Here is a 141851-nt window from a genome sequence, read left to right as displayed (position 1 = left end):
TAGGGTCATCTTAGTCGGATACTGTTCCTGAATCCACTCCAGCACTTCTTCCACTGACCATGATGATGGCCCCTTTGATAGTCCCATCGCCCTCTGATCAATAAAACATAAGAAGAGAAATTAAGAGAAGTGCAGAAAAAGTAAATGTTTAGCTTTTTGTCTTACAGTACAAAATAATTCACTGTACCAAATGCAGTTAAATTCAGTCTTCACACTGAAGAAAGAGACAAATGCATGCTTGATATTACAGCAACATCTCTGTCTGGCACTAACCTTTACCAATTTGTGAGGCAACATTTGGGCTCCATTACATTACAGATTGGATTTTATATTTGTATTTTATATTTATTTACGTTTATATACGGTACCCAGTTCTCAGGTTATCTTGTTCTTGTTCTTGTTGTTGTGGTATCAATTTGAAAATCTTACATCACCTCATTCTCGAGTTCACAAACTTGGGTGTCCACACCGCCCACCTGCTTGGCAGGGCAATGACAATACCCTATCAACCTTTTATGGCTGAGTGGTAAAAAATCTTAAAAACAGAGTTTACCTTAAAATATGATGTGGTGAGGGCTCGTGTACGTGGATTTGTTTGTCACAATAGGCTGCAAATGTTCACACACGCTCTGAATGACTGAGAATGAAAAGAAATGAGGGGATTTTCTTAAAATTGTGTGGGCCCCTAGACACACTGGTGACACATAATTACTCTAAAAAAATGAAAATGGATTTGACATGTCTCCTTTAAAAGCAGAAAATAAGCTCAGCAAGTCAGCTGCCATCACTGAGGACATGCAGACAACCCTTAACAACAGCTCAATGAAGTTTTGCTCCTGGCACATTAGCTGAGGACATTTTTGTCTGCAGTAGACCTTCAAATGTGAGAAAATGTTATTTTCTCTTGATATTTGACGCTCTGGATCACCTACTGGCTTCACATAAGCCTATTTTCCGGTGATTAATTCAACAACCCCCTGAACATGATGACAAATAGTTTTGAATGGCCGATGGATTCTTGTACTGCAAGGTGAAATCAACCGAGTATGACACTAAGAGGTCAAAAAAAGTTGTGCACTTTTCAAAAAGCTGCCTTCTGTTCATTTGGCTTTTTTCCTAGCCATATCCTCCTGGGCTGCAATGTAATAGGGCAAAAATTGCTAAACAGTTGATGTGACCTTTTCAGCAGGCCAGTCTAGTTATTAGGTTGTAAATATAGGAATGTAATTTCCTGAGTTAATTAAGAGGGATGCGTGATTGGCTGAGGCGGTAACGAGATCCCAGTGGAGTAATTGACATACAGAGAGTGACCGAGGTAAAAAGACAGCAAAGTTCCCTTCAGCGCCAGAGTGAGCTGAGAGTAAAGAAATCTAACTGAGGACAATAATGTGGGTTTTATGCCTGAAGACAGCAGCTCTTAAGCCACACAGCTCCTGAATTGGGCCCCAGTGGTTAGATTTTATAGTGGCATAAAATGACTGTATATACAGCTTGTCTTATTTGCTCTGAACCATTTCATTTAGTTTCATACTGCCAAGTTACAGCTAAACCAGGACCTGTAAACAAAAGCAATATGCAGTGACAAGCAAGGTGGAAAATTGGATTTTTGTAAATTACTGATTGTGTGCAAGACTTTTTTTCTCTCTCTCTAGCTGACCAGATATTTTTTATTATTCAGCTCCCGGCTTTTGCATCTAGTATCACCATTTCATTGAGCTTCAGTTTAACATTGTTAAACAATGTGGACCGTATGGCTCGATCCAAGGTCCAGATCAACATCTCATGCGCTGTGACAGGTGTCTGCTGTTTTAAGAATATAAGATTCATACACGGATTATCTACTATAAATACTTTTATAGACCTGTCATGTCTTTTTTTGTCCTGCACTTGTTCAGTTTTCACAAGGTTTTTGCAAGATTTTTTAAGGATTGCACACCATGCTGAGACATGCCAAGTTTTTGGAAATTACATAATGATGAAGGAGACTTTTTATACGGACTCACTGTTCATCCTTTGATTTAGGTGTCTGAATTATTCATAAGTCAGAGTTCAGCAGCTTAACAAAGAAAAAACATTCTTCTGAAATGAGGTACAAAAGCAGCCAATGTCCAAAGAAAACTTTGAAAGACTTGAGAACTGTATCCTGGAGAACTGCTGCACAATATTACAAGAATGTCTGGCTCCTTTAAAAGAAAACTGTAAAAAAATGAGAGACAAGTCAGGACTTTTGCACAGTCGTGTATAGCCAGAATTTAAAGGCACACAAACAACAGCCTCTATGCCATCTGACATATTATCAGTGTCACCTTATCAAACACTTTCACACAATCTAACATATACTCCTGCTGCCTCGGGTTCAGACTTTTTTAAAGTAGGTCAAGATTCTCTCCAAAGGATTTGTTTGATTTCCAAGTGCCTCTTTAGCTCACTATGCCCCATATTAGCAATACCCAACTTCTCCCAACAGACAGTTTACTCAGGCGCAGCGCTGATTGTAGATCATGTGCACTGGTAGTTAATTATAGTTTGCTCCAGACAAAAAAACTGAATCACTTTCACCCTTATTAACCTTTCATTTGAGGCCTTTGATGTGTCATGCTGTCATAATTCCCATTGTTGAGGAACTTCACAGATGGACTGAAGTTTCCTTTGACCATCTGAGGTTTTTTAGTATTTCTTAGGGGAAATGAGTGTGTATGAAATACAGAATGACTAAATATTAGATTAAAAATTACAAATTGCAATCATAATGTAACATCACTGGACTCACAGATTTAACTGTTTAACTAACACCCATGAAAATCCTAAACTCTGTAAAACTCCCATTAGTACCCTGTTATGTGACAGCTTAGCTTTGAGCAGTGCAAGTGAGGTTTGCTCTCTAGCTGTATGCCCTCACTGATCTGCGAACACAAGCCCGTGTGCCGAACTCAGCTCAGGTGAAGCTAGTTCTCATGTAGCCTCAGTTTGTTAGCTTTTCAGACAGTACTGAATGGTCTTGTTACTCGGTAAGTTAGTCAGCACTTTGGTCAACCTGTGTTGTTTTTAAATGTCCTCACAAATAAATAGATTGAATTGATTGATAGATCATTGCCTATTTGATGTCCATAGTCCATATTAGTGTTAATAGTTGTTTTACGTTTTGTTATGGTGTAACATGTATGGGAGTCCTAGACGTTTTGTTTGTTTTATACTGTAATAGTCATACTGCAATAATTACACTGACATTATTAAAGCGAAACAATTTTAATTGCATGAGTTTACAGCTAATGTAGTCTACAGCATAACATGTGGGGAGAATAATCAAGCATATTGTTTTGTGTTGTACTATTTCACATGCATCATGTTAACTGAGTACTTGGCTCTTATTCCCAAATAGGTGTGCATCACACAAAACCTAACTCAGCATATACTCTATACATCCAGACTCACTCTACCAATCCTCCAAAGAAAATATTTTTCCAGCCTAATTCTATAGCTTTAACTCACTGCAATTAGTGCATGTTTAATTTCCTCACTCTGTCTTGAGTGTTGATATCTTCCCAACCCACAATGGCATGCAGGAGATCTTGAACTGTAAATTGATGGACGACTATTATCTATATCTTTAGTTATTTTTTGGTGTCTGGAAATTGGCTTAATATATAACAGGATTTCATAATATATCAGAGTTGATCTTAAATTTTAGACAGACAATCTTTACATTCAACATACTAATGGTCAGAAAACGATTGCCTATTAGTATCTATATGCATACATTATGTTTCTCTGTATTTCTTCTTGGAAAGAGAGCCTGCAGATTTATGCCAGACCTATGATATTATGATCAAATACAGCAAGGAATAAAGAAAACGTCAATGGTCAAACACACATACACAAGCTGCAGGCTGCAGCATCCTTCATACATTGTAAATATAATCCTACCACCTTGTGGTGTCTTGCAGAAGTACATCTTCTCCTGAACAAGCTTTAAAGTTTGTTTTAGGAAGAAATAAGTGGTCCAACTTTTCCATAACCTAGTTCACAGAGATTTCAGCTCTCTAATCCGCAGCTTTGCTCCATTTACATTATGCAATGCAGCCGTTTCGGTTCTTTATTCAAACAGTTGGCGCTTTATTGTGTGTTTTCTTTCAGCAAATGGTAAAGCATGCCCTAAAAACGCACTGAGAGTTTTGCACAGCATTGCACAGATTCATTATGCATCACCTTGCCAAAAAATATTTACCGCTGCAGTTTTTCTCAGCTGTGTTAAAGCTCAGCAGAATACGCAGACTGGTTACAGTGTTAAAATTTTTACTTGTTTTAGGCGCCTTTTCTTGTTGACAGGCTGATGCCGAATTAAAGCAGTGTACCTAAAGGTTATGTACTAATTTGTACCAGCTTGGTATGTATGTCTGAATTTAAGAGACCTCAATTAAGCGTATATGAATATTTTGAGTAGAATTTGGGCTGTTGTACAGGACTGAGCCCAACCCATCGACAACAACTGTCTTTCAACAACGTCAAATAGCTACAACAATACTGTAGGTAAGCCGCTTTAACACTTGGTTATCTACACAAACTTTATGTAGGTGTTTAGTTCAGTAGGAAGTTGATATTTACCTCCAGCCCGCTCCCGTTCGTAACGTTTAAATGGCGACCCTATTCGTACCTTTACTGAAGTGTTACAGTAGGTAAGTTCATTTCACAGGCCCCGCCCATTACCCCTGCCACGTGATGCATTCAGGTGCCGTGGTAACATGTGTTTGGTACATGCTGCATACTATTAATGAAGTCTGTAGTATTTCCAGGTACACTGGTATCTGTGCATTAAAAAGAAAACATGTATACCTAGCCCATTTATTTATATTATGTACCGGTATGGAGTTAATATGGTTCACAGACAATTAGCTGTGAGGCCACCTGTCCTGCAAATCCATATTTGTTAACTTAATCCACTGCACAGAAGTGTATTCATCTATTTGCAGAATATAATTTAATAGTGATAGTATAAAAACTACATTGCGGTGGAGAAAAGGACAAAAGAGGGCCTCATAAGCAGTCTGAGATCCAGGTCTTAGATTTTTGAGTGTACAAGGTGCTCCAAATTTTCGCAAATTACCGCACAGTAACTGTCATTAAAATTCATCTTAATCTAGAAATAAAGATGTATACAGCTGCAGTTTGTGGCTGCACATTTTGGTATGTAAAATGTGCTTAACATGACATTCTTTACCTAACTGATAAGTTCCCCCGACCTTCCCCTATTTGTCCAAATACTCCTTTTTTATTTATAGAACTATTATTATTATTATTGTTATTTTATATACGTTACATAATTAAGCTTGTTATATTATACTCTAAGAAATTACAAAAAATAATTATGTTTTATTAACTGCTTCCAACAGATGGCGCTCGTCTACAGCAGGTGGGAGTCATCTTCAGCTCGGAGCTTCCCAACTTTAGGTGGAGCAGCCTTGTGGTCACGTGACGTTGTTACGGGTATATTACTAATTTGAGTGTAGGTTATTTTATTAGTTTGCTCTGCTCTACAGATCTGCTAACTCTTTTCATATCACTGGCAGAGGCTGGGCAATTTCGCCATTACTTTTTTGTAGTTTTAATGATACTCTAAATGAAGAAAATTTCACTTGAATCTGCATCTGGCTCATCTGTCATTCCCTTGAAAAGGGACGTTATGTAACATGTATATACAGAGGATCCCTAGTATGACGCACATGATTGTATAATTAGTGTGATAATAAGTTAATGCCATTTCTCCCTTACCTGTAGAACTAACTAACTATGACTTTTCGACGTTGCATGTGTTTAATTTTTATTGCTATTAGGTTGAATGACAGTTTAATTGCTGCATACAATTAATTAGAGTGCAGTGCCACAAACGGACAGGAAACCCACACATAAAGGAACTCATCCATCAGAAAATCGTTGCTTTGTGTTTCTGCTGTTATGGAAGTATCTCTGCTTTTAATTTGCCCACAAAAATGGGCTTATGTTTCACGCAGTTGGCTGAACAATGGCATGGGATGTTTGCCTACTATGATGCTTTCAAGGGCTCCAAGTTCAGATTTTATCAAATAAAATAAGCTGTGAGCTTTTATTTCCATTAATAAATACCATAGGGGATGTTTCTGTTCATAGTGTTTTGTGTTTAATTGTAAAATGAGTGGAAGGATGTGAAAAATAAATTATGTTTCAGTCAAAAACTTCGGGCGAGCTTTTGTATTTAAGTAACAAACAAAGTATTTCTTTGTTGCTCAGATGAGAACAAAGTAAAGATGTTTGGCCATAATCCACAGCACCATGTTTTGGTGAAAACCAAACACAGCATGTCAGCATAACTGTCAAGCACAGTGATGGAGGGACGATGTTTAGGCTTGTTTTGCAACAACAGGACCTTGGTACCTTTAAGACATTGAGTTAACCATGAACTCAAAGCTTGGCTTAAAATGGTTCATGCAAGAGGAAAATGACTTATTTTAACATCTTCTGATAACCCGTGGAATTCGGAATTCTATGTTAATGGGGAAAAAAATCCAAGAATTGCAGTCAAACATTTGGAGAGTAACCCCACCAAAACAGCTTTGGGAAATATATGACTAATCCTAAAACCAAAACTGTCATTCATTGAGCTTCTTTCTTTATTGAAAGCACCACTGAGTTGTTAGTAAAGTGCATTGTACCCCTTACAGGACTTCTGTATAACAATTTTCACAATATAATTTGTGCTGCATGTTATAGCACCATAGCCTGCCAGCCGAACATCTGAAAATACTGTTAAGCAAGCAACACGCATAACAGGAAATCTCCTATATCTCCTATATCCTATATATAGAGAGAAACTATGCCTCCCTATTTTTCCATACAAAAACATTCTGAACTCATTACTAATTGTGTCAAACTTTTTTTGCATGACAGCATTATCATTTTTTGTTTTTATAAAAGTCATGCTCACAAACAACCAAAGAAAATGTGAGTTACAAAGATGTTATTGCACTTGTGTAATATCCAACAACATCATTACTGAACATAAAAAAGTCCCATATTTGGATACACATGTTTGTACAGAGCAGAGTTTTGCAACTCAGTCAACATCAAAGGTTACAGTACCACAACACAACAGGTTGCACTCAACACACAACACGCCATGTTATTACTTCAGTAAATGAGACCTCCCATGATTATTCTGAAAATAAATAAATATGGATTTTAGTTTGCACTTAGTCTTGGGATATGGTATCAGAGTTTTTATTGAAGTCCCAAATCCCAATAAAATGTATTGACCTTTTTAATGCATTACGGGATTCCAGTATTGCAGTTTCCAACATGACTCAATTTTGGGAGGAGAATGCTGAAGAGGATGAGGAGGGGAGTATTATAATATTGTCCGGCTCCTAGTTGGCTCAGAAACTGCTCATAGGGTGGTTTGTAAATTATTTGTAGAGATACCTGGCTGTCTCAAGCAAACATCTCAGTCACTGTGTGGAAAGATTCTACAGGAAACCTGGTATCTGCAATTGTAAATGCATGTAATGCATCAGTAAATCTTGACATACATGGTGGAGACAACCCACATGAATTTTTCAGCTTTGCAAGTTTGAAGAGTAGGAACCAGCTGTCGGGTCCGTGGCTGTCTTTTCCCCCCCTTTTCTCTCCATGTCACTCTAATTAGTCAGAGGCATGCGAAATTTCAACAGAATTAGGATTGCTTCCTAAATGTATGCCTGTTTTTTACATTATGGATGAAGGTGAGAATTTGCTCTTCAGTACACATGCACATGTAATTAATCAATAATTGAATAATGTCGTAATGGTGGCAACAGTCTGTTGGAGCTCTTTACAAAAAATTTACAGGGAAGCTCATTAAATAATCTCACAACAGTAAAAAAAAAGGAAAAAAAAAAGATGCAAACATAACCTAGGTCAAATTCAAATTCAGATTTTATTTGTCACATACACCATCATACACAGTATGACATGCAGTGAAATGCTTGTTGCTGTGCAATGCCCAACCATAAAACTACAGTAAAAATTTACAAAAAAACAGCAATAATAGTTACATAATAGATTTTAAAAAATGAACATCAAAGAAAGGTCTAAAAGATATAAGGAATAAATTAAGAATTTAGCCTAAGAAGTAAAGTCTGGACTAAGAATTAGAGTTAAATTTTAAAATAAAGTGTGCAAATAAACAGTGTGCAAAGGTCAAGACAGAAAGTTGTTTTCCCGTTTACTTCTATACTATAGGAATGAAGTCTTTTTTAGAACTACAGCTATCGCCATCTGGTGGCCTTCAGATAGAATAGAGATTTAAGGCACTTTCACATTGGCTAAATTTTTCCAACCTGACTGCTTTATCCATGTTTTGTGAGTGTTTTCTCATATAGCAAAATAAGTATATGTGCTTGCAGAGTAATGCTTGTTACATTGCAAGTAAATTGTATAAATTAGCATTAATAGCTTGACAGTGCAGTTGCAGTTTTCATCAGTTAACAAAAAAAGTATTGTTACCTCCAAATGTTTCCATTAGACAGACCATGTTTATTTTAGAAACAATGCTCAGATCAAGCAGACTCTTTCTTTATTAGGTGTTAATGGTGTAAGGGCTAAGTTCTATGCTTTTAATCATTTAGTCATCATTATTATCAGCTTCATTTACCACTGTCTTGCTTTTTCCTTTTCCTCTTTTTTCACTCCCAGAAGGACAACTCCTCTTCATTTTTGCTGAGTGGTTTTTGGTTTTCTTGGTTTTCTTCTTGCTTGATGGGACCAAACCACTTCTGATATGTTCTACCTTAGTATTTAAAATTGAAAAAACACTGAATTACATTTTTATTTTATAGCAATCTTCCCTGGGTAATTTCCTGTTTACTTGCACTATTGTCATATAGAAGAGGAGGATTCAAAACCTGGACTGGATTTTCCAACAACTAATTTACCATGATTTCCAAAGAAGGAAGCACACAAATGATGTTGCTCCTCTCTGTGCTGAACTTATTAACATTGTGTGTCTCTAATGAACTGGATCTATGAATTATGTGCAGTGATATTTAATTCTATTGCATGCCATGGATCATGCACATCCAATGGGACTCATGGGATTAAGTCTTTAGCTGTGCCCATATTCTTCTACTTTGTGGATTTTTAGTTTTCCTTAAACAGACCCAGTGATTTTATCCTTATTGTTTTATCTGGGACTGTTTGCAAACATCTCAGAGAGAGGAGACACCAGCATCTGAACAGAGACTCAAACCAGCAACCTGCAGCTCCCTGCTTGGCTGCTCCAGTTTTCTCCTCACTCATGTTGCCCACCAGTGATTTCTAGCTGCCCACCCACACAGCAGGCTAGAATATGCGCTGAGCCTCAGCACCCAATACTTGGACATGTTTTCTTTATTAAATAATGAACCAGACCTCAAAAAGTAAACAGCTGTAATTGCTAGGCAACGGGAGCAGCATTTGGTGATACAGCACCTGACATTCCTGACCATGTGGGCGGAGCATGCATGGAATGGAACGTTTAGTAGAACTGTGCAACACAAGCACTTAGTTACAGCATGTTTCATTGTATCCAGACACAGCTAGAGACACATCTACAGCAGCATCTCTGTGCAGGACAAACGACAGTTGACAAAAAAAACTTCGAAAACTTCACTTCACTCCTCTACAATACGTTGGCTCCTTTGTTTAAAAGGCCAAAATGAATCAAGGGAGAACGAGAAGAGGATCGGCGAGTGCTTCACCATACAATACAGTACAGCTGATTAACCTGCAAGAAGAATTTCAAATGATGCAGGCTGAAAATGTCAAATTAAAAGAAGAGGCAGAAAAATCAAGAGGACAAGCTAAAAATTCAAAGTTTGAAACTGAAGTAATATTGCAGGAATTACTGCATGTGGGTCTCAAACTTAAAGGAGAGAAAATGGGAAAACAACAGGCAGAAAACGAGAATGAAAACATGAAGAAAGAACTGTTGGAAGCTCAAAAAGCATTGGAGGAAGAGAAAAGCACAGCACAAGAAGCCAAAAATAAATATCAAACTGCAAAGAAGGAGGCAGGAAATGTGATGCAGGAATTACAGGAGGTGCAGGAAGCTTTTGAAGAGGAAAAAAGGAAAATGCAGTTGGAAACACAAGAAGCTGCAAATGTAATGGCTGAAGCTGAAAAAATAAGGAAGGAATTACTGCATGTAAAGCAACAACTTGAAGAGGAGAAAAAATGTAAACACGAGACAGAAAATGAGATTGAAAATATGAAGAAAGAATTGTTGGAAGCTCAAAAAGTGTTGGAGGAAGAGAAAATGAAAATACAGGAAGCAAAGAAAGAAATGGAAGATACAAAGAGTTACACTCAAAACATGAAGAAGGAACTGATGAAAGTGCAAGAAGAACTTGCAGAAGAGAAAATTGAGGTGAAGGTATTCAAGAAAGAAATGACCGGCTCTGCGGTGACCAAGAAAGACTGCAAAGACGCACTTAAAGAAATACGAAAGGACAAAAAGGAAGCTAAAGAGCTCCTCAAACAGAAAGTGAAACTGGCCAAACAGCAGCTGAAAGAAAAATTTAAAGATGCCGAGGAGCAGCTCAACAAAACCTTAAAAGAACTGAAGGCAAAAGAAAAAGAAAAGAAAGCCGAGGACAGGAGGGGATTCTGGAGCAGACTGCTGAGAAAGAACTGACCCAGCAGCATCAAGTTTGAGGAGATCAATAGTTTCTTCCTCCTCTCTCCACCTTTCTTTCACCCCATCCTTCTTCTTGGGATGTTTGTTTGTTTTTTTAAAAACTCTAATCTAAATACATGTACTGAAATACACAAATAAAATTGCCATAACTTGACCTCATGTTGCCTGCTTCTTTTCTTGTGTGTCTGTGGATGTAAAACAGTAACACACTTTCTGCTCTGTGTGTCTTTAACTGTAAATAAATGTTTTCATTTTAAAATGCAGTGCAAAAAACTTCTGCTCTAAATCTTTTTGTTTAGCAAAAAGCTTTTTTTTTTTGCCTGTTGTGGAAGTTTTCCATTTAAATAAAGCCTGCAGAACAGCGGTGAGCGGTAGCTAACATTCTTTAATCAAAACACACAAAGAACAGACAACCAAGCTTGATGAAGTCCCTGCATGACCGCGGGGCAGACGGTCAGCAGAGTCTCCCTGAGCCTAGCATGGCTCTCAGTTAAATACCTTCTCCAGGAACAAAAGGCAGTACACAGCTGTTTCACACCTTAAGGTTCACACTCACTTGCTACCTACCAGAGTCCTCGAAGACACAAAAGATTCTTCCTGTGGAGTTGTCTGCTTCCCCCAACTTCCCTACTAGACCCCCACCATTTGTCTTACTGTATGAGTGTGAGACATGCTAAAATCCAGTGGCACCAAGGTATCATACAATAAAATAATGTGATTAATACATAAGTAAAAGAAATTCCTATGCATGCCCCTTCCTGATTTCTTATGTTTTAAAATAATAAAAAATGAAAATTTCTACAAAATCTTTTAAACTGAAGTGATTCATTCTTCTGCTACTACTTATCTCTGGGAATGTTCAACCAAAACTTGGTCCTGATGTTAATCCAAGGTTTAACACTCCTGCTGATTTTAAATCTAGATCAGGTCTTGGTTATTCACCAGACATTATTGTTTTGTCTGAAACACAATAAAATCTTTATCTGGTGATAGTACTGGTATAATGGTTCCCCCACGAAATGACAAGGCTGACATTCTCAGTTGCTTTACTGAGCATTTTATAATGTCTGGTACACAAATTGAAAGTCTTTCTTATGAGCACTCCTGAGCTGCATTCTCTGATAATTTTATGGCTAGCCACTCCTTTAATTTTAACCCAAGCCCTAAAACATTTAGATACTAGAAAACCAACAGGCCCTGACAATTTGGAGATTTCCTTTCTAAAGCTAGCTGCTGATTTTATTGCCCACCAGTTACTTATCTTTTTAATCTTTCTTTGGATACAAATAAAATTCCAACCATATGGAAGTCTGCTTTTCTGTGAGGATCTGTAAGTTTTAAATAATTATTGGCCAGCTTCTACATTATCTGCTTTTGTTAAAGTTCTGGAAACTCTTTTTAGTGAACAGCTGAAAGATTTCCTGACTGTAAATAAGATTTTAAGTGACTTTCATCAGGCTTGAGGAAAAATTACAGTACAACTACAGCAGCCTTAAAAGTGATAAATCATCTAATCGATTCAGTTGATAACAAGAAACACTGTGTAGCCCTTTTTATTGATCTAGCCAAGGCATTTAAAGCAAACACTTGTCAGTTCAGGGTTGTCTGAAAAAACTGTTTCAAAGTTATTTATCAGGCAGGTCTCAGTGTGTACAGGTAGGAGTCACTTCTAGCTTGCTTAATGTAACCAAAGGAGTGCCCCAGGGCTCTGTTCTTGGGCTGCTGTTCATTTTTATGCTGATGATATGGTGATGTACTCTTCTGCACACACTCCTAGCCAGGCTATCTGTCAGCTTTAATCAGCTTTCACAACAGTACAGCCTAACCTGTGGGATTTAAAACTTGGTTTGAATGCTGACAAAATTAAAACGATGATGTTATAATAATAATAATAATAATAATAATAATAATAATAATAATAATAATAATAATAATTTATGGCTTAAATTGGCATTGAAACACTATTTGGCGACCTATCCTCTTTTGTGCACCAAGTTTAAAAGCACAAATAAATAGTAGTATGTTTACACAGGCCTATATGTAATTTTCTCTTTAAAAAAAATGTTTCCAGGTGTCCCAGTCAACCGGCTATTTTGAGCTGCAACTGATCTCCGTGGAGAATGTAAACGGCGAGTTGGCAGGCGGGGAGTGCTGCGACGGCCCCCGGAGCTCCCAGGACCTGGGCTGCACTGAAGACGAGTGTGACACTTACTTTAAAGTGTGCCTGAAGGAATATCAGATGGAGGTGGCCACCACTGGCTCCTGCATGTTTAGAGCTGCATCTACGCAAGTTCTCGGTGGAAATTTTTTTTTGCCAACAATAAATCCAGTAAAATTGATGACGCTAACACGATTGTCATTCCCTTACTGTTTGCTTGGCCGGTGAGTATTTCCTGCTCCAGTTACAGTGCATCTGGAAAATATTCACGGGGTTTCACTTGTTTCACATTTTGTCATGTTACAGCCTTACTCCAAAATGGGTTAAATTCATTTTCACCTCAAAATTCTACATGCAATACATAACGACAGTGTGAAAAGTTTGCATGAAATTCTTCCAAATTTATGAAAAGCAAAACCCCAAAATTTAAGATGTATATGAGTATTCATAGCATTTGCTTTGACAGTCAAAATTGAGTTTCCGCTGATAATTTGTTTTCAAATTACCTGTGGTAAATTCAGTTGATTGGACATGATTTGGAAAGGCACACACCTGTCTATATAAGGTCCCATAGTTGGGAGTGCATACCAGAGCACAAACCAATCCATGCTTTGTCCTGTGTGTAGACAGGACTGGCACATGAGGAATCAACCTAAAAAAAATCTGAAAATCTCAAGGAAATTGGTATATGCCATAATGGGTATGTAGCCACTGTTACAATATCATAAAATATAATGTAAGGGGAAAAATTATTACATAAAAGAATTTAAATAAGAAGACAGATCAATCTTGAATCTTCATGTAAATGTTAACAACATAGACATGTCATGAGTCTGCAGAGCTCCCAGATCCATGGGGAGTGTTACATGTTAAGGACCCAGATAAAGAGTCTGATTTTTTTTTTTAAAATTCTTAAACAGAGTGATTGTGTTGTTAAGCAAAAAGGAGTTGCTAAATGGGGCATGTTTATATAGCTGTTCATCCCAAATTTGAGTGATGGTGAAGGCTGTTGTGACTATATCATTAAATGGGCAACACTTCAACACTTCGTTCAGGAACACATGTATGCACTGAAATATTAAGTCCTAAATGTCATGTGACTGGTTGTTTTTCCTTTTCCTCAAGCGGACATACACTTTGACTGTAGAGGCCTGGGACTGGGACAACAACACACACAACAGTAAGTCAAAACTTCACATACATCCAATGCAGTTTCTATTGCAGTTTCTCAATAAGATTTGCTTATGACCAACACTAAAACATTCATCTGAGCTTGTCAGCCATGTCCACTCACTTATCTACATTTTTGGTTTAAAATGTGAAACGACCTCCAAACTGATGACCCATTCCTATGGCACAAATAGACACAAAAACCTTCTGTGAGATTTAATTTATAGAAACAGTTTCTAGAACCCAAACATTTTATTTAGTACGTCTTGATGCATTCTCAATCATCCAAGTGACTTCTTCAGTCTCAGCTGACTGACCTGCAGTCAGCTGAGACTGAAGAAGTCACTTGGATGAGTGACGAAACGTTTCTCCCACAAAACACTACATCTAGATGAACAGAATCAACTTTTGGAGATTTTATTTAGTAAGACACATGGACAAAAAGAAAGGATCACAATGTTGATATTTATCTTTATTTTTTAATAACCTACAGATTTGTTTGAGATGTTCTGCTGTGAGCTTCTGAGAAGTCATTTAAAAGCTTTGTCAAACAAAAAAGAAACACTAAAGAGGGTTTATTTACCTCTGTTATCGGTTAGCTGCTATTCTGGATCACGATCATGTGGAAGTAAGTGAGGAAAAATAAACACCAGATACAGAGCATTAGAACAAAGAAGAGATTTTAAGGCGATGACAAAGGGAATGTATTCATAGTTACATATTTGTGTTCGGCAGATGCAATTATGGCTGGCAGGGAGAACTTTGTAACGAATGTTTGACTTATCCTGGATGTGTCCATGGAACTTGCAACATGCCCTGGCAGTGCAACTGTGAGATGAACTGGACAGGTCTGTTTTGCAACAGAGGTATGACTAAAAATTTCTTACATTTTAATCACTTCTCTGCCAAAACAGTATGGTCCCTGCTTATTCAGTACTCGTAGTAAAATAACAATGAAAAATAACCAGTAAGTCAGTTGATATCCACTAAAACAAAATGGAATGACTTCAGTATCATCCAATTCTCCAGTTTAAATGTAGATATAAGCATGTCTTCAGAGGAGAAAAGGGTAGGATAACTCAGGGAATACTATTACAAAAGTACAAAAGAAAGTTACAAATAACAATTCAACACTGTGATTGGCAGGCATTGCATCTTTTTTAAAGAAAAAAAGATTTCTGTGGGTATATCATGCAATTTGACCAGATTAAAGACCCTTAGAGAAAAAGGTTCCAGTTCTCCAGTTCATGCAAATGCATAGAGGTGGCATGCTTTACATCACTCCATCCAAGGCTTTGCACTGCACTTGATAGTTTAAGGTTTGGATACAGCTGCTCGGACATTGAAACCCATTCCATGAAGCTCTCTACGTATTGTTTTTGAGCTAATTTGATGGTTACATGAAGTTTAAGGGGCTATAGCAATTGACTGCAGAAAGTTAATGACCTCTGTGCACTAAGCATCTGCTGAACCCACTCTGTGATTTTACATAGCCTACAATTTCACTGTTGAGTTGCTGTCATTTTCAGTTGCTTCCACTTTGTTATATTTAATCCCCTTTTGTATTTCCTATTCTGCCCTTCCATTCTTGTCTCTTTGTTATCTGATGTGTTTGTGTCAAGAGTTCAGTTTGACCCCCTTTGACAGATTTTGTTTACACAATAACAATCAGCTGTCTCAGGTCATTTAACATGGTTGCATTTCCTGAATCACGATCACGTCTACAAGGCTGACATCCAGTTATTTGAGCAGATCAGTTGCAGAACTATGTTACTGACACAAATGGGTGCCAATCCAGTCAGTGGGTTTCATTAAAGCTCTTTATTTTTGCTCAAAACATTGCATTTAGTATGGAATGGGGATTTTGTTTTCTCTCTCTGCTGCTCCATTTAAAGATGCTGATCAGCTCCAAGTGCTCTAAACACGTGTTAATTATTGAGATAATATTGGGATAAATAAGCATGTTTATACATGTTTTCGTGTTTTAGAGTTTGAATTCAATCTAGGAGAATAAGACTTGAGGAGGAGGAAAAGAGTGGCATTTTAAGACTGTCTCCTTCTTTCCTGTCTTAGACACATTTTAGAAATGCATTTAATATCAACTGTTTGGAAAGTATTTTCTATTGAAGAGTATTTTGTACTTACATGCTTTTTCCTTTCACTATTTCAGCAGCGGTTTCACCTGACTCAGCTTAAAATCTATAAATCAGCTCCAGACTGTGCAGCCAGCAGACCAAGTGACAAGTGAGCACATTGTGCTAGTTTAATCCTTTTTCCGTAGTCTCCCATGATTTCAAATCCTTTAAAATTTGTCTTTTAAATCCTTATAGCATCTCCATTAATTACACATATCTTATTCATGTATAAGCCAGATATTCACGTCTTTATTTCTCCTGGGAAGAAGCTAGTCTTATTGCTCATTCTTGAAGTGTACATAACTATTGCAGTGCACCTTTGCATGTGTTACCCCACACCTCTACACAGCAATTTAAATATAGCAATATGAGAGAACAATAAAGTGTATGAAGTGATTTATGATTGAGCAGAAGCTTTGTTTTCTTCAGGACTTTGATGGTTTTTTTGAGTGTACATATTTTTCTGAGGTTTCCATATATCATAATTTGAGTTTTTCTTAAAAAGTGATCATTTGTTTTTTTCAGACCATCTTTTTAGTTTTGTCATTTCTTGTGTCGTGACCTGCAAAAGCTGTTGCAAATTCTCTCCATGACAAAGAATATATGTATCATCCGCAAATAAAAATGAACTTCGACATATCTGCTGCTCTGCATGTATCATTTGCATATAAGATGAAGAGTCTGAATGTTGAAGAGTCCCTGCTCTCTAAATGCTTTTCACCCAGTCTAGCGCCACCCCTCTAATATGAGGTCTTTCCATTGTATCATTTAAGTATTTTTGAATAATTGTGGGAGTAGAGAAATGGGTCTGTAATTTGTGAACAACAACATATATGTGCTGTTACTGAATATTTACTTATTACCTATGACTTATCAAAGTTTTGACTCTCACAGGCTGCCAGAGATTCCTGCAGGCTTTCGTGCCCTCCACCAGTATGGCCTTGAGAGGTGCAGGTGCTATTAGTCTTCCACCATCCTCACGCCAAAAATAAGAAAAATCTCAGTCATTTCTCAGTGAACAGAACATACATAGACTGAAACATACACAGATTGAAAGCCAGAATGTGTGTCTCTGGCATTGGAGCTGAATGCTTTTTATGTCCAGCATCCACACCAACTAGCTGACTCTGATGCAGTTCATCAATACAGGATTTAATTCATTTTAAAAGTTTAATTAATATTGCAAAAACAATTTAGCTACACAGAAATGTAACTTATGTAAAAGAAAAGCAATATTATGGACAATGGAAAATCCTATAATCTATGATTATATACTTCACATATATTAGAAAACAAGAGGGAAAGAAAATACATTGTTTTAGCCCTCCGAGTGTTAGCAAGGGATACAAATTGTGTTTATTGGAGAATTGTTCAATATTAACATTTCTCAGCAAACTATGCATGTCTTTACAAAACTATTTAAACTAATTCAGCACTCGCAGACCCTCTAACTCTAAAACAGAAACTGAATTTGGTTTGGATTCCAAAATTGACCGACATAGATGGAAGTGAGGCAGAAAATAAAATACCAAACTGGAGAAACTTTAAAAAAGCTTGTTTGCAGCTAAAATTACACAGTTTTTTGTTTTGTCTATATCATGTTAGTATACATGCAGTCACTTTTTAATATCTATAACACTTTAAGACACAAACTCAAATGGTAATTGTGTGTATAACACTGTTGTTCATGTGTTAAAAACTGAGAAAGACCTAACAATGTAACAATGTAATGTATGAATAATATTCTTAAGTTCAGCTAAGGAAACCCTGTGTCGCAAAATGTTTGATGCATGTGAGTCAAACCCCAGAGACGAATCCAATATTACTCTGATTTTGAATGCTTGATGTAGCAGTTGAAGAAAAAGAAGCCAGTCCCTGACTGATTTTAGGATATAGTTCAGTCTTATCGGCATTTAAAACAAGGAGTCTCTTGAGCAAATGCAGTTTTCTCTGTCCTTTCTTAAAGTTCTCTTCCATTATATGACCAGTTCAGCTTATTATTAAAAGAACCCCCAGGCACTTCTCAGAATTCATCTTAGTGTCTCTTCACTGGATGTTCTCTGGTAAAGGAGAAGGTTTGTACCTGCAGCAGTCGTCCACCAACTTTTCCCAGCACTGATCTGAAGATGGTACTTCTGGCACCAGTTCACAAACTCAGTTTCAGTACTGAAAGCAAAGAGAATACAGGTAAACACAATGCAGTTTCTAAAAAAAGTGAGTGCCCCCTAAACTTAGTAACTGGTTGGACCACCTTTAGCAGTAACAACTGCAGTCAGGCATTTGTGATGACTGGCAATGAGTGTTTTACAGTGCTGTGGAAGAATTTTGGCCCACTCATGCAGCCATATTCAAGGGTTTTTGAGCATGAACCAGCTTTTTAAGGTCATGCCACAGCATCTCAATCTGATTCAGGTCAGGAGTTTTACTAGACTTGAAAGTCTTCATTTTGCTTTTCTTAAGTCATTGAGAGGTGTATTTCTGGTGTATTTTGGATCATTTGGATCAGAGGCCAAGTACGCTTCAGCTTGAGGTCACAAGCAGATGGCTGGACATTCTCCTTCAGGATGTTTTGGTAGACAGCAGACTGCTGTTACCCTTATGCCAGATGTAATGACACACACGCCTTCCAAAAAGCTCAACTTTGTCTCGTCAGTCAGTTTTTTCCCAAAATCTTAAGGAACATCAAGATTTTTTTCAGCAAACCTAAGATTTACATTTCAGTTCCTTATACTCAGCAATGGTTTTTGTATTGCAACTCTGCCACGCAGGCCATTTTTTCCCAGTCTCTTTCTTATGGTGGAGTCATGAACAATAACCTTAACTGAGGCAAGTGAGGCCTGCAGTTCTTTGGATGTTATTCGGAGGTCTTTGTGACTTCTTTGGTTAATTTTGGTCAGCCAGCCAATCCTGGGAAGGTTCACCACTGTTCCATGTTTTTGCCATTTGTGAATAATGACTCTCGCTGTGGTTCGCTGGAGTCCTGCAACTTTAGAAATAGCTTTATAACCTTTTCCAGACTCAGAGATGTCACTTACTTTGGTTCTCATTTCTTCCTAAATTTCCTTGGATTGCAGCATGATGTCTGACTTGCAGGTTCTATTTAAGTTTAAGATTTATGATTGAGAGCAGGTGTGCCAGTAATCAGGCCTGGGTGTTGCTAGAGAAATTGAATTCAGATTTCCAAATATGGGATACGCCAGTTAATTTATGCTAAAATTATGGGTGTTGGGGTGGGGGGTCACTTTTCCACACAGGGCCATGTAGGTTTGGATTTTTTCCCCTACTACTACTTTTAGAAACTGCATTTTATGTTTACTTGTGTTATATTTCTCTAATATTTAAATTGTTTTGTTGATCTGAAACATTTAAGTGTGACAAACATACAAAAAATGTGAAATCAAGTGAGCAAACACTTTTATTATCACTGCATTTGTTCATTCAGACATAAAATGTTTTATGTATTTAGTGTTGAAACGAGGCAACTCATCCATGGTGCTAACTTCTGTCTCCAAACCACTCAACATGAGTGGCTTGAGTTGTTTACAAAGTTATAGGGGCATGACAGCAATGGTTTGGACATGTACAGAGGAGGTATTGTGAATAGCAGCTCCATATTCAGCATACAAAAGATGCTGAATATGGAGCTGCTAGTCAGGAGAAAAAGAGGTAGACTGCAGATATGAACGATGATGTAGTGAAGGGGGACATACAGAAGGCTGGTGTGCCAGATGAGGATGCAGGAGATGGAAGACAGAGGAGATGAAAGCAGGTGATTTGCTGTGGCGACCCCTAAAGGAAGCAACCAAAAGTGGAAGAAGATGGGACACAAACTCACTTTGTTTTATTACCTCCATCCCACAGAGGGCGCTCGTGTACAACAGGTGAGTGTCATCATCTTCACCTCGCAGCCTCTGTCCCAGCTGCTCGGCAACTTCAGCTGGAGTTTAGTGATGGTCACATGACGTTGTTATGGGTATATTACCCCAAAATGTCACAGTTTGCGCTCCACTACAGAGCTGCTGCCTGTCTCCGCAGCACTGACAGAGGCTGTGCATGTCCCTGTACTATTAGAAACTTTACCGATTACTTTTTGTTTTGTAGTTTTCATTATTTTTTTGAGAGCTGAGCCACTGAAAAAAGGAAGCGAGAGCAGAATTTTGAGGGCAATTATGAAAAACGCGGAGCAGTGAATTTTATTTCCCGTTGACAGCTGAAAAGGTGAGACAGGAGGACTCGTGCTGCTTCTCTCCTTCAGGATGTCGCACAGGCTTAGCATTATCTGAGAAAATATGTAACGAATTTTGACTTAAATATGCATCTGTCTGGTCTGTCATTCATTTGAAAAAGGGTATCATGCAATGTGTACACACAGAGGATCCCTAGTATAAATCACATAAGTAGGCTCTCGGGAAATCTGCGTAAGAGTAACAGATTTACCAAGGCTTGGTAAGTTAATTAGTGCGTTCATAGGTTAATGACGTTTGTCCCTCACCTTTGTAGAGTTGCTGATTTATTGACATGTGTTCCACTTTTATTGCTATTAGACTATTAGGCTGAATTGCTGCATACAATTTATTGGAGCTCAGCGCTACACAAGGACAGGAAACCCACACTTAATGGAACTCATCCTCAGAAAATTGTTGCTTTGTGTTTCCGCGGTCATGGATGAAGTATCTCTGCTAATTAACCGAGAAAAATGGGTTAATGTTGCACACGGATGACTGAACAATGGCGTGGAGTGTTTGCCTTACTGTGACGCTTTCAAGGGATCCAAGCTCAGATTTTATGGAACAAACTGAGCTGTGAGCTTTTGTTTTGATCACAGGGATTGTTTTTGATTGTAGTGATTATTTATTGCGTATTGAAAAGCAGTTTGACATTGGGTGTTATGTAATGTTTTGAAAATATATATTTATTCCAATTACACATGCACTCATTCATCTCTGTCGATGTACTTAGACTGTCAGGAGAGACCACACGCGTCGTGTCCCTCTGACCTCGCAGATGATCAGATTCTCTGCTGAGGGCAAATCTCACAGAGCGACAGTGCATGACAAGATAATTGCTTCCTCTTATGCTACTAGAATTGAGAGTGGTCCGCCTGCTGTGCTGAGTGAATTCCCATTCACTCTTTGTGCATTCATCTTCAGTGAAGTTGACCAGAGCAGATATTATAAGAGACACACAGAGAATCCTGGATTGAAATCTATGGAAAATCAGCAAAAATAAGAAATATAAATTCCACAGGTTCAAGTCAGTAAATGCTTTAAGTGGTGCTTATCATGTTATTTGAATGGTGATTCAATACAAATCACAAAACACTTGAAAAAAGGTAATTAATTAAACAGTAAAGATAATTTATGTGTTGTTTCAAAATAAATGTCCAAATAAATCCCCTGGCTGTTGCGGAGACAGTCATGATGGCAAGGTAACTAGATTTGTTTCTATTACTTTTATCAGACCCAACAATTTGCTATTAACAGCAAAGCTTTTCATTTTCTTTTCATTCAAACTGTGGCCAGTAGGCATGTAATTAGTGGTCTCTTTACATTTTGTTGCCAGGTGCATTATAGACCAAGAGCCAAAATACAATATAGACATACTATAGTGATTATGACAAAACAAATGTGCTTTGGAATCTGCCCTGCAACCAATCACTTAAGCAGGTACTGGTCACTGTTATGACACTACGAAGACATTTTTTTTTGTATTGGTTGAAAGAACTTGCTGGATTTTAGATTTTTTTTTTTAATGCAAAAGTGCTTGTCTAAAGTGGATTTACAAGATCTTTGTAGTTCAAAATGAAAAGCAGTATGATTATCCTGTGGGAGCTAACATCTTTTCCCCCAATATATATCTACTTAAATGTAAGATGATTCCCAAAACAAGCCTTTTCACTCATAATTGTGGATGGTGTTAGGAGGATCAAGTATGTGTATTGAGTAGATGTGCCCATGATCCCAATCTCATGGAGCAACAACATGGCATGACCTGGTTACTACTTGAATTTTCTCCTTTTGGGTTAGATCTGAGCCCTGCCTCAGCAGAATGTGCAACAGGAAGTAGACAGGATACCAATGTGCTTTGCTACTGTATTAATTCGCCAACAAGTACCCGCACTGTTCTCACATGGACATCAGACATCAAACAGACTGCAATTTGGAGCTAACAACAGGAGGGCCGTGACAACGGCCATTTTTGACGTTAGGAAATTCTCACATAAATCTCTATTTAGGATTCTTTGATTGCTGTTTCTCTGCTCTAATTTCTCTGTAATTACCTTGTATGTGTACCACAGAACTCTGAAAATTTGTCTTTTATATTACTATAATACACAAAATCTTTGTTGGTTTGCATATACAAGAATGTCAGGAATCAACCAATCAAAACTGGCAAACAGGCATGTTTTAGGCCACTGAAGGTTCTCATCTATATCAGATATGATGTCATCACACTTTCTAGCAACCACCTATAAATGAACACCTTATGAAAGCATTGTAGCCTTTGAATTTCACAACACTAACATCTTAATTTGTATCCACTGCAACGTGCATGTTTATATTATAGCATCATTTTGTTGCCTAGCAACCACATAATCAGCGATTAAAACACACACAGTAAACAAAACTGTAGTATGGGCATGTGTGTAGCTATCTCATTCATTTCATGCTTAAAATTCTCTAATATTCATGTGGTGTTTATTTTAATTAATTTTTTATGATCAAATCCAGAAAAAACAAAGGTCTGTAGTTGCAGAGCTGGAGAGGTAAAACACTAACTGCTTGGCTTTCCCACCATCCTCTGTTGGCACTGAGCGATTAAAAGTGTTATATCCCACCAGACGCAGTGTAATTAGAAGATAACTCTCCCCACACGCACAAACACATGTATGGGAGTGTGGAGTTTTTAGTGGAGTCACCTAGCAACCCTAATGGCTTCTGCCTAGTCTTAGTCTAAATGTCAACCTGACCCCCTATCCTATCTTTAATGAGAGACTTGACTGAACGCTTTTTAATGACTTTCTCAAATACTCACAGATCTGCCACTAGGGTTTGTGGAAGTTTAAAACCCACGACTCCGTACTACAGCAGATTTCATTTTATCCCTCCGAGGTGTCTGACATAACCTCTCTATCCCTGTCTTATTTGTCCTGTGTTTCCTTTTATATTATTCATATTTGGTTTGCCTTATGCATACTGTGGGAAACCCTGCCCAAGCTAGAAAAGTAAACATGCTCGACGTAAAGTAAACAGTCTGGTGAACGAGTTCATGCTATTAGAACCTAAACATGCATGCTAATAAGTTCCTCGTTTTATTTAAGTCCTTAAGACTTAAATAAAATGTAAACCTCTGTGTGCTTTTATTAAAACTGAGTTACACAAGAGGTCATGTAACTCAGCTGCTTGATGACACTGTCAACCTGGTGCTCAAGGTGGGATTACTGCTTCCAAGAGAAGGATCTACTGGAATCCATAAATAAATCTGTTAAAATGCTCTGCATTCCTCACCTTGGGTATTTGAGAGAAAATAGAAAGTCAAACAAAATGCAGTAATGAATTTTGCTAATATAATTTTTTACATTTCACAGTGTTAGAATTTTTTTCTTCGCATTTTCTTCTTTAGTTCCACCAATATATTTGGAAATATTGAGCAGTCTGCCGGATTCTAGTTGTTCAAGCTCAAAGATACACTTGAGCTAATGATTAATTAAATCATTTATTTTTAATGTTATCATAAGTTATTACTCTTCAAATTATTGCTGGAATCTCAAATTAGAAATGGTAGTGTTCATATGATGCTAAACTGGCTGTAATCCCCAGCTTAGTTACTGGTAATTAAGTCATGTTTTCAATCAAGGGTTAAATTGGAATTACAACATGGATCCTTCTCATTCCAAGTACTTGTGTTTACCTAGGTGTCTGGAAAAAATGCGTAATTAAACAGTGATTATTTACTGGTTACAGTATTAACATGTAAGTGAAAACTTAATTGTCTAATACAATCTAACACAGTACATTCCCATGTTTAAAACTTGCGTTGTCACATGTTTAAAGATATGAAAACAGCATATGTGTAAACTGGAAATCTCTCAACAGTAGTATCCCATCTAACCAAAAATCCAACATCCAGAAAGTACAGAGCAAAAACTGCTTTTTATTTTTGTGGGCAAAATTTCTTGTTCTGCTGCCACTGCAGACTCAATATATTTCAGAAAGTGGTTGTTAATTAGATACACTGTTCATCAGATAATTTATAAAATTGAGTATGGCTACCAGCTCTATATTTACTCACTTACCATTTCCACTTGGGCTGACATTCAAATACTCCACCATGTTTTGGAAAACTGGCACAGAAGTTAAACCAAATTGCTTGAGAAGCAGAAGTCACTTCCACACACTGCTCACTGCCAGTTGGTATGAAAGGTGAATAACTCCTTTTCTCATGGCCTATGACTGACCTTTCATAATGTTTTATGTGTTTTCATTCATACCTTTTCTAAATGTTGCTTTCTAAAAGCAAAAAGACTAATGTAATTGGGCTGAAACATGACTTCTCTCCATCTCTGCTGGCTGAGGAAACAAATCGCATAACACTGGCTTAAAGACTGCCATATCATAAGCGTTTCCTTCTGTTTAGCTTGGAAATGTGTGTTTATTGTTGTTTAAAGCTGATCAGCGCTCCCACAGCTGCTCTACCTCATTCGCAGTAATAGAAGGCAGTAGCTCACACTTACTTTTTAAGGACCACCTGTACTTGTGAGATGCTGACAGTGTGGACTGTGTAGAAAGAAAGATGGAAGTTAAAGTCAGATTGTGGAAATCTATGGGGGGAAAAATGTCGACTCCTTTGATTCATGCCCTCAGTAGACAGTTTGCTGTTTACTTGTAGTCAAAAGGTATGATAAAGAATGGTCTGGTTTTGTGCATGCCTACCTTGTGATTGACAAATCAATCCTGTATGAGCATGGCTCTTTTAGTTTCCTACTAGCAGAAATGCACTCTGGTTTCAACACACAAAGGTGGCAACAGAAAAAGCTTCCCACTGGGACTTCAATAACCAAAAGGTGACTCTAAGGTGGCTGTGCCCATATTTTGCATATAGACAGTGGTTGACAGTCACTGAAAAAGTACATTCAATAACTGCAACCATTGCAGTCACAACGTAAGTAGTGAAAACTGTACATTTAATCTTCAGTTAACATCACATGCTGTTTTTAGGATGAAGAAGCTGTGTCTCTGCTTGAACATTGTATAACAGCATGGTTTCTGAGCAGATCATTTTAAATATTAGCATTTGAGGCTAACCAAAATAAAATACTGAAATGTAGCTAATATACAGGAAGCGGACTGATCCAGATTTTGGTTTCCATGTGCGTGTAAACTCACTCAACATTAGATTAAACTTTCAAATATTTATTTTGGTTTTAGACAGATTACAATCCTAAAATAAGCATATGTATTTTCTCTGTTCTCTCAGGAGGAGATGGAGAACAAGGCCATGTATCTGAGCACAAATGAAGAGAGAGAGAACGTCTCGCTTTATGAAGAGGCCTATGATGGACACAACTTGTCCAAACTCAACCTGTGTGATGAAGGTAGGAGGAATAACTGAGCTGTGAAAGTGCTGAGTTGAACCCAAGGCTTGCTGCTTTAGTTCTTTTAACTAAAATGCAGGCTTTTTCCAAAGGAACAACCTCGATTTAACCTCCCAGCGCACCCACTGCATGTCCTGCTGCAATAAGTAGGTGATCACAGATGTTTGTAGTGAAGGGTGTTCTCTAATGACAAGGGCAGCTCTGAAAACTTACCGGAAAAAGCAGGAAACAAAATGGAAAAATAACTGATTTTCAGGACCTTTTATTCATATATATACAAAAGCCACCCACACGCTGATAACAAAGACCGGATCTGTCAAGTGCGCTAACACACAGGCACAATGCTGTCACCCTTTGGCTCTCACGCTGCTCTCACTGTGGTCATCTATAGAAGCCAGAAATATCCAGGAGCAACATCTGTATATGTGTGTAAATGCAGGTGCAGCTGAATGAATCCGCAGTTGACCCTGTGGTGGTCTCAGGTTTCAGTGCAGGAACGGCCAGTTTGTTGGGAAAGACTTATTAAATGTCAACTTAAGAATTTGTTGACATTTTAATGGAAAGTGGACAATGGCCGTACAGATCAGAAACTGTCCTCGTCCACTTTTACTAATCCAAGAACACTTTCACACCTCATTCAATTAAAGAGAGCATTTCTACCAAACAGTTTTAAAGCACAAGACTCTGACAGAATTTTAAAAACAGAGGTTAAATTAACCAGGCAGATTGCCCAAAACTCTAGTTTCTCAAATGACAGCTTGAGACTAACTGCTACACACTTACATGTTAAGATGCCAAACTTTTACTGAAACATGCTCTTTGGCTGCTACTCTTCATCTTTGGGACAACTGAACAGGGGGTGATTTGTTTATAACACGCCTATTTAAGTTTCAAGTTTGGCTTACAGTTAACATTAGTGAGGTGTTGTTACTTTAAGTAGTGAAAACCAAAACGGGCAGTTACAGTTGTTAGCTGTGTGGTAAGCTTCACCTCAGCTTATTTATTTAAGTCACACAGATCTAGAGATGGTTTGGTGGCTCCTGGCAACAACCTGTGACTAGGGGAAAAATGTGTATTTCCTAACTGGCTAGCGAGTGGTTGCTGTAGGTTGCTGGCTGACTCCAGATAAAATTAGTCACAAAAGCTATACAGTCTTTTGGCTTCTCTCTTTAGGGGTCACCACAGCAGATCTGCCTCCACCTCACATTATTTAAAATATCCTCCTCTGTCACAATAAACATTTTCCTTTTCCTTTACATTTCTGTTAAAACTACGTTCATGAACTCTGTGGTCTTCCTCTTTTTCTCCTCCCCTCCCATGACATATTTTGTTTGGGATACCCACCATCCCCGCTCTGTACATGTCCAAATCATCACAGCATTGTCTCTCTCTCTTGATCTGAGCTAATCTCGTCCCTCATGCTCACTCCCAACTAGCAGATTGCTGCAATCACCCGTAGTTAGACACTGACTGGTCTGCAAACACTTGCCAACTGCTCACTAAGTGCTAACAAAACTGTGAAGAGTGTGAAGCCACTCAGAAACAGGGAATGTTCACTTGCATTTAACATATATCAAAAGTTACATCCTCTTTGTGACCAATTTCACCCACTGACAACAACCTCCAGCAGCCATGGAAAGGCAAGTGGTTGCTGGAGGTTGGTGATTGCCAGAGATACACTAACCGGTCTCTATCCCTGTGTGACTGAAGCCTTACAAAGCTGGATAGAATGTACTCATGTTTATTGTGACAGAGGAGGATATTTTAGATAATGTGAGGTGGAGGCAGATGATCTGTTGTGGTGACCCCTAAAGAGAGAAGGCAAAAGAAGAAAACAAACGTGTAGCTTTTGTGACTGATTTTATCTGGATTCAGCCAGTAACCTACAGCAACCACTCGCCAACCACTCAGGAAATACACATTTTTCCCAATTTTTCTCTGTGGAAGGCATTTGAAACATTTGTTAATGTAGTTATGTGATAAATAATATATCTTGTTCTATCATTAATTCCACTAACAGCAGAGCTGATTCTATCCTGTCCTCCAACCCACGGGTCAAGGTGTTCCCGGGTTATCAATATCTGTGATAATTATCTGGGCACAGAATGCCAGAGCTTCCTCAAACATAACTTATTTATTTCCTATCAATTGTTTAATTTCTATTAATTACCTTGGTCATATCACACTGTGTTGGTTTTTTTAATAGTCACAAATAGTCACTTGTAGCACATAAACGATTGGTTTTAAAGGGACCATAATGATAACGCTGTGGAGATAACGCTGTAGGTTATCGCCACAGGCTAAAGATGGAAAAGTCATCAGCATCACTAATGGAGCAAATTTTGCTGACTGACTGGCCAGGTTACATCCACAGATGACTGGTGTACTGGACAAGAATTTGAGGCTAAATTATGCTCTGTTTATTTGCTGTTTATGTATCAGAATAACTATTTACTACATTTTTATACTTTTGAGAGATATTCCCAGATCACAAAGGTAAGATAACAGAGGCGGCAAGTATTGGAAAGTCTGAGTGCTCTTAATTATGTCATAGTTTGGCTGTTTTTGTGCACAGCTGGGATTCTTGGTTTGTGTCTTTGGCCGGCCTTATCTGTGGTTCGTCATATATAAGAGAAGCCAGTGTGTCACTGCTTCCCCAGTTAATCAACAAAATCATCGTCAGAAAGCTGAGATGCTGGGGTAAAGTGAAGATTACTAGGGCTTTAATCACTAAGAGCACCGTAAGCACAAGCTAGCAGGGCAGTGAGGAGGGGACACATCAGGCTCGAGACCAGAATAAAGCAACTGAGCCTAGCGCGAGCACACCCTAAAACTGGATTTATTTTTTTTTAAACAGCACAAGATCTAGCAGCAAATTCTCTACAAAAAATACATAATGCAAATATGATTTACAGAGAAGAGTCAAAGTTAACACAGTTTACCCAAGCAAATGGAACATGCTAATTTTAAATGATGTTGTCATTCATTGAGGGAAAAGGTTATCCAAAGCTACCTGGCTCTTTGTGAAAAAAGTGTTCGCCTAGAGGGAAATAGCAAAGACCCAGCAAGAACCACAGTCAAGCAGGAATAACTGGAAATGCATCTTTTCACATAGCCGTTTTGGCCCACTCTTTTACGCAGAATTGTTTTAATGAGTCCAGCGTTATTGGAAGGTTTTCAAGGATGAACGACCTGTTTAAGGTTATACCAAAAAGCATCTCAACCTGGACTTTGACTAAGCCACTCCAGAACTGTCGTTTTGTTTTTTAGAGCCATTTGTTTTATTATTGTTGAATCATGAACCTTAACTGAGGCAAGTGAGGCCTGCGATTCTTTAGATGTCGTTCTGCTTTTTTTGGGAAGTCCTAGATGGGTTGTCGATGTGGTCTTCGGGTAATTTTGGCAGGCCCGTCACTCCTTGGAAGGTTTGACACTGTTAGAAATTTTCTCCCTGTGTGTAATGGCTCTCACCAATGTTTCACTGAAGTCCCAAAGCCTTGGAAATGGCTTTGCAATCATTTCCAGACCGATAAATGTCAGTGACTTTGTTTCTCAGCTGCTTCTTTCTATGTTTCTTTAGATGATGTGATGCTTTTTGAGGTCTTAGCCTGCCTCATTTCATCAGACAGGATCTATTTCACTGATGTTTTGATTCAACAGCTCTGCCAGTAATCCAGCCTGGGTGCAGCCAGTGAAATTGAGCTTAGCTTTCCAAAATTGTGGTTAATTGTTTAATTCATGATTTAACAATGAGGACAAACCCTTTTTCACAGCACTGTAGCTGCATTTCCTTTTCAACATTTGCTCATAATCTATAAGCACAACCTAATCTACTTTTATCCAGTCATAGAACGGTTATAACACCTCCACCAGCTCGACTCAGGAGACATTATGTATTTGTGTTGGAGAGTCTCTTTTATTTTGGAAGAAAAATCCTTGCTTGGTGGTCTTATAATTTAAAGTGTCATTAAGTCCCCCCCCCCACAGTCTCATGGATGATTAGGAATTATAATAGCACGCTATTATTAATTTGACGTTCACATGTTAATGGTTAAACGTGCAAGCTTAGAATGGGGTCTTTAAAAAAAAATCACCTGTCAATTACAGAGACCTACAGAGTGCCAAGTGTTTATGGAATCTGTTATACTTGCCAGACAGCATGTGTATTTGATCTGGAAAGTTACATTTAAAAGAACAGCAAAATTCAGCCATTTTACCCAAGCGCGTGTACATACCCAGACTCACACTAACTCAGCTGGAAACAAACAGATTCTGTAGATTTGTCAAAATCAGTAGGATTTTTTTGTTGCTTCTCCAAGTTTACTAATAAAGGAAAGCTCAAAGTTTGCTAATTCCAGTCTAATCTGTTTATTAAACAGTGCTGTATGCTAACAACATATCGCCAAAGACACGTGAATCAAAAACATAAAACAGGACGATAATATCATTTCCAAATGAGTCGAGTTACTTACTGACTGGCTTCCTTTGCTCTCAGATGTCAGTTGAAAAAGAAACACTCTTAGTTAAAGTCACCAACTCAGGCTTAGATAGTATTCTTTTTTTATAAAACAGCCAGTGCAATGTAATCATGCTGAAGAAAATCATAAATGTAGGAGTTTTTAAAAGACAGTGTGGTAAATAAGCTTAGCTGTCTTTTTTTGGTCTCCACCACCTGTGCTTACAGTAGCCTGTGAAGCTTGTGAAAGGGGGCAACTAGTCTAGCTTAGTATAAAGACTGAGGGGAAAGAAATCTGGCTGTCCAAAGTTTAATTATATGCCTCATACTACCTCTAAACTGTTTAAGTCATACAAGCCCAGTTAAAGGAGTTATAACTCATTTCTTGTGGGGAAAAAACCGTTACATATTCAATTTCCAGTGTTTATGCTAAGTTAATCACCTCTCTCGCTCCATACTTGCATAATATACAAACATACACACATGTATGCCATGGAAACGATTTTCTCATCTCGTATACATCCCAAACTGTTAAAGGTCCAGTAACGCATGTCTCACAGTCACGCTGAAATGTTTGATAATGTTTCCCTCGTGATACATGTTGTTATGAAAATGTTTGCTGAGATTAAAGAGTGTTACGTGTCATTGTTTTCAGTTTAGTATTCCAACATCACTTAAAGAGGCAGACTGGCTTAGAGGACCATTTTGGTTTCTATACACTCCAACTATGTGACACGTACATACATCTAAGCCAGCTGTGTTTGTCTAATGCTGGAGGTGTGTGTGTTCTTCATCATAAAGTGTGTGTGTGTGTGTGTGTGTGTGTGTGTGTGTGTGTGAGAGAGAGATGGATTGTCACGGTCCAAATGAAACCCTGCTGCAACATCATGACTGTTGACAGGAAGATGGACTCTCATTATAAACTCGTGTGAGATTTTTATCACAGCGTTCATGTTTTCCCTCGGATACCTACGGCCTTTTTCCCAAGACATTTCGGATCAAGCAAGATCGGTGGAAAGCATGCCTCTGTACCCTTTGGAGACTGACTGATCCATGTATTTGATACAGTTATGTCGTCAAATGTATTTAGGTAATCAGATTCTGAGAAATCATAGCAAATTAATCCCATTAAAGAGATCAAGATAATGTTAACATTTCACATTTTTCCATGTGGTTTATCTTAATAAGAATGTTTAATATTTAGCTGTAGTTTTCCGCTTTCCTCTTGATATGTAAAACAGCTGTCCACAAATAGCTTTTCCCTCTTGATAAGAGTTGGAAACTTAAGTGCATTTGTAAAACGAAATATATGCTTTATTATACTAGGCTTAACTATTTTTTTTACTATAAATGGAAATTGCTTATATTTTAAATAAGGCAATGTAAGCATTGTATTGTTTATTTGTCCATACTAGTTGTATTTTAGAACCTTTCTAATTTACCAAACAACTTTGTGTAATATTAAAATTAATTATCCAGACAGTGAACAGAAATTAAGAGTAGCTAGCTAGTTTAATTTAATCAGTTCAGTGCTGGCCCTCAGTGGCTTTAATTCTGACTTCTTTATGAAATCAAGAACTTATTTTCCAACAAAAAACAAAAACCTTACATTTCAAATCAGAAATCTTGCTTCTGTATTCTGTTCAGAAAGCTACTTACAATCATAGCCACTTCACTGGTTGTCCAACCCAGTACTAGAAAGATGCAATCTATTGCATAAATGCGTGCTAACATCACACAGTAGCTGCAGATTTGTCAGATGCACATCATGATATGAATAAGCTGCTCCAAAACCTCCCGAAGGTTCTCTAATAGACTGAGAATTGTTGACTGTGAAGGACTGTGTATGATAGCCTCCTGGAAACTACTATTAGAAGTAGTGCTGCTCATAAGCATTAGCAACAAAAAGTCACGTATGCTGTGACATTTAAACAATGCTAAATTGGTACTAAGGGACCCAAAGTGTGCCAAGACAATATCACTAAATCACCATCAGCCTATAATGTCAGATGTTGCTATAAGGCAGGATGAATCAGTGTGTTTATACTTTTCTGACCCCACTATCTGAATGTTGCAGCACAAATTAAGATACACAAACCAGGGAAAGTTTTTTCCAATCTTTAGTTGTTCAACATTGGTGATTCTTAGCGAACTGTAGCCCCAGTTTCAAGTTAGTTAACAGGGGGTCATTTTAACCCTGTGTACATGCATAAATACAGTGAGTTACTGCCAAGCATTGGCTAAACAGATATTCACATTAACAAGCAGTTAAAATTAGTAGTGCAACGGATCACGGTTGATCCGAAATCCGAACCGATCCCACTCCACGGTTCGGTACGCACGTGATCCGAAGATTCGAAAAAGAAAAGAAAAGTATGTGTAAGGTGGCGTGGTGGGTCTGTCAAGCGATAGTTATGGCCAGCGCTAGCGGTCCAAGTGGCGGAGCAGAGGAGTTTGCGGCATTTAAGCAGCACTTTGCTGCCCAATCCGACCGGGCTAAAGCTATTACAAAAGCTACTGGTGTTTAGCTGCAGACGGGAGGCCATATTCCGTTGTGCAAAACAAGGGGTTTAAACTGTGATGAACGTGCTTGAGCCACGCTATGATATCTCGTTGTGCGTCCATTTCAGTGTGACAAGGTCGTTCCAAGCATGTATGAGCAGGAGAAGTATAGGCCCTGTCTCAATATGCGTACTTGTGCGTACTTGCGTACTCGTGATACGTCATCAGTCGGAGACCAAGTACTGTTCCAATTCTAAGTACTCATCAAGCCGAGAACGCGAAAAAGTCCTGGATGTGTTCTCGCTCCGCCTGTTTTATCGAGCATGCATCGGTGGTGACTTGTGTGGACTTGGTACAGCTAAATATCCCAGAATGCATTTCGTCCAAAACTCAAACGCGGCAATGGCGGACAAGCGGGGCTGAAAACTTTTAAATATTACTCTTTCTGGGTCACAAAATAAACTTTTAAGTTATTTTCAAGCGAGAATGTAGCTGTGTAAACTTCAAATATCTGCTCGATTTATCAAGATGTCATATATTTCCAAACGTGCTCCGATGTTTTCGGAGACGTCTGTGACCCACCAGCTCCATAGCAGACAGCGAGGTCGAGGATCACTAGAGCCGGCGAGAACAGCGGACTCCCGGCACATCGTTTTCAACCCCCCCACGGTCTTTTCGCTACTCAGGTTAAACAAACACCAAACCCCAGCAGCTGTCTATTGAATGAATGAATGAATGAATGAATGCTTTATTGGCCATATGCAGGTTGCCCCACAGAGGAATAGGACCCCCCCCGACTTACACACACAACAACAAGACATCACATGGGAATACAGTCGGAGACCGGCAGCGTTGGGAGAATAACACTGAAAAAATTACACAACATTGGGAAAAGTACAAGAGGAAAAAAAGAGACCTCTTCACACGCTGGGCAACCTATGGGAGGACAGCATGAGAACAGGAAACAAAAAAACTCCTCTGCACAGAGAGCACATTAATGTCCACATCACAACATCAGAGCACATGACAAGCCACAGGGGATGGATAGGGGGGTGGGGGGTGATTCGAAGGAACACAGCAGTCGTCCTGCACCATGCTATCATTTCAGCGCGGCACGCAGACCCGCTGCCTTCCCCCGCAGGAACAAGCATCGAAGGCGTTTGGAAGGGAGGGGGATGAGTGCGTGCTTATCAGTGTAAGTGTATGTGTGTGCGTGTCCATAGTTCAGCTGAGACAGTGTCCTTCGCTGTATCAGGCTAAGTAAACAGTCCTCCAGCCGATCCAGGTGTCCTTCATGGGATGGGAAGAATAGTCATCACACAGTCGTTATCAGGGAGTTGTTTTGGTGGGCTCCAGCCTTGGGCCTAGCAGCTGGCGCCGTGGTGTCCAAATGTTGAATATTATTGATTTCTCCTTTATGCGAGCAGCGAATTTAGCACTCTGACACTGGGGCCTCGATTTCCCGTTGGAGCGCTGCGAGCCTCCCCATGATGGTATCAAGCTTCTGTTCCGTGGTGTTGTCATTCTTTTGGTTCTGAGACCCCACAGCTGCAGTGAGCCGTTCTGCGATGTTATCCAACTTTCGCTCAAGGGTGTTATTGTGAGCAGGCCCCTCTCTGATGTATCCCATCATACGCTCAATGGTGTTAGTTTGAGTCTTCACGGCAGCTGTAAGCGTCTCCAAGGTGTTAACCATGCTGCGTTCGGTGTGGGAGGCCGCGCCTCGTCCCATCGCTTCAATTCCAGCGGTCAGCTTAGGGGGAGTTTGAACAGCTGGTTCCGCTCTCTTATTTCTCCGATAAGTCAGGGCCAAGCCAGCTCCGATCAGCAAGAACCCTGTTATCATGGTTCCGAATAGGTAGATATCCTCAGCGTCCTCGATAGACAGTCCCGCCAGGCACAAGATCCTCCAGGTTTACCACCCATCCATCGTGTATCCGGCAGGGAAAGTCCCTCCAGGGCACTCGGGCTCTCCCGAGCCCAGACTTCTCGTTGAGAAGAGGGTGTCAATAGCGTTCAGAGACCAGTTGATCAAATCCATAATTCTCTGTTAGGTTTTAGAGAACGACAGTGAGAGACTGTTCCAGGGAAAAGTAGTGCACGCGAGACAAGACAGGACACAAGAGGCTAAGCAGGGAAGATAAGGGGAAGGAGGAGAGGAGAAAAGTGCGACCGCCTTCGCCGAGAGCCAAGTAAGATTAGACTATTGTACTAAAATAAAAATAAAGGCGTTCTAACATCACATCTGCTTGTTTTTAAAAGTTATGGCTGAACTGTCCCAGGCATCTTCTGTTGCCCTAACTACAAATGGGTGGACCTCCAGGGCAACAGAAAGCCACGTGACCATGACCACTCGTTATATCACAGCGGCAGTGGCGTGCACAGACATTTTGGGGGGCAAGTGCTCCAGGGGGAAAAAAGGGCACTTTTTGCATATGTGGAAAACCTTTTCTTTGTATAATAAAAAAATCACACAGGTTAAATGCAATTTGACTTTTATTTTCTCCTTTCTCAGCCTCTCTTTCCTAGGCATTATGCTTGCTGAAATTAGTAAATAAATAGACCAAAATGTATGAGAACGAATAAGACTGACTGTGGTCATTACAAGAACAGGGCAGAATGGTCGTTTTCACAGGCAATTGGGAACTGCCTATTTTTCCTTTAGCAAATTAATGTGTTAATGTTGCCAATATGTTACACCAAAAAAAATTAACATGTCTAACCAGTGCTTCTCAAAACTTTTAACATGCACCACCCCCAACACCGTACCCTTCAAACTACCAATAACAACGTCACTGTTCTGTCACAATCAGGTCACAACACAGTGCGTAAATGTCTGCGAGCATCGCTGAGTCAGTAACAACCAGTTAGGCTAAAGACTGCATCTTTAGACAGTTGGACGGTGTTCTAACTTTCTCACAGGAGACACCTACTAAAGACAGTCAAAGACATTAATTTCAATCTTACCAAAGTAGGACAGTAGTTGACGTTAGTTATGGAAAGGCTAATCCACAAAAACGGAGAAACGTCCATAATTCTATTATTCATAATCATGTCAAGGTTTTAGGTTTTTCTGCAGTTCCATCTCTAAAAAGTGTGATGTCTTCCCGTCACTGACTTCAGTTTGAAAACTTTGTATTTATTCACAGATTTCCGTGAGATCATCCTAAAATTTGTAACGAAAAATGGGCTCAAAAGAGCCCTCTGCCTAACGGCATGTAGCCTTAGCCTATAGCATAACGTGATATTTTCAATAGTGTATGCAAAAAGGTCGGAATTGATGGAGAGTGGGGTTGCCTAAATGGTTTAGGTTACATTTTAAATGTGTCGTTTTTTTGTTTATCCATATGGATGGATGGAGGGGTAAGCTGGCAAAGTTTGTCATGTGCAGTTTCTGACAGGCTACTTCACAACAAAACAATTGCAGGTTGGTCTTAGAGGCCAAACAGAATAATTTCACTCGATTCATGGGTTACCCGACTGGTTGGGAAGGGAAAGAGCTGCCGTGTTGTCCGCCGTGGCTCCCAGTCGCTATAGTTAGCCTACTATGCCTACTCCAAGTAGTCCTGTGTCATGCCGCTGCTACACGCCTCACAACAAATGAACTGCAAGCGTGTTCACGTGACACGGTGACAGTGAAAAAGCGACAGGGTTCGGGTGTCTTTGAAGAAGGGGCACAAATCAAGCCATTATTTTCACACCTTTTTAAATCGCGCAGCTTTAAAAAAAAAAAAAATCACGTCTTTCAAAAGGGCACTTTTTTGGACTGAGGGCAAAAGGGCAAGTGCTTCAGCACCACCTCGTCTCTATCTGTGCACGCCAGTGCACAGCGGAGTGGTAGATACAAAGCCCTGCACTGCCCTATAGATTACATTAGATTAGATGAAACTTTATTTAACCCTCGGGTGGGTTCCTCCGGGAAATTCAGTTTCCAGTAGCACAGCACCGACAGAAGTTTCAGAATGTGAGCAGAAATATACCATATATACACATATATAAATACAGAGTATACAAAAGAGATAAATAGAATAAATAGGAATAAGAATACAAGGGAACGGCACATTTCAAGTATTGTGAGTTTATTACACCGTTGGATATTAACAAAAACTATTGCACAGTGAAAAGGCACTACAGCTTACTTGTTCCCCCCTCCTTTGTCCCCGTTTCCCCTCCCTCTCCCCTCCAGCGAGGAGTTAAACAGTTTAATGGCGTGTGGGACAAAGGAGTTTTTAAGTCTGCTGGCCCTTGACTTTGGGAGAAGCAACCTCTCACTGAACAGACTCCTCTGGTTGTTTATGGCCGTGTGCAGAGGATGCAGAGGCTGCCCAGCATGGTCCATAATGTCCATATTGCACCTTAATTTGTGTGTGGAATGAGTCTTCAGTTGAATGTTTTTTAATAGGCAAAAAAGACTTAAATAAGTAAACGGCGAGTCGAATTTTTGTCTTTTTTTTCTATTTTTGCTGATCCGGAAATTGATCCAATCCGTGACTTAAAACCGTGATCCAATCTGAACCGTGAGATTTTTGATCCGTTGCACCACTAGTTAAAATGGTGTACTTAATGAAGTGCCCAGTGAGTTTATAGTCATATCAGCTGCGCTTCAAATCTCATAATTACGTCTTGTTGTTTCCTTGAGACAAAAATGACTTTATCTGTGTGTAACACAATAATCTTTGAATTATACGTTTAATGTCTGAAGAAAACACATAATTCTCTTTTCTATTCCAATATCTGATGAAGAATGTGACTCCTTAGAAAATCTCTTCCCATCCTCTTGACCTAAAAGGAATGTTCTCATCAGCAACATCAACTGCCTCATTGCTGCTTCCTGCCAAGCTGTCTGACACACACACAGATGTAGAAGGGAAAAAAAAGTTCATTACTCATAAACGGTGCTGTGTCAGTTTTATTAAGACTAATTCTCAAACATCTGTTTGACCTTGAGAGCAGTGCTAAGTGCTGACATGCATTACAGCAAGAGCTCCTTAGTGAGACCATTTGTGCAGTTCATGCTGTGTAACGTAGTCCACTCAGATGAATTCCCTTATAGGAAACTTTGTGATGTATGTGTGTTATGATGTACTATAAGTTTAAATTTATTAACTGTTTCCGTTGTAATAACCCCAATGTTTCCAGATATGATATAAGGAATATACAAGTAATTTCCATCAGCGTAACTTTGTGCTGAACATTGGGGGGGGGCAAGATCTCTATTTTGCTGGTAATAACTGAAATGAGTAAAGAAAATCAACAGCCTATTTATACAAGATAATTCATAACTTTATTGGGGGGGGGGGGGGGGGGGTATATTGGTTGGGTCTGATATTTGGGGGGGTCAAAACCCCCCTAACCCCCCTGAAAATTACACCCCTGGTAATTTCCAACCAAATGTAAACTTGTCATCATACAATTAAATGGTTTTGTAACCAACTTTTTTTAATTGTTACTTAATACTACTAAATATCACTATTTTCACAATTTTATTGGCAACTTCTTGCTTGGTTGGACCTTGAATGAAATAGAGAGCAGCTTTGTTTTTCTGTTTTTGCACAGGCAATATTATTATGGAGTATTATGCAAACGTGATCAAATACCTCTTGGGTTCAAAATGAACTTTCAGTTAGCGTGATTGCTGAGTTTTGGGCGTCATTCAGAAGTTCAAAGAGGGAAAATATGGATGTTGGGAATCTTGGATTTTCTTTTACAGTTATTATCAGCAATAAATCAGATTTCCATTATGTTCACTGACTTTTACCTCTGTTCTTTCACAACGTAAGAGACATTTAGCCAAATTGTTGTTCTTACTAGGAACAACCCATGGTTAATGATTTCGTTCAGAATGCCATTTGCTGGTATTTATAGTAAATCCTTCTTTTCAGTTTCTACAAAGCGTCGCAGGAAGCAGGACCAGTGTTGCAGCCATCTGAACTCCCTCTCATCTATCAAGTACGCCATTGTTTTCCTCTACATCCTGGTTCTTCTCACCATATTTGGACTTTGCCTTGCAGGTAAGGTGTGTGTGTCAGTGGATGACTTTGACAACAATTTATGATGTTTAAGAAGCTCTTAGGAGCCTCAAAACAGACACTGAACAGTGATCTAAGAGAAATCTTTAAGTCAAAGGTTCAACTTTATCTCTTATGAAATCAGTTGAAAGCTATTAACTTCAGTTCAAGCCACTAACACTACATATTTTGATAATCTCCTTATAAAAGATATAATAAAAAGAATGACATAACGTGAGAAGAAGAGCATCATAAAAAGGTCACATTTTTCTGCCTCCGTCTCACCCTACCCTTTATATCCTGTTCTTTCACAGCAATCCTCTGAATGTCCTCTCTAACAACATCCAAACATCTTCTCTGGTGTATATAGTCTTCCTCTTCTCCTCAAACCTGGCAACCCCACATTCATTATTCTTTGCCCAATTTTTCCAATATCCCTCCTCTGCATGTGGTGACCTATTGTACAGATACTCAAGATATTGTGTTTATTTGGAAACTCTGTTCTATTGGAAAAACTGAGAGTTTTTCCTGTGGAAGTTGAGCAAATCTGCACTCCTATAACTCCTGCTGTGCTTTTGTTCTGATGTTTTGCTTGTGTGCATGCAACGAGGTGTTTATTTAAAGTGAAAACCGTTTAAATAACACAGAGAAGGCAGTTTTGTTTGTTCAGCTCGCATGAATAAGGTTTGTGACTGACTGGATATCAAATGATCTTTCAGCTGTTCTGGATCAGTTTTTCCAAATGCTTTTGCCAGCTGAATTCAACTACACTTTTGCACCAACCATTATGTTTCAAATGCAATACATCCTCATAAATGGCAAAACAGTTTGTTTGTTTGTTTGATTGCCTTCACATTTGCAAAGACAGGATCTCTGCTCTGTATAAAAACCTGCAAAAGTCAGTTTTGATACGTTTTTACATGTAAAAAAAAAAAACTTGCTTTCTTTAGTCACAGAGTAATTTGTTAATTTGGGTAAAAATAGGCCATCTTATAAGTTTGATGACTTAAGAAGACCAACCTTTACTATGTTTAGCTGTTCTTCTGTTTTCTTTGTTGTGGAGTGGAGTACACATCTGCTTCAGACCTTTCTGTAAAGTCAGATTTTCTTTGCATATGTTCATTATCATTATCATTGGCATCAAAGTCATAGTAATACTGGGCTTTTAATCATTTCTTGAACAGTTATTTTTCCAAAAGACATAGAATGATTGTACACTGTACATCTTTAAATATTAAAAAAAAAAAAAACACGGATTGGGTGCACAGGAATTTATTTTGGAAATCCGCAGAGGTTTAAAAGTAAACATACAGGGTCAAGCATATATTGCCTACTAACTTTTTGTTAAATTTGCCTTAGAGAACTGCTCGACCGGATGCTTTGCTAGTCATCAGTACACTTCTGGCATTATTTTTGGGGGATATTCTGACCTTGACAAAATTGTTAGTTAATTAAAATTAGTCTGTGTGCTAGCAGACCTGGCTTTTGCATAGTCTACAAAATCTTCAGCTGGGAGATCTAGGATTTGGGAAGCCCATTCCAGAAGCTTAATGGCTATTTATTAAAAGAAACAAAGGAAGGAAATTCAAGGATTATCACCACTTTGCCAGGGTCATAAAAAGACCCAATCGGTTACACTCAGATCAAAGGAAATTTCTTAGGATGCTCAGAAACAATGCAAGAACCATCAAGGCTAAACCTGCCATGAACTGTAAACTGCTGGAACACCAAACTAACTAGAATGAGTCTTTTATCACCGTAGCCGACCACGAAAGAAGCCCCTGCCGTAAAATCCACATCTTAAAGCTTGACTGAAACACAATTGGCTGCTCCAACAGGACAATGAACTGACAGGACACCTATTAACAATGGTTTTGGAAAAAAATAGCTTGTAAAAGTTGGGTCCATGCCAACAAAGATCAAGTATTCAGTCAGAATTATGCCAGAAGCTTGGTGATAGCTCACAAAAGCATTTGGTCAAGTTGTAACTGGTTAAATCACATTTAAATAAATATGAATATAGAAGTTTTTGTATTTAAAATGTTAGTACCAATGGCAAGGTTGCATTGGTGTTTACTTGGTGTGGCAGAGGTGGACATTTCAACAGATATGCTGTTTGCATTTAATTTGTTGCTTATAGATAATCATTTACCCATTAAATTTGATTAGTTTTCAAACACACTAAATTAGTATTACTTAGTGAGTCACTATTTTTATTGCTTTGTTTGCTTGTTTTGTTTTTTCATATTAGATGAGCAACTCCACAATCTTCCCTTTGTCACTGAAAAAGTTCTGCAGGTTGGTAACGGCTGCTGTAGATGAGACACATTTATCCTCAGTTTGTAGAAAATCTGACAGAGAGGAAGAGAAAAGTAGAGCGTAACAAAATGTGGCTGTAATGTCTTGGACACATGAAGGAAGTGATTTTATTGTCCGTCATTTACTCTCTGTCATGTAGATTTAAGGTTGAATTATAATGTAGGACACACACACACACACTTACACACTTACATCCTAGAAACCCATTTAGTTAGCTTTAAGTAACACTTCGGGATGCAGTCTGAAACTACTCCCTCTTAAACTGTCTGATCTCGTTAAGAACTGAGAACATGCATGCACAATATGAATGAGCAGTCATTTGAAGTACAGCCAATGTCCAACAAAGTCATGATGCTGATTTTATTGCCTCAGTTCATTTGACAAAATTTGATTTTTAATTTGTACAAATGTTTTTGTGCCAAATATAGTATCAGTTTCTATAACATTAATGCAACTTTTTCTGTCATCTTCTAATCAGAGTTGTGAAGTCATTTTTTTCAAATGCAATATAAAGTTGACCTTTAGCCCTCTCCGGCGTCTCTGCTCCTACTGCAGAACTCGACACATGTGCGACAGGTTTAAACCTAATTCCCACATGTGACAGCTCTTCTAAAGAGATAAAGCAAGACAGTGATTTCCTTTGACCTGTATGGTTCCCATATTGCCATTAATCCACAGCTGTGCGTTTGCACAGAACTCCACTATATATATATTCTGGGTGATGATAAACAGCACCACCTTTGAACTGGAGTTTCAGCTTTTTTTATTTATGACATTGTATCCTGTTCTTAGCTGGCAACTGATGTGGTCTTCTGTGGTAAAATGTAATCTTACAGCAAACAAAGAAAGTTTAATTTTACCTCAGATGTTGCTGGATCCCATTTTCTTGAAACTGTAGGTTATTGTGCTTTTCTTGGAAGATAAACTCATGCACAAGCTCAGTGCTGTTCTGTAGCACACCGATTATCAAATTTACTTAAAACGAAGAAGTTGAAACTAGAATCCCAAACGTTTCTCTGGCAAAAGGCTCTTTCATGTTTCTTCTGATGAACAGCCAGTGACCATCATTGGTACAACATGTAGCGACGAGGAGAGATTAGTCATTCCCTTACTCACCAAAACATCCTCCAAGCTTACAAAGCTAGAATTGTCTTAAAAGCATAACATGTTTTCATGATCGGCACAACATAAGCGAAACAGAACAGTGGAAATTTGGACGTGTGAATTATGGGGGAAATTAGCATGAGCTGTTGTGACTTCATATCAGGCAGTCCTGTAATAAATTCCAGTATCTTCTGAGCTGTAGTTCCACCTCCTCCTGGTTAATTTGCCGGTGGAAAAAAAAACAACCCACTGGCATTGTGCCACAGCGGTCACATGGCCAATTCATTTGTATGTGTCCGTGAATGAGACAGCCTTTAGAGGTGTGTCTAACTTTATGACTGTTACCTTCTGTGAACCCTGCTGTGGCCTCCTTATAAATGTCAGCTCAGCCATAACAGGAGAGGAAGATACAGACAAACAGAGACTGAAAGAAGTTGTGAGTGCAGAGGAATAAGGGGAGATAAAGTAGATAAAGAAGAAGAAGCAACAGATCAAAAAGTTTGCTGTCTGGCTCCAAGTCAGCAGGATCCTGGCGGAATCGACTGCTCACACTAATCCTAATTTCATTTCAAGGCACTGCTCTCTCTGAGCCACCCACTCATGCCGTAACCACACAACTGATGCCATTTAATGGATGTGGCTCTGTGTGTATTCCCAGGCACAGAGATGTAGTTAAGAGTTTGGAACTGCTTTGCTGTTGTCACTGAGGTATTTAGTTATTTAAAGCTTTTAGATGAAGTTGTTTTAGAAAAGCAATCAAACCAGGCTTTTCAGACGACCTCTCCTAAATTAAATGCCGCCATCCAAAAGCTAAGTGGCTCCAGCTAAGTGTACGGGAGGCCCCTTTGCAGCACACATACACCAAGTGCACGTACAGACACATTCAAAAATGCTGCCAGTTTTCTGTGCAGTCCACATTCTCTTGTTGCTTGAATTCTCACTTGACTTTGGCTTCTCTTTTTTTTCCAGCGCTTATGTTGCCTTCTTGGCCTTTTCCCTCTGAAACAAAAAGCCTCCACTGTCTCCTGTGCATTCAGACACATTTATATTTGATTTTCTTCCGGACTCATTATGCATTATGCCTTGTCATTGAAAACATCTGCATTATTGTCATAAGTATAATGTAGTGTCTTCTGTGTCAGCGCTTCTAATTCTAAATCTTACATTTGGACAAGTGAATGATGGAAGGGTCGTAAACAGAAACAGAGTCGAGTAAAAGCCAAATGAAAGAGGATAAAAGAGCCAGATGAATCCTGCTCCATTTATTATGTGGTGAAGAGCTGCCTCGTCAGTTTTTTACTCCTACAAGGTTCCATGCAGATAGCAGAGACCTCTGTCCCCGCAGCATGAGAGAGATGGGTCTGCCAAAATGTCCAGACTTTTAGCAGATCAGAGAAGTATGTTAGAGAAACCTTTGTCTCTGTGTAGTCACTTATTTTGACTGACATGCTTCAAGAGCAGGGTAGATTCTTGAAAGACATGCTTGCCTTTTGAGCTGAACTTGGCTAATGTGAATGTATGTCACTCTAAATGGTGCCAAGATGGGAATTGATTTTTAAGACTTTTGTTCCCAAAAGTCCAGAGAAGAGAGGGTTGTGGAGAAGTGGTTCTCAACTTGGGTGATGTGACCCTCGGCCAGATAAATTAGAGCGCTTTCCACATCATTAGCAGGATACTAAGGAGAAACTTTCTCTTTCATACATATTGCAACATTTAATTTATTTTGACTTATTTCCTGTCTTTCTTTTCAGGTTCTCGTCTGTAAAACAAAAAGTGTTAGAAAGTGTCGAGGTGAAAAGGTCCCACCTTAAATCCCACACATACAAGAAAGCTTAGTTAACATTTTAAGAATGGTTAGGAAACACAGTTATTCTTAAAAGACTTAGTCCTTGGTAGGAACTGAAGGACCCTAAAGCAAACAGTTCTGTGGTCATAGTATTTTAGAAATAGACCCATTAATGATCCTTACTTGACTTTGAGAAGCACTGATTGCATTTGTAAGTTTTCGAAAGATAAAAAGAATGAGAATGAACATAAAGCCATCTTGCATTCTTGCTAAATAGTGTTAAAAAAGTGGGGAAAAAATATTGATCTTTTCAGAAATCTTTTTGATTTTTACTGTTTTTAATTGTCTGACATGTAAGGCATAGGCAGCATATATCCTCAGAAGAAACCCTCTTTCCTCTGTGTGAAGGACTGGGATGTTTTTGGTTGCATTTTGGCCAGACAGTGCAGCAAATACCTTGCTCTACATCTGGAGTCAGTTCTTGGCTGACTTCAGATGCACCTAACAAACACATTTAATAGCTAGAGATTGGCCCATATATGGACTTGCAAACAGAACCTAAGTTGATAACTGTCAGGGTGTTTGAGACAAGAGTGTTATGCTTGTTATGCATAATCTCTGTTTATGAGCTTGATAGGTATCCGACCATCACTGCTTACTATCATACGCACGACCATGAAAAAACATTGCAGAACTGCTGTATGGCATATTTCTGGGTCATTTGATTAAGGTCAGTTTATAATTTTATTGCATGCACTAGTTCACTATTGCAATATATACAACAGTTCCTACAGCTGTAGCATTTAGCATGTACTATATGATGGAGAATTGGCATAGATCATGAAAACTGAGTCATATTTTCCAGTTGGTAAAAAACATGGAGCTCACAGGTTTCCCTCCAGTGGTCCTGTTTTCCTTTGCTAGTTAACTGCTGGAAAACATGATGTTATGTTTGTTGTTTTTTCTTTTAAGCCATGAAATCTTGCAACAAGAGTTTGAGTTTTTTCGCTGATACTGTTGGTACTACACAAGCATGTTCTTGGCAAGTGGAAATGGGCAATAGGCCTCATGTCCTGAAACAGCTGTGGTTTATTTTGGTTTTTCGCCTTTATATTAATTGGGTTTGGTCATGGTTATGTTATCATAATTTTGTGTTTTGCATCAGTTTTCCCTGATGCAGCTAAATTGTGCTTGGCCTTAAAGAAAGTAGATTATTGATGGAAAAATATCAACTGACAGCTATGACCTGCAAGCAGAGGTTTGCCTTGGAATGAACATTGGAAAACTGGACAGAATTTATCATGATCATAAATCAACAATGTTAAAATATTTTGTATTTTCATAAAGTTGCTTTTCACGACAGAGCGACTATCCTTTATAATCATAAATCATTTCATTTAAGTTTCATGTTAAAAGTAATGTTTTGTTTCTGTGTTATCCATGGCTGTGCAAGATCACAGATACAAACAGTGGAAATGAGCTTCCTTCAGAGAGTAGCGGGGCAGTCCCTTTAATGATAGGGTGAGGAGCTCAGTCATTTGAGAGGGACTTGGAGTAGAGCTGCCAATCATCTACATCAAAAGGAGCCAGTTGAGGTGGTTTGGGCATCTGGCTAGGATTCCACCTCAAGTCCTCCCAATGAACTAGTGGCGGTGGCCAGTGAGAGGGAGGTCTGGGCACCTCTGCTTAGACTGCTGCTCTCTGTAACCTAAACCCAGATAAATGGCAGAAAATAAATTGACTACTTTACTTGCCTACTTATTTTAGTGTGTAAGTAGCTGCCTGGGTTTGTGGAATACTCACAACCTCCAGTATGTTAATTCATGTTTACAGGCATTAATTTAAATTGTAAATTAAATTTTTATTGATTTTTCATATTCATGAAAACTTTTTTAATCCACCCAGTGTTTTATGTAATAAGTCACTTTAGTGTTCACAAAATTAATACTTTCTATGTTTGAAGTGCAAACACAGCTTTATGTTGAACTTAATTATTTTATCACCACACCTGAGACCACAGTTCAAGTTGCAGCAGTTAAGACTTCTTTTCAAACTCTGTTTTATTCGTTGGCCCATTAACCCATCCTGTCTGGGTAAAATATTTGCTACAGACAAGTCATATTGTCATGGACTTGCTGTGTGCTAGGCAGGATGTAGGACCCAAACGCAGGACTCATAACTAAAAGAACTAAAAGAGGCAGCTCTATTTTGTCTGTAAATAACACACTTCAAATACAAAAAACTAAACTAGACACGACGACAAGGACTAAAATACGCAGGCAGGATAACGAGAGGATGGGGAACAGGTGGAAACACAGCTGGAACTAATCAGAAATAATGAGACAAGGGGAAAGCAAAACTAGACCCACTGCACACAGGACAGGGACTATCAAAATAAAACAGGAAACACACGGCAGGAACAGAGGCACGGACTTGACACTGAAACGTCAGGAACAGAGGGAACACGGAGCACAGGGACAGGAGTCACAAAGTGCGACATGAGACACGAGTGACTGAGGAACAAGAAAATAAACATGAAGACAGAACTAAACCTACACTAAACATGAGGGGCACACGAACAAAACTCAAGGGTCATCGACCCAGGACCATGACACATATACATCCTGTTAAAATACTTTATTTACAAAGTAGTGCTAACACAAAAAAATACATGGCAATTTCTATCCATGAACCACAAACGTATACAAATGTGCCTTCTCATGACTCTATTTGATGTTACAAATATTTTAATAACATTCAAGCTCCTGTGATAGTTGCTGAAAGTACTAGAATGAGTTTAACTGTGATTAAGGATTTCTTGTGCGCTTTATCCAACTCACATTTTTCTGTGTTGAAGGTCCCTTTCTATTCTGTTTATAGCCGCATGTTTTTAAGTCCTCCATATGAAGATATTTTTGCCCAAATTTTTCTCCTGCACTAACATAAATTGTGATCTGTGGGACACAACTGAGGCACAGGATGCCAAAAACCTGACCGTTAAAAAAAGAGAAAAAAAAAACAGTGACCGGCTCTTTTTAGCCCAACCACAAGCTTTAGATTACTTTAGCTCTTCTGAGGATATTTAAAAGACACACTCGTAATCTTTATTATTCAAGATTTTTAAAAAAAACTGCCTTTAATCTAGACCATATGTGTCAGACTAAGTTGGTCAGTATAAAAACTCTCTGAGGGTAAATCTGACACCACAAACTGCCACTCCTAGCAACTTTAAAGACAAACTTTAAAGGTCTTAAATCCCTTTCTTGTGGAAACAATAAGCATTCTGGCTGTGGAAGATGAGGTGTTTCTGACCTCAGTCTGTTTATGTTTTACACGTGTAAGACATACTGTTCCCAAACACACATCGCATGCAGGAGAGTAAAACCTCCATCACATTGTAATAAACTTTATCATAGTCTTTATCATAGTCATAATATAAAACATGCATAGTCTTTCCAAATAATACCACAAACACATTGGGATATAGAGTACTATACACTTACAAAAATGTATGCAGTAACTAGTGTGTGTGTGGAAAAGTGTTTGCCCTCTTCCTGGTTTCCTAGGTTTTTGCATATTTGCCACAATTACATGTTTCAGATCATCAAACAAATGTTAATAACGGACAGAGATAACCTGAATAAATGCAAAATGCAGTTTTAGGAGGACGATTTCATTGTTTAGGGTGAATAGTTATCCAAACCTACCTGTTCCCGTGTGAAAAAGTAACTGCCCCTCTTGTTAAATCATGAATTAAATGTGATTAACCAGAGTTCAGTTTCACTAAACACACTCAGACCTGTTAAATCAAGAAACCACTTAAATAGAAGGAGATGAACCTCCCCAGGAGTGACCTCCAATTACTCCAGGAGCACACTGACGACTCATCTAGGAGGTTGCAAAAAACTCGAGAACAACATTAAAGAACATCAGGCTTCACAAGTCTCAGTTAAGGTCTGATTTCATGATTTAACAATAAGAAGGAGACTGAGCAAAATTGGCATCCATGGGAGAGTTCAAGGAGAAAACCACTGAAGAGCAAAAGGAACACAAAGGCTCAATTTACATTTACCAAAGAACATCGTTATGATCCCCAAGGGTTTTGGGAAAATACTCTGTGGATTGACGAGACAGAAGTTGAACTTTTTAGTAGGTTTTACATCTGGTGTAAAAGTAGTATTTCAGAAAAGGAACATCATACCAAGAGTATAATATGGTGATGGTAGTGTGATGTCTGGGGTTGTTTTGCTGCCTCAGGACGTGGAGGACTTGTTGTTGTAAATGGAACCATGAATTCTGCAGTCTACCAAAACATCCTGTAGGAGAATATCCGTCCATCTGTTGGTGACCTCAAGCTGAAGCACACTTGGGTTCTGCAGCAGGGCAATGATACAGAACACACCAGCAACTCCACCTCTAAATAACTTAAGAAAAACTGAAAAGTTGTGGCATGACCTTAAAAAAGCAGTTTGTGTCTGAAAATCCTTCGATGTATCCGAATTACAACAATTCTGCAAAGATGAATGGGCCAAATATCCTCAACAGCACTGTAAAAGACTCATTGCCAGTTACTGGAAACACTTGATTGCAGTTGATGCTGCTAAGGGTGACCCAACCAGTTATTAGGTTTAGGGGGCAATCACTTTTACATTTAAAAAATAAACACATTCATTTAGAAACTGCATTTTGTGTTTTCTTATGTTATCTTTGTATGATATTTAAATTTGTTTGATGATCTGAAACTTTAAGTGTGACAAACATACAAAAAAATAGGAAATCAGGGAGGGGGCAAACACTTTTTCACACCACCGTACGCATGTATCTGGGATTTACACACACTCTGGGTGCCCTTAAATTGACTCTAAGAACATAAAGCCTTGTTCTAATGAGTTGCTGTTCTCTGGCCATGGCCCTTTGTGAAGAAAAGAGTCTGGAAATGTTCCAGCATTCTCAGTAGGAGTCCATTATTGAAGGAGCACGCACACCCGCACTTGTTCAGACCAAAGAGGAAGAAAAGTCAGTCAAGACGAGGAGTCCAAAAAGTCAGCAGATGACCTTATTCAGAGAGTCAGACACAGGCCATTAACATGTCAGGGATAATTGGACCAGATGTCTTTCTATTCTGTGTCCTTTCTGAATACTGCAAAGAACTTTTTTTTTTTAGTTTATTTTGAGGCAAGTACATCCAAGAAATCCAGCAGTAATGATTACTTGCATAGTTGCATCGATATTAATTGGTGGGGTGTAAAATTACTAAACAAATTATATTTATTGCACTTTAGCTCATTTGTTTGCAAGTTTTGATTTCATTTTTATCATGAAACATGGCAAACATTACTGACAACAAAGATAAATCTGCCAGCTGCAAGTGAGTGTCTGTGATATGCTCTTCTGCTCAAAAATTAAGGAAACATCATCACAGTATAACAAAAGGTCAGTAAAATCTGTTCAGTTAGGAAACATAAACCACTGTGATTCGATTTTGCCTGCTTTGGTGCAAATGAAAATGGCAGCACTGGAAGTGTACTTTTATACTGAATAGTTTTTCAGGCGATGATCACATCGAGATTTTCTTTTTGCCTAGTTTGGCTTTTGGCTAGTATCCTTGTCATCCTTGTTATCGTTGTCAAATGGTACCTGCAGCCTATTCAGGTTGCACAGGTAGTCCAGATCCTGCTCTGAGTGTCTCACATGTACTCACAAATAATTGTGCTGCACCAGTGAGCTCTAACAGAATAGCAGTAAATGACTGGGATAAGAATATATTAGCATTTCTGTGGCATCTTAGACTTACTATATAGACACACTTGTTATATAATATTTATATTGTGTAAACTTACCTTCTCACAGCATCAGTCTTGTTTCATTTTTTGGTTATTGTGTGAAGCTGCAACTCTGTTCATGTTCATTTTAAACAGATCTTCTATGAAGTATAAGGTTTTCATGGTGGCCCTGGAAATGCAAATGCACTGCAACTTCAGAAAACAAGAGTAAATACAGAAGTAATTCAAAAGCACAGAAAACAAAGTAGAAGGTGAATAAAATACAAAGGAAATAGAAAGAAACTGCCACAATCACAAAACAAAAAGGGAAGTGTTTTGGGGAAGGATAATGTGATCAAAATGAGCTATATTTTTCTTAAATTATACATTTATTTTTAAATTCCTTTTATTTATTTAACATTTGATTTATTTTCTATGTTCTCTTGTATGTAAAATATGGGTTTGATATTTGCAAATCATTGTATTCGGTTTTCATTAACATTTCCATTAACTACACAGAAAATCTTTAAAAATCATCTTTTTTAATGATTAGTTGTTCAGGCCTTACTGTTTTTATCTTTTAGAAATGTCCAGATGTCATGTCCAGATGACAATCTCTCCTTGTAAACATGTAGAACTTTACATGTTTACAGTTCAGATAAACAAGGTCGAGAGATGCAATAAAATGAAACACCGCAGTGTGTAAGTGACTCCAACACAAATAAAAACACCATGCCTCACTCCTGCTTGTCTCCATAAACAGCTATAGGGATTTTATAAATCTGCTGCAGTGGGAGGGGGGGATAAAGCTTCAGGGATTTCAGAGTACAATAGCAGGCGTCCAAATTAGTCTTCTACGTGTCTTTTTTCTGTTTTACTGGCAGACTAATTAAGCAGCAACAGATTCCAAATAGTTTTATGCTCATAAACAAACACACTGCATGGGTTTGATCTGTCTTAATGCGTGCTGGAGCTGATGTCCAAAGAGGCACACTTTGTACAGTTATGAGAGCTGGCACCCAAAAACTGAGTAGTTATTAGTTTCCACTGTGTTTGGTTGGGCGATAGCTTGGAACTAAAGTTTTAAACAAAGGATGGAAAAGTGAGCAAAAGCATGTAGATAGCAATGTCTTTAAAGTTGCAATCCACAAAATTTGATGTTAGTTTGTTATAACCAGAGACTCTATGGAAAAGGTGGATTTAGCCACCATGATGTAAACCAATGGGGCTTCACTGGAGCTGGAACTGACTATATTATGATTAGGGGGTTAAGTGCTAAGTTACAAGCTAATGCAAGAGGGAAAAAATAACTATACACTTGTTCCAAGTTGTTTGCCCAACACCCTGGTCTTCTATCAGTCACATGTCAAAGAGCAGAGGTCTATCACAATGTGCGTGAACAACCAGAAAACCAAAAAAGAATAGTAACCTCTCAGTTTCAACTCAAACTTGAGTTATTGTTAACTGGATATACATCCTCCTAAAACGTAGGCCCTGTACAGATTTCAGTGAAGCAAAATTAATCCTGCTTCCTGAGGCAATAGTCAACTGGGGCCACAATATGGCAGTAAGCTATAAGCTTTATGACAATGCTGTGTGAGATCAAAAGAGAGAGATCACTTTCTTTGGCATGTTTTATGATTTCTTTTTTTAGATTTCACTAGGCAAGCACTGCCTGCCTTGCTTGCCCTGATTGGATGATATCTGTCTTACCTAGTTTGCATGCTGTTAGGACTTTTCTTCATTCATGTAACACCATGTTGATCAGAAAAATAACACTGATCTGTTGGCAAGAGTATGTTGATAAACTGCACTCAAACCACACTCAAACCTGTCTCTCTAACAAACAACTCTAATGTTGACCACAGAAATGCTTGAAATGTGTTGTTGTTTGGTTATCATACCTCCCACTTTGTGTTTCAGTGTGTCTTACGTTTCCTTTGTTCTAAACTGTTTACTGCCAAACATTTAGTATTTAGACATTAAATCTGTTTGTGCAGCTTTCTGGAAAAGAGCATTAAGCTTTTTTCACATTAGTATTTAGAATCAAAGCAATTGCCCATGAAATGAAGTATTTTTACTGCTTTGTTTGCATATATGCTTCAGTTACGTACATTTTTTGGCAGATGTAAACCAGAAGAACTGAGATGAGGAAACAGTTCTTGCAGCACAAACCACAGTCAACTTAGTGGTAAACTACTCAGAAAGGAAGAACACCAATAAAATATCAATAATCCCTGTCAGCTGTGCGACTAATGGGGAATATGATTAATCGCAAAGCAGATTTCAGAACTTGGTTTGTCATTTTTAAGAAATAGCACTTGAAATGTGTCAGACCTTCAAAGCATTGTGAAAATTTTTTGGGATACTAAACTGAGAAAAAGTTACTATAATTAATTAAGCCACCTAATATAGTTACAAATTCACAACAAATGCAGGGTGGGGCAGTAAACTCACAATGTCAGCATGGCATGTGGAGTTACTGGAAGATAACAGCACAATTTTAATAAACAATTTTTTGGATAAAAACGTGTATACAGTATGGTTTAGATGGCACCACGCTGATGAAGGCCTATCCACCAACAGCCCTGGATTTATCTGTACTGTTCATCATTGGACATTTTATGTAGACTCAAAAAAAGCGGTGTGGTTTTCAGCTTTCAATCCACTTTGTCAGGTAGGCCTGTTCAATTGCTCATCAATGTAACTATATAATTAGCCAATCATATGGCAGCAACCCAGTGCGATTAGGCTTGCAGAGTGGGGAAGACAGGTAATTTAAGTACATTTAAATACTGCGCCAGGCAGGCTGTTCTGAGTATTTCAGAATGCAATGATTTATTGGGATTTTCTGAAACAACTGTCTCTTAGGTTTACAGACAAGGATTGGAAAAAGGGAAGACATCCCATGATGCCTTGTTAATGGCAGAGGTCAGAAGAAAATCTCCAGACTTCTTTAAGCTGATAGGAAACCAATAGTAGCTCAAATAACCACTTTTAACCAATGTACACAGAAGAGCATTTCTGAGCATACAAAATGTTGAACTTTAAAGCAGTCTGGTTACAGCAGAAGAAGGCCACAGTGTTGCATTGTATTATTAATCAAAAGGTTTTTAAGATTTCTTTCTTTTTAAAAAAAAATAATAACTCATTTAATCCATTCAGGAGGCAAAAACAGGTACTTCCTTTGTACGCGCACTCACAGACACACATCCATTAAGTCATTTGGCCTTTCACAGCAAGAGCTTCACTTTGATGTTTGCCACATCAGACAGGGCCCACGCTTAGAAATCAAACAAACTCCACCGCTGTCACTTCATTTGGACATTCCTGCAGCTGAGTTACAGCTGGCTGATTTCCACACAAAATCTCCCCCAGAGAGACACTTCAACACAACTGCAGAGACCAGAGACATTGTTGGTGCATATCAAAATAAATAACAAAAATCCCACAAAATTAGACATTCATTGGTCGCATCTCCCACTTTTAAGCTCTTGTTTAAAGATTTGTCTGATTTAATAAACAAAGTTAAAAGGCATGTTTTAAGCATATATATTTTTATTCCATCTATTGTAAACCTGTGATTTTACAATATGGTTTACTTATCAGCAGTATGGCAGAACTGGGTCCTACCTATAAAAGCTGCAGGCATGAAAGGATCTATGGATCTAATATCATGTCTTTGCACCTAATTATATAATTTCAACCATAATATATATATTTGTAACTTTATCCATTTCAAAATTAAACGTGACACATGTTAATTGAAAATTAGATGACAAGAATTCACTGACAGCCTGTATGACATAAGTGGTTTTCTAAAATAAGCAAAACAGTTCCCATAGAACTTGCCTTCTTTGTCTGCCGTGTTTAATTCCTCTGCTGTTTCTGTCGAAGGAGATTACTTTGTTGATAGTTATTTTCTTTTTCATCAGTTTATGTTACCAGTAAACCAAACTTTTAAAGCTTTATTTCCATTTGCTCTCATAGACCAGTGTCCCTTGCAGCAGGTTTTCCACCAAACCGATCTTAGCAATTACACAGTGTTGAAATAATCAATAAATAAATGAGAGCAAAAGCTGTTTGTGTACCTTTAAAAGAAAAAGAACCACAATAACAAAAACTTGCAGTTATGTTAACGCTGTGGTCTGTTTTGTTTTTGTATTTTGACCAATGGTCAGAAAATCAGTTGCTCTTTGTTTTCTCCTTTAAGGAGCTTTTGAGCTAAAGAATTGTCTGCTGCTGAAAACAAGGTTAGTAATATACCATAAAGTGCGTTTGTGCATTTCTGGTCCTAAAACCAAAACAATGACCAAAGAGATGTTAAGTATGGCCTCATTTCTGCAGTTAATATATAAATAAATAAATAAATAAATAAATAAATATATATATATTCATTTGATTTACGATAACATGGCTTTAAACTCTGTTTAAAGTCGGATATGCTGTATGCTGAAAAAGAACGACATAGTGCCCAGTAAACAATCAAAGGCCATTTCTTCCCTGCAGCTGAACTCTTTGGACCTGTTAGTGTTGTGTCTGGTGTGGGATGTGGTTTGTGTACTGTGTTGTCCAGTATGCGGTGGAATTATTTATTCGTGGCGACCGACCGTGGCTGACTGAAAATCTGATTCAGATTCAACCCCGTGATAAAGGTTTGAGCAAGAAACATAAACACAGTGAAACATGATGAATTTACTGTGACGTTCCCACATATTTTATATTTTAATGTGTCATTCCAACGTTTCAGTGTAATGTTTGGCTCTGTTGTATTTCTCCTCATTGGAACTCAAGCTGCTTTTACCTACATTTTTATTCAAATTAAAATGTTTTAATGCTTTTCTTTTACTTTTTGTTTGTTTCATCTGCACCATTTCCAGCAGCAGTAATTTTCTGTTTATTGTAGCTGATGTATTGATGAACATTTGAGGCTGAACTCATTTTAACTTCTTTAATAATTATTTACATAGTAAGAAATTGCCATTACAAGTACCCGGAGCCTAAAGAAACACCTTCAGTGTTTTGTTAAATCACCAGTCCAAACCTCAAAATTATGAACCATAAATTAAAACTTCATTTAAAAAAAATAAAGGCAGCAAATCTTCACATTGAGAAACATGAATAATGAAATCTGGGACATTTTACTGTATAATAAATTCTGTGAATAAATAAATCAATGTAGCAATGTTTCACTTCTATAGACATTTGGTTTATTTGTAAACTGATGTATTTTGTATGCTGTGACAGATGAAGCCTAATATCTCCTTCTGGGAATGATGGAAGGAAGAAAGGACAAAAAGCATTGTTCATGTGTTTTTGTCCCGTCTTCCACCCCTAACCGGTCACGACAGATCGCTGCCCCTCCCACAGCCTGGTTCTGGCTGAGTCTCTCCTTCCGAGTGTTGCCAAATGCTTACTCAAAGGGGTCAGTTGATAGTTGGGGTTTTGTCTGTATTATTTTAGGGTATTGTCCTGAATTCAAAAATGTGGCACAAAAACAAACCAATGGAGGCCCAGTAGAGTGCAATCAGATGAAGAGTTTATTAAGAACACACGCGTGGGAAGAAGCACACAGCATCACATCAGCGGACTTCTTTGCCCAAAATACACAGACAATGGCTTTTTATAATGTCAGGGTTAACACCCCTTCACGCGTTATAAGAACATTATTTGCATCTTGAGAACATTATTTGCGTCGTTTACAGACAATGATCAATTTTTAGAGCTAAAGGCAGACACAGAAGTTCCTCTTTCTAGCATCTTTTCCAAATATGGCGATGACTTCCGGCCCTGAAGGCCCCCGTGGACTTGTCCTCCTCTCTGACACATCTTCTGTCACCTGTTACTAAGCAAACTCAAATGCAACAGGTTGCTGAATACATTCAGGCCTTTGCTCAGGCCTGTTTCTAGATTGTATGTATTATATGTGTTTTGTAGGCGTGTATGCAGTTTTAACCTTCTGTAGCTCCAAGTCACTTACACAATAGATCGTCCGGACATCGCGCCGAATGATATGACCTTTCCTTAATTGACTGAACTTCAACTCTTTAATAAGCACAAAATGCAATGTCTGTGTACAATTATTATGGCTGCACCTGTAATAAAAGGCTAATGTGAGGCCGGCAGGTTTTAATGAACATCTTAATGCAGTATCAGTGCTATAGATTATATCATTAATGATGCAGGATATAGTGTAGCAATAAAATAATTTACTTAATCCCACAGTATTTACCTTACAATATAAATCTCCTTGAGGTGGCCACTGTAGTAATATAAATGATTGAATTCTCAACTGTGATGCTAAGGTAAAAAATTTATATGAAGTAATCTACTAGATGTATATGTAGGTTTGAGTTTCTTTACAGATTCTGTTCATCATTTTTATGGACAGAACTTTTACGAACAGCTAAGAGGCAGAGGGGGGGGTTCTGTTGGCGACTTCCAGCTTGGCCTTGAGCAGTTTGCAGGAGAGTGACGTACCTAAGAAATCAATTAGCACTTACAAATCTGTGGCTTTGGTTCTCATATAGTTAAGGGTGGAGTCCTTACTCCACCCTTAACTATATGAAGTTCAAGTATCTCAGGTCATGAGTGAAGCAGGAGACTGGCAGATGAATACAGTTTTGCAGATTTTGTGGTCTTTTGTGGTGAAGAGAGCTGAGCGTGAAATTGACTTTATTTTTTGATCAATCTATGCTACCTTGATCTATGGCAATTATCTGTGAATAGTGACTATAAGAATGAAACTTAAGCAACAAAAAAGCTTCCTCCAAAGGGTGACTTTGACCACCTTCAAAGACAGGTTGAGGATCTCAGGCATTTGAGAGAGTCTGACTAAAACCTCTACTTTTTAAAATAAAAAAGAGCCAACTGAGCTTTTTTTGGGAAATTAACATGATGCCTCCTGGATGTCTGCTCGGTGAGATCTTTTGGGTATATAAGAAACTTCCAGGCAGACCTAAAACACACTGGGGAGATTATGTCTCTTAATCAGAGAGATGGCTGGGTAGAAAGAAGGCTTGAGATTTGCTACGTCCATGAACCAAACTCATGTATACTGTTAAAAAGGAATGGGTGGAGTTTCCTTCTGTCACTACTGCAGCACCAAACTACACACAGATATAGTTAGACCTACACTATTTGGACAAAAGTATTGACCACACCTTTTTGAAGCCGGGTGTTTTAAGTTTCATAGTAACAGAGTGTTTAAAATCTAGCCATGCAGTCTGCCTTTAAAAACATTTTTAAAAGAGTGGGTGGTTCTAAAGACCTCACTGAGTTTGAGCACAGTAAACGAGTCAGTTTGTGAAAAAGAAATGCCTGGAAAGAATTTCTTGAAGGGGTTTCTGGTTTAGCTGGGCTGTGAATTTAACAATCACGTTTTTGGTCATACATCAAGAATTTATACAAAACTATGTCACAAATTCAGGATAGTAATAACATTTCATATCCAAAGAGTCAAAGATCAACTGTTTTTACTCAAATTTGCCAGTAGATGTTATATGTAGTGATAGTAATTTTAGTTTCCTTGTTTCTTTCTGTTTATTTTATTCTGATTCTCTGCAATTGTTTAAAAAAAAAAAGAGCTGTCTATTTTAATCTTTATCACACTCCAGTTTCATCAAAGCAGTAACTAAGCTTTACTCCGGATATTAATCCAACCTTTTGTTTTTCTTCCTCTTCAAATAAAGTAATGTCTGTCTTTTTGATGTGAGCTTAAAGAAGGCAGGTTGTTCACTTTCGGATTTTAAGATCCTGTAATTTCATTCTCATTCACTGCTGGAAGGCTTTCAGGTCTGCAGGTCAGTAAAAGACTCTTTCTTCTTTATTTCCTTCCCTCTTTCCTGCGTTGGCATCCCTTCAAAGTCAAGAAGGATGTTGGTCAGTTCTTGTCTGACTACTGGCCGGTCTTTTTTAGTTTTTAACACATGTGAAAAACAGTGTTATACAATAACGTCTGACTTTGTGTTTTAGACACACTGAAAATCGCCTATTTTTAGGTGAGAAACAGCTGTTTTAATGGTTCTCCAGTTTGCTATTTTTCATCTGTCTCACAGGTCAGATCACTTTCATTGCTGGTTGGTCAATTATGAAATCTGCACCAAATTCAATTTCTGTTTTAGAGCTACATTATATGGTCTGTGAATGTTGAATTAGTTTAAGTTGTCTACTGAAAAATTGTGTCAATATTTGATTAATCTTTTTTAAAGAAAATTTGCATCTCTGCCAGCTTAAATGTCTCAATAGCTAAACTGTTTTCTCAGTTCTGTTTTGATTTTTTGAATGAATAAACCAGTTCCAGCCTCAACCTGCTGGAACTGGTTGTTCTGGCCCTTCAGTGTTGCTGTATTTGGGTTGGATAACTGGTGAGCCCTGATATGATTCAAACACAGTGCTCTGGTTAATGTCAAGACAACACCACCTCCACATCGGTGACTGATCAGATGTCTGTATGGAGATGGAAAGGTCACCATCACAGAAGGAGCAGACAAGTGGAGGCTCAGAAGTTTTTGTCACAACTCTATCTGCCATGTCTGACTCCTTCATGGAGGTCCACTGATGAAAACCTTGTGAGCTTCAAACTTTTGCTTTGAGGGGTTATACCATAAATTGCAGTGTAGGAGTTTATTTATAGTGAAGCATAGGTCTGCATAATGAATAGGTGGACGGGTATCATCATAGAGATTATATTTACATTCCTACTTTTATTCTGTGGGCAACAAAAATCACACTTGTGATGAGAAGTTTGAACAGAAAACTCAGAACCTGCGTATTCAATGCCACACACATGATCCCAGACTGACCAATGTAGTGTATACAGAGACCACACTAACTAGGAACAGTAGAAGTTGGTGTGGTCTTTGTATACTTAGCTTCATATGCACTGCAACTACAACCATCTTTGTATATCAAACAGCCTCCAGAAAGCAACTCAAACTGATTCTGGGGCTATAAAATAATTGACATGACATATTGCAGCTGCAAAGAAAGATAAACAGTACAGAAAGAACAATGAACTCTGCTATAAGAAAAAAATTATTGCTTGTCTGACAACTTCATTTACCTTGTTTACTCGTGTGTGTGTGCGTGTGTGTGTTTGCATGTCTGTGTGCTGGCATTCATTACCAAACTGCATCAGTATGTTTATTTTTATGGATGATTGTTGCTGGATTTTCCATGCCAGAAAGAAGCTGGAATATAGGATCAAAGGCAAAATAGTACACAATGTATACGCACTGGCTACTTCATTAGATATACCTGTTCAACTGCTCATTGATGTAAATATATAAATCAGCCTATCAGATGGCAGCAAGTAAATACATTTAGGCATGTATGGTCAAGAATACCTGCCGAAGTTCAAACGGGACCATCAGAATGTGGAAGAAGTGAGAGAAAGTAATAGTTTTACTAGAATATATATTATTTTGCTCAAAAAGTTAAGAACAAATATACAGATATAATATTTTGGAAAATTGTAATTTTTTTGGAAGCAAAAAAATTGTAAATAACATTTGTAGACAAACCTTTTAGACAATAAAGGCACAGTATTTTGAGACTAATGTGGTAAAAACCGTGCGCTGTGTACAACTGAAACAAAAAAAGCACTATTGAAACTCAGTTGTTTGACTATTTGGAAATAGGAATCATTGCTAATGTTGTTCTCCAAAGCACCCTGAAATATATCACCATGTTCTACAAATTTGTACAAAAAAATGGATAATTGAAGTCATTCACTGAATCTGTTTGTAATGGTCCTTAAAAGAAGCTGCTTTCATTTCTTTGACACACACACACACACACACACACACACACACACACACACACACACACAGTGAGTGAGAGAGACTTCCTGTGTATTAAGCAACTTTATTAAAAAGCCTGTGAGAGAGCTAAACAGGGAGATTAGTAACCATGGGTGCAGGCCAGAAGACAGAGCACTGCAGGACATTTGACTTGTACACAACAGAGCAATGGATGATGAAAGACCTGCAGCTCAGAGGGGCTGTTTAATGAGAAACTGTTTGCCTTTCACATTAATGTGCAGGAACGGACATAAAATTAAACATGCAGACCTCCTGCAAGTTCATACCGATGTTGCGTAAAACTAATTCAATTACACTAAATTCAATTTAACTATCAGGAAATTAGATTTTAACTGAAGTGAATAACAAAATATATGATAATCAAAGAAAGGCGCTTATGAAACATGATGTGAACAAAATTATAACTTTCAAATTATAAACACCAAGTATTGTGACATGACAGAAAAACTTGTTTGACACAAACGTGAAATGGGGACTGTTAGCCTTCAGAGTAAAAGTTACAAAAGGATGGCTTGCTGTGATAACACAAAACTTTTACTTCGGAGGTGAACAGTCTCCGTTTCCAGTTTGGGTTGTACTTTTTCTAGTTTCACTAGCTGGTGAACACTATAAACAACTTCTTTCGCCATGTAGCAACTGCCAACAATCACTCACCAGTCACATTTTTCTCTAGTGACTGAAAGTTGTTGATGGGCCGCTGATTTGTCTCTAATCCTATGTGATGAGGCCTAAAATAGACCACCAAATTAGGAGGGCATGTAGTTACGTTAAGATAGTGATGCACGCCAACTTTAGTTGCCTGCTGGAAGTAGCTTGGAGGCTTCACTTCATTCACTGGCTCTGTTGTCAGTGGCACACACCCATATGAAAGAAAAACACACCAAAAAAGCAGAAATTAACAGTTCAAATGCTTTATTAGATCCAAAGTAACTTTTGGTTCTTTTGTAGCAACACATTCTGTGGATGTAGTTTGACACCAGACATACTGAAGCATGTTTCACAAGATACAACTTCTGTAATTTTAGCACATTCCACACAGAAAACCATCAACTGTAACTTCAAAGATGGCTTTGCAGGTCTGTCTCAACATCCCAGAATATCTTCACTATCCAAATAATGCCTTCCCAGTTTGAAACCTCACTGTTCAGTTTAGATTTCAAAGCGGAATTGGAAATGATCAGAGATCAAAATACCTTTCGAGGCCACAGGATAGACCTATAAGCAATCAGAGCATTGAAACACTGATGAGGACTGAGAGATGGAAACTGTAAATGGAATACAGAGATGTCAGCCATCAAATCAAATACAAACCATATCAGATAAACAGTTGTGATTGGCTCGGCAAAAACGAGGCCAGGTCGAACTATGTTTCAACAGGAGAAGAGCCAGATGGATTCTGCCAGAGCAAAGGAAACATGAGCTCTCAGATTTGCCTGATTCTCAGGCTACCAAGGTCGAAAACTCAGATCGATCACTTCACAGGACATTGCACTGACTTAAATTCATTTCCTGCAGACTTATCTTGACCGTAATCACCACTGGCCAAAACCTAACTATTACGTTGATGTTGGATTTTGTATCCAAAAGGAGGGTGAGTAACCATATATATGTTATAAAAGTATGCACACACACACAAGAGATAAATGAAGGCAACATGTTGGCTTTGGCTTTGCTCACACAGGAGTGCAACTCTGATAGACCTCACTCTGTCTCCCCTCGCTGTCAAACAATGTCAAACGATTTTCTTTGTTCGTGTGTGTGTGTGTGTGTGTGTGTGTGTGTGTGTGTGTGTGTGTGTGTGTGTGTGTGCGCGTGTGTACATAGGGAAATACTTTAGGTTTTTCACGTACATGTACAAACATTTAGAACTTACCACTAGGTCTCCAAGGTATCTACGTGTAATATGACACATAAGTTACAGGCAATAACAAAGTTGCCAGATATTCCCAAAATCAACACAGCCTCTTATTTCTAAAAGTACAATACTTTTTTTTTTAGGACAAACACAACATCTTACACCCATCATCGTCCATACCATCACTGTAAGTGGTACGCAGCAAATGTTGTGATGCAGTATTGTCTTCGCCTTTAAGTTCCTAGTCCTCTCTGATCACCCTGCTTTTGTATTTATAGATATAACTAACACGAAAGTGCTACTGTAGACTTTCATGAATCATAACTGCATTGCACACAATCTTTCCACTTCAAGTGATTTTTTTATTTTTTTTATTTTCACTTCCATTTTTGACCAATTTGTTAAAATCCGAACGCCCCTAAATCTGTTTGGTTTTGATATTTTAGAGCCCATAAACGCTCAGTATAGTCTTATATCTTATCTTATGCCTATTTTCAAATCATCTGTTGCACCTATAAGCACATTAAATGGGATGTCATAGTGCACCTGTACATCACTGGATCAGGGCTAATAACATTTTTAGGGATTTTGAAACCTAGTTTATGGTTACCACATTGATTGTGTTGTGCACCAATGTTACCAAAATCCTGTCATCACTTATACTGGTGCTTGAGGTGTCCCAAACTCAAAGCCTCTGGTATAGTAAATTTATGTACAAGGCCTCCTTTAGCTATGGACCTGGATGCACCAGGTCATGGCATTAATAAGGCAGTTCTATAATTCCCAGTTTGTGACATTTTAATCCAGACCATGATCTTTTCCTAAAGTAAAAAGCCAGGAGGGGAATGTGTACACTGAACTAAATTCACATATGTATAACCCGTGACCCGTTTAAAACCAGTTCACCTGCACAGCCGTACTCTACTGGTAACAGTTACATCTGTAACCTCACGCTGGTTGTTTCTTTTTAACGAACCATCTAAACAGTTTTTGCTCAGAACAGGGTGGTTTGCTTGGTAAATGTTCTTCCCGACCTCGCTGAATGCAGATGATACCTCAGATCATCTGCACATTCGTATATACTGACAAAGTGGGACTCTTCCGCATTACACAGAGAAGCCCAGCTGTTGAGCTGGCCTGTGCTCCCAGCATTTGATACATGAATGGATCAAGTGTCTGCCTCCTCTGTGTCTCGACAGAAGAACTCAAAGACCATGAAGCTGTGAATATGGGGCTAATCTGTTTTGAATATTTCTGCCATGCCACTGTGTGTGTGTATGTGTGCTTGTGTTCTTGTGTGAAATACACAGCAAAGAATAGAAGGAGGTTGGAAAAGAGACAAGATGACTTTCCCATCCTACAGAGCTGAGCTTTAAGAGCTTTGAAATGGATTTGTCAGGCGTATGTCTCAACTTTCAAGCCATTTCTCATCAGCTTTGCCTGAATTCACAAATGCACACCTTAAAAACTGAGAGGACCTTAATGATTGGGGTTAATGACTGAAAGAGATGTACAAATACAAAAGTCTTGAAACATCCTTCATTTCTTTCTATTTTACTTCCAAGGAGCCAGACTTTATTGTAATTTTTCAAGCGGTATTGAGCAATAGTTCTCCAGGTTTTCTTAATGTCTTTCTTTTTTTCTTGTTTTTTTGGACATTTACGGCTTAATTTTGTGAGAATTTGTTTTAAGCAGAAGAACTTTGGCACTTTGTTTCTAGCACCCTGTAACAAAAACCCCTCATTTGTATCTATGAAAAATATCAATGATAACATAGTTTGACAGATAGAAACTTTTAGACCAACAAGTTAATTCCTAAAGAGCTATTAGCTGAGAACTTGGTATATCTCAGCATGGTGTGCAGTGTGTTCCAACAAAATTGAGAAAACTGGACAAGTGGAGGATAAAAAGGAAATATCAATCCTAGAAAACTGAGCAATATTTAAAAGTCACATGCTTAATAAGGGTAGACAGAAAACACCTGACAAAGGACCTGAGACATGCATCAGGACCTTTAGTTAATCCATTTACTGCTCACTGAAGCCTCATCAGCGATGGTCTCAGTGGAAGGATGGCTCTCTAAAAGCCATTCTTCATGAAGGGAAATGGGGAGAAAGCGCTGAGGTATACTAAATTACAAACTGGACTGAAAATCCATGACAACAGGTCTGAGGGACCAGTGAATCCAAATATCCGCAGCCATGTGTAATATCACTGTGAAAACTCTGTTTGGGTCTGCATCTCAACCAGTGGTGTTGATGAAATCTTCATGCCATATTTTTCATAGCTCATTAATGGAAGGATCCATTCCCTCAACACAGGGCCACAGGTCAGACAGATACCCATCCAACTGCCATAAAACACTGTGGCATTATCTGGACAGGTCACAAGTCTTGTATAGGGTCAGCACACAGAGACAGACACCCATTTGTGCTCATATCACAGACCACAGACCAAACCACCAGTTAACCTAACATGCATGCCTTTGGATCGTATGAGCACTGTAGAGAGAACCCACATACACACAGTGAGAACATGCAAGCTCAAACCCTGGACCTTCTTTGTGTGACATCATAATGCCTGAAACCATAAGACAACATCCAAGGTCCTGCAAAACATGTGTTGGCAGATCATGTTTAATTGCAATAATAATATTTATTTATAGAACACTTTCAAAACTCGGCATGTACACAAGCAGCATAGAATGAAGTAAACAGTGACTGACAGACTGTAGCGCCTCATTCTCTGAAAGCTGCCCAGTGGAGCAGAAACATTTGGTCTCAACATGCAACTGTTGCTATGTCAGAAGAAATATTTATGCACCCCACATTTAGTTAGCTGACAGCTAATGAAAACTATGTACAAGCTACCAAGGCCCTTGTCAATATGTTAAGTTTATGCCACATCCTTCTATAGGCTTCATACTGTTGAAATGATTTTGCATAATTTATAGAAACACAGCAGCCTGAAACTGGCATATATATATTTGTTTCATCAGTGTCAACGTACTTGTTGCAGATGTAGTTATGAGTTTCGCCCTTCTTCTTTCATCCTCACATCTTTTTTTTCTTTTGACTATATTCAAGTTTCTGTCTGTCCATTTAAATGCTCAGTTTTTCAGTTAGAAGTATGTAAAAAAAACTCCAGTTATCCTGTTGTGGTTAATCCCACTTTACTACAGCTTTTAAGCAATTTTAAGTTGTTTTACCAGTAGATGGAATTGGCAAGGAGACACCTTCATGCAAACCAAAGTCAGTGGAGAACCATAAATTGTTTCCTCCTTCCTTTTCCCTCTGGTCCTTTAAGCAAATATGACAAATAAAGCCAAACACAGTTTAAAGTAACATAACAAGAAATAAAAGTAAGTCAAAAATCCAGTAAAGTGATGCAAGGTTCTCAGATAGCTTGTAAAGAAAAGGTTTAAAAACACCAGCGACTCTGTTGACCTGACCTATTAACACGGGTTATTTCCCAGCTTCCCAGCTGTGACCGGAGAAGCTGTGTTACCTCAAGCTTTTAGCTTCACCTCAAGAGTAGATAACATATAAATATCAGGCTTTGTACAGACTTGTATAAGATTAAGATGTGTATATAACGTTAAGAGAGAAACTCTTCACAGTCTGAAACTGCTTTTTAGTTTAGGCAGGGGAAGAAGAGTGAAGATGACCGATGTCTAAAATAGTCTTTGAAAGATAATAACGATTACATTTTCAAAATAGTTTTAAGACGATACAAACAGTAACTTTGTGGTGTATACACCAACATTTTTTTTCTTCTAACATTCTCAGTGTTTTCAAATGGGGAACCATAACTGGCTGACTTCTACATCTGTCATCATTCAAGCGTTTTTCTGATCATGAGAACCAAACTGTGTAACTTGAGCTTTGCATTTCTACTCATGGTACCTGTCCCAAACAATAAGCACAACTGCAAACAAGATTAGCCTGTGCGATTATCCTTCTCCTTCTTCCTTTGCTCTATTTTTCATCACTTTTTTTCTTACCTCCTCTTCTTTTTCTTATCCTACAGCTTCTTGTTCATGTTTTCCCTTCTTTGTTTTCATGTAGAAGTACTCCTGATACGCTCCATAGTGTCAGGTTCTGCTGCTGCTGACAGACCATCATTTAGCAATTAAGCACCCTGTGTAGTGGACAGATTGCAGCTTATTTAGTTTTTCAGGTCATTAGGAATAAACCTAACACACATAATGAGATGAAATTCAGATGGTTTGTTTGCAGTGCTGCGGCTTTGCAGCACTTTTCTTTCCCTGAAGTCATGCTGCTGATTCCTGGCCACAATGCAGGAACATGAAGCCACACATGCAGAAACACACTGCTGTCTTAAATTCGTGGTAACGGGAATATTCAGAGTGTGTGATATCGAGCTGTTTGGGGCATTAGCGTGTCGAGGAACATGTGTGAAGGGAATAATCTGCTTCCTCCCATTTCCTCAGTTCGTCCATTTTCTCCTTTTGAAGGTTTTTCACACACTGGTCCTGCAGAGAAGAGGTTGCCATCGTGGCACAGCGCTGAGGATCTGGTTTCAAAATATCTGCCAGGCTATCGAGCTGTTACTATGCAGCATGCTTTCAAAATAACATAAAACCATGGTGGTTTTTCTCATTAGATACGGTACAGAAGAGAGCGAGGCTTGAGAAGTGACCTTTATGCAACAAGAAAATGCAAGACGAGAAATTTTCCTCTGCGCTTTAACCATCATCAAATGCGATGTTACAGCTAAACAGCCACTGCTTAGATTTAACCATGTCTCCAGAATTGAAATTCATTAATAGAAAGGATTCACTTTGGTTTTATATTTAATGTAGAATGACAAAAAAAAAGTCCTCTCGTCCTCAATTTTGTACTATATAACCCTTGTAGGTGTTGATGTCAGAACACTAGGTAGACAGTTAAGAAGGAGGGAAGTATGTTTGAAATGGAATTTTTATCATAGGAAGTCAATGCATCATACCTGTGAAACAAAACTCCAAGCATTGGATAAATACCGGCATGCAGAAGCCAACTTCAGCATTACTCAAAATGAAGGCAGAATTTCCACAATGTCATGTTATATATGCACTCCAAGTAAAGAAACTCGTAAAACTATTTAGGTCTTGACTTAACCAAACAATACATTCAGCATAAATAGACAACCAGAATCACAGCAGGCGCCTGACTCAACATCTGCTCTACATTACAGTGCTGGCGAGCTCCGTGATTGATAGTAAATGAAACTCGATTTGGGGACTTTTGCTTTAGCTGAGGGATCGTTGCTTCAACACTTAGAACAAATCTCTGACTCTCTTCCACACTCTTTTCCTCCCCAGTCTCTCGCTCCCAGGTGTCTTCTCTGCGGCAGGAGGTGCTGACGGAGAATGCGACCCGGATGTCAGAGCGCTCCCAGCTGCTCCAGCAGACCCTGGGAGAGGAGTCCAAACAAGCTGACCTGCTGGAGAACATCTGGAAACTGGAAAACCTCTTCCAGAACCACAGCAACTGGCTGCAGAGGCTGGAGATCTTCATCAAGGTACAACACAAGATATCTGGATGCCCCATTTTATTGTATCTTAAATGTTTATAGAGGAAAGTGTGATTAATGAAGGTGGCCCAATTTAAACAGGAATACTCAGAAATGGTTCACCCCAGGCATCATTGAGTGTTTTGGTGCTTTGATCGTTAGAGACAAGCTCGTCTCCCGCATTTGACCAAAGAACAGATGCCCAGCCACCCTGTAGTGTTTTTAAGAATACTCTTTAGGGCTCTTCTATTCCACACCTCTGCTGTTAGCAGGAGCTTAACTGACTGGCCTGGGATCTGTAGCTCACTTGATTGGGTTCACTGTAGGCACAACAGTTGGTGGTACTTGACCTTTTTTTTGCTTATGGATCTCCTCTGTCTGATCTATCTAGACAGTGATTTAGCAAAAACATTTCTTTTTTGATGCCTCTGATGTTGACACCAGATGTTGCAGAGTTCTTTTAAGAATCTCTACTGCAACCCTTTCTCAACCTTCAGCTGCTAGTGGGGTTGCATTGGTACGGCCACTGTTCTGAGGCCATGGCTCAGTCAGGGGCTTCTGCAAACTGGCTAGCTGGTGAAAAGAGAAGTGCCAAAGGGGGAGCATTGAAGGGCAACAAACCAACAATGCTTAATTAATTTAAGTTTAAGGTTGAAAAATAAAGGCTGATGATAGAAATACTACCATTAGTCAGAGTCCTTTTCCTTGCAGGGCTTGGAGGTGGAGCTGAGGAGCATGCAGGCTCACTCTCTACAGTCAGAAGGCTACCTGGTGCAGTTGGATGACAGGTTGTCCTCGCTAAGTAGCTCCGCGGGTCGGAACCTGACGAGCTTGAGTTCGGAGGTGGCCCGAGCATCCACGTGGCTTCGTGATCATGACGTCCTGCTGAGGTACACGTTTAATACAGTTTTTGTAGTCTACTGCATTTAATAACATTCAAATGGACTTCTGTGGGATTCTGATTTACTTTAGGGAAACCTCGAGTCATGTGAGTGAACTGAGGGAAAAATTAGACGAGGTCAACTGGACAGTGGGAGCTGTCAACCACACCTTCAGCAACGATGTCAGTATTCACCATTTGAAGATACGTGACTTACAGGTTAGATGTTCATAATAGCGTGCACAAAAGTTACCTCTACATCAGATCTACTTTTCATAAACTGAGTCATAAACGTCCCACATTCAGATCCAGATCAGCAACATAACAGAGGACACCAGCAGTTTATGGGTGACCCACGTCCACACGGAGGCCCAGTTGAGGAATGAGATGGAGATCCTGAACACAATCACAGAGGACCTCCGTTTGAAGGACTGGGAGCACTCCACGGCTCTGAAGAACCTCACAATATTAGAAGGTGAGCAAAAAGATGTTGTTTGTTCTCATCAGCAAAATATGAATAGGAATGAAGAAGAACAGTTGGAGTATAGCATTAATAGAGAATAGAGAAAACATTAATACTTTATTAAAAACTTGAAAGAAGACTTCTAAACTGACACGCAACACTCAAACAGGTCATTTGGTTTAAATTCTTTGGAAATATGTGCTGATAGATTCAGTTAGTAAGTAACTAAGTAAGTAAAATGCATTTTATAGTACCTTTCACAGATAAAAATCACAAAGTGCTGAAATTAAAATATGACACATCATAATAATGTAAAAACATAGAACATAAAAGCATTAGCGAGAATGGCTTACATGGTACACTTACTGAATTTGCTGAACTTGCTAAACATCTTCCCAAAGCTCTTCTGTAGAGTTATTCTGCTACATTGTCTTCTGTGATCACGTAATACCCCATGGCTTCATTATATTGAGACTGTGGCTCTATAGAAGCTGCATCATCTGTTGCAAAACTCCTTGTTCTTCATGTAACTGCGGCTTGCTTTTCATTATTATACTTATGGCTGTATAGGTGAACAGTCAGATCTCTCTGAGAACCTAGAGCTTTTGCATTGTACTGTACAGCCAGTGTGACCTTTGCAAAAATAAAATGTACCATATATATCAAGAGAATACATTAAAAACATGCAAGAACATGAGAACTTTACATCATAGTATAATTAATCCCTTTGGGTGGACCTTAATGCCCCAAAAGATCTTTAACAACAGCACATCTGAGCCAGTGGATGCTTGTAGTGTGATTAAGCACAAGTGACCCTAGCATGCAAACATGATTTTACATTGTGGGAATATTGCCGAGGGCTTTTAAGCAGCTCTGAATGTTCTTCCTCCAATTTGTGCAGAACTGATTAGTCCCGACGTGGTATGACTCTCGCTGCCAGTGCACCAAATGACTTCTCTGGCTTGTTAAAATCAAAATAGGTATGCCATGATGTAATGCTGGCAGGGGACACAGCCCAAGCTGATTGATGACAACTGAAACTGAATGAGACCCATGATCTCGTGTCTGCTTCACATGTGGGTGGGATGCCATTTCTCCTGAGCCTGGAAACAATTGTGGGTTAAATTTAGACTCTACATACAGAATGAAAACTCAATCACTCTGCTCTGTCATTGGTTTTAGCTCTTTAGCCCCATTTGTTTGTTGTTAACTCTCAGTCACCTCGGCCAAAAAAGGTTTTACATCTCTATCCATGTTTACCCTCCTTTTTGCTCTCATCTCTTTCCTCTTCTCTTCTTATTCAGTTCATTTGTCTTTAATTTCTCTGACTTGCTGTGATCTTCGTGCCACACATGGTACTTGTTGCATTAATAACAGAAACATGAGAAGTTGTTTAAAATATCGCTCCAAGACTTTTTTTGATGACTGATGCAAAAACTGTATAACTTACGGTAACATCTGCCTGCTAAGGGTAAATACACTAGATGATTTTAATTATGGCTTCCATATGTTAGTTCAGCCAAACAAGTCACATCTGAAATGAGTCTTTCGTTACAGCAGAAGACTACGGCTAGAGTTCGGTGTCCAGGCACCAGAGCTCATCACTCCAATACGATATACAAATTGAGGAGTGACAAGTAAACATCCCATCAAAGCCTACAAATGGATGGTTTGGTTCATCAATCAGGGTCAAAACAGCATGGTCAAAATAGCTTGCCAAACTGGGAGGTTGTGTTTGGTAAATGACGTGAGGCATGTTATTGTGTCTGATGCAATGCAGCTCGAGTTGCTTAGTGAACTGTTTTGCAATCTTCCATCCATCCATCCATCCATACATACATACATTCATGCATACATACATACATAAATACATACATGCATAAATACATATATGCATACATGCATAAATACATTTTCTTAACCGCTTGTCCAGTTGAGGGCCATGGGGGTCCCATGAGTATCCCATGTACAGTGAATCATGGGATACACTAGACAGGTCATCTGCTACTGAATACAGGTAACCATTCACAACCACATTTCATATGATGTAATGTCCTACAACCCTAACCCAATCTTTGCTGCAGGGGTCTTGCTTCACAACATGTTCTCACTCCCAAAAACTAATATTTTATGCTAGGTGACAATTCGTCAACATATTGCGCTTCCAGGCATCTAACACGTCCCTAAATGATGAGATCGGAAAAACGAGGAAACATGAAAAACGTTTGGAATCAATCTACACGTGTTCGTTCATTTTACTTAAATCCTTTGGAAAACACTGTTTAACGTCATTATAGTGATGGTTAAGGCTAGGGATAAGGTTATGGTTAGCATTAGGGACAAGGTTGGGGTTAGGGCTAGAATACATGGCTGGAACGTGTATTACCTCAGGACCGTGATTGTACTGGATTTCACCCATAACTCGGCACGTAGCATAAGAACGCGGAAGGTCACCTTTCGCGTTCCTCAGGAACGCCGCAGGACTTGACCAATCGTCGGGATGTTACGCCTTGGGAGTGAGAACGGGCTGTGCTTCAGGGTATGGGTTGCCAGCCAAAGAGAAAGCTCAGGCCCCTCATTCCAAAGGTATCCCAATGGTAGAAATTTGGATTTTAATGTGATAATGGCAAAATTATTCAAACTAAATTCATGTCTTTACAGATAACTGCAAAATTCTGCTGTAAGAATGTCTGACCTAATGTAAGGAAGGTCTAGCTGTAGTCACACAGTCTCTAAGGCTGATTTGATAACCAACAAACCCCAGCAAACGTCACTACAATGAAGCGAATTCTACAGTTTGAATAATATAAGTTAAGAATTTTTGTTAGGCTGTCAGTGTGTGGTAAATCTACAGCTCATTCTTATTCAATAATCTGATCTAATGTGATCTTTAAGATTGATCTGAGCTAACCCAAGATTTGCCACACGATACAAAAGGAACTAAAGACGAAGATGCTTTTTTTGTTAAACGGTATTTTCAAGTTCAATAATGAACTTTCAGTATTTACTTCGTGGATTCAAGTACGAAGGATATGGAAATGTGGAATCTATATTCTCGTGTTAATTCTCTTTTGATTTCAATCATACGAAACAACAGAACATTTGTAACATTTCAAAACATTGACCAGTGGAGCTTCTGATTATTGTTCCTTCAAACTAGGTGTAATGTCTGGAGTTCAGTGAAGGTGAACCTGATGGAAGAGACATTTATGGGAAATATGATCAAAATTTCTGGTTTTATTTTTGCCATCTTAATTGATTTTGTAAGAAAAAGAGGTCAGTGGAACATCAGTACACACACATTTTCCAGCCATTAAATCCAACAGTTAGGTCAGAGATTTTTTTCTTTTGTTTTTGCCAAATAAAGTAGCAAAACTCAGGCTGGGAAGTTTTTTTTTTCTTCTTCTCATATTCATTCGTTACGTTTAAAAAAATATTGAATCCTTCAGTTTGCATCATGTAACTTTTTCATTAGTAAAGTGTGTGTAATTGTGTTGAGTGCATAATTCTTTCATACTCCACAATCAGCTTAAAAAAAACTATTTTCTGTGAACGCGTTTCAGTATTTAAACCTGATCTGATAAGAATAATTGTAAAAAATGTCACTGGGGCTTATCACCACATGACTTTCAATCAAACAACATACTGACATTTAAATGAGTTACATTTCTCTCACAGATAATTCATTTATGGTTATACAAATACACCTTGTTTGATCAGAGCTATCTGTGTTTAATTACAGTTTTAGGATTTAAAAAAGAAAAACTAAAATTTCTTAAAGTTCACATTAAAACCTGTCTGACTTTTTTTCACTCTTGTGTGTTAAATATCTTTTCATAATCTGTATGAGCTCATAGGTCTGTGGCGTCTCCACCTTAAGAGATCTAAACAACAAAAATGTAAACATATGTCTCAGGATTATAAAGAAAATATTCTAAGATTGGTGCAATGACATAACTTTATAACAGCCTGTCTGTGCCCTTCAACAGCGGCACTTTCCTCTCTTTTTTGTTTTTTCACGGTTTTTTTTTCCATGTTTTTGTTCCTAATCCCTCCTCTCTTGCTGTGTCATTACAACTTTTCTCCACTCTCGGTTTCTGTGTATGTTACCATGTATTCCAGCCGTGCCAGTGTTTAATTGGCATGAAGCAAGCGTTGTCTACTCGGGTTTCATAACTATCTTTCACTGTGACAGCAGTGTGCATGTATCTTTGTGTGTTTTCACATGTTACCTATTTGACTTCACTCTGTTAATGTGTGTGTGTGTATCGTTGCTGCTATTCATGAGCAGCCCCACATTTCATTGCTTAAGGACACCACCAAATGAGAGGTCATTTGTAAAAGCCATAATAATGTGACTCAGTTTTCTGAGGTGCTGGAACTCTAGGCCACATAGCGTCTGTAGTTTTTTTAAAATTATTATTAATATTTACTTACATTTAGCTAACAATAGATCACCAAAAGACTGTTCTTGTCATAAAACGCTTTGTGGCAGGCAGGAGATGAGGACTCAAAATGCAGGACTCACAGACTCGAGGGTGAACTCAAAACCACAGCTTTATTTGCTGGTCACAGAAAAACAAGCATACAAAGTAAACTAAACTGGGGAATAACACACTAAACTCACAGGGAGATCCACACAGCATGAGGAACGACACGACACTGACTCAGAGAAACACAGGGAAGTACACACACTTGGAAGTAACGAGGGGAATGAGACACAGAAGGAGAGCACAGCTGGGGGAAATCAGAACTGACGAGACAAGGAAGCGTAAACTGAACACATTCACATAAGACACTGACCTTCAAAGTAAAACAGGAAGTAAGACACAGAGACGCGAACTTGACACGGTGGAGACAGCAACTAAGAAACACAGAGATGTAAACCATAAGACAGAGGGCTCTAAGAACCAAAAGCCACAGAAGGAAACTCAAACATGCAGATACAGACTTACACAGAACAGAGGGGACCCAGAGAAACATGAAGGACAAGGGATCAAAACTAGAAACCATAGAATAACTCACACAAGTGCAATAATACAAAAAATCACAAAGAATTAACACGCTGGGTCAGGAGACCCAGTACCCTGACAGTTCTCCTCAGCATGCCAATAAATGTTGTCCAGCATTGGATAAACATACTCAGGATCTGAATGGTTAGTTGTTGTTGGGGGCCTTTTTGTTTGGGTTTTTTTAATCTATATAAATACATAAGCTTTGTGGCAAGGTGCCATAATAGCAGTCCAACAAAAAATGTCAGCCAAATCTGTTTGTTTTTTCCTGTGTTTTGGATTAAGATCTTGTTTCCTTTTCAAATTTTTTCACTCTCACTTTGTCCTTCAAGGCCAGTGTACTAAACATATGTTCCAGATAAAGTAGGAATGATACAAAAATTTATGAAGCTCCATATTCTTGATGAAAAGTGTGATGAAAGAAATTCCCAGATCAAATTCCTTGTTTACTTCAATTAATGTTCAACATAAAGCAAGCATGGGAACAAATAGAGAAGGCTCATTATTCATACTTGTATTAAATTCAGATATATTTTGTACTATATCAGTGTAGTATCACTGTGCAATAGTCTAGACACTGTGTAGAAACACTTTGGCTCTTAAGCCTCCATCATGACTCACTTCTTATAAAATAATCCCATCCACTTACATCCATACAGCCACTTTCTGCAAACAGATCTGTCTGTTCTTTGCTACAACATCCTGTAAGGCAAGGCAAGTTTATTTATATAGCACAATTCAACAACAAGGTGATTCAAAGTGCTTTACAGAGACATTAAAAAACAAAAACAAATAAAAAGCATGATTTAAAATTGATTACAAAAAACAGTAGGTAAAATCAGAACAGTAGATAAAATCAGTAGTTAAAATGTAAGTTTTGAAATTTAAGCTTAAAAGTGTGGATTTGGTGCTTTATTCAAATGCAGCTGAGAATAGGTGAGTCTTCAACCTGGATTTAAATAAACTGAGTGTTTCAGCTGATCTGAGGCTTTCTGGGAGTTTGTTCCAGATATATGGAGCATAAAAGCTGAATGCAGCTTCTCCGTGTCTGGTTCTGACTCTGGGAACTGATAAAAAAAAAATGGATCTAGATGACCTGAGGGATCTGGAAGGTTCATACTGGGTCAGGAGGTCACTGATGTATTTTGGTCCTAAACCATTCAGAGCTTTATAGACCAGCATCAGAACTTTAAAGTCTATCCTCTGACGGACAGGCAGCCAGTGTAAAGACCTCAGAGCTGGACTGATGTGGTCCACTTTTTTGGTCTTAGTGAGGACTCGAACAGCAGAGTTCTGAATGAGCTGTAGTTGTCTGACTGACTTTTTAGGTAGACCTGTAAAGATGCTGTTACAGTAATCAAGCCAACTAAATATGACTGCATGGACTAGTTTTTCCAGGTCCTGTTGAGACATCAGATCTTTTATCCTTGAAATATTCTTGAGGTGATAGTAAGCTGATTTTGTTATTGTCTTAATGTGTTTATCTAAGTTTAGGTCTGCATCCATCACTACACCCAAATTTCTCGCCTGGTTCGTGGTTTTTAGATGTATAGATTGAAGTTCTCTGGTGACCTGTAATCGTTTTTCTTTGGCGCCAAAGACTATTACCTCAGTTTTGTTTTTGTTTAGCTGGAGAAAATTGTGGCACAACCAGTCATTAATTTCCTCAATGCATTTACCAAGAGCCTGTACAGGGCCTCGGTCTCCTGGTGACATTGTGATATATATTTGTGATTCATCTGCATAGCTGTGGTAGTTTATTTTGTTGTTCTTTATAATCTGTGCCAGTGGGAGCATGTAAATGTTAAACAGAAGGGGTCCCAAGATGGAACCTTGGGGAACTCCACATGTGATGCTTGTCTGCTCAGATGTGAAGTTACCTATTGATACAAAGTATTTCCTGTTTTCTAAGTATGTTTTGAACCAGTTTAGTACAGTTCCTGAAAGACCTGCCCAGTTCTCCAGTCGTTTGAGTAATATGTTGTGGTCAACAGTATCAAATGCTGCACTGAGATCCAGTAAAACTAAGACTGACATTTTTCCACTATCTGTATTCAGACATATGTCATTAAACACTTTGGTCAGAGCGGTTTCAGTGCTCTGGTTCTGTCTAAAACCTGACTGGAAGGCATCGTAGCAATTATTCTGTTTTAAGAAGTAATTGAGCTGTTGAGAAACTGCTTTTTCAATGATCTTACTTAAAAATGGGAGATTTGAGATCGGCCTGTAGTTGTTCATTTGTGTCTTGTCAAGCTTGTCCTTTTTCAGTATAGGTTTAATTACAGCAGTTTTTAGTGGTTCTGGAAACACGCCTGATATTAAAGAAAAGTTGACGATCTGTAACAGGTCTGACTCTAAAGTCTTTGAGACCTTTTTGAAAAAACTTGTTGGCAGGACATCTAAACAGCAGGAGGAGGAGTTCAGTTGACCTAAGATGTCATCCAGGTCTTTGCTGTTAATCGGGTGAAACTGTTTCATGGTGTTTAAACAGTTTTTTGGTGGACACAGTACATATCCTGGATCTGCTGTTGATGTACCAATTGCTTGTCTAATTTTTTGGATTTTGTCTGTGAAGATTTGGCAAAGTCCTTGCAGGCCACGGTCGAATGAAGTTCAGCTGCCACTGACACAGGAGGGTTTGTTAGCCTGTCAACTGTAGAAAATAAGACCCGAGCATTATGACTGTATTTGGTGATGATGTCAGAGAAGTAGGACCTCCTTGCACTCCTCAGTTGTAAATTATAATTGTGAAGTTTCTCTTTATAGATGTCATAATGAACCTGGAGGTTTGTTTTTCTCCATCTGCGCTCAGCTTTCCTACACTCTCTTTTTTCATTTTTCACTAGTGTGGAGTTTCTCCATGGAGACTTCTTCCTTCCAGAGATAACCTTCACCTTAATGGGAGCAATAGTGTCCATTACATTTAACATTTTAGCACTGAAGCTATTGACGAGCTCATTGACTGAACCTCTGGACAGGCCAGGTGTTAATGGGAAGACCTGGTTAAAGATCTCACTACTGTTTTCAATTATACACCGTTTTGTGATCACTGCTGTTGATATATTTGTGTGGGCTGAGATTTTACTTTCAAAGAAAACACAGTAATGATCACACAGGCCCACATCAGACACAGTAACCTTTGAAATGCTCAGGCCTTTGGAGATCAGTAGGTCAAGAGTGTGTCCTCTATTATGTGTGGCCTCTGTTACATGCTGAGTCAGCCCAAAGTTGCCCAGAGTGTTACTCAGGTCTTTAGTCCCTTTGTCCTGAGGGTTGTCCACATGGATGTTAAAATCCCCAACAATAATTACACAGTCGAAATCAACACAGATCACAGACAGCAGTTCACTGAGGTCATTAAAAAAGTCTGTGCAGTATTTGGGAGGCCTGTAAACATTAAGAAACACAGCTTTGGATGGGGCCTTCAGCTGTAAAGCCACATATTCAAAAGACTGAAAACTTCCAGGAGATAGCTGCTTACATTGAAATGATTCATTAAATAGGACAGCAACCCCTCCTCCTCTCCTGCTCGCCCTGACCTCACTGATAAAACTGTAGTTAGGAGGGGTCGTCTCGATGAGAACAGCTCCACTGTTACTTTGGTCCAACCAAGTTTCAGTTAAAAACATAAACTCAAGGCTGTGCTCAGTGATTAAATCATTAATTAAAAATGTTTTCCCAGCTAAAGATCTAACGTTTAATAAAGCCAACTTAAGTGTTTTAGGGCATTACTTGTCCCCTCGTGTTTGGGAGCAGTCTATGGCACACAAGGTATGTTTACTATATTTAAAGATTTTTTAGAGTGCAGCTCTCTGTGTTTTGACCAGGCCACATGTCTCCTTCTGTCACCTAAAAGTACAGAAATTTTAAAACCTTCTAGTAAACAGGGTCCCAGCTTCTCCTGGGAAAAGTCACCACTGCCATAATCCTCGCAGCCCGGACCCTCCACACATCACACATCAGACTGCGGAGACAGGGCATGAAGGTGGTAAGGAGGAACTAAGGGGGGCGAGGCTCTGCAATGTAACTTCGATTGCTCTGTTGAGGGCGGGGCTCGATGGCGAACCTTTGGCTGCTCCGGTGGGGGGTTTATGGGGGACAAAAAGGGATTGGGCCGGGGGGTAGATCTGAGCCTAGCATTGACCCGCTCCATCATCTCCTCAGTGAATTTCAGGTGTGGGGAGGAGGGAGAAAGGGAGGGGGAGGAGGGTGATGGCCTGTCAGGGGTTTGGGGGACTGGGGAAGGTCGTGGTCCCTGGTCCTGGTCGTTGGTGTTGTTGAGAGAGTTGGAGGCAAATAGGGACCCCTCTTCTTGCCTCTGATGTCTCTCCTTTCTGAAGCTCTTCTGGGGTGGGGGCAGATGAGGATCCTCCTCAAGGTTTCTGCTGGGCTTTGTCTGTTCTTGGAGTACTGTTTGTTCCTCTTTATGAGATAACTCCTCGTTCATCTCAGCCTTGGCACCAAGCACAGATGGATGACGTATGGAATAAAACAAGTTGGAGGTGAACAATTTCACCCCTGACTTGTTAAAATTAAATCCATTTGCTTTAAACAGATGCCTGTGTTCCCAAAAATATTAAAATTCTTGATAAAATGCACTGAGTGGTCAGTACATGCTGATATAAGCCATTTATTCAGTGCAAACAACCTGCTGAATCTCTCGTCCCCTCCTGAATCTCTCGTCCCCTCCTCTGATGGGCGGTACAGGTCCACTGATGAATACAGCTGCATTCAGATAGTTTACAGTACTTAATAATCCAGTAAAGTCCCGTTTCAGAACCTCCGACTGTTGTTTGGACACATTGTTTGACCCTGTATGCAGAACAAGGTTTGTCACAGTTGGATATTCATCTGCAATTTGAAGAATTCTCTCCTTCAGGTTCTTGACCATATCCTTAGGAAAGCAGAGGACTTGTGAGACAGAGTGTTCTTACCGCACATCCTTTACATCCTTTACGGCAGAGTCACCCACAATCAGAGTTTCAGGCCTAGCCTTTAGCTTTCCCTGTGGCCTTTCACTTTTCAACAGATTTTCAGACCTTACTTCGCTACTTTTAGATGGATGGTTGTCCGATATAGATCCAGGGTCCTTTGATAGTGGAGCAAATCTGTTCTGCAGTTTGACATTCAGTTGTTTTGGAGGTTTGTTGTTAACCTTCCTATTCACGGTTGTCCAGTCCTGTTTCCTCCTGTATACAGGGGTAGAAGAGCTTCTCTGTCTCGTAGGAAGTGAAAGCCAGTCAGTTTCAGAGATTTCAGCTCGCTGTGCCCTGCCTGTGATACGTCCTCCCCCTTCCAGGAGACATGATTTATGTCTTGGTTTTGCACCAAGACAGTCCAAGGGGGGATCATCGCTTGAGGATTTATTATAATGCAAGTCTACTTTCTTGGTCATGTTATCTGTGCTCCTTAGCTGTGTACTAGCTTGCTCATCACCATTGTTTTGAATCAAAGGCAAGGTTGTTTCATTTCCACACAGTCCATTTACCACCACGTTTACTTCTAAGCGATGACTTTTTGTCTCCAGTACTGCAATCTTCTGCAGGAGGCTGTGGTAGTCATCTGTGGAGAGGGAAGGCATCTTGTTGCTAGTTAGCCTAGCGGTTAGCACCTTTCCAGGCTATTGAGGCTGTTCGGTGCCCAGACGCTGTAATCAGGCTTCAGCTGTGTGTAGGCCACAGACACACGTTAAGAACTGTTAAGAACACTTTAGTCCTAATGATCTATAAGTGTCCAGTGTCCAGAAGCTATCGCAGGTAAGCTCATACGGAAGAAAGATAAAAAAATAAAAGGAAAAAAATAAAAATAAATATCAATAAAAGAAGGAAAGCAAATCAATAAAAGAAGCAAAGCATTCTCAACTAACATCAACACAGGTGATGCCTTGTGTCATTTGTTATTGTGGTAAATTAGATGATCTTTTTTCTGGACTGCACATGTGTAGACAAAACAGCTGTTGGGCCACACTTCAGATTTGTAACAAGACTGGATATTGGACGGAGGCGCCTGAACTCTTCACTGGAATTGCATTCTTGGACCGAGCTGTCAGATGTTTTCAGGCTGATCCAGGAGGGGCCACTGGGCTTGTTATTGTTGAAACCCTGTCAGCTGACTAGTGTCTTCGAGAGCCAGAAGATTATTAATGTGAAACTCTGCTTAAACAAACTTTTACAGACCACCAGAGTAAAATGTCTTCTCAAAAGATTAGGCTTAAAAGCCAAAAGCCTTTTGGCTGGTGTCAGTGCATTTTTGTTACTATGAGTGGATGTGATGGGGATTCAGACATGAGCAGCATGTCCTGCTCAGATGTACTTCCTTTCAAATGTATTGATTTATTGCTTACTAGCCGCAAATCTTTCTATCCCTATAAGGTCTGGGCCATCATATGTAATAAACCTAAACTTAACCCAACCTAGAAAGGCAAAACTGTCTCAGTCATGTGAAAAACAAAGTTTTCACAAGACTATACAGTGAAATAATCGTTTATAACATCTTTTTAAGATTGCTTTAGTTCATTGCCATTGCAGCATCAGTTTATGCAAAGCTCTCTGAAGGTCCTGCTATCCCTATTTTCAGAGTGGAGATCTGGACTGTGGGCCATTGCAACAACTTGATCCTTTTCCTCTTTCAGTCATTTTGTTGGCGATCATTGTCCTGTTGCTGGTGTCGGACAGTTGGACTCACATTTTACTCTGGAATTCTTTGGCATGTAGAGGAGTTCAAGATTGACTCAATGACTGTATCCAGGTCCTGGTCATGTGGTTGCACAACAAGCCCAAATCTTCCCCTCTCCACCACCATGCTGACATGAACTATGTGCTTATAGGCTGTGTGCTAGGCATAGTGGATCTTCACTTTGAGTTTGTTCTGGTAACACTTCCAAATCCGCCTTAATTTTACTTAATTTTACTGTCATGAACTTTAACATTTAACATGGTAACTGTGGCTTATAGTGTCTGAGACGTAGCTTCTGAGGTTTTAGCAGTTTCTCTGAACATTGCAAAGTCAGCATGCTGCTTCTTACCTTCAGTAACTCCAATGGAAGCAATAAGGTTGTAGTTTGTTTTTTTGGGTTTTTTTTTTAAAAAGGACTGTACTCTGGTTGCCTAAAGCTGAAGTAAGCGTTGGGTTGTCAGTATTTTGAAAAAAAAAATACATGTGTGTGTGGGTCCAAAGAAAAATTGTGGGATTAAAGAAAATTGCTAAGGAATTACTGACTGAGTGAACAGGGTATTATTTATGGCAAATCCAGCTCAGGACGTGTGCACAAAGGCTTTAATGGAAACCTTTTCTGACACATCACTTTCTAAAATATTTATGTACACTTGGTAGATTCAGTCCTTTGCCTAATTTAACAACTACTGCATTTAAATATAGTTTTTGTTACAGATCAGTTAGCCAATTTTTCATCATTCCAATTCATCATTTGGTCATCTGCCTGTCATGACTTTAAAATGCCTGATGTATTTTTATCAACTGTAATCAAGCCAATTTAATTTATGTCAGTTTTACAACTAATTTAATGGTGTCAAACTCATTTTGGTTCAGAGGCTGCACACAGTCCAGTTCAATCTAAAGTGCACCCGTCCAATTAAACTATTCCCTAATAACCTATTAAGAGGTTTAAGTACTTTTTAAAAACATTTACATTTCACATTCAGAAGGAAATTCAGACTCTCTTGAGATGGAAGTTCAAAATACATGTCCTTCTTGGCAATTTTCACAATTAAAAAGCCATAAAGTCGACTCTTTTGGCCACGTTTGACTTTGCTGCTTTTGGCACAGCTGATAATGATATTCTAATTAAGAGACTTAAGCTCTTAATATATTCGAGTATATCAAGAGCTTTTCAGTTGTTTCTTCTAATTTTGTTTCCACTCTTGTAACTTTACATTGTGGTGTGCCCCAAGGTACGGTTCTGAGGTCTGTCTTGTTTGCTTTGTATATGCGTCCACTTGGACACATCCTGAATACCTCTGAAGGCATCTCATTGTTACACAGATAATAGTTGTACATTTAATTTAAACCCTAGAATGTAGCCAAATTTTCTGTCCTCAGGACTGCATCCATGTTATAAAGAACAGGATGGAAGCCAAACATCTGTCTTTAAATACTAACATAAGAACGAAGGTTCTTATCTGTGCCCCTGACAACTTCATTTCCACACTTATTGAGAATTTTGGACGCATTTCATGTTCAGTTCTCCTGACTGTGAGAAATTTGGGTGTTACTTTTGATCAGGCATTGAGTTTTGATAAGAATGTTGGCTGTATTATATAAATGTGTTTTTATCATCTGCAGAACATTGGCAGTATTAAGTATATTCTGATTACACATACTTTTATTTCATCATGCCCTTATTATTGTGATTCATTATTCCTATGCCTGCAAAAATCATCCCTGGATCACTTACAAATAGTACAGAATGCTGCTGCAAGTCTTCTCATCAGGTGCACCAAAAGCTTCCATGTGACACTGATTCTGACCTCTTTATGTTAAAGTTTAGGATTCAGTTTAAGATTTCGAGGATCACATTCAGATCTGTCCCTATATTAGTGATCTACTACATCTATAAGTAACTACTAGGTTATTCAGTGCTTGTTGCTTGTACAAAGGTCCAGGTTAAGGACAAAAAACAGAATGCAGGTTTGTGATTGTGACTCCCAGGTTGTGGAACTCTCTCTCATTGGACCTAAACTTCTTTTTAAAGGTATCGACGGTGTCCACAGATCGTAAGAGTAACTTGTGAAGGCTTGCTTTTATTTAGTTTTATCCATTTATACTGTTTTAATTGTTGTATTTTATTTTATATAGCAATTTGTCATAATTGGGAGACAAAAATACAAAATCCTCAACCCACTAGTTGAGGATTTTTTGACCGTGTTTTTGCAGCTTATACCTATTCTTTAAATCAGAAATCTGCAAATTAGAGTCATGAAGGATCAGAACCACAGGACACTAACAGGTCCTCAGATTTCTCAGCTTTCCCACAAGCCAAGTTCTGGTCCACATTGTTTAACATGTGGTTTTCATTGTAGCCATATCTCTCCTCTCGCTCTCCTTCTCTCTTTATTTGACTTTTCTCACTCAGTCTCTGGAGTCGTCCAAGTATAACAAATGCTTGGACCGAAGCCCTAGCCCAGTTGTAAGACCCACTTTGGCCTTCATTTGCCAGATATGTCACTTTTTGTGTGTGATAGGCTCTGTAATAAATATAAATATAGTTTTGTGACATGAATAAAGTTATTATCTGCCTGCATTAAAGGTCTGGTTCCATGTATTAACTTCTCAAGGGATAATCTACATGTTCCTCATCCAACATGCTAGATAATAATAATGAAGGCACCATAAAGCATACTTTTAATGTATAATTAACCCTAATGCACTTTCTATAAATCAAAAAGCTCTTATTTAATCTCCAAGAAAAGATATTTCCTCAGCAGGTCATCAATAAAAAAGTTATTTGTAGCCTTTTTCAGACCTCAAGATAACAGGTGACTTATTTTCATTCAAAGTTCTGTTATATCTTTTAGTAAAGCAACAGAAACATCACATGTAGACACAACATGAAAAGCATTATTTATATTACTTAAATCTATGTTTCTGACTCAACATCATTACAAAACAGTTCTGTTTTAAATGGGATTATCTTTGTTTGCATAATAACATAAACATAAAATCACTAACAAACTGATGATTTGTCTCTTTGTCAACATATTACTTAATTTTACATTTTAAAAAAGAGAGAAAAGCTTTAAAGAAGTATGCCTCCTATTGAAGACAAGTTGTCTTGCAGCATTCAAGTTATTTATTACAATTTTTTTTTTTCTTTATACAGGACCTCCAGGGCCTAAGGGAGAGAAAGGGGACACTGGAGAATTGGGCCCCCCTGGGGTTCCTGGTTTGACTGGCTTGAGAGGTGAGTATGACCAGCCATTTATTGAGAAACATTTCATAGTGAAGTTTTCAATTACTGCTCCAATAGAAAATTAGCGGATTAGTTGGCACGGTGGTTAGCACTGTTGCCGCACAGCAAGAAGGTCCTGAGTTCAATTCCACCATCAGGCCGGGGTCTTTCTGTGTAGAGTTTGCATGTTCTCCCCGTGTTTGTGTGGGTTCTCTCCGGGTACTCCGGCTTCCTCCCACCGTCCAAAGACATGCAGCTTGTGGGGATAGGTTAATTGGATAATCCAAATTGCCACTAGGTGTGAATGGTTGTCTGTCCCTGTGTGTTAGTCCTGCGACAGACTGGCGGCCTGTCCAGGGTGTACCCCGCCTTTCGCCCTATGACAGCTGGGATAGGCTCCAGCGCCCCCCGCGACCCTGAAAAGGATAAGCGGAAGCGAATGGATGGATGGATGAATAGAAAATTAGTCCGTAAAAGGTGTCACAAATCCCATGACGATTAAATAACTTGATTCCGTAATTCCAGAAAGTTGATTTTGTTTATTTGGATGTAGTGTTTTCAGTGGGAGAAAAGTTTGACTTCTTCAGGAGACTGAAGAAGTCAAACTGAAAAAGTCAATTGAAAACACATCCAGATGAACAGAATCCACTTTTTTGGGATTTCCTTACCTGGATGATTGAGCAGGCATCCAAACAACTTGATTCTAATGTTTTATTACTCTGGCCGTTTGGTGATTTTCCTACATTGTTTTTTATATCCTTTATATCCTTTTGTCTTGACCAGCTTTTCTCCACATAAGAAGTTTCTAACCTGAGTCAGATTGATAAACTCTCTCTAAAAGCACATATTGTATATTCATTTTGAACTGTTTAAGCATTTAAAATAGCAACTCAGAATGTGGTGATTTCAGGATGTTGAAAAACATTTAAACATGCCTGTGAACAAAAGCAGATAAAAAAAAAAACTGTTCCCTCATGAAGATATGTTGAAGTTAATTTTTATCTAGTTAAAATAAACTTATCTAGTCCTTATCTGTATTTTATCTAGATTAATCTTCCTTCAAGTAGAAGGTATAGAAATGTAAAAAATAGATGGATTTAATACTTCAAACCTTCATCCTGATCTGCTTAACTTGTGGGAGTTGATGTAGTTTCCCAGCTTTGGAAGACGCGTGCAAATTATCTGAACACAAAAAAGAAAGGAGGGTAAGGAAGGGTCTTGGCGTGAAGGTTCCACAAAAAAAGTTCCATATGATCTATAAAATATTGCTAAACTATATATGTGAATATCTCAAATTTAAGAGATACAAGACTTTTTTGGAATACCAGGATTTATGTTTGAGTGACATGAAAGATGAAAAATTAGACACTTTCTGTTTTTAAGCTCCCTCTGGTTATGTTACATGCAGTTGCATTCATAACACTATGAGTGGAAAGAATTAAAGGTCATATAAAGCTGCTTAAGAAAACAAAGTGCAGACTTTGGGTGGGGATTTATTTTTACACAGGGCCAGTGAGACGTGTCATCTGTCTTAGTCTTGCAGGTAATTCCCCCAAAAATACAGCTTAAACCATCATGCATTCACAGTGAGCAGCTCCAAAACATGACATGGCTATTTTTCATTGATATGGTGTGATACAAACAATAACATCATGATTCCAGATGTTCTGGGTCCCCCTTTCAGCCTGGTACCTCTTGAATCATCACCCCTCAGGTTGTCTCCTGTCATCATCCATCCACATTCCCTGGCTGAAAATGAACATTTCCAAGAAGCATTATCTTCCTGTTGAAAGGGGACCCCCCCCCCCTCCCCTCCCATCTCAGCCCATAGTTCCAGGAAAAGGTGAAAAAAAAAAAAAAGAATTGCTAACGTGAGTGTTTACAAAGGCCTAACATTTGTAAGAATCTAGCAAAGTGAATGGAACCAAACCCTCTGCAAGACCAAAGCAAAGACAGAAAAATGAAACCCCCAATGTTAACTTCAGTGAAAAAGGGCTTTTTAGAGGGGAGATGGTTTTTAATCAAAACAGTTAGTAGCAGTAAGTCCGTTTGGGTTCAGCTGTTTTTGTTTGACTCAATTAAAGCTATTTTCCTTAAATTCTTAACATTTCTAACAACCAAGAATTCCTGCAGGTCATACCAGACCACACCAAATAAGTCTAAGCAATCATAATACGATGTACAGCATAAAATGGAAAAACATTAATTCAGATTTAATAGTCCAAAGACACAAAGACAGGATGAGAGCTTAGCGATACAGTCTGCAGGTGGTTTTCACTGAATATGGAAACTGGTCAACTGAGAAAATATACTACGCTACTACTATCCTGCTACATACAATTTTACACAATTTAATCTGTTATAGGAGTATGTGTTTTTGTCTTTTATTTATGTTCACATGCTTCTCAATGTTTGGTTTTGTTGATTAATCTAATATTGTATCAGCCTGTCAGACTATAGAGGAAAATTAGCTTGTGTGGCTAAATCTGACATATGTGCATGATGACTTTAAGTGCTTGTTAACATGCATATCCTTTTTTTTTTTTAAATAAATACAAACATAAAGAAACTTACAAAAGACTATGAAAATCCAACCTGAACAGACCAAAACAGTGTGGGAACATCTTCACCAATTAAAAGAGGACAGTTAACTTAACATGCAGTGTTTTTTACCGAAGCGGGCTCTTTGCATCCCTGAGGTCTAACAAATCTACTGAATACATTTTCTGCCTCCCGCTGTGTGAGTTTTGCTGACACGTTACTTCCTTCCTTCATGCGTTGCACCCACTGACTACTTGGACTACCAATTAGACAAGATGACTGTCAATCAGCCTTTGTTAATGTTAGCAGTAATAAAGCACAAAACAAAAACTACAGTTTAACTGTCATGAATGACAGTTTTGTATTTCAACAGATGGAGTGGTATATGGATTATTCTAGTTCCCAAAAAGAATGGTTTGCAAGTGACATAAACCTATATGTTATTAACAACAGAAAACAAATCAAATGTTTAAGCTAAGAAAATGTGCTGGGTTTTTTTATACCACTTCCTTACATGTTACTGCCATCAAATGGAAAGTGACGTTTTTTCTTAAAATTTTAGATTTACTCAAGCGAAACATTTAATATGTTATCCGTGTGAAATAAATACTTTCAGTATATCCTAAACCTGCCATTATCTCAAATTAGTTTTAAGAATAAAAATGAATAGCGGGAGTTTTATTCACAAACATTATTATCAAAAACAAAATATGTACAGTAAACTTAAGTCAACTTACAGCTTAAAATTTATTTTGAACAATTTCTGATTCATACTTTATGATTACTACTGTAGCACACACACAATCCTGAAAAACTAGAGATCATCTTGAGAAAATAGACAAACCAGTGGCCTATACATAAAATCATTGCTGTGTAGCACTTCTGGTGGTGAAAACGGGGAATTTTAATCATCTATTTCACCAAACACTCCTGAAACACACATTTTCTCCCTCCATACTATGAAAATAAATATTTTTTATGCATGTGACACAATCTGATGTCAAGTCTTTATGAATCCCATTACACACATTAGCTCTTTACAGGAACTTGGTGTCTTGTAAACTGAAGCTTCCCATAACCTTGAATCTTGGTTCAGTTCTGCTTTTCTTGTTTTGGGCATAGGGGACAAACTGCATTTGACATTGTGTTGAAATGTTAAAACACTTTGAGGACTCCATGTACAACACAACGTGAAATACGTTTACTTGTATGTTGGTGCGTCTCTTATAAATCCAAGTTATATATCTTTTTACTGTGTTTACCAAGAAGAAAGTCAACCACACAAGCTTACAGGTCCAATTCTGAGGCTGTTCTTCCACTAAGAGAATGTTAATTCTGATAAATACTTTCGCTTCTTCAGTCAGATGCAGTACTTTCTAACTGTAAATGTATTAAAAATACGTGAAAAAATATTTTTAAAAATTATTCACAAAGATTACTTAATATGAAGGCAATAGGCAGAGTGTTACAGGCATAGCCCTAAAGAATGTAGCCTCATGGGCAGTGTAGTCCGTGTTGCAGGGAGAATGGACTGCCATACCCGCTATGTGTCTGTGAGCGCGAGGAGGGAGAAAAGGGAGAGTCGAAAAGTACGAGCTGTCATCGAGCCGAAACGGGAGCTGGAAGCATGTAAATATAATAATAACCACTGCAGCCAAGAAGACTGCCTGACGAGCCCAGTTGTAAGTAAGCTATTAAGACTCGACTGTACACCGTGTTCGTGTTTTCCTCCGAAACAATAAGTTCCGTTGGAGCAGCCTTTCAATGCCTCTCTCTGTCTCTCGCTAGCAAAGTTGACCCAGACAACAAAGTAAAGCTAATTTTCGGCTACGAACCGACACAAACCCGACTTATTAGCCAGAGGTCCCTTTACTACGGTTCCGAGCCCCGGACCTGTTTTATATATGCGCAAAATAGTTTTCTATAGGAGATCGCTGCAAAACGTGCAGCCTTAACTAATGTCCACCCTACTGTTACTCATTTATATTAAGATTTAAAAATCTATTTGGTATTGGTATGGCGAATATCATTCAGTAATAGTAATAAATCACACAGCAATAGTACATTCATGTAGTTGTAAAAAGCTTGATAATATAAGATAAGATAAGATAAGATAACTCTTTATTGTCATTGCACAGTCATACATAGTACAGTAGTACAATGAAATTGGAAAAACTGTCCTACGTCGGCACTACATATAACACAACACGACACGATATGACACATCACAACGTAACAAACAACACAACACAGTATATTAACTTAGTATAAAAAAGAAGAATAAGTGTATGTGTATTGCACACTGTTATTATTGCACATTAATTATTATTGCACCTTGTTATAAATATAAATATTATTGTTATCGTTTTAAACATTGTTACCTCCCCCTAAAAAGTCCAGGGAGGTATCCAGTCAGGTCAGCTATTTACATTGATCAGGGCTATTGCCCTGTTGTAAAAGCTGTCCTTGAGTCTATTTGTTCGGGACCTCAGCAGCCTGAACCTCCTGCCAGACGGCAGCAGCTTAAACACCCGGTGTCCTGGGTGTGTGCAGTCCCGTAGGATGCTGCGTGCCCTCTTGAGACAGCGAGTGCTGTACAGGTCCTTCAGGGAGGGAAGAGGATGTCCAATGATTTTTTGGGCCATGTTGATGACCCTCTGGAGTGCCTTTCTGTGTGCTGTGGTGCAGCTGGAGAACCACACACCGATGCAATATGTCAGCACACTTTCAATGGAGCAGCGGTAGAAGACGGTCAGCAGCTCCTTCTTCAGGTCCATTTTTCTGAGGATTCTCAGAAAGTGGAGACGCTGTTGGGCCTTCTTTAAGACCGCAGAGGTGTTAGAGCTCCATTGGAGGTCTGTGTCTATGTGCACACCCAGAAACTTGAAACTGGAGACCCTTTCCACGCACTCCCCGTTGATGCTGACAGGCTGCAGCTCGGACTTCCTCCTTCTGAAGTCAACTACCAGTTCTTTTGTTTTGGTGGTATTGAGGTCCAGGTTGTTATCTGCACACCAATCTGACAGCCTCTGAACTTCAGCTCTGTATGCAGTCTCATCTCCCCCTGAGATGAGCCCCACCACAGTGGTATCATCTGCAAACTTGATGACTGTGTTGTCTGGGTGGGAACTAACACAGTCATGTGTGTACAGAGTGTACAGTAGGGGACTCAGTACACAGCCTTGTGGAGAGCCGGTGTTGAGGCTGAGGGCTGAGGAAAGATGAGGCCCCACTCTAACTCTTTGTACACGGTCTGAGAGGAAGTCTCTGATCCAGCGGCAGGTGGTGGAAGGAAGTCCAATTTCCAGCAGTTTATCTATTAGTCTGTCCGGGAGTATCGTATTGAAAGCAGAGCTAAAGTCAACAAAGAGCAGCCTGGCGTAACGGCCCTGCACTTCCAGGTGAGAGATGGTGGTGTGGAGCGTTGTAGCAATGGCATCTTCAGTTGATCTGTTAGCTCTGTATGCAAACTGGAGCGGGTCGAGTGTGGGTGGCAGGCAGGACATGATGTGACGTCGGACCAGTTTCTCAAAGCACTTCATTATAACAGGTGTTAGAGCAACTGGTCGGTAGTCGTTGAGGCTGCTAATGTTAGTACGCTTTGGCAGTGGGACAATTGTGGCTGACTTTAGGCACGGCGGGATGCAGGACTGGGACAGTGAAGTGTTGAAGATCTTAGTGAAGACCCCAGCCAGCTGGTCTGCACACTCTTTTAGGACCTTTGCGGTTACCCCATCTGGTCCGGTGGCCTTCCTGGGGTTCACTGCCCTCAGTGTGCGCCTCACCTCATATTCCTGCACTATGAGGCTTGGGCTGCTGCTGTCCGATGTTTTTGCTGCTGCTGCCTCTGGTCCCTTCACCTCAAAGCGTGCGAAGAAGTGGTTCAGCTCCTCTGCAAGCTCCGCGTTACCCTCAGTCAACGGGGTATTGCCAGGTTTGTAGTTGGTTAAGTGCTGAACTCCCTGCCATACCTGTCGTGAGTTGTTGGTGGTGAAGTGGTCTTCGATCCTTCTCTTGTACGCTGCCTTGGCCTCTCTGATGCCTCTTTTCAACTGAGATCTGGCTGCACTGTACTGCATACCATCACCGGATCTAAAAGCGGCGTCACGTTGCTTCAGCAGGACCTGGACCTCTTTAGTCATCCAGGGTTTCTGGTTGGAATACACCCGGAGACGTTTGTCCACAGTGACACTGTTGACACAGAAGTTAATATATGAGAGCACTGATGTTGTGTGCTCTTCAAGGTCCTGATGTTCGAACACGCTCCAGTCCGTGTTTTCAAAACAGTCCTGCAGCTGATGTGATGCACCTTCTGGCCAGGTTTTCACAGTTTTTGTGACTGGGGGGGCTCTTCTCCTAATGGGAGTGTATGCAGGGATCAACAGCATGGACATGTGGTCTGACAAACCTAGATGTGGCAGAGGGGTTGCTCTGTAGCCTTTTTGGATGTTGCTGTAGGCTTTGTCCAATGTGTTTTTCCCCCTCGTTGCACATTTAATATGCTGTTCAAATCTGGGGAATACTGACCTTAAATCAGCATGGTTGAAGTCCCCAGCTATAATGTGCACTGCGTTTGGATGGGAGTTCTGCTGGTTGCTTATTGTCTTGTGCAGCTCCTCCATGGCAGAGTTAGCATTAGCATCGGGTGGTACATACACGGCCGTTACCATGACAACAGTAAACTCGCGAGGTATGTAGACGGGTCTGCACTTCACAGTCAAGTATTCCAAATCCGGGGAACAGTGGCTGTCTACAGTCTTTGTGTTTTTGCACCAGCTGTCATTGGTGTAGATGCATAAACCCCCTCCTTTGATCTTACCGGAGTGGCCGTTCCTGTCGTGACGGTGAACCGTGCGGCCTGCTAGCTCAATAGCCGAGTCCGGAATTGATGGCTGCAGCCAAGTCTCTGTGAGTAATATTATGCTGCTGTCCCGTACACACTTATTGACTGCAATTTGTAATCTCAGTTCGTCGATTTTGTTGGTTATGGACCTGACGTTGGAGAGGAAAATACTCGGAAGCGGTGGCTTAAATGGCTGTTTCTTTAGCCGAGCTAGTGGACCCGCCCTGCAGCCACGCTTTTGCCTCCTTTGTTTACGTTTCCTCTTTGTCTTGCCGCTGGGAAGAACCAACCACGGAGACCCTGGAGCTCTTATTATGTCCTCCGGAATGCTGTGAAAGTGGTGGTAGTCCGATGTAATGCTCCTTGCACAGCGTAATCCCAAACTCAAAAGGTCCTGACGACTGTAGGTGGACTCTACTCGATGTATAATGATAAAAAGCACACACATCCACACAGATACACGTAGAGATATATTAAGTAATCCAAAGTATTCAGAATACGTTACTCTCATTGAGTAAAGTAACCTTCCCAACACTGCCTATTCTTCAAATTTTTTTTTTTTTTTTTTGCCTATTGTTCAAACTAATGACCTTAGCAATGTTAGTTTATGTTATCTGTTTATTTTATGTTGACTGTTGTTTCCAGTTCTAAAAAGAATAATCAATTCTAATAACCTAGATCTACACATTGTGTTTATATTGTGCTACATGGAGTTCTGTTGCTCCACTTGCACCGAAGCCAAAGGAATGTGTCATCACATCCAGCAGGACGCTTGACATGTGGAGCAGTCCAGTTGGACTCGCCTGCAGAACAAAAAGAACATTTCTGCCCTGGATCCCAATTATGATAGATAGCATTTTCCCAGTGGGTTTTTGAGTTGAACTGAGTTATATGGCCTCATCCATCATCGGTTTATTTTGCGTTTCTGGCTCTAATGCCTAATTATTTTATTCTTATTTATGAACAGTCACAACAGTGTAATCAGAGCGTGTCAGAACACAGCGACATTTTAAAAAGATTTCTCTCACCTCAGCGGCGTAATCAATAACTCATTACCACACTAATTTTGAGACATTTCACTGTGCTTACTCTAAACAAATGTTCTCATTGTATGCCACAGGGTATGGAGTGGATATGTTTTAGGAGCAAAACAAAAGATGTTTTTCGTGTATTCCAGATGGTGGAACATGAGCAGGACTAATATTAACAGGACTTCCAAAACCTTAATACACTTTAAAGAATAATATAGAGTTTGTTTGCTGTGTTGGAATGACATAGATAGGACTGGGAGACCTGATGACTGGACCCTAACAGAAATTCAGTAATTGTTTATTTACACCATGGATCCACATTACAGCTAATGAAAACCATGATTAGATCAAGTATGTTCCAGTCTGGTTCAGTTAGTGTTGACACTCAGGCGATAAAATCTTCACTCCCCTCTAGAGTTTACAATTCTTTTCATCCTCATCCATTCTTCCACATCTTTTCTTTTTCCACATGAATTGCAGTACAGATCTGCAAGCTGAAGAATCAGTGTGTCATCAAATTTGCCTGTCTGTTGACTCAGTAGCTCCATTCTGGCTGCCAGTAACAGAAGAAAGTGTACAAAATAGTCCATATGAGTGGGGTCTCTGGCCTTTTTAGAATGGCAGTTGCAAAATACAGGCAGGTTTTGTTTTTTTGTTTTTTTTCATGATTGTCTGTTTGTGTTTCAGGATTTACCGGAGAAAAAGGCAACCAGGGCCCTCGGGGAATGAAAGGGTCTGGTGGGGTTGATGGCATGCCGGGAGAAAGAGGAGACGTTGGACCTGCCGGGCCTAAAGGTACATTTGTGGTGCGAGTCGTGATACTAATAGTTTGGAGTTTAATACTAATTAACTTGGCCTGGTCTTATGAGCTCACTGATATTTATGCATGCAAATATGAGAAAGCCAAGTACTGGAAAAGCAAGAGCATACAATACAGAGCTGCTAGAAGGTTGCCGTCCCTTCGCAGGTAACGGTGAGGGTCATATACCAGTCAGAAGGTCAATATATTGATATCACTGACTAATTCAATCTACGTATCAAAGTATCGAGTGGCACCTGATGCCCCCGTGTATGTGTTCAAGTACAGCAAAAAGGTGAATGTGTGGAAAAGGTCATTCCAAGCATGACACAGAAAGAAATCTAGGCAAGTATCAACAAATCAGAGAGAGAGATTCAAATCAAACAATTAGATGGTGACATTCAAATCCACCATACCTCATCACTTTTCATTGTTGTGTGTGAAGCAGCACTTACAAAAAGCACAAGTTACCACTTTCTACTTTCTTTGTCACTTACTTTGAAACTGGCTTGGCACTGCTCTCTCAAAACAGCTTTTAAAATCTGAATCATATCAACCGGGTTTAAAAACCCTGAGCATCCTGAAAATCTTCTCTGCAGATCTGTGTTTATTTTTGTTCCTATTTTTTTTTTTAAAGCGAGTCAAAAGAAGTAGTTAATGCAAGAACAGCTAAATGGCACTCTTAGTCAAATGTGTACAGATCAACCAGCATAAGGTGTCTGCTTTTAAAAAGACATTGTTTGGAAGAAGATACATTTTCCTTCAATTTTATTGTAAAATTATTCCTATACAGTAAAAATTGTGGGCTTAGCAGGTTATTTCTGCTTCTTGCTCTCTGGTTAATCTGTTCGCTCTTGTGCAGAGAGAAAGAATTTTTTTTCATTACAACAACATAGAGTGTAATCTTTGCTTTAAAACTATGTAGGCAGTTGTGTGTTTGTGGAGCAACAGCAGTAGCCACATTAAAATAAGTTAGTCATACTCTCACACAGCAGCTCATCAGTACGGATGTCCTTTTTCTCCCTGTAGTCTTGTATAAATCACAAATTAATCTTAACAACACTTGCCTACTGAAAGACTCAGTCCTCAGATGACTCCATGACTTGTTGACCTTTATGTCACTGAAAAAGTTCCGTACCAGGATTTATCAGGAACACAACACTTCTTACATCACCAACAGGTGCTACTGTTTGCTTTTTGTCTTTAGCCATGGGAGCTATATTCGCTTATACTCTCCCATTTATTCAAGCAAAACACCTGTCTCTACTTATCTAATAGGTTTTCCATTCAATGAAATGCAAGAAATTATTGGATGTTACCAGAAACCGTGATTATCAACTAAACAGCTGGAAAGCAACAATATTTCTATATTATTAGCTCCAATGGAACAACTGTCAGAAAAAGAGAGGAAAACTTGTTGATGCGTGTGTACGTACTCATTTTCCAGTATGCACTAATCCAGCCAGTTTTTCTTATTGCCCCCATCCATCATGTTGTCATGACACAACCCCTCCAAATCTACCATGGAAATTAAGATCCAAGAAGCATGCACTTAAACAAATTTCAACCACATTCTGACACAGAAACCTGAATAACATATTTAAAGGTACTTTTGAATAGAACCCACACACCTTTATCATTATAATAGGATCATATTTTATATGTGGCAAAATCCATAATGAAGAACTAATACTGTCTGACAACTCAGTATATCACTATATACAGTGTGGGGAATTTACCAGTAGTTTTCCATTCCACTCTGTAAATGTTTTTACATGTTTTCCACAATGTGAGAACAAGGATAAATGCCATCTTTAAGCTTGGATAGTGTCCATTATGTTGTTATTTCTTATTTGCTGTCTTTATACTCTCTCATCATCTCTCTAAATCTACATAAACCCCATCGGGGGCTGGACAGCGCCAATGATAACAAACACACACTGAGATAAACACAGCTCTGAATTAATCATAGCCGTGACTAATATGATAAGGCACTGCAGTCTAAGAGTTTCTTGTGTGGACATGTCACTGTGTATGTATGCGTGTAATGTGTCTTTAGCCGACAGCTGTTGCCAATCAGATCGGGGTTTGGCTGAATTGTCCAGTGTTAAGTCCCACAGTCCAAATGTTGGCCGGTAGCTCTTGAAATCTTGGACCTGTTGTCTCCTGCACTTAGCTGTTATGACTCAACTCTCCCTTTTTTAGGCATTTTTACATAGTGTAAAATAATGTGCCTTTTCATGCTCATTTTATACAAATGTAAAAGACTGTTTTTATTGTGTTTACTAGAAGAAAGATGCTAAAGCACCAGGAGAATAAGATAAAATGAGACAAAAACCAAATATCTGGTGGCAGAAGGGTCATACTGTGGGGTCTCCTAATAGACCCCATTGTTAGGACTAATTCCTGGTAGAAAATTCGAGTTTGAAAGCACCGGACACTTCATCAGCTTGAATTATACCACAATGCAACACAATAGTGATACGGATAATGGATATGCTCGATGGCAATCGAGGAGATCTACCTTCAGTTCTTTAAATCAAATTTATAATGAAGTAGGCCATATGAAGAGGATGCTAGGGAAAGGGCACATAATGCTGTTGTTACTCCTTAAGGCAGGAGTGGGGGAACTCCAGGCCTCAAGGGCCAGTGTCCTGTGTTTAGATATCACCCTGGGTCATCACACCTGAATCAAATGATTAGTTCATTACCAGGCATCTGGAGAACTTCAACACATGTTGAGGAGGTAATTTAGCCATTTAAAACAGCTGTGTTGGATCAAGGACACATCTAAAACCTGCAGGACACCGGCCCTCGAGGCCTGGAGTTCCCCGACTCCTGCCTTAAGTGCACACCAAAAGTATTAAAATGTAATGTAAAGATGTAAATAATCTCACGGGCGATCGTGGCTGAAGAGTTCGGAGTTCGCCTCCCGGTTCGATCCCTGGCTTGGACACTCTCGGTCCTTTGGCAAGACACTTCACCCGTTGCCTACTGGTGGTGGTCAGAGGGCTCGGTGGCGCCAGTGTCCGACAGCCTTGCCTCTGTCAGTGCGCCCCAGCGTGGCTGTGGCTACAATGTAGCTTGCTATCACCACTGTGTGGATGACTGGATGTGTAAAGCAAATACAGGCCGTTTACCATTTAATCTTTGGTCAGAGGATGAAATCAGCAGTCATATCAGATTAGAACAATTCTTCCATTATTTGTTTTTCCATAGATTTCAGGAGTGCCACATCTCCTCATTATGTGATGTCTCTTTAATATAATGTATCTGTAGTGATAGCAGACATGTTCCACTACTGTTTTACTGTAAAAAGTGACTCTATGAAGAGTCCTTAAACATGGGTTTCACAAAAGCTGTTCTTATACATATAGCACGTCATATTCTACCACTGCCTGTCACTCATGTCTTGAAAGTAGAGGGAATTATAATTTATTGCTAAACATGTCCTGTATTTTAATAGTATGACATAAGCTTGATTGAAGCCATTAGAAGAAAACTCACTTTACATCCATTATGACCAAGCAGGCGTGAAAAGATTGTCACCTACAAAAACTCTGGCATTGTCTGCATCATTTGATTGACAACTTAGTTATGTAGCGAGCAATACAAAACATCACACCAATAACCATTTTACACAGAAAAAACAAAAATTAAGGTAAAGTGAAGGACACAGGAACCTTCACATCTAGATCCCGGTAGCTTGTAGTAGTGTGTATTTCTGCTTTACGCGTCTGTGGTGCAGTTTCAGGTTTAACAGACCAGTGAAGGAGGAAGGCTTTGGAGAGACTCGGCTATGAATGGGGCCTCAGTATAAGACAGTCATCCAGGAGGGAGGAGGGAAAACAAAAAACTTGTAAAAACAGCACTGGGAAGTCTCATGGTTTTATATAGATGAACGGTGGGAAGAATATATAGGGACTGCAGAAGGTGTTGGCTGTTCCTTTGGTTGTCAGATCAGTTGTGGTTGCTGACAGTGTTTTATGGTATTTCTGGGTGCGTAAAGCTGGACTTTTTTTAGCCACTGGGGGACAGTAAAAAACTGACAACTCTGAAGTGCTGTGACATTGTGAAGTGTTTACTGCTAACGTGTTAGCAAACTGTTTAACACACAAAGCAATTTTAGCAATTTGGCCCCTGGAGGGCAACTTCTTTCAACTCTACTTTGGTTTCTACCAACACTTACGGAAAACCGCTTGGGTCTTTAGTCTTGTGTTTTTTCATAAGCTAGACGTTATTTTTGTCTCTCTGTGGCTCTCATGCTGTCATACCTTTTCAGATTTACAGCTGGCCAAAATTAGTAAAGAGCTGTTGTTAGCTGATCATACAATTAAATAAATAGAAACCTTGCATTAAGAGCAGTTTGAAGCCTGACCTTTACAGATTTATCTCAGAACTTTAAAACTTTTGGCCTTGTTTCAGGCTTATATGTAAGTAACCTAATGATTCTTATTAGTCTATAGTTCCCAAAAATGTTTCATTGCCATATCAAAAGATGATTTAAAAAAAATATTAATGCATAACAATATTTTCCCTGTCTAGCTGATATTTGTCTTTGCTTTTTTTTTTTTGCTGATATACCATACGTTTCTTTCCTTTCATGCTGGTGGAAAGAGGAAAAAAATGTATACCACAAGGTTGACTTAAACTCGCATCCTGTTGCTCCCTTATGCTACTTTGCTAACTGTGCATCACATGGTTTATAAGGCTGACATAAGGGGCAGTCAGACATAATGCTTTTAACAGTCCGACATGTTACTGTAAGTTCACCGTACAACAAATGAGACTTCAGTCATACAAATGAAAAGAGTTTGAAGGTGCTTATATAACACCTTTCTCCTCAGTTGACCATTTAAAGTACTTTTTAATAAGACTCAACCACCTGAGCCACAGCCAACCCTGCACAACATTATGTCAGGGTCTCTTTAAGCCATGTTTGCTGGGATTATGGCATCTGTGCCTCTGTGAATTAACCTTATGGGAATACCCATATTATTTAAATGCATCATTGACTTGCACCTTAATCCACTGGCCAGTTGTCACTAGGCTTGAGAATTTTTCTGACATGAACATTTTAACATTTTGACAAAAAAAAAATGAAAACCACAATGGGTCACATTGAACATAAACATTATTAAAAGTCTAGAGCCATTACTTACTGGAATGCAGTGATAATGAATATACTGATCTTTAGTAGGTGTTGTGTAGCTGTGACAGTGGACCATATTGGTTTAGCACACTGGAATGCTTGAATTTGCTCATTACCACAAAATAGTAAATACAGCTGACGCTCATTTGTTTTTTATTAAAGGTATTTGTTCATAAGCCAAAAATATAAATTAAGAATTTACTTGCTGTTGGCACTAGATGAAAAGTGTGATGCTAATCAAAGTTATGACAGTTTATCCTGAGGGTTACCATAAATATTTGTACTAAGGCTTCAAATTACCTTACAAAATTCCCCTCATCTTACCCTTTGCTGCCTTTCAGGACCACCAGTATGCAAAATTACTCAGTGAGGGTTTAAATCAGACGCATCTGTTGTCTCTTGTGGCTCAGCAGTAGCCCACCACTGTGTTTAGGTTTTCCCTGCAGTGTTATTTAGTTGTTAAGGATGTGGTCAGGATAGAAGTGACACTGAAGGCTGAGGACGTCACGTGGAGGGTGTGTATAAAGGGCTAGCTGCCCTGCTTAGACACACACACAGGCTGTAACACATGTGGCTGAGGACCACCACAGCTTGCACCTACACTGTGGTCAAATTAAAGGTGGGATAAGTGCCCATTCAAAGCCGATCCTCTCGTTGCTTCATGACAAAAACAGACTTGTGGTTTTTAAACCTCATGGCTGAGAGTTAGCAACTGGCACTGAAACTGAAATGCTCTCCAACTTTGGATGGCTAATTCATGGGAATTTGTAATAACATTATATTTTGAAATGAAAACAAATAAGACATAGTCGTATCCAAGCTTCTGATTGGGGAGAGGTGTCGTGCGTAAATGTACTGTAATTTTACACAAACCACAAATGCAAGGATTTTTACTTGCAGTAATGTCGCTGTTTTGTATCCCATTAACTTTTCCATCCATGTTGTAATAGCCTAAGCAATTACCTTAAAAAGATTTTTGTCAGTGCATTTTCATTTTGTTTTTCAGCTCTTCTCTGCATTAATATTCACATATACACCACAATGTTTAGAATTTATTTAAGAAGAGGATTCAGGGCGTAGCCACATGTATGAGAAGTCAATTACAGGCCTCATGATTTAAGAGACATTAGCTAAAAATATACAAATGAGAGGAAATGATTGAGAAGTGAAGAAAAGGTTCAGATGTTTTAAGACTTCTCAGTGGTTGAGCTGCTCTCATCTCTGAGGGTTATGGCTCTTGGTCCTGCTTGTTTTTTCACCTCATTTCTGCCCCATTTTGTGCTACATTGCGGTTGGCACTGTGTGTAATTCAGTCTTGGTTGTGTTCAGTTTATGCATAGCTTGCTTCCCTTTTAACTTTAACCAGGATTTTATTGGATATTATGATACAGACAACTCTCCTTCCCTTTTCACTAAACCAAATTTTGACAAAAAACACTGAAAACGATTTGATTTGTTGTTACAATTTTTACAAGTTTCAGTTATTCATGATTAATCCCTAAACTCATATCCCTGGTTTGTTATTTTGTGTAAAGTAGGATGAAAATATGACAAATATCACTCAGTCTAACTGAACAAACAAAACTTAAGTATTTACTATCATTTCTATTCGTAATGACAAATTTACTAACATATTGGTTCTCTAAGAGATCAGTATAATGACTGAATTTACACGCTCAGTACGAAAGGGTGTAAAATTTAAGAAAATACCCCATGTTAGAATTTGATAATAGTAACACATCCCCTCTGCATTTAACAACAGTCTGTAAACATCTGGGAACTGAGGAGAACAGCTGGTGAACTTTTGGGGGAGGAATGAGTTCTCATACTTGTCTGATATCCGTTTCTAGCTGCACAACAATCTTAGGCCTTCTTTGTCATGTTTTTAGTTTCATGATGTGCCAAATGTTTTTAGTTGTCCTGGACTGCAGGGAGGCCACTTTATCACCAGGATTCTTCTGCTATGAAGCCATGCTGTTGTAGCTGCAGTATGAAGTTTAGCACTGTCTTGTTTAAATACGCAAGGCCTGTTGTCTGAATTGGAGCACATATTGCCCTAACATCTGTATATACCTTTCAGCATTGCTGATGCCTTTCCAGGTGTTTAAGCTGCTAATTCCATAGACACTAATGCACAGCCATACTATCAAAGATGCAGGCTTTTGAACTGAGTGCACATAACAAGCCAGCTGGTCCCTTTCCTCTTTAGTCTGGAGGTTGCAGTCTCCATGTTTTCCCAAACAATTTCAGATCTTGATTCATTGACAGAAGAACAGTTTTCCACTTTGCCTCAGACCATTTTAAATGAGCTTTGGCCCCCAGAAGCCAGAGGCATCTGGATGATCTTCACATATGACTTCTTCGCATGAAGGAGCTTTAACCTGCATTTGTGGATGGCACAATGAGCTGTAATCAAAATGATTTCTGGAAGTGTTCCTGAGCCCACGCAGTGCTTTTCACTACAGATTCATGCCTGTTTTTAATGCAGTGCTGTTTGAGGGCTCAGAGGTCACAGGCATCCAATGATTGATTTTCAGCCTATTCCCTTATGTACAGAAATTTCTTCAGATTCTCAGAATCATTTGATGAATCATGTAAAGTAGATCCCGAGATAGTCAAAGTTGCAATTTTATATCATTCTTGTTCCACAATTTGTAGGTGCTGGGTTTTTTGTTTTTTCAGATTTTTGAACTTCTGCCCACTTTTACTTCTGAGAAACTCTGAGAACTCTACTCTGAGATGCAATTTTATACCCAATCATGGTGCTGACCTGTTACCAGTTAACCTTTTTTGTTGTAAAATGTTCCTCCAGCTGTTTCCTTTTAGTACCTCTTACTGTTCCAGCCTCCTTTTTTCCTTGATTTCATATTTTATCTAAATGTTCTATACTACATCGTGCTTAATCATCATGTACTGTGACATAAAACTCTTTAAAGTAATCATTATCGACATTGTCAGTAAATCAGTTGTCTCGTGCTGTTTTGTCCTCAGGTAACCGAGGAGAAAGGGGTTTCAAGGGAGAGAAGGGTGAACGGGGTGAGCGAGGAGACAGACCAGGTGAGAAAATGATGGCCAAGTCCAGTCCACAGTGTGCAAGGGACAATGTGTTATTTAGCTGTTTGTAGCTAATATTAAATAACCTAAAATGTTATATGTAATATCATTCTGCCTGTTTGTACCAACTCAAGTAGTATAGCTGCAAAGAACCAATCCATACAGGTTCATTTTATCCTGATTTGTATAGTTTTTAAATGCATTTATAATATTTTTTGCACACTATCATACCAGTTTTACAAAAACATTATACTCCTTCTGTTCTTCTACTCTCCTTCTTGATGAACAACTATGAGAATAACAAAAGTTGCAGACCTGCAACCGTTTTATTTGGCCCCAAAATAACAACATCCTTTAAGTGATTCCAAGTTCCTCTCTTTTTTTCAGTAAGTTTCATTAATGTCTTATTGGCAGCAGTAACTGCAGCTTCAAAGTTATTAGATGACCACACATGCATGCAGGCAAACTACTACAGAAACAGTAAAAAAGGGAACATGGTCTGCTAAAAGATTCAACAGGCAAATTAAGTGTTTTATAGACATCACTGTGGACAGAATATTAGATGTACAGTAATCTACCCACTAATTAGTAGCATAACAAACTGCAGATTATTCCAATGAGACTTTTTTTCCACCATCTAATCCAGCAAAGCGTTTTTGGTTGCTTTGTTTTTAAATTAAGCACTTTACTTACTTTGATTTATATTCCTGTTGTTATGTTGATTAGCACGGTGGTTAGCACTGTTGCCGCACAGCAAGAAGGTCCTGAGTTCAATTCCACCATCAGGCCGGGGTCTTTCTGTGTGGAGTTTGCATGTTCTCCCCGTGTTTGCGTGGGTTCCCTCCGGGTACTCCGGCTTCCTCCCACCGTCCAAAAGACATGCAGCTTGTGGGGATAGGTTAATTGGATAATCCAAATTGCCACTAGGTGTGAATGTGCGAGTGAATGTGAATGGTCGTCTGTCCTTGTGTGTTGGCCCTGCTACAGACTGGCAACCTGTCCAGGGTGTACCCTGCCTCTCGCCCTATGACAGCTGGGATAGCCTCCAGCGCCCCCCGCGACCCTGAAAAGGATAAGCGGAAGCGAATGGATGGATGTTGATTACTTGTAATTTAACCAAACTTTCAGACACAGAAATCAACAAGGTCAGTATGAAGCTGTAAGCCTTGACCAAGATCGATTCCCTCACCATGCATGCTGAAGGATATCTGGATGGTAGCAGTGCCCAACTGAGCTGATTCTATCCATATTTAACCTTTAAATGGTAAAATGGTAAATGGCCTGCATTTGTATAGCGCTTTACACTACATTCACCCATTCACACACTGGTGATGGCAAGCTACATTGTAGCCACAGCTGCCCTGGGGCGCACTGACAGAGGCGAGGCTGCCGGACACTGGCGCCACCGGGCCCTCTGACCACCACCAGTAGGCAAACATGGGGTTAGTATCTTGCCCAAGGATATTTGGCTTGGAGCAGCCTGGGATTGAACCACCGACTTTCTGGTTAGTGGCTGACCTGAAGATAAACAGACAGAGTTGTTCTATAATAATAATAATATAATTTTATTACAAATAATATAGTTTTATTACAAATGACTTAAAGAGCCGGCAACGCCGTTTTACCAATAATGCCAAAGAAACAAAGGAAACACTGGCAGCAACAAAAGAAAAAGCTACCAAACAAATAAGGGAGACACTTCCAGGGCCCACAAGCCCATCTACTCACTAGGAGGCTGTCTGTCCAAAACCTAGCAGAAACTGCATCGCACCACAGAGGGGAAAAACCCATCTTTCTCACAGCTCATCCCCAGCTTAAATAGCCTCAGAGGTGATTGCTGACTGGATTCAGGTGGCAAACGAGGCTTATCAAAAACAGCTGTCCTGGGGAGAGAGAGGAGAGTGAGAGAGACAGAGAGGGTACGAGTGGCAAGAGAGGAGGAGGCGGAGAGAGTGGGCAAACACCCCACCCACACACACACTCCCACAGCCTCACAGGATGTAACAGCTACATATGGGGATCATTAGGTGATTCCAACCAGTATGTTGGTTCAAGAAGTGATCACAAATAGAAGGCCTAAGCAAGTTTTGCATTTACAGAAATGTTTAGCAAACTTCTGAATTATTTCATTTTTGTAAGAATGTACTTTGAATATTGTAATGTATCATTTCAAATGTTGTACGTGTTTCACAGTCACAGGAATGAAAGTCTGAGTACCTCACATCTATCGGTGCGTGTGATCCAAAATCAACCATAAATTATGACGTGATAACTTTATGGCTTTCATTCATCTTTGGTTCATTTGATATCAATCACATAGAGCTGAACATGGTTTCAAAGGCTGGTAGGTGTGCATTTGTTTTTAATGTAATCTCACAGTGTACATCAAAAGGATTTCAAAATAAGTATAAGTCCTGTGGCGGTAACCTGAACTCGAATGCAAAACCACAAAGTAGAAAGAAAAAGGTCATTACATCTTTTTTCCATGCTTGTATTTTTCTTTCTTTTTTGCATCACCATGACTGTTCTGCATGTGCTGAGTGATGGGGTGGTGTTCATGTCAAATAATCCTGATCCCTTGACCACATGAATGCAGTTTCTGCCCATTACAGAGCCGTCAAAGATCAGTTCTTTCCTCACGTCATTTACGCGACGCGGATGTTTGATGTTTCAGAGAAGAAAAGACAGACTGAGCCCACATTCTGTTGGCTGTTAGAAATTTCAAATCATAACGTCGTTTGTATTTCTGTCACAACCGACTTATTGTTGGATGCGTGACTTCAATTGTTTTACACTTTAAAGCAAACAGTTCATACCTGTGTAATCACTTTCCAGAACAAGCAAAAGTTTGTGAGGAATTAGTGGGAAAACGGAGCGTTAGTCCACATGTGTTGGGTATTACCATAAAATGAACCTGCTGAAGAGGATGTTATGTCACTGACAGAATCAAATGCTTTCCTCGAAGCTCTGTCTCTGAGTGAAAAAGAACAAATGGAGTCCAGATTGTATGTATTTCCAGCAAAATCTTATGTCCAAGAAGACAGATGAGATTTTTTTTTTCTACTGTATCTGAACAAAACAAATAAAAAGAGTAATGAGGCATGCCAGAAAGAAAAAAGGTAAAGAAAAGAAACAACTACTAGAAAAATAATAAACACATTAATTTAGTCTTGTACTGATGTTATATGAACAACATTCTCATGTATCTTGCTATTTATATAATGCACTGCGCCAGTCTTCCTGATTTTTGTAGTTAATTTTTTGTTTCTACTATATTTGTGAATGCAATGGTAATTTATCCAAATCCTGCATACTGCTGGGTGTTGACTGCATTGTTTACTCCTCATGCCAGCACCGTTGAACACATGCTGTGTTGTAATTGTTGTTTTGCCCATTAGGCTTTAATTTTTTTTTCTTTCTTGGTTGATTGACTACATTTAATTAGCATTGATTACATAAAGACATTGCATAAAGATCTCTTAGATTTACTGGGTTAATTAGGCTACATGCATAGATCCCAAACTTTGCCCAAAAAAATGCCAGTGGGTTCTTGCAAATTCACAAACGTCTGGATTTAATAACCTCTTAATCAACAGGCTTTAAAAACAGTTTTTTATCTTGTATGTATTGCTAGTATTGCATCCTAGCACAAAGTATTTGATTTTTTACCTATGTTGTATATATTTTTGTGATCAGTTGATGGTAGTTGTGCTTATGTTTAAGACAATGTCCAGCTCAAATTGGTCTTACAACAGTTTGCTGTTGTCTACTTATTTCTGAACATGGAATTCCCTGTGTACCATCCATTTTTTGCAAGACGATTCATCTTTCCATCTCACATGTAGTGATTCGTGGCCATGTGCACAAAATTGTGGAGCAATTAATGTTGCTGCTGACACTAAATGTTTTTCATACTTGATTAAATTTTGTTTTGTTTTTTTAAATTTTGATCATTTTTAATTTAAAATTTTATTCATTAGAAATACATGGTTTCATTAGTTGGTAAATAGTAGATGGACTGATTGTTATCCTGCACTTTTCTGTTGTACTGGAGTCCTCAAAGTGCTTTAGGATAGATACATTAGGTTTGAGCAATAAAAACAATTTGATTATGGTAAGGGTAGAAAGGTTTAGACATTAAATCTACTGTTATGTTTACAAAAAGATCTTTAGGTTAAAATATGTCAGCTTTTTTTCCCCCATAACTTTTAACCAACTTTTTCTTAGTTAGTTAGCTGCCTCTTAACTGGCAATGACAGTCGCTCTATGAGCTGGCTGAAAATACGCCCCCAATGTAACATGAAAGAAAATGACAATTTTAAAAGGTATAGCACATTTTAAAAGGAAGGATATAAAGGAGTTTGGTTGTTTTTGCATTTTAGTGTAAAGCTACTTATTTTTAGATGTACTAAAGAAAATGTAAAATCTTGGTCTCTGTTTGATTGCTTGGTTTACACACTGTAAACTAGTGTTGAAAACAAACATTTTCAATACTGTTTTCTATGAATCTAAGTTCTACTGAAACCGATTATCATAAATAGAAATTTCTCACTTGTTTTGATTTTCAGTATTGAGGCGGTGAAAATGATAGATATTTTCCTATGGGCATGTAACATGTAACAAAATGTTCTTTTCATGTAGAGGTCATTGCTAACATTGATGTAATGTTTTTTTCTTGACCTCACATATTACAACAGCCATAAAATCTGGCAGTTTGACAGCTGACCTCAGGACTCCAGCATTAAGTGTAGTTGTTTTATTGTTTGTTTTTCCTGTGCACATCAGCAGGTACAGAGATCCAAACATTAACGAGTTCAGATTTCTGACTCAAAAACAAGAAATTTGTGTGTGTCCTGGGACTTGAGCTCATGAGAAACCATGTAGTTGAATGTGAAAATCAACATGAAGGAAAGTTTTCATTTCTCGTCAGTGTGGCCTTTCAGTGTCAAGAAATGAGATAATCCAATATCAGAATGTACTTCTCCATCTAAAGCAATGGACAGTGCATAAGAGAGGCAAAGAAGAGAGTACAGGAAGGGTGGAGCGGGTGAGGAAACGATCAGCAAGAGTGAAAGGGATGTTTTACAAAAAAGATAAAGTTAGAGAGGCAAAGTTGAGAGGGTTTGAGTGATATTGGACATACTGGACAGAGGATGTTGAATATGGAGCTGGCAGGAAGAAGGAAACCAGTAAGGCCACAAAGAAGCATCAAGGAGGTATTGAAGGAGGACGTGCAGAGGGTTGGTGTGACAGGATGCAAGTAACAGGGTGAGCTAGAGGCAAATGATTAGCTGTGGTGACCCCTGAAGGGAGCAGCTGAAAGAAGATGTTATGAACAGATGGATCTAGTTAGCTGCTGTCTTGGAGCCATGTAGTTCGATCCAGTACAGATTCTTCCTGCCTGCCAGAAAAACATTAGTAATACTCTATCACTCCATGTTCTGGCCTTCATGTTGTGGTTGCTGCAGCTTATCTGGCCTCAGAGGCTTGAACCACTTGGAAGGCCCCCAGCAGTTGAAGCTCATTTGACTAGTATTCACTGAACAGAAACAGTCATTATATCTCTCAAAGCTCATTTTAATTTCCTTACTTTTACAGAAGCAGTACATGATTTATGTCCAGATTAGATCGCCTCTGTTTTATGATGAATCACTTTGCTGGCTGTCAAAAGTGAATGTAAGACAGAAGCTGTTAGGCTGTACCAATGGCATAAGTTAGAAACCAGGATATTGACCTTTGGTTTAATTACTTTAAGGAATTTGAGAAGTGACTTTTGTCTCTGTGAGCATGTGTCAGTAGAAAAAGTCATTACTTATATAAAGTTGAGGGCTTAGTGGGAAACACATTTCAGAGGACTTTTGTCCACCAACCTGTTTCCACATATTCTGATCCAAAATGTAATTAGTGGTTATGCTGACATGTTATTATATCTAGACTCCCCCACTTTTTATTTCACCAAATAATGTATTGCCCCTAGTTACTTTGGCTAAACCTGTCAACCTTTCTGTCCTTGTATTGCTCAAAATTCCTAATGACTTAACAACATGTCCTCAGTGTCAGGCAAATATTTGCTCCTTATTTCTAGTCTACAACCATTAACTTTATAATTTCAACAACCATCTGTGGCATATTTTTTGTATATTTTTTACAGCCAACTAGCTATTTGAGCTAACACTCAAAATGCTAGTATAGCATCTGGCTGACTCATTTTAAAACAAACTGGAAAGGTTGCAAAGCTGTCTACATGAGTCATAAAAACAAAATGATATAGACCAAAGCATACAAGTAACAGATGTTATCTGTTATCCTATTCAAAGTGTTTGAATATTTAACTTAGTACTGAGTTCCGTGAACAGGACACACACTAGGCTAAATTGTTAGCATGTTTGTTTGGATGATTCAAACAAACTAGTGAAAGTCAGATTAATCACATTTCTCAAAGTTTAGTCTCAGAGCTGCCTTTTGACATTTGTGTATTCAATTTTGTTTTTGGGTTCAAAAAGACAACCCCTAACTCCTAGGCTCTTACATACTTCAAATCCTCTGAACACAGCTCTTATTATTGTACAAAATATGAGCACATCTTAATGACCAGTTTTAGCTGAAAGGGTACTATCACCAGTAGATAAACAATGAGTGTGATTACAAATGATTAGGTGAGCATTTTTGAGGGAAGTGGTTAATGTGCAGTCAGGTCTTGTTTTTGTTTGAAAGCATGTCCAACTCTTGCCGTTTCAGAGGCTGCAGTGTTATTCACTGAATGTTATTCATGCATTGCCTAAATTGTACCAATTTTTTTGTAACCCAAAGCACACACATGACGTTGTTCAACTGAGTTCAGCTGTCCAGCTCTCCATAGACTGAGATATAAATCCCTGTGAAGCTTTGTTGTATGGCTCAGATTAGTCTACATGTGGTACCTCTGGAGCGTTTCCTTTCCTTTATCTTCTCCCCAGTCTCTCATTTTCTCCATGGGGATTCTCAAGCTCTTCGAAAGAAACTAATAAAGAGCTGAAACAGATGAACATTAGTGATACTCTATCACCCCATAGAGTATAGTAAGAGAAGGATGTAAGAAGATCGTTTTCCATGTCTCGGGTTTTTTCATGCATGCATGCAAAGCTAAAAATGATGCAGCATTTAAGACTTGAGTTACTTAACCTGTCGGCCTTGCTTCATTAACATGCAGTTATTAAAGGAAATGACACATTCCACAAATGTCATTGGCTGTTCTTGGTATCAGGACACTCTCATACTGTCAAATGAGCTGGAAAAGTTCCTGTAAGTTGTGGATGATGTTGTATTATGTCATATAGTAAGAAAAGATATACTTTCCATTAGCATGTGATTTAAGTTTTCCTTTCCAAAATAGGCATAGAAATGTAATATTTAGCAGACTGCATGCTGGGTGTCATTGCTTCAGATTTTGGCTGAGAAGAGCTTTAGGATATATAGTAAACTGGCTGTTTAGAGAAGTACTAAACAGTCACAAGGGCTATTAATCAATGTGATCATTTTTATATGCATGGCAATAGCAAAAATTATATTGTGTTATTGTTTGATGAGTGAACATAACTGTTTCAAGTAATTCAAATGCTTGACCCTAGCTGAAAACGAAACATGTGGTGCTCTACTCTTAACAGTTTGTGGGGTAGAGTTGCCTGAAAAAACCTCCTGCAGTACAAAAGTGCAACAGAAGGTTGAAATAATATTTAATTTCTGGTTTGAATTTGCTGGTTCTCAGGAGAGAATATCATACAGTGCAGCAGTTATGACAATATAATAATACAGCAGATATTAAATTATGATGGGCTAGTGAGTGCAAAATACTTGACTGTAATGAGAGTTAAATGGTACACAGTTAAAATGTATGATGGTCTGATGAGACTAATATCCTGTCTATATAATGTGTCTGGCTTTACTCTGCGGCACTTTGTCTTAACAGTGATGAGCAGTCCAGAAAAGTGTAGCTGCGAGTTTGTGTTTACCTTTTCTTCTTATTTCCTCTCTGCCCTCTGAAAGGTGATAAATCAAATCAATCACATGAGAACAGCTGCTGCATACTTTGAGGAATACCAGATGAACTGCAGAGCCATGAAGCTTCTGCTAAAACAAACACACTCATTTACACACACACTTGTTCTGTAAGCTCTTACATGCAAGTTTGTGGACATGGCACCCCTGAGCAAGGCTTTCCAACCCTAAATCCATGAAAATGGGGCATCTCTAGTACTTTTATTTACATGCATTCCTAGAGGTTTACAAATTTAAAAACTAACCAGCTTCCTTCAAAAAAGGATGATCCTAAAATTCCGCCCTGTGATAGCTTACACTCCAGGGCCCTGCGACCATATTTCAACCTTTAGATTTTTATTATATTACAGGAGCCAAAATACTGTGTCAAACCAGAACAACAACAATAATACAGAGATGGTTGTTGTGTTCACCTATGTGAGGAATCTTTTACAGAGACTGTGTATAAAAGAATGTCATAAAGTGTAGTCGCAGTGTTAGGTTACGTTTTGAAGCTTTAACATGAATGTTTTGCCTAATTCTCTGTTAGGTTTTTTTGGGGAGCCAGAAGTTACCATGTTTGAACCAGAGCATTGCTGTATCCATTGACCTTATGGGTGCAAGCATATCTGCTAAGTAGTGTAAAGTAAGGACTAATAAAATGCTAAAAGTTTTTGCATCAAAACCGAAGTACAAACATGATCGACATTTGACAGATAAACAAATTAAAATACTTCAAAAGCAACAAATAGCAGAAACAAAGTGGAGCCATCTCAGTCAGTAACTTAAAGCTCCCAGTGTTGCCTTAATCCTCAGTCAAATTTACCACACCCCTACCTTTACAGTTTTTTTTAACAATGTTATAAAAATGTTTTGACTATGCAAAACTCTTAGCCTGTTAGCAATCTACTTTAATTCATCCCTTTGTCTCCTTTTTTACTTCTCATCTTTGATGTCCACTTACAGTTTCTATCTCTCCTTTTATTTATTCACTCACTTTCCCTCCTTTCCTCAGTATTTTTAAGCAGCTGTTAGTCTTTAGTGCTCAAATAAGCTAAACTGGATAAATGCTTGCAGATGCATACTGTGAAGTTCCAAAGTAGGAAGTTATGAATTTCAAAACCCTTCAATGGATTCGCTTCACATCCGTGAGATTGTTGCCATATTATAGGCTTTACAATCACAGAAAACAGTATATTCAGAAAGAAACATACGTCAAACTTTTTTAAAGAGGGTTCACAAAAGAACACAAAAAGTTTCCAGGGTATTTTTATTTATTGTTCTTATTTAGTGTTTTTCTGTGGTTTATGGAATTTTTATTTTTCAGCATGTCAAAAAAAACCCCATTCATCTCAGTTTGTTTTCATATTGATGTGATTCACAGAGCTTCATTAAACTTATAAACACAATGAATGAGTCCCTCCAAAAATGAGCGAGGGCCTTTGTTGTTGTCTTTTTGGCATAAATAACAATGGAATGCTTATAAACACTCTGCAAACACACTAAATAGTTGCAGCAAAATGTAGGAATCCCTCTGCCAATGCATTTGTGTATCTGGATACAAAGCTTCTGTTTTGTGTGTTTGGTTTTCAGTGGAGGAGACCTTGGTACGGTTGGTGAATGGGTCAGGTCTTCACGAAGGCCGTGTGGAAGTTTTCCATGAACATCGCTGGGGAACCGTGTGCGATGATGTCTGGGATAAAAAGGATGGAGATGTAGTCTGCAGGATGCTGGGATACCAAGGAGCAACTGAGGTTCATAAGACTGGACGCTTCGGGCAGGGTGCGTAACACTCTTATTTCATTGGTGTGTTTGGTGCAAACCTTGCTGTCATTCAGTTCATGTAACACTTACGTGCGTTTATTCAACCTCATATTGTGCCAAAGGATGTAATAGGTCGACTTGGTCCACCATGTCAGTGTTGACAGAAACACCAAATAGGTGGCCATATTTTTTGGCTGTGGCTTGTGTAGAAGGTTAGGCCATGCATTAATTAGTAAAACAGTATGCCAGTTGAAACTAAAATTTACAATTTTACATCTTCCAGTTTTATATGTATTTATGACATTATGACACCAAAATGTCAAATCTGAATGGTGAAAGATATGTTCCAGAATAATCTGTAAAAGCAGGCTCAGACCACCCCTGGTAAAAACTTTGAATCTATTCATAAACTTCCAAGTGATCCTTTAAATGAAAAAAACAACAACAAGGATATAACCTCCTTCGCAGAGGTAACATAAACAAGATCCTCTTCCTTTTAGCCTTGAATTTCCCAGGAGATTTTGTATTCAGAATAGTATAGTAGGCCTTATAGAAAACCAAACAGAACTGCAAAGGATTTATTAATTTGTACTCACTACATTGTTCAATCAGCATTTACTGTATAATGATTTAAAAGGAGCAGTTTACTGTTGCATGTTGACCATCCTTTACATCAGTGGTGTGATGTGACAAGACGCACTGGTGGGCCTTGAGAAAAGCCAAGATTTGCTTTGGCCATATGCTATTATTGCAATCAATGAATTCATTCATTTAATGCAGCTACACTTGCAAGGTGGGAATTATGAGACTGCAACTCATCAAAGGCCCCTTTTGACAGAAATATGGTTAACAAAGGAGGAAACACATTACTTTCTTACATGTATGAGTCAAAGAGTCAGGAAAAGGTGGCTAATGCTATAATGGTGCCAAGCCAGCTGAGGAGGTCTTGAAAACCAAACATCCCTTTGGAGAGAAACTTGGTTCATTTCAATAGTGTTTGGATCTGAACCAGAGGCAGCAAAACTGCTGGACCGAGTTTAAGTCCTTTAAGAAGATGGGGGTGGGATATGTGTTAGTGCATTCACCGTCAAATACAAATAAAAAAAAGAATTGAGAATGATTTGAATCCAGGTGGGGTTTTTATATCAGATTAAATCAAATCATAACGTTGACACAGTATCCTGCAGTGGACCAGCGAACACATTCAAAGTCTTAAGGCAACAGAATAAACTGGAAATGTAGCTTTATTTAAATAGATGGAAAATCAAAAATTAAATAAAATATAAGTCAATAGAGGAATCCAATAATTCAGGCAGAGAAGACACAAGAACCAAAAACAGACACTGTGACGATGACTCAGGGGAAGACACTGCTTATATACACACAAGAAAGCATTTAGGGGAAGTGAACACTGCTGCTGTGCTATTGCTGCAGCAATGAGGCTGAACAGCATTGCCAAAATCAACACTTCCTTTCAGAGGACTTAGACTTAGGGGTAGCAGGATCTGGCAAGCAGGTGGCTGTCATTGTAGTAGGTGGGTGACTAGCAGGTTGCACAAATGCACAGTCTTATTTTAAACTGGTGGAAAAACTCTATATAGAATGAGGAAGACATCGTATACACACAAGAGGGCAATTAAAAGAACTGAACACAAGGGGGCAAATGAGGCACATTTAAACAGAATCTAGGTAACTAGACAAGGTAAAAAAAAAAAAAACTATATACAAACCACAAAAGACAAAGAAGTACCAAAATGAAGCAGGACATAACATAAATGAAGACTTAATGAGAAACAAAGAGACACTGAGGGTGGCCATACTAAACTGAGTCACAGAGAAGTACATACAAATCAATAATTAAGATGTAAAGAGAACCCACATTACACATGTAACCAGAACTTAAAAACTAAAGTCCTAAATGATAACCAAAAATACAAAACTCAATGAACCATAAACTTTGCAAAAGTCAAAACATTGGCTCAGAGACTCAGGACCATGACACTATTAACCACTGGAATTTTAGTATAAGGGCATCACATTGTTGTTGTTTTTTTCTTGTCTTTTCATCACAGCTTTATTGTTGTCATGTGGTAAAGCAGTGCTCATGTTTCAGGAAATGTTAGAATTTCCACAAAATGCATGTTTGGTTTCAGCTCTTCTGCCAAAGTGTCTTTAATGGGTTTTGGTTTGCCACCATCAGCATGTAAGTGTGAGTGAGTGCTGGGGTGAATTAGAAGCACATTATAAACCATTTTGTGTCAAAACACCCATATATCAATGGGCCAAAACCTTATGGCATTATGCTTGTTGGTTACTTGCATGCTACTGCCAAAACAGCTTAGATTTACCAAGGCATGGACTCAGCAAGACCTCTGAAGGCAAACTGTGGGATCTGGCACCAAGTCAGGCTGTTCCCATTTGAACCAGTTGACTAAGTGAATAAACCTTTCACTTGTTGAGTCTGATGTAATAGCAATGTAATCGTCTTTTCTGAGTTTTTAAGCTCATTCTTTATAGGTCTGCGCTCATGATCTGCAATGAGGAACATGGCAATCATTGTTTTTATCTACAATACATATCCATGGTGAAACTTAATGATGGAAGTCGCTCTGATTTTTACTAACTCTGCTTTTTGGATTTGAGTGGCACAACTGTACCCTAAAATGCTGCAGGGATTAATATTAAACTTTTATGGTGAAAGTCGTGCTAGCCAGATGTCGTCAAGAAAGACTCTCATGGGTCATATCCATCTGTTTCTTTCCCCATTTTATTTCATTCAGCAGTCAGCCTGACATCATTCAGAGCCTCTGTCCAGGCTGAGTTGTTACCAATAAGTCTGGAAAATTGAGGGAAATCATGCTTTTGTTCCAGGGGACAACCTCAAGAAAACAGCACAGGCTAACATCATGGCTGGATTCAATTTTAAACTATCTGGAATTCACATACATTTTCAGATGACTCACTAACCTTTCTGATTCCGTTTTAGCCTTTGTCTTACTCATAGCATCTGTGAAAGGACAGAACAAAATAAAATGACTTGATGAGAAAGCCACTCATTTGCCTCCTGACTACCAAAATGACGTACAGTATGTGAGTGTTTGCAGAAACGACAGGTGAGTTTTTCCAGAGCTACACAAAATCAGGCACAACTGTAAAAAATACATTCAATTAGCAGTCCAAAGACAAGTCAGGTTACCTTTCATGCTTCATCCCTGCTCCAATAAACAGACCAGTAGTTTTCAGTTACAATTTTCCATCTTTGATTTTAAATAAATTTGAACTGGAGACTTTCTGTGTAATCTCTAAATACCCTGCTTAAACTCTGTACACCCTTTTAACCTCCCAGCTTTCTGTTTTAACGTTTGTCCAAACTAAAAATAACCAAACTTTTTCCAAACTTTTATATTAATTTCGGACATTACAAACCCTGAATTTCTTTAGGAAATATAAAACTGCCCTGAGCCCGCTGTTTTTCAGTCTGCTCACACATGACTGTACCGCCAGACTCAGCACTAACCACATTGTGAAGTTCGCAGACGACACAACTGTGGTTGGTGTCATCACTGACAACGATGAGTCCACTTATAGATTGGACGTGGAGCAGCTTGAAGTTTGGTGTAGATCCCATAATTTCACTATCAATGTGGACAAAACAAAAGAGATGGTGGTCGATTTCAGGAAGTCTGGCAGAGATCACCACACAGACCTCACCACAGATGGATCTGCTGTGGAAAGGCTCAGCAGTGTTAAGTTCCTGGGTGTACACCTAGCTGATGACCTGTCCTTCTCCATTAATACCACAGCAGTTATCAAAAAAGCACAAAAGCGAAACTTGAAACACTATTTTTCAAACTTGTAAAACAAACTATGGACATTTCTCAACTCCTAAAATCCTTAGCTCATTCAGTACGTGCCCTAAACATATTCAAAGAAACATCATATTGATTGCTAATAATAACACACAGGAGTGTTTCTGCTTAGAAAACAGTAATAAAGTTTATATTAAAGTTTATATTATGTATGATGGCTCAGAGAAACCTGAACTCCAGCCAGGAAACTGGGGTTTGTGTCATCATAATTGCAGTAAAAATAAACCCGTCCACAGCAGTGTGAAAAAGTCTTGAGCAACTCCTCATTTCATTATGTTTTGTTTATAAGGAGGCAGACTACTTTTTCAGGCTATCTGGAGGTCTTTTAAAGTTTTTCTTTGGGCACTGGCTGCTTTTTCACTTATTTTTACTTCAATCCTTGTACCGGGCCATTTTCAGAAAAAGAAAGGTTTTTTTTGTTTTGTTATCCACTGACCTTTGAGTCATTCAAAAAAAATAGGCATCTAACTCAAGGGATGAACCAGTGTTTTTTCTACACGTAACGGATACCTTTGAAAAGAACCAGTTTAATATTTTGTCTTTAGGCACTTATTACCAGCCTTATAAAAAAAGAAACATATAAATTTGTTCCAATTTCTTTCTTTCAATCAATGAAAAATACCAAAGATAACGCAGTTTGGTAGAGATATCAACACCAACATCATGAATCCCCTTTTAGCCAAAAAGCCAAAAAGATGCAAACCGCTGATGAGCAAGTCATGTTCTTAAGAAACAGGAGAAAATCCAGCAAAGGCCTGACACATGAACTGAAAGATGTATCTGCACCTTCAGTTGATCCATCTACTGTTCACTGAAGCCTCATCAGAAATGGTCTTCATGAAAGGGTTGCTGTCATGAAGCCACTCTTTAGGAAGGGAAACAGGGAGAAAAGGTTGTGAAGAAGTCTTATGGTACAACAGAGAGTGCCTACACTAGGGCTGTTCGATATAACGATATATATCGGACGACGATATAAACGCGTCTATCGTTTCATTTTACGCTATCTTTTGTTTCATGATGTCGCAAAATAAACTGTTTACGGCAATATTTTTTCATCGTTTAATTTCTTAAAGTTCTCTCTTTCTCTTATATTTAATATAACCACACTACGAACAGACAAGTGACTGCTTTTATGCGTTGTCGTTAGCAACAACGACGGTAAAACCATGGCGTGGCTCCACCGTCCGCTTGTTTATTTTCCACATAAACCTTTCACAATAAAGCTCGAGATCCTGTTGAGACTTTTCAAAATAAACTGAATCACGTGAAAGAGTATGCAGAGTGTTTGTGGATGAGAAGTAAAAAAAAGCGCCATTAGGTGCTAACAAATAAACCTTAGACTCAAACGTTAGAACAGGCTTTTCCCCGGGGCACGCCGTGTAATAAATACTTACAAAGAAAAGGACTGCCGTTACAACTTATGTCTAAAAATGTATTGTTTCATGCATCAGTTGAAATACTTGACTCCAGGTACAAGACGCCCGGCTGGAAACACTTCACGCAAGTCGACCTGCCCGAGATTCATAGACTTTACAGAAAATGTTACATTTTTGTGATTTACATCGTTGCCGAGACGATAGATGTCTTATATCGGGATATGAATATCGGGATATACTTTGGTCATATCGCACAGCCCTAGCCTACACCCATCTGTAATATATTTTGGGGGCTCTGTCATGGTGTAAGGCTTCATCACAGCCAGTGGTGTCAATATTGATGGAATTATGAGTGCAGAAAAGTATTCTCAGATCCGGATCCACCATGCAATACCAACTGGGAAGCTTGAAAAGTGGACTGGAAGTGGATTAATTTTTCAGCATGACAGTCACCCTCAACACAATGCAGAAAGAGCACGCCTGGATTTAAATAAATAAAAGACAAAATGGAGCACTACTTGACAGAGAATTAAACAAAATGCAGCCAACATCTATAGAAGCTTTGAATGTCCTTCAAGAAGCCTGAAGAACTATTCCTGAGGACTACTTAAAGAAATTAGAGAGTGAAATAAGAGAGTTCAGGCTGTGTTGAAGAATAAAGGTGGCCATATTAAGTTTCAACTCTAAAACATGTTTAAACATAAACAATGTACCTTTGCTATTTACATAGCAAAATATAAAGAAATGAGAAGTGTGTAAAATGTTTGCAGAGTACTGTAGTAGATTATAAAAAGATTATAAAACTTTAAAAGAAAAAGATTTTAAAAAGATTAAGGGTGTTGACTTCAACTTTAACCAAAAGTAAGTCACCAGTTTTTACTTGCACTTCTTCATACAGCTGCATTATGCATTATGCAAACTTATGAAAACAGTTTGCACAAATGACCTATCAGGTCACGTTCTAGATATGTGAGAGGTGGGGTGCAGGGTTGTAAATAAGTACTGGCTTATATCTGGCTCCAGCTTTAACAAGTGGAGCCAGAGTACAGTACTCTGTACTCTGTCAGGTACACTAATGGGGAAATTAACCTGGCCTGTTTTTGATTAATTCAGATGAAACCCATGCAAGTAAAAGAGAGAAACTCCTAAATCTATGCAGAAGTGCTCTGATCCAGATTCAAACCTAGAAGCCACTGACTGTGATGCAACAGGGCTACATCACATATGAATCATAAGCTAAATAATTATTATGGTGTGATGAAAAACATCTGTACAAAAAAACACTGAACTTTCTATTAAACTCTGAAAACAGAATTGAAGGGGGCATAATTGTTTCATTTAAAGCCTTTTTTAATATTTATTTTTAATTTTGAATTAGCTACAAGAAAAAGTGTTTTGTTTTGTTTTTATTCATAGTTAATCTTTATTAATCTTAGACTGGTCCTGTGTACAGTCGCTAAGTTTGAGTCTGAAATGAGATGTTTTAGCTCTTCTCTTTTTAAGTTAACTTTCTTCTGGAAGAATACCCTTTGAAAACAGGAGTCCTGAACAGCAACTAAAAATAATATGTCAAAAAATGGCCATATTTTGAGTGTCTGCTCTTATTGACATCAGTGGCTTCACACTTGTTTACACATTTGCCTAGCAAGCAAAGATTCACAATTTGTTTCTGACAATTCAGTTTGTAAAAAGTCTGATAAATTAGACATCCAGAGCTACCTGCTGTGGTCATCTTTAGCTTTGCTTGTAGCTTTGCTCTTACTGACATCATGAAACATTTAGAGATGAAAAATAAATATGAAAACATTTAGAGCACTCTGAAGCCTGAGCTTTTGGGTCACAGAGATTACTTGTACATGTGCTGACCTTATTATAAAGGTCATAAGGTGCTATATTATTAAACTTTGGCCATATTTAATATCCACCACTGTGCGTATACATATATGGCAGAAAAATAACATATATTATTGTTATATAGGCTGTGTGGCTAGCAGAATTGGACCCAAAAACAGGACTTGGAAAAACGGGGAAATAAACTAAGATGGTGGTTTAATTAAACACCAGGGAACACAGCTAAATGGAATCAGAGTAACAAGAAGAGGGGACGCAAAATTAAACATAGCACACAACAGTCAAGGCACTATCAAAATAAAACAGGAAGTAGCAAACACTGAGACCGGGACTAACACATGTGGTCTAATTTACTAAAAAAGTGCTTGTTGAATAGAAACATCAGAAGTCTCTGTCTGAAACACAGCTATTATCAGTAATTTGGACAAACTACATTCCACAGAAATAAAATTTGGCTTGATTCATTTCTGCAGACAGCAGTGCTGTTTTTTGCCTGATTACACAAAACGTCTACTTTTCCGTCTTCTAAATCCCTCTCTTGGGTGTTTCCCTCAACTCTCACGCAGTGGTTTGGTGATTCAACTCTTGTTTGTGTGAAGTGTCACAAATTTGGCGTAAACGGACAAAACATGGGCGCGCACACAGTGCTGCAAATGTGTGTTGAGATCCAGAGTAAACGGCTTAAAGGCTCATGTCCGTTAAAGTAAACCCTCAGAAGGCTCAACCGCAGAACAGCTGGAGTATCATGTACAACCACAATGGACCAACTACCTCTGAAGCCTCATGTGTTCTTTCCCCTCTACATACCTTATTTCCATCTTGTGCAGGCCGCATGGAGACACATGTGGTTATGGGGTCCTCCTGCTTTCAGGATGTCAATGCTGCAGCAGTTTATCTTTAGAGCAAGAATGTAGGAGGCATGCAGATTGAATCAGATAGATGTTTGCCCTTATTATCCATTATTATTCAGTAATGAGCCTTTAAATTAAACATTTGACATAAAAGAAATCTTTATCATCCTGTGTGGATGTGCACATTAACCTCCTAAGACCTGAACTCTTCCACGGCATGGATTTTTAATTTCTCTTTGATATTTGGGCATATTGGGGCCCGATGAATGTAAAAACAAAGAATTACCAGATTATTTTTTTACCTTATTTTTGTTTTTAAGAAAAATAAGAGGCACATATGAGGATATTCGTTTAAAATTTTGATAGAACAGTAGCAGTATAATGTCCTCGTAAGTGGATATCAGGCCCTTGTAGAGCAAAATTGAGTATTTTGGTCTAAGTAACCCAAAATGTGATGTCCACATATGTGGACGCCAGGTCCTAGGAGTTTAAGGTGCAAAGTGTGAGTCGTGGAAGCCTGGCACACATAATACACTCATTTCCAAACAAATACATTTTACAGGCATTTCATTTTTAATTTTTGTGATTTATTTAAAAATTGTCAATGAAGATAGAAGATAGTGGGTTGAAATATCATATTTTATAAATGTGCAACACCAGTTAACCTTTGAGTCTAAGACGCAAGGCGAAAATCTTTCTCCTTGTGTTTTTTTGCCTGAATACAGTCACATTAGAGCACCACTGAAAAATTATGTTGAAGTTGAAATATTATAACTCAGTGATTAACTTTGATTTTAACTCTCTGTTTGGATCACCAGGTTCATCTCAGTTCACTTCATTGCAAAAGTTACAACATTGAGATGTTTTTATATATAATTAGTGCTGAGAGATGAGCCATACTAATCAGCAATTCTTTGATTAAAAAAATTAATAGTTTTTTGTACCCTGTATGTAAACTGACTGGCGCAGTGTGTAACAACATTCAGCACAAGCATTTGGATGTTAATCTGGCTGTTGGTGCCAGCGGTGCTATCATTATCCACACTGATCTGGCCCTGTGTGTTTGTTATCCACAGTTCAAAGAGCTACAAGATTTGAAATACGATTTAATTACTGAAGAATGTGATTAACTCTTCCAAATGGCTCTTACATACACACATAATATTTGTATAAACAATGTTTAGCCTTTTCCATTGAACTGTAAACAGTTTTGAATTTTATTGCTCATACATTAGTCAATTTTTTTCCCTCCTGTCTTATCCTCTGTTTATTGAACTAGTCATCAAGAACATAGCTTCAAGTGAATATTTAAATCTTTCAGAACTGGATAGAAACCAGTTCCCACAACCAGTCAGGGAACTGATTATATATAATACATCTTTCAGGCATAAAACATATACAGTTGTGATTAGACGTTTGAATACACTTATTATTGCCATAAATTTCATGGTAATTTGGGGGTTTTAATGATTTCTTTGACCTGTTCTGATGATTGACCACAACTGGCAGTTTCTCTTTTGCCAACATAAAAAGAATTTGTTTGACAGCACTCAATGGATTGATCAATACCCAGAACAACGGGAAGGTCTAGGGGACAAAGTGAAGATCTAAGAAGGAGAATTGTAGATGTACACAAGCTGGGAGGGTCTCTCGGAGCTATTTCTAAACAACTCCAAGACAATCAGTTCAAACAACTGTACAGCAGCAGAAATACAAGTTATTCAAATGAGTCACCACTTTTCCAAGAAGACTTCAACTCTTCTTTGTTAGGATGTTCAAAAACAACCCAGGACGCACCAAGGCAATGTCAAGCCGGGCATGACCTTAGAACTGCTGCATCACTGTCCACAGTGAAACAAGTTTGGACTGAGAGGGTGTCATTCAAGAAACAAGCCCCTGCTCTAAAATCAACACCTTTAAGCTTAACTGAAATTTGCAGCCGCCCACTTTGAGATGCCAAATGCCTTCTGGAGAAAGATTTTATGGCCAGAAAAGAAAAAGATCGATGTCACTGCTGGAGCAGCAGTCGTGTGCTGTTGTGAAGGAAGACCCAAGTTGCAGACAATGGTGGTGATGCGAGTGAGTTTATTTACAGTGAGTGACAATAAACAGAAGTGAGGACAAAACTAAGTCAAACTGGGGAAAACTAGGGAACAAACCTGTGTTACGACCCGTCTAGGGCCAGGCCATAACATGAGCGAGGCACTCGCTTCCCCCCCTCAAGACCCAAGCAGTCTCACGCAACAAATCCGTTAGATGTGAAGTGATTTATTGACAAGGTGAATAAAGAGAACCAAAACGGGAGTGTCAACACTTCAGGGTGAGCCAAGGCCAAAACAATAAACAAAACAAACCTACACAAATCCCGCACCCCTGACCTCACCAAAATAAAGTCAAAATAAAGACAGAGTCTGACCTCCTTAACCAACTCAAAAACAGGAGAAAACGGGTGATCAAAATAAACGGCAGCTCACCCCTACCCACTCCACTTCCACAATTCTCGCACGTATACTGCAGCCAGCGGCTACCACAGGACTACTGCTGGGTGATGAGGAGAGACGCGAGGACCTCTCCCGCTGTAGCACTCCAGCCTCCTTTTATTGGGCGGGTCCTCCAGCTGAATCCAATCACGCCGGGGCAGTAAGTCCATGCACCAATCGGAACAGGGCCCTGGCACAGCTAAATTAACATAGACAAAAACACAGCACCTGCACAAACAAACACACGGACATACAAGTTTGTAACACCTGAAATCATACAAACACGGGAAAACGGCACAGAGAGACACTGAGATACACAGACGAAGCGACGATCAGCACAGGTATACACACACTATAAATACACATGGAAGGGAATGAGGAATGGCCAAAACAGGAGGAAGACACAGCTGATCCTAATTGACATCACGAGACACAGATTTTCAAAGTAAAACAGGAAAATTACACAGACCGCGAACAGAGGAAACGCACGGGCAGGAATGACCCAACACTAAACAGGGGGGAGCGCAAAACCTAACTAGGAAAAGCTTAACAGAAAACAACCAGAACACAAGCTAATATTTATTAATACAAAAACCCTGAGTCACAGACTCAGGACCATGACAATCGAGGTGTTTGGCTAAATTGACAGGAAGTATGTTTGGATAAGTAAAGGTGAAGCTTTCAAATGTAAGAGCAATGTACCAGCTGTCAAGCATGGTGGTGGTAGCATCATGCTCTGGGGCTGTTTACAGTGATACTGGTACATTGCCGAAAGTGGATAAAATAATTTAAAAAAGGGGATTACCTGCAAATTCTTCAAATTCACCTCAAATCAGCAGCTAAATGGTTGAAACTTGGACACAACTGGGTGTTCCAACAGGACAATGATTCCAGTCATACATGAAAACCAGGCTAACATTAAGTTTCTGGAATGGCCATCCCAAAACCCCAACCTCATGTTGAAGATGTGTGTGCTAGGCTTAAAACTCTGGTCATGCCATAAAACCAACCAATTTAAATTAACTCTACTAATCCTGTTAGGAAGAGTCGTCAACTTGTGGCTTGTTGATGGCTAACAAAAGCATCTGGTCGAGGTGCAGCTAGCAAAATCACATTTAACCAAATATTAGTGGGAGTCTATGTGTATATTTGAGCTTGTATGTATATATTTGACCCTGTGCAAACATCAAAATGAACCTATGTGAATTACAGAAAATCCAAAATAAACTGAAACTTACGCACTCTGTTCTTTTTAAAGCCATATAAGATACTGTTTTTGTTTCCATCCTGAAAAAAGCAATTGTTCAAAGAAATCAATAAAAATATTAAAAGTTAAAAAAGAAGTGCTGTGACCCCTATGACCATGATAAACACAACGGTATGCCCAGATCTCAGTGTCATTTCCATTAGCCTGATATTCCATTGATCCTGTAGTTTATCTTTCTCCTGAAGTCTGGATGTGTTTCTGTGAAAGCCTCCTGCTTCTCAGCACGACTTTAATCAGGCAGCAAAACATAAAAAATGTCAGAGGAAGAGGAAACTGGCAAACGCTTTCTCTGCATGGACCTGTTTCATTTATGCACGGTCCATCTGATAAATCTGTGTCCATGCATCGAAAGTGTTCCAGATGAAAAGTGGGAAACAGGCAGTTTGACAGTGTTGTGAAAACATCGGGTTTGCTGACTGAACTGTTATTTTCATTGATCATATTGAAGGTCATGTAAAACAATATAAAAGCAGAATGTGGTATTATGACAGCGCTTATAAATTCAATTTAAAAGCATAATTTAACAAATACACTGGTCCATAATGGAACACTTAAACCTCATGCTGTCATGTTAGTCCTACTGGCATGAAGATTTTTTAAAAGAAATCACGTACAGCATATAAAACGAATGCTTCAAAGGCTGTAATGTTTTAAAATGAATGAGCCCCTTTTGTTTTTGATCCTTAGTTTGCTCACTTTGAATATCCTATTCAGCTAAATCATCCTGAGACTTGGCATTATTATTTCAGTATATTTAGCATTATAGATAATTAATGTAGAGTGCAGCTCCCATACTGGTTTGAAGACTGTGACCCACATTTTCCTTTGAGTTGTAACTGAGAGATGACTTTATCACTTAAAATATAGGGCAGGAATCGTACATACATTGGGGTAACAGCAGATATCATCCTAACATCATAGTCCTATAAAATCTTCTTGATCTTAACAAGCCTTGAACTACTTGGCAGGTATGAAAAGTGGGATTATTAATGACCAAGTTATATATATATATATATGTTTTGAGCTTTTGTGATAGTTTTAATCATAAACAATAAATTTGTCGTGTAACTTCTCCAAAAACCTTTCACAGTTTTGGCCAGGTTAAACGTAAAGTTGCGTGGTCTAATTTATGAAATTATAGCCTTTGAGTTTATTGTAATTTTTCACTTTTAATCACTGCATTGTGATGTTTTCTGTGAAGACTCATAGATGTCCCGGAGTACATGCAGTTTAGCAGCCAAACAATCTAAACAGACAGGCAAACCATGGACCAATATGCTGCTTTCAGGGACATTTGGACAGTGTTTACAGCCCAGTTACCCAAATACTGGCTCCATTGTCATGATCTGTGTGGGGATGAACAGCTGGTAGATTTCAGATGCAGGGGCAGTTTGGGGCAACACATCTCCTTTTCTAAACAAGCAAATGTGGCATAAACACCTTTTTGCATGATGAACATCATAAATCCATTTGATCATTATAGAATATCTATCACAGATAAAGGAACCAATGGAGCCATTAAGAAAAAGAGCTTCAAAAACATAAAATGACTTTCAGGGTTTAATATGCTGTTCAGTTAAACTGCCCAGAGACTTGTCATTATTATTTCAGTATATTGAACATTATAGATTATTAATGCAGCTCCCATATTGGTGTGACAGGACTGACCCATATTTCTAATTATGTTATGACTTAGTGATGATGTTATCACATTCACTACAGGGCAGCAGTTTACAGTCAGCTTCATATAGTTTTCACACTTTGATTAGTCCATAAGGTCAGAAATAAATTAAGGTAATCACAGTTTTATTATCCTGTTCCCTTAATTTATTCATGCATATTTTAAAATTTAATCTCCAGCTGTCTTTGTCTTGTCACTGTCTTGACCTATTTTCCTGCTGTAAGAAAAAAAGGGAAAGTTGGAAGTGTGAAGGTTGCCTTAAACTTGTTTATTTATTTAACTTTGGCGTTGTGAGCGAGCCGTCCTGAACTTAATTATGTTTCTGTTTTATATGAATTCTGTGCTTGTTTCAGTGCACAGATGCAAAGTAGAGGTGCACATATTTATAACAGAAAATAATTTGAAGATTTATGCCTCTTGTTTTTGGTTCTTATGGTTAAATTGCATTGCATTAACAGTGATGATGAGTGAACCATTCAGATGCCTTAAACCTTTTGCCAAATCTTCTCTCAGAAACCTTGGGATGACTTTTGGTTCAATTCTGACCTTGGATGCTCACATTAAATCTCTGGTTCACTCTTGCTTTTATCAAATAGGACTTATTGCAAAGTCCAGGTCCACTGTGTCAATATCTGAATTGTAGATTGCTATTCATGTCTTTAGTTCATCACCTTTGGATTTTTAATTTTTTTTATAAATGTGCTTAAATCTCTTTCAACTTTTTAAAACATTTTATCTGTATGTTTTTAGCATTTTAGTTTTTAAATTTAGCTTGAAAGATGCCCTATAAGTAAAAATTTTAGTTACTTTTAAGTTTAATGCATAATCTGCATCATAGTGCAATCAAATGTTCACTAACCCACACTTGAAGCCGAAAACCTCCAATCATCTACAATTGTTGCAAAACTAAAGCATTTGGGACTTCCTGAAAGCTCCAGCGATTCCAGTTTTGCAAACAGGAACCAAAGATTATAATGTAAAACAATACTGCCAAATGGTCTGCTTACCAGCTGGAAATGTCTATTCTATTACCGGATACAAACGATCTCATCCACAGTTCTGCGAGGAAGCAGTGTCAGTACTTTGTGTTTCACAAGACACGAATACAAACTTCTTTGGATAGGATGATTTGAGTGATTCTTTGGAGATGAGAAGAATTTGATTAATCCCACTTGTCTCTGAAACTTTTGACTTTCTAAACTTTCTAGAATTTGAAGCACAAACAGATACACAAAGCTGATTTGCAGCACTCACAAACTTCAGCTGGTGATTTAAACTCAGAAGCACAATTTGTTCAGAATTTGTTTCTACTCTTTGGCTCCACTTCTAACATGTGCACATAGACAACAGGGAAAGTGGTGCATAAAAGAAACAATCGGAGGTGCTCTGTTGGTATTTGAGTCCAGATGTTATTTTTCCTTCTTCCAAATATATGATTACGTTCAATCATAAAACCCATTAAATTCCAGGACATGTTTCATGTTTTGACCATTTTTTATCTTAAGTTTCTTCAAATCTATCATTTTAATTCTTCTTACAGCAGTATGAGGAAAACAGAACGGCTTTATAAAAGCAGGTCAGGAAAAAAAGACAACAGGAGAGAAGAAAACCACAGAGACACTAGGGTCTGTGTAGTTCAGAAATTATTAATCAAGCATAGCATTAGTTCAGGCAGTTCATGAAGTTAAGCTCAGCTGCAGTCCCAGGAGATCAGCTCATCTCAGTGCCAGCCTACATTAGGTGATGGTTTGGCTCATAAAATTCTACATATCCATTTGTGAAGTCTTATTTAGAGCACCGTATTTGAGTTGCTTTACATTGCCCATAGTTGCTTTGCTTTGCAAATCGCCTCTGCCACAGTTCCTCCTTTTCATGTAGCAACTGCATTAATTCATTTAATCTCTGATGTCACTGATGTTCTATTCCATGCTGGGGGTTTTGTTTCTGCTCTGCCCTTCAATTTCACCTCAGATAAAAACATCAGTCTCCTTTCTGGATAATTTTTGAAAACATGTCTTTTTTTGTAATGCTTCCTCTTCTTTTCTGTGCAGGTACTGGTCTGATCTGGATGGATGATGTTGCATGCGCAGGGACAGAAGACAGTATTCACCAGTGTAAGTTTTCCGGTTGGGGCAAAACCAACTGTGGCCACGTCGAGGACGCTGGTGTGACCTGCACCGTCTGAACTTTCAGGATCCCAACACTGCTGCAGCTGCCAAGTATCACCCAAACGCTGCCTTAAACTTCAAGTGCTGAAAGCCCTGCCGTGTGCAGCAAGAGTGTCATATTAGTAGTATGCTGCCTACTTACCTATAAAAAAAAAGTGCCAACTCACCTGATGCATGAACTTAACCTGCAGCTTGGTTAGAAGTTCATGACTAAACATATCTATATGAGCCACGGGATTGAATCACAGTGCAGCTTTTGCCAACATAAAAGTTATGTTTTCATTAACTCTACAGTATGAGCTGAAGGATGATCACATGACAGGATGCTTCATGAGGCTGAACTAAAGGGCAAAGGTCAGCATTAACAGGAATGGAGGCTCACCACGGACCAGGTTTGCTGCTTTGACACCCACGAGAGGATTGCCGGATCTGACAACTTCATCTACATTTCCACTTACTAAAGCGCTGAAAAGGCATGCAATGGAACTGACAGGACAGTCTCTGGAGAACTGGTTTTCATATGCAGGCAGCTGCTCTTCACAGTATTATTTAGCAATGGCTTTTGCTCAGTATACCACAGTGTTGCCTTATTACACGTTACTGCAATGCCCAAGTAGGTAACTGTTTGGTGGTTTGCAAACCAGGCGATGCCACATAATCAAACTAATTGAACTTTTTTGTTATTTTTTTTTTTTTGTCTTTTATTTGAATGCAAACTAAAGTACTGTTTATATTCACCATTTCTCAACAAAGCATGCTTTTCTTTCAGATCTGTTTATACTATTCCATTTGTAAAACAGCTGCAAAACGAAATTTTGAATTATTCTAAATGAAGTTTTGTTTACAGCATCCTGTAGATACCCCTCTTTCTGCACTTCGGGTCCAGTAAACGGTCAGAAGTGCTCGTCACATAGTCAAAAAGTCTCTCCACTTTCACGCTTTTCCAGTGTATAGTTATTGAGGTGGAGTTTAAGGCTTAAACTTTTTTATATTTCTGTCACTTTTTATAGTCCTTAGTGATTAAAGCTCTATCAGGTACTAATAGTGATTTTTTTTTTTTAAAGCTTGAGCAATCTATCAAATCTGCATTCTGGCAAAGATTTTTAGCTGATTCTTTGAGCTTAAGTATTCTTTTTAGCATCAGCATCATTTCCAGTTGCATGGTGGTAGCTATTTTTATCCAGAAAGCCCAACAAATGTTAAACCTAACAACAAAGAGTAAAACATAAATCAAATAAAACATTTCACAGCTACAAAGTCCTAAAATATTTCCTTCAGGAGTTTGTGAATACCAAAAAAAAACAATCAACACACAATTTGGATGCTGGACGTTTACTCATCAGCTGAATGTTGCTCAGTAGTCGTTTATGTAGCAAACAAATACACAATTTTGAAAGCCAATAATATACAAGCAGGGTCTGTTTTTGAAATGCACAAAGTGCCAAAAAATGTGTTTGTTTCTTTCATGTGTGCATCCTTTAAACTGCAAATCACCAACCTGTGCTTACCGTGGGCTTCTATATTTATGCAAAAATTATAATAATGTCATTAAATAACAAGTTCTGGAAAGAGTTAACAGTCACCCCTGTTGACAGATGAAGTGATGATGAAGAAGAACAGATGAGTATAAACAGATGGATGCATGGAGGCCTGCCCTGTATGATTTATAACTGTGGGTCTGTCAGTGTTTACTGCCAAAAAAATTGGCTTGTTTCAGCAATAACATGCATACACACAATCTCACTCACATCAAAACATCAGACCAACTACAATGGACCTTTCTCCCACATTTTACCTCACTCTCAGTGGAATTTCAGCTTCACGGCTGCTTTCAAATCCAAAAACTTTGTACCTCCCAGGTTTCCTCGTCATTGCTTCGGAGCCAGCAGAAGACATGGAGCGGCAAGCTGGAAAAGAATACACGCAGAAACCTGAACACACCCATGTTTTATATTTGAAGTTTGGAAAGTTTTTTTATCCACCTTAAAAATCTGGCAATCTCACAAACCTCAAAAGACTGAAGTTAAATTCTCTCCAGCCTTAAAATCTGTGAGCTGTCTTAGATTTGTCCCACTTACTTTTTATGAAAATCAATCTGCAAACTTGGTGTCTGGATCCAAGAGAGCAGAGGAAAAAATATTTTGGAGATGAACTTGACTTTGTTCTGCTGCGGCCAAAAATGGTTTTCTCTGCCCCATGTCTAAGTGCCTTGGTGTTTGTCGAGGTTTTTGCTTTAAACCGCAATCCTGCCACAGCAAAACAGAAATGACGAACAAAAAGAGGGAGTCTAGGGAAAGAGAAAATGAGGTGATAAACCAGATTCAGCAAACTGAAGTAAGTGAGAATGGTTGATGTGTTTTTCTTGTATTTTCTGCAAGTATTGACAGGGTGACTCAGGACTCGTGCATAATCAGGTTATATCAGTGTCCTTTGGCTAGCTGATCACATTAAATCATCACGTGTGACATCTGCATTACATTACATACCTCCATCGTGTCTAGTGAAAGGCAATGAAAACTCTGGGCTGCTGGGCTTTTCTTTCATAATCACTTTAATATATGCAACAACATCTGTATTGTTGCTCATTCTATTTAATGATATAAAACATATTAGAGGTCAAATAGTTTGTCAGCTAATCAGTACATTAACAAAAACTCTTCACATTATCTTCTTAAACTTTCTGTGTGACAGGATTTTGTATTTTTTTAATATTTTATAGAAGAAACAACAAAATAATCATTAGATAAATCACTAATGCCAATAAATGTTTCAACAATACAGTGTTCAGACCAAAGTTTTGCCACAAATACAGTTACAACCAATAACTGACATCTTCTTTTGTTGTTGTTGTTTTTCTACATTAAAGCAAAGGTAAATCTTTCAGCTGCAGGTGTGTACAAGCAGCAGTAAGTTTGTACCGCACACAGGCTTTTACTGCCAAGCATGATGGGTTTTTTTTTATTTTACCTGTTCTTAAAATATTTGAAATATTGTATTTGCATCACTTTGCATCTTTGACTTTCTATTTACTCTGCATAAAATCAAAATTTGCATAAGTTTAATCTGGAAAGTAGACCATTAGATTGTATATAAAAGTGAGCATTGTGGCCAGTGGCATTACTGTTTTGGTCTTTTTGAAACTAGCCATGAAAAGCATGGGAGGATCTGTCTGAGAAATGGAGTTTGTTTTTTTTTTATTGTAGAAATCTCCATAAATAGTTGTGCGTTAAAGAGTAAACCCCTGGCTGGATTTTACAGCAGATTATTTCATTCTCATTCAAATTCTTCTTAGACAGGCAGAAGGATATGTGGAAATTCTTTTTGGAGCACAGAAAGCGATAAAGCAAAATGTGACTGTGTGGCGGCCAGGCCTCTGAGTTTCTCTCATTTATCTTCTAGAGGCGTCAGATTCAGCACTTTGGCTGCAGAGTTATTACTTCCTTTGTAAAACAACAGCCAGAAATAACACCCTCGACTCCTTCCATATTTTTTCTATCTGTTTGTTTGTCATCTCCTTTTTAAAAAACGATACGTTAAGTTAACCATAAAAACAAGCAAAAGCAGGTTGAATTTTTTTTTTGTAAATCATTTTGTACTGGCATTAGTTTTTTAGAAAATAAAGGGCGGTTTGTAGCATACTACAGTATTTATACATGTTTTGTTATTTGTAATTTTAATATGTTTCTTTAATTAAAGTTACAGTATATCATAACATCCAAGTGGCAGTTTCTTCAGCTTTTGTTTCCAGCTCAAATTTTGTGCCATTTCATTTCCAACTTAACAAACAGGAAGTAAAGGGACAAAAAATTGCGATTTTTTTTTTTTTAAACTGGGTGAATGTAAGACTGAATTGGGAAAAAAAGCATGTTGATTTGTTCAGATCATATTCTCTGTATTTTTCATCAGACTTAATTTCTTTGGACATTTCTAAATAAAAAGAGCTGCAGATTGGTGACAAAATAAATACAAAAAAACACTGAACCCCATATAGTGAAAGGATCTGATTGTTCTATTATGCATTAGGGGCCATTGTGCTGCTTTTTCTTTGGTTCAAAAAGCTTGAAAATCACAAATGTAGGTATGTTGTGAGAGGAAGGTAGGATGCCCAGACATGCCAGAGAAAACTTGGAAGAGTGGCAAAGGTGAAAGGACACCCACGCTTTCTTTGTACCCGAAAAACTGAACATACTGGTGAACAACAGCATCATAAACTTTAGTTCAAGGGAATCAAACCGTGGGTGTTTATATAAGTCCTACAAATGATGAGAGTATTTGAGAGCACTTTTTAAAAACAGGTTGAGGCCTTCCAAAAACAGCAACTGCAGAGAAAAGCTTAAATTTACCTCAGATGAATCTAATCTGCTGGTGAATACATTGCAGGCTAATCATATACTATTACCTTATGGGTACAATTTATCAGGCAGAAAATGTAAACCAGTGTCTTCTACTGTGGGCTTTCTTTTCTTGGTTCTGTTTATTTTGACTCAGTTCAAGGTAACTGGCTGAGCTGCAGTGTGTTAGACATCAGCAGAGCAAAACTGTTGTGCTGTGATTAACTGGCTAGTTAGCGACTCCTCTGATCTCAGATAATAGTTTGAGTACAAAAACACCCTCATGTCATTACTCAGAAATACCCTTGGAAGTGACCACATACTGCAACCATCTTGTAATGTTTTCTCATTTTCATTCAATTACATTTAACAGCAAAAAAAAAACTGTCCTTGTGGATTGTAATGTCTTGGCTGTGTTCTGTGTATCTTTTATAACACTGTGCTGCTCGTAACAGATAGAAGAGCTTAGGAATTTAAAAAAGGATTTCACCTGAAAACTCACAGAGCTTTTTACTTTGTGTACTGTTTATATGTGCCACTAAAATGCTGCATATGTACTGCTGAAATAATAAAATGTAGATTTGTTTAAACAGGTGAACTTCATTATTTCTGCAGATTTGTGGAGGGGAATTGGAAGCAGGAAATCTCTGCACGTCAGCAGGTGAAAAGAAAAGAGAGGGAGGAAGTTAAGATGGACGTGTGTGTGTGTGTGTGTGTGTGTGTGTGTGTGTGTGTGTCACAGAAATCAGACAGCTGAGGCATGTGGAGGTGTACAGCACATGGGTGTTTTCACTGACAGCTTCTAGCAGTAATCACGTGTATGAAAAATCACCCCGTGGCCGGCAGTCGGAATAAAGGCTGTGAAGTCGTGTAAACATGGTTTCAGTTATCTTGCAGGAAAGTAAGACTTTAACTTTTTATTTGATACATCAAAGCATGAAGGTATGCAAGAGGGACTACTTTGACACACATGTAGACTATTGTACTGATGTTTCAAGTAGATTTTTTGTCTCTAACCACACGATCAGATGTTTTCTGATAGTGAGTGAGGGTTTTATTTTTTCCAGAGAGAGCAAATGTTTTTAATATATTGATCATTTTGAGCCATTTTAGTTCACAATGGAGAGATTTGATGAAACTAAAATAATAATTTTAGTCAATTTTAGTCCATAGAATAGGCTGGAAAATCATGGGAATGCCTTTGCCTGTTCACATCTCTGTCTGGTGTAATATCACACCCCGATTGTGCCAATGAGTGTAATCAAAGGATGAAAACTAAGATTTTGTACCCAAAAAACTATTGAGTATGGATGCAGTCATTTTGTAAATGATTTTGGGAAAAAAAAAAAAAACTTTAAAAATACAAGATAAATTATTGGCTCTCTTATTATTTTTAGTTTTTACATACAGAATAATTACCTAGTTCAATTACAGAGCCAATGCGCAACACCACCCACTTCAAAGTGCTTTATATAATCAGCTAGGCCATACAATGCCAGAGAGAGAAGTCCAAAAATCACTCCTGTTCAATAGGAAGAAACATTCAGCAGAACCAAGCTCTTAGGTTAAAGAAAAAACATAAAAGAAGAAGAAGGATCAACAAAACACAGACCACAGGACAGAGAGGGCATTGTAACTGATGTGCAGCGGTGGCACACGTGGAGAGTGGAGCAGAAATGCTGTGCCTATCATGGAAAGGCCTCCAACAGTCTGATGTAAGATGCACAACTAAGTGATGCTTCAAAAAGGAAGACTTTAAGGCTAACTTTAAAAATACAGGGGTTGTCTGTCTCCTATATCCAAAGTGTAAGGAACCTGAGACTTAAAGGCTCTGCCTCTCATTCTACTTTTAGAGGCTCTAGGAACGACAAGCAAGCCTGCAGTCTTTGATCAAAGTGCTCTACTGGGATAATATGGCACAGTGAGATCTGTAAGTTATCATGGCACCTGATAATTCAAAACTTTGTATCTCAGGAGAAAGATTTTAACATTAGAACCACCTGTGTAATACTGTGAGGCTGAACTACCATAGATGGACACGAGACTTTGACAGTGAATTCTTTCAGGAGGTTGGAGCGTTCATGGATTGTTGTAAGCAGTTTGTGCCGTTAACACAAGGGACACTTCCTAGTCACAGTAACAATCCATGCCAAAACCATAGACTGTATATAAAACATGAATGTAGCTTTGGAGTTTGGAAAGTGAAGCCAATAATTCAGCTTTCATTATTCCTGATGGCCATGAGGAGGGGACTCGTTTGGTTTCGAAAATAATTCTTCTTCTATGGAAGTCTGGAAAACAAAGACTTTGATCCACAACCTCAGGAAACACTTTGCTGATGAATTTGTGGCCAGAGTCACTAGTTTCAAGTCTTGTTTAATACAATGTGACTTTCATTGTATAAATTATGTTCTCCTTTGTGTAACTGACAGCTTGCAAGCCTTTCAGTGTGTGCCTCAATTTAACAGTGAAATCCTCACTCACTTGTCACATGCCAGATTCAACATGTCAAGACTGTGACGGCAAAACTGCACAGCAATCTATGGCATAATGTTGCTTTCTAAAGATATGACCAGTGTTTTGTTTTGGGGTTTTTTATATATATATATTTTTTTTTCTCATTGTTTTTTCTCAATTACAATACATGAGATTATTTTCTTGTTCATCCCATAAGAGCACTCAGTTTCATAACAAGAAACCGAGGGTTCTTCATGTCTGGTTCAGACATGAAATTAACCAAAACATTGGTCCAACTCATGCATTTGCCACAACAAAGAAGGCAGATGTTGTAAATTCTCCTCAGCATCAACTCCACATGCCATCCTCCCTATTCTTCATCTCATTACTTGGCATATATAATCTCTGGTTATATTGTGGCTTGTTTGGGCAGGAGACAGAGTGAACTATAAAGTGTTTTATACAAGCTGAGGAGTGGAGTTAAACTGGAAGGCAGTCTCTGCATGTTTGCAGTATGGAAACAATTCTTTCATGAGTTGCAATTCTGTTTGATTCCAGATGAAAAAAGCCACAGGGAGAGAAAGACGCATATGAGTCTTGACTCATAAATCCTGGATGATGCTGCACTTGAAGTGCCATCCTAACCCATCCAAAAACACTACATTTAGCAAAAATATATTCTGTGCATTTCTTTTTCTAAGCAATAATGATTCTGAACAAGCAGGATAGAAATTCTTCTAGTTATATTCAAGGATCCACATACTTTTTTATGATCTTGTGCATGAAAGTCCTGAATCCTTTCAGACTTCATCTAATCACATGGCAGCCACTTGATGCATTTTAGACATTTGGTCAAGACGACCTGCTGAGGTTCAAATTTAGCATTGGAGTTGGGAAGAAAAGTGAGTTAAGTAACTTTAAACTTTGCATAGTTGTTGGTGTAAGACAGGCTGGTCTGAGTATTTCAGAAACTGTTGATCTGCTAGGATTTTCTCACACAACCATCTCTGGGGATTAAAAAGAGGAACATTTGCAGTGAGCAGCAGTCCTTTGAGTAAAAATACCTTGTTGACGTCAGAGGTCAGAGGAGAATGGCGAGACTGCTTCAAGATAATAGGAAGGTAGCAATAACTCAAATAACCACACATATCAACCAAGGTGTGTAGAAAGGCATCTCTGAATGAATAACACGTTGAATCCTGAAGCAGATGGTCTACAACAGCAGAAGACTACATTCGGTCCCACTCCTGTCAACTAAGACAGCACAGGCTCACCAAAAATGGAAATTAGAAGACTGGAAAAACAATGTGAGCAAGATTCAGAAGGTAGGGTCAGAATTTTGCATAAAAAACACGAAAGTGTGTCTCCGTCATGCCTTCTTCAGACAGTTTTGTTATACTATTGGATGTAAATTACTTTAGGTGAATGGAATGTTTCTAAAGGACCCCTAAAGGACTCCCTAAGGACCCCAAAGCGCTTTACATATCCAGTCATCCACCCATTCACACACACATTCACACACATTCACATTTTTTTTTTTAAATCACAACTTATTATCATCCTGCTTTAAGTCTAATCTCTGTACTCAAATAATTACACTAAGTCATGCAACTGTTTTGTCTATGTTTTTGACCGTGAAGCACGTTTTCTTTCTGGCTGCTTCTCTGTGGTATGACCAGAAACTAACTCATCCTTATTCTAGAAAGTGAACCACAACATGTGGCAACAGAGCCCATGAACATGAACTCATTCCTCTTAAGGGGAATTAGCAAATGAAAAAAACAGAGATAAAAAGAGAGAAAGTCCCAGTGTTCCTCTCCACATCCATTTGTCTTTGGACTACATTCCTGCTCCTCTTCCTCATAATGAAATGGTTATCCCTGCAAACAATGGGAAGACTGAGCTGCAGGAGCATCTGCAGCATATGAAGTGGGAGATGAAACAAAAATTGGCTCACAAGGTCGAGGTCAACTTCAGCATCACCACTGAGGGCATTCTTTGAGCCAAGGCGTTGGAGAGAAAGCAGGCACGAACTGAAAATGGCCCTAGTCTCTTCCTAACATGCTTTTATGACCCACATACTTCGTGATCACCAGGCCTCAGTATGTTTTCGGGTAATACTGAGACAAACAGCTGCTTACGTGCTGAAATGTGGATGTATTATTTGAGTAAAGCATTAAAAATGAATCAGAAACACAATACATTTTGACCAATAGGCTAACAATTTAAGTAAACTCATCAGTATTTAAAATACAGCTGGAAAGGTGAACTGTTCCTACTTTAAGAGCAAGTGGAGACTTTCATAAATCAAGAGGATGAAAGGATCTGAGGGGAAACTAAAACCCTTCATTTTCATTAATCTTTGGATCGTTTGTACTTGTTTTTCCATCTCAACAGCAAAGCCTGAAGATGGCTCGTCGTTGACTCGACAGCCCCCCAGACTTCGCTGCAGGTACTTTTAACATTTCTCCACTTATTTCAAGTGTCACTAAATGGCTGTAATAATTTAATAAGTTCCAGTGTGAATATCACGCTTTAATGTTATCAAAATATGCGTATTCCAATATTTTTCCCCATAAATTGTTTGTCTGCTTTAAATTTTCTGGGAGAGGTGTAGAAATTATTAACGACTGGTGTATGAATTTGAAAAAAAGGTGTTACTTTGATTTGAAGGCTTCAAATTTGACACTTTTTTAATGAAATAGATAAAAATATCTTAATGGTCTAAAATTTGTAAAATGCCCCAAAATCAGTCTCTGTGGTAACAGCATCTTCAGCATGTCATGACGTCAGAACACACAGGTGTAAACACACCAGATCCCGGTCCCCTCCTAACATCCTGTTCTTCTCCGGATCAAATGCTTAATTGAAATAAACTATATAACTTTTTCCCTGCTACAAAATGTGATGATAAAAAAGAATAAAAATAAAATAATATAAAAAAGAATATGAAAACAGTAATCATAGTATAGTAATAATAATGGTATTAAGACATACCGTATGTTATGGTAATACTTTATAATATATCTTATTATATAGCTGACAGATATATTGCATTACACAGGGATAGCATGTGGTAAAAAGATTTCATGTATCTGTCCTTATGGCAGATACAGTCCTTGTGCACATTCCTAATAATGCAGATTTTGAGTTAAGAATTTTTATTTGTTTGTTTGTTTGCTTTTTGCTTGACCATGGTTTTCAGACATACCTGCACAGCTTTGTGTGTTTGCAATTTTTACTTCTGCCAAGAAGGTTATGTTTTTGGTAACGTTTGCATGACTGTTATTTTTTTGTAAACATCATAGCTGAAAAGAAAATAAATTAATCCTGATCAAACTTTGTAGGGGTGTAGAGTGGGGTTATGTAAATTTAGCTTTGCTGTGGTAACAGCAATCTCCACACAAAGTTAACCTCAAGGTTAACTTTGTGATTGGTCAAAAATGAACAAAAATCTTTATAATTTAGAAGCTATGATTCTTAAAAGTGTGAAGTCTGTGGTCAATATATAATGGTACTTAAAATATCATGTTACATCTGACCTCTGACCCCTCCTTCAAGGTCAAATGAAGTCAAACTTTATTAAAATGTTTTTTATTTTTAAAACTGTGCTTAAAGATGTACTGCCTTTGTTTGTATTGGCAAAATTTAGGATATGAATTTGGTACATGGGGAGTCTAAATGTTTCATTATAGTACATATTGAACCTCTGATCAGGTTTCAAAATGTGTTACATCGTTAATGAAAGAATTAGTTAGTTAGAAATTTACTGCACGATATTTATACAATAAGCTATTCATGTCCAGTTATTTACAAATCAATACATATTATCCAGTACTTTCTCCAGGGTAGCACTGGGTGTTTATTACATTTCTTTCTTTTCTTTTTTTTCTTTTTCGCCTGTCCCGTTTGATTCTTTTGCCATCTGAATTATTGTCTAAAGGCAAAGAAAGATGCCCAACAGATTTACTTTACCAAATGGACCAACCCAGCCTTGCTGTATTGATCTATTTGATTCACCTTTGATTTTATTGTTTATTTTATTTTATTTTCACTTGCTAAACACGGGACAGACTTGACTGGGGAAAAGAAAAGGGAGAAAGAAAGAGGGAAAGAAAAAGATTGTTGATGTTTATTAAATTCCTAATGTTATTTTAAACTTGTTTCCTCACAGGTCGTCTCGACTACGTGGTTGAGCGTCCCACAGAAGAAGGCCTTCCTGAATTCATCAGGATCCTGGATTATTCTGATACCCAGCATGTCAGTGAAGGTGAGTATGGTGAGTATATCCTTCTCTCATCCTCACCCTCTTCTCATGAAGCACAGGATCCTGATGACAGCGAAGAGGAAGGTGAGTACCCTCCCTACCTACCTGAGGACGTTGAAGAGGTGAGTGAAGACACTGACAATTCCTCTAACTGGAACGACTCAGAAGAGTGGGGCGATTGGCCTAGCGACGACTCGGGGTATGACACCATGGATGAGAGAGATGATTCCCCTCTCATCCAGGAGCTCCCTCCAGAGCCGTTTTGGCACAATTGCTCCAGGTGCTGCCCCATTCGTCATACCACCTTTCGGCCAGGCCAACGTCCCACTCTTCCCTCGAGTCATTGGCCCAGTCGGTGATCCGTCAGCTTCTCCTCCTTCCTCTGCCCCTCCCTCAGCTCCTTCCTCTGCTGCTCCTTCTTCCGCTACTCTCTCAGCTTCTCCTTCAACCTCAGCTCTTACCTCCTCAGCAAAGAGAAGCAGAGAAGTCATCTGCACTGATGAGGTAAGTGCAAAGAAGTGCAAGGTAAGTGATGACACGGTCTATGGCCCTTCAACATCATCGGGTTCTTTTGGAGTCAGACGCTTCTGGGAAAGGCCTTTTAACCTTTCACTTGATGACAGCGACTCTGACTAGATTATGTTAGAACTTGTTTTTAAACTTTAAACGTTTAAGTTGGCCAGCACCCCAGACCCGGTCTGGGGTGCTGGCCGGGCCTTGGGGGCTTGGGTCCTGGCTGTTGTGTCGCCGGAGCAGTGGGCGACACAACCCCCTAGTTGGTGCATCGGCCCAACTAGGGGGCTCTCTAACTGGTGGGGAGGTTGTTATATCTTTGCAGGTGGTCTCCTCACTACAGGAGCTCACTCTGCAGGTGGGGGGAGAGATATAGGAGAGGTGGAGAATTAACTCAACCTGGGTGTCTATTGTCTTGTGTAGTTTGGGAGATGACTGGATGATGGGGTGAGTGCAGTTTTCTCTGGGGTGGAGTCGGGTGGGCTGCCCCGGACTCTGTGGGGCTGGGCGGTGCTGTTGCAGCGGGTCCCGGTCTGGCTGGGCCTGGGCCCCCTGCCCCGGACTCTGTGGGGCTGGGCGGTGCTGTTGCAGCGGGCCCCGGTCCGGATGGGCCTGGGCCGCCTTGCCCTGGTGGGTTCCAGAGTGTGGGGGTGCCTACTGGGGTCAGCGGGGGAGCTGGCCCCAGGGAGGGGCCGCTTGCCCCTCCCTTTCTTCCCTCCCCATCGTCAGCTGCCTCCTTATTCCCGCTCTACCACACCCACCCACACACGCAGGGCTTGGGGTGCAGGTATGTCACCAGGGTGCAGGGGAGGCACTCCCCCTCTGTCCCCTTCTGGCTGCCTATGCCTCAATTTTATTCTGCAACCTAGACATCCACATCACTCACACTCTCACATAACACATACATATAGGGCCTTGGGGGTGGGCACGTTTTACAGCATCCAGAGGATGGTTGGTTTATTCCAACCCACCTCTGGCGCTGGTGCCCTACCCTCAATTTTAAATGCATTTAGACACTAAGGGTTTTCGGGAGGAGCCGTGCTGCTCTCTGAGAGGAAGCTAGTACCATGCTCTCCTGAGTTTTAAATGCACTTTAGAACAGCACACAGCAACACTACATATGAGCGGGCGTAGGGAGGTTTGAGGTCTTCACTCACCCCGGTTCTGTTAGCCGTCAGGGCTGGGGGGCTGGGAGGAGGTGCCGGCCGTCAGACTGGGGTCTGGGATGCGGGGCCTCCCTGCTACTGCAGATAAGGAGGTGGTCCGCTTGCCTCCACCCCAGAGAGAAGGGTTACATCTCCTGGGTCTAGGTGCGGCTTGCCCCTCTGAGGGCGGGGGTACCTGGACCTGGGATATAGAGTATGTTTGGGGAGTGCGACTGTCTGTGCAGTGTCTATTTGTGTCTGTCTACACGTTGGGTGAGTGCCGAGTATTTGGTTGTGCATATGGGGTGGGAATGCACGTTTGTGTCCGCGTGTGCCTGTTCATCTGTGTCTATATGTCAGGTTGGGTCTTAGACTCAACCTCTCTGGGTACATCTCAGGCCCTCTAAAATACGGAGGCCTGTCTCCCCTCACCACACTCCCTGCCGGTGGCTGATGCCCTCAGACATTGGTGTGTTGGTGGTCCTTGTCGTCTGGGGCTGGGCGCTCATGTATGTACCGGCTCACTCCTGGTGGCCAATTGGCGGGGCTGGGCGCCTGTGGCCCGGCTGGGCTCCTTCCGGGGGGTGGGATGCCCTCAGGCATCTGGGCCTGAAGCTCGGTCCTCTCTGGCAGAGCTGGCTGCCGGCAGAGCCCGCGGGCACGCCACTGCAACCCCCTCTGGCCTCTGCTCCGTAGCTGCGGGGTGACCTCTCGTTTGGGGCTCTACTCAGCTCTTCCCAGGAGGGTGGCACGGTTCCCCCCCTTTGGTGGTCCTCCTCGGGTCCTTGTACTCTGGGGCCTCTGGATATCTGGGGCCTGGATCTCCTCCATACCTGCTTCATACCCTGGGGGACGGGGCTGTGGCTCCCCCACACTCCCTAGCAGATCGTTACATGGAGAAACCTTTGGAATACAAGCATGCTGATCCACACAGGTATGCACACAGGTGTACACACGGGTGTTCACAGACGCGGACTACACCTTTCTTGGCTGCTGCCTCAAAGCACATTGTGTTCTGTCTATCTTGCGTGCTGCACAATATCGTTTATTATTTAGTATCTACTGATATCTACTGCTAGCTAGTTTATTGTGATGGTGCTGGGGTTTTTTTTATTATGTTGCTCTTTGTTGTTTGCTTTCTCTTCTGTTTTTTTCTCCATACAGGTGATCCAGGTGCAGTGTTGGTCAAGTTACTTGAAAAAAGTAATCAGTAACTAATTACTGATTACTCCCCCAAAAAAGTAATCCCGTTACTTTACTGATTACTTATTTTCAAAAGTAATTAATTACTTAGTTACTTAGTTACTTAGTTACTTTTTAAAAACACGATTTACAACCTGAAGAGGTGATAAAGTGATAGATCTTTCAGCCCAATTCTACTTTTTCTACATAATCCATCATACAAAATGTAATCAAATGGAAAAGTCTCTTTTTAAAACTTGTTTTATCAGTTTTAATCTTTTAACTTTATGCATCAAGCAAAACATTTAATTATATGCAACATTCTCTGACTTGAATAAATTAGTTTAACATTTAAACCTATTTTCTACACATTCCAGCACATAAAATAAAACATTTTTTGTGTTTTCACTCACTCTTTCAAACAGATGCAAGTAAAACACAGCAGAAAATAAATAAAGTCAAAGACTCAGCGGTCCTTTTGCTCTATTTTCACCTGTAAAGCAGGAGCAGGGTAGGCGGAGGGTTACCCTGGTGCAGGTGTGCTGCGGTCAGTTGAAGAATCCGCGCGAGTGTCTCTGTGAGTTTCCCATCACGTCGTAGCTACTCGGTGCTTGCTCGGAAGTTTAGGGGTTTTTTTCGCTGTAAAAAGAAGTTTTCTTCCCACGCACGATGGACGCTAATGTTTTTGTCACTTTTTATGGAATCAAACTCAAAGTAAGGTCAGTACTTCCACACTTTAAACGCTGCACGCTCATACTCTCTCCCGCACTCGATATATTATCCATTGTTGATCTGCACACAGCTGCTGTCACCAACATAGCACTTGCTTACGTCACTGTCATGAGACATTCTCGCAAGAAAAATCACGGTTTTAGTAACGCAGTAACGCAGCGTTCCTACGGGAAAGTAACGGTAATCTAATTACCGATTTTGCAATAGTAATCCCTTACTTTACTCGTTACTTGAAAAAAGTAATCGGATTACAGTAACGCGTTACAAGTAACGCGTTACTGCCCATCTCTGTCCAGGTGTTTTTGTTTTTTCTTTCTTCCCCCCCTTCTCATCGTCTCTTCTCCCCTTTGGTTTTCTTTCTCTCCCTCTCTTTCTTTTATTCTTTCTCCCTGTCCTATCCCCCAGTCATGTCTGTCCCGTTTGTAGCAACTGAAAATAAAATAAATTCATAATTATAATAAAGGTCAATCAAATGGACCAATATGGCAAGGCCATGATGATCCACTTGGTAAAATAAATCCGCTTGGCATCTTTCTTGGCCTTAAGACAACAATTCTGATGGCTAAAGATCCAAACGGGACACAAAAAAAATAATAATAAGTTGGCCTTTGTGTTTTGTGATGTTTGTAAGACAGCTAACTAACTAACACATGTGAAATGTATTGTTTTTTTCTTAATATGTGACATTGCCTGTGTGACTGAAAGGTAGTGTTTTAGGTATTGTTACTTCTATTTTTCTTAATATCAAAGGTAACTATTTAAATGACTAACATTTTTTTCTCAAGCTCTAGCTCACCATGCAGGACAAAGGTAAGTCCGTACTTAATATCAACACAAATAAGTAGAAAAGGTTTAAAAATGATGTCGTGAACTGACTGTAGTCTCTTGTTTTTACATAAGGTATAGCCTGTGGCTCAGGGATCAGAGGTAAGGTAAAAACACATAACAGAAGAAAAGTAAAGTGAACAACTCTGTGATCTGTGAATTCATCCTTTTTTCTTTGTCTTTTTGTCTTCAGGTGCTTTACACTTGTCCTCTCCCAGCATTCAGCACTTCAGACACTCAACGTCCAAGACGGAGCTAACAAGAAAGATACTCCACCCAGAAGACAGCCTTACCCCAACCTGATGAGAAGGATGGATGACCAAATGACAAACTGGAGAGTGGTGCTGTGTTCCAGCTATGTAAGTTATCACCTCACATTGGCTACAAACTGTCTTGAAGACTAAGTCATTCCAATAGCTGGTATAAATCATCGTACTACAGATCTGTAGGTTTAAGTTTATTTATATGTTGAGTTTAAAGTAGCATTTTAACAACATGCTGCAGCTATCTACAATGGAAATGCTG

At 39.0% G+C, this 141851-nt stretch overlaps 2 protein-coding genes and 1 pseudogene across 3 annotated transcripts in view; 1 reads left to right on the top strand and 2 right to left on the bottom strand.

Annotated features, from left to right (window-relative positions):
- LOC147312947 (sterile alpha motif domain-containing protein 12-like) overlaps nt 1–4700 on the bottom strand; it is a 6188-nt gene extending 1488 nt beyond the window's left edge. The window contains exons 1-3 of one of the 2 annotated variants that reach the window (XM_086263826.1): nt 4603–4695; nt 554–637; nt 1–93 (exon numbers count right to left, since the gene is read on the bottom strand). The exon at nt 1–93 is cut by the window's left edge and continues 34 nt beyond it. In XM_086263826.1, the coding sequence (XP_086119952.1) occupies nt 1–87 (87 nt within the window). In that variant the 5' untranslated portion in view covers nt 88–93; nt 554–637; nt 4603–4695. Of the gene's footprint in view, nt 94–553; nt 638–4602 lie in introns of both variants that reach the window. The other variant, XM_086263827.1, reaches the window with a different exon arrangement.
- Nucleotides 4701–20177: 15477 nt separating this feature from the next.
- scara5 (scavenger receptor class A, member 5 (putative)) lies at nt 20178–130778 on the top strand. The gene is made up of 12 exons (XM_086264854.1): nt 20178–20362; nt 25622–25739; nt 38580–38708; nt 66682–66881; nt 67584–67762; nt 67845–67971; nt 68059–68227; nt 83066–83146; nt 92237–92344; nt 100492–100557; nt 110161–110349; nt 125758–130778. Exons 2-12 carry the CDS (start codon nt 25628–25630, stop codon nt 125889–125891), a joined length of 1494 nt encoding a protein of 497 aa, XP_086120980.1. The 5' UTR covers nt 20178–20362; nt 25622–25627; the 3' UTR covers nt 125892–130778.
- LOC147312946 (uncharacterized) lies at nt 76801–79330 on the bottom strand (annotated as a pseudogene).
- Nucleotides 130779–141851: the final 11073 nt, after the last annotated feature.

Source organism: Aulonocara sp. 'chitande type north' Nkhata Bay, linkage group LG15 (genome assembly GCF_057382095.1).
Source record: "Aulonocara sp. 'chitande type north' Nkhata Bay isolate Kocher_YH1m ecotype deep benthic linkage group LG15, A_spYH_male_GT1.1, whole genome shotgun sequence".
Lineage (NCBI taxonomy): Eukaryota > Metazoa > Chordata > Actinopteri > Cichliformes > Cichlidae > Aulonocara > Aulonocara sp. 'chitande type north' Nkhata Bay.
Note: the sequence above shows the minus strand (reverse complement) of the source record. Positions and strands in the feature narration are given on the sequence as shown.

Bases quoted from the DNA above. Each gene is read 5' to 3' on its own strand.
- scara5 (XM_086264854.1), top strand. From the start codon at position 25,628: ATGGAGAACAAGGCCATGTATCTGAGCACAAATGAAGAGAGAGAGAAC. The intron at 67,763-67,844 runs GTACACGTTTAA...GATTTACTTTAG, and splicing joins GATCATGACGTCCTGCTGAG to GGAAACCTCGAGTCATGTGA. The intron at 100,558-110,160 runs GTGAGAAAATGA...TTTGGTTTTCAG, and splicing joins TGAGCGAGGAGACAGACCAG to TGGAGGAGACCTTGGTACGG.